Source organism: Artemia sp. Qi Xiang Cuo, chromosome 2, assembly GCF_049724085.1.
Source record: "Artemia sp. Qi Xiang Cuo chromosome 2, ASM4972408v1, whole genome shotgun sequence".
Lineage (NCBI taxonomy): Eukaryota > Metazoa > Arthropoda > Branchiopoda > Anostraca > Artemiidae > Artemia > Artemia sp. Qi Xiang Cuo.
The window spans coordinates 16,030,420-16,172,612 of NC_142795.1; the positions used below are offsets into that span (position 1 = coordinate 16,030,420).

Consider the following 142,193-nt stretch of genomic DNA (forward strand, 5'->3'; position numbering starts at 1 on the left):
GTGATTTTTTTGTTTGTTTGTTTTTTTTTCCCAAACGTGATCGTATTGAATCAGTGGTCCCAGAATATCGTGGGAGGGCTCATTCAAACGGAAATTAAAAGTTCTAGTGCCGTTTTCAAGTGACCAAAAAAAATAGAGGGCAACTAGGCCCCCTCCCACGCTCATTTCTTCCCAAAGTCACCTGATCAAAATTTTGAGATAGCCATTTTGTTCAGCATGGTCAAAATATGATAACTATGTCTTTTAGGATGACTTAATCCCCCCAAGTCCCCGGGGGAGGGCTGAAAGTTATGAACTTTACCCAATGTTAACATGTAGTATTGGTTATTGGGAAGTATACAGAAGTTTTCAGAGGGGATTTTTTCTGGTAGTGGAGGAGGGGAGTTGGTCGCGGGATATATGGGAGGATCATACCATGAAGGAAGTTTTCATTGGAGAAGGGACATTGCTATGATGGGGGCGCCGGATTTCCCAGCATTATTTAAAAAAAGATCAGAAATTATATATAAAAAAACAAGTTTTTTAACTGAAAGTAAGGAGCAACATCAAGACTTAAAACGACAGAAAACATTACGTATATGATTGGGCTCATCCCCTAGTCAGTACCTCGGTTTTTATTCCAAAAGATCGTTTAGTACTTTCATAAGGGCTATTTTTTCTAATTAACCGCATTTGTGATTAAGGGGTCATTTTTAAAGAATTGGAACAAAATTTGAACTTCAGCTTAAAGAGCGAGGTATTGACTAGGGGGCGAATCCTCTAATATACGTATTAAAAATATAAGAATATAGAGGTTCGTTACGTAAGTTAATTCGTAAGTTACGTATATTTATTACAAATAAAAACGTTCGTAAATAAAATTAAACAGGTTTCGAGAAAGCCATTTAACCAAATAAAAGTAAAATTAATATTCCATTTTTTTTAATTATTCATTTACGGTGAACCAAAATCAAAACCTGCATTAATTCAAAAACGTTCAAAAATTAAATAAAAAAACAAGTTTTTTTAACTGAAAGTAAGGAACGACGTTAAAACTTAAAACGAACAGAAATTATTCCGTATATGAAAGGGGCTGTCCCCTCCTCAACGCCTCGCTCTTTACGCTAAAGTTTGACTTTCTCACAACTCTTTTTTTTTTAAACAATAAAAAACTTTAGCGTAAAGAGCGAGGCGTTGAGGAGGGGACAGCCCCTTTCATATACGGAATAATTTCTGTTCGTTTTAAGTTTTAACGTCTTTCCTTACTTTCAATTTAAAAAACTTGTTTGTTTTTTATTTAATCAAACAAAAAAGCCAATAGTGAAAAGAGAAGAAAGTGAAAGATTCAGAAGGTGTGTCGGCTTCCCATTTCCAGATCAAGAGCTTGTCTAATCACAAAGCACCCACACAGTTCAAGTCCCTAAATAGAGGGAAAAGTTGATTAGATCTCCACAATGATTCTAAGCAATTGAGAAGAAATTGAGAAATATAAACGTTAGAAAATTTTTAGACGAATTTATGTTCACACAATGTTAAAGTACCAAAGGCGTGAAAATAAAAATATTTTTGCCCCTAATCCATCTTCGGTATATTCATTCCAGAAAACCACAATTTCCACACATTTTTCTTTTGGTTCTTTTAAATATATCATGAAGTTTGTAGGGCACCATCATATTTTCGTCAGTGTTGCCACGCTGGACCGTAAAAAAAATAAGCAAAACTAATTAATTAAATTTACAATATTTTTGGTTCGTAAAAAGTCAAACAATAACAATATATTCATTCGTAAAGAAAATCAGACTTTAAAAAGAAAATAGTAGAATGTTAAGCTGTTATAGGTGTGACAATGTTTTAGTCTATTTTTGCTGATCTTTTCCACCCAGGTTCCTCTATTTAAATTTTGCAGCAGTTCCTTCCAAAAACTTCACAAAGGGTCTTAGATTTCCTCTTCAAGGTTCAAAAATTTAATTAATATGCACGACTAAAATATTTTAAACAGCTAAATAAAAAACTCTTTTATTTCCAATTGCACTAAAAGCAAACCTTACCTAAGATCCGCATGTGCCTCCAGAGGCACCCAGGGCATCAAGAAGGAGCTGCCAATTCTCCCGCAAGTTAGCTGCTGCCAGTATATCCTCCCACTGAGGCTAGATTGAGGTGGTTAGGTTTCGCAGGTCTGTCTGATACGTTCGTTACATGGTGTTTCTGGGTCTTTCTCTGCGGGGTGTACCCTATGGTTTGCGAGTAGAGCGCTGCATTCGGTAGCCGGGGATTGTCCATATGTATTACATGGCCAAGGTATTTCCATCGGAGAACTCTTACGAGATCTGTCACAAGAGGCTGAACTGTTATATCGCTGATGCATTGGTTGATTATCCTCTCCTTTCACTGCAAACTAAAAATTATTTTCCTTGGGAACTTACCATATATGGGCACTGTGTCTTTGAATAACGTGTTTGTCAATAAAGACGTTCGTTTCAGATTATGTCTTTGTCATGTTGCGTTCGTAAATTAAGAAGATTCTTGAATAAGCAAAAACTAGGTACAAAAAAAGATCAAATCAAAGTAGAAAATGGACATTCTTAAGTTTCCGCAGCTCCGCCTATTACGTGTTGTTTTCATCCTTTTCATACTATATGTCAAAACAGATAGTGGATGAGAGCTTAAAAGGCGTAATTATATGTTTGCAGACAAAATGATGAAGGCTGAAGAAATTTGAATTTAAAAGAATTCAGGTTTTGTGATATCATTTAAACGTTGACTCTAAAACCCTTGTTGAACTGATGACAATTTTTAGGCCGTGTTTGCTCTTATGTAACAATCTAAATCATACATTATGTTTGCAAGTTAGACATACGTTATTTTCGAAATTCTGTGTTAAGTCCAGGCATTTTGAATGATTCCTCGCTAACAATTAAGCCTAAGAGAAAAACGAGTAAAACACCGGTTTTGGCTTGATTATGCTCTTTAATGGCTAAAACACGCCCTACAACATAAGTCAGGGAATGCACGCAAAATATTTCTTGCAAATTGCGTCACACAAAACTTTACCTAAAAATCACAACCTACCGAGGCTGAGTGCTTAAATAATTTATCCCACAATAAACTGAACCAATTAAAAGATGAACGCTACAAAAACTGAACCCAACAAGACTCAACCCTCGAAAAATACTACTTTGGAAGATTCCAAAATGAGCCCCTTGTTTTTTTGTTGTTTTTTTTTGGGGGGGGGAGCCTTATGTGAAATACAAAAAATAATTTTCTCAATCCATTAAAGTAGTTTTCAGAGGGATCATCGGAATTCTGTTTTTTTTTTCATTGAATTATGTTTCCATCCCTCTGTAGGTAAGCATATGAGAGTAACCTGATGTTCTAGGGGTGATTGTATCTGAAACACAAGGAGCGATGAATTTGAATGAGAAGTATTTTTGATGAACTTTAGAACTGAGCATTAAAAGTGACGGATGAGGAAGGGGCAACCCTCATCTTATAACAATTTTGTTCATTTTGTTCATTGTTCAGTATTAGGCTAATGTTGCTTCTTACGTTCTGTTGAGAAAAAATGGATTTTTGTTTAATATTACCTCAAGGACAACTGTTATAATTGAAAATTTGAAACATTCTTTATGCAGTTTATTTTCTGTTGTTGTTTTTTTTCCGAATTTAAGCTTCCCTAAAGTTTCTTAGACCAAATATAAGAGGGTGAGAACTTCAATTTGTTTATATTATGTTAATATTTTATGATATACTAATAAGCAACGGTCAAATAGGCCATGACTTTATGAAATAAGACTGGTAAGAAGGGCTTAATCCATTGATTTATCTATGTGCATGCCTGTGCTTATACCTCGTATGCAGTTGTTGCCGTTTGTTGTAATTAAACATGGGGTTTAATCCCTAATTTGTCCAGTTTCTTTTTCAGGCAAGCCTATTCTATTTTGTTGTGCACATTTTGTTTCATTATTCTATGTTCTATTTTCTTATTTTACTCTCAATTATATTATAATATTGTTGTTTATTCTGTTATTCTGATTCTATATTCTACTGTTCAAATTCTATTATAAAATAATATAAGAATCTAAATTTAAAAATATAATACACTATAAAATACTATATCTATAATATCACTCTGATTTTACATTGCAGTCATTGTATGTGTTCTAGCTAATCAAACAGTTCATGTTACGAACTGTTAAAAGTTCGTAGGTAGCGACTCGGCCGAATAGTAACCGAAACTCTAAAAAAGGAATTTTCATAATACTTATAAATCAACAGAATTGGTTTTTCATGTTAATTCCAAATATATAAAATTCACTAAGTTTAATTTTATCCATCATAAGCTAGGAACCTGATAAAATTTGCCTGATTTTTGAAAAAAGGGGAAACACACCCTAAAAATTAAGCGATCTTAATACAAATTATACCATTAGATTCAGCATATCAGAGAACTCTACTGTAGATGTTTCAAACTACTATCTACAAAAAATGTGGAATTATGTATTTTTTTGCCAGAAGAAAGATCACGTCTGCGCGTCGTATAAAAAAAATGGTCCTAAAAAATCGGGAGAGGGCTCATTTTAACGAAAATCAAAAGTTCTAGGGTCTTATTAGGTGACCATAAATATTGGAGGCAAAATAGCCCCTCCCGTGCCGCTTTTCCCCCAAAGATGTCCAACAAAAATTTGGATATAACCATTTGTTTAAGCATAGTTGAAAGGTCCGGTAACACTATGCTGTAAGGACGCCATGAACGCACATTGTCCCTGGGGAAAGGGGTCCTAAGTTATGCTGTTTTCCAATTGTTCACGTACAGTATTTCTTATCGGGGAATGTATGATTATTTTTTTTTGGGGGGGGATAATTTCTGTGGGGAGGAAAGCTTTCAGGGGGGATTTTCCAGAAAAAAATGCACAGGGTGAGGGGAATTTCCTGGCATGATGTGAAAAACGGTCACAAATTAAATAGTAAAAAACAAGCTTTTATAGCTGAAATTAAGGAGCAGCATTAAAACTTAAAACAAACCGAAATTATTCTTTGTGGGGGGAGGGGGCTGCCCCTTCCTTATCATTCGCTCTTTACGCTAAAGTTTGACTTTTTGTCACAATTCCTTAAGGAAGACTGCTCACACACAAGGATCGATGAATTTAAATAAGAAGTATTTTTTTTAACTTTTAGATTTTAGCGTAAAGAACGAGAGGTGAGGAAGGTGTAGGTACGGAATAATTTATGTTCTTTTGAATTTTTAATGTTTCTCTTTACTTTCAGTCGATTTTTGTATTACTAAGAACGATGAAAATATGAGTCTAATACAAATATAATCTGAGTCGGAAACTCGCCATTTCAAGTAGCGTTACCAAAAATAACTGACAGTATTCATACATACTACTAAAGTGATACATAGTGATAATGTAGTGACTACTATCAAACCATGATTTGAAAAAATTTTCTTATATACTTTAATCTTATTTTGTTAGTAATTTTTCGCCGTTTTAAGTGAGGCTTCGCATTTCTTTTAGGTGGATTATTTTCGCAAACTCCTAGAGTGAAAAAAAATGCACTGCAACTTCTCCACTCAGGATAATATTGTTACCTCTGCTTATTTCCATGATGTTAATTCACGGAAATGTAGGGGGGGGGAAATTTTGGTGCATCTTCAATTGTTTCAATTAAAATACACAAAAGAAACCCATTTTTTAACTAAAACACCTTAATATCGGGGGAGGGGAGGCACCTTTTTCTCTGACAAAATTGCGCCATCGGCTCGTTTCTTATGCGTAAAATTAGCTTTTGAAAAAAAAACCTCATCACCGTTTCAAGTTTCTTGAACATAGCATAAATCTATACAAGACATTCGGGTGATTATACCAAATGAGTTAATGCTCCCTAATGAATAAATTTTCAGCCATGAAAATTTATTTTAACATATGTAAATAGCAGTCTATGATATTATGCTACTTCTAGGCTTCTCAAAGTTGTTCTGTCAAAACGAGAACCTACTATGCCTACATTATTGTTAGTTGTAGGCACGTAAGCAGTCACTTATATGGAGGACCCAAATGAGCCGAAAGAACAAAAATAGTGGAGCTATATAAGTTCTCAAAACTTTGAAGACTTCTGCATAAATCAGAGTATTTAAGTGGTGGGTCTTGGACAGGGACGCATGCAAAACAATCCTATATCCCGGATTTTCTCCAATTTTTGGGTAATTCTTATTCAAATTGTCAATTCTGTTTATTGTTGGGTTTATCTGAAATTTTTTAATCGTTATTGACCTCCTACCCCCCCCCCCCCAAAAAAAAAAAGTTTTATAGGTGCGCATGGTTTGGGGCACTTCCTCCTCACTTCAGGCAGGGGCGGATCCAGGAGTTTTTTCAGGGGGGCGCAAAATAGGTTGATCCGATAAAAAAAATTTAGGGGGGGGGGCGCAAAATAGGTTGATCAGATAAACTTTCGTTAGGAGCAAGTTTAATAAACACAAACGTGGGTTAATTAAGTAAATTACACTACTGCTAAAAAGAGATTCTTGTTTTTCAAAATTGTCCATGCTAAATCTTCACAATGGTAAATAATGTTTTCTATTTTGTAATATATTTACTATGAAATTTATTGAAAATTAATATTACATTCCATTTGCCTTAACATAGCAATGCTGTGCATACTACCCCTCACTTATGGGTCAGATTTCCGTGCTTAATCGACTGGTTGGGTTTATTTGTCCACAACTTTCAATTTTTAAGTTAAAAATGAAAGAAATTAGTGTTTTAAAACATTATATAATATATTTCTGACACCTTACCTTGACTTAGTAGCTTGTTCATTTGACCGTTATCGCTATATTAAATAAAAAAAACAAGTTTTTTTTTAAGCTGAAAGTAAGGAGCGACATTAAAACTTCAAACAAAAATAAATTATTCTTAACTTACGAATTAACTTACGTAACGAATTTGTATGTTCGTATATTTTTATTACATTAATTAGGGGGTTCGCCCCCTAGTCAGTGTCTCGCTCTTTACGCTAAAATTCGAATTTTGTTCCAATCCTTTAAGAATGACCCCTTAATCACAAAGCCCGCTAACTAGAATAAATAACTTTTATGAAAGTACTAAAAAAAACCTTTAGCGTAAAGAGCAAGGTATTGACTAGGGGGCAAACCCAATCATATACGTAATAAATTCTGTTCGTCTTAAGTTTTGATGTTGCTCCTTACTTTCAGTTGAAAAATTGCTTCTTTATTTGATTTTTGATCGTTTTTTTTAATAATGCCGAGAAATCTGATACCCCTTTAGTTCTAGACGTTTACCCCCCCCCCGGTGATTATCCCCACCGTAAAATGCCCCCTCGGAAAATTCCACCTCCCCCCCCCTGGAAAAACCTTCCTCCACGGAAAATACCCCACGCAGAAAATACCCCCCGTGGAAAATACCTCCGGTAAATACCCCCTCGTGGAAAATAAGGCTTTCCAAATTTGAGAATTTTATTTGGGTTTTATTTTTTAGTTTCCGCAGGGGGAAGGAATTTCGGCACTTGAGTATTATTGGCAACTCACTCAAGTTTACGCTGTGTAAAACTCGAGAACTAACCGGTTTCTTCGTTAGTTTTTTTTTCAGCTTAGCGCGAGACAAGACAGACAAGTGACAGAATGCATGGGAAATATATAATTTAGGTTATATATTTGCACCTAAGGAGGGAGGGGGTAAAGTATTTGGACAGTTTGAAGTCAGAAAATAATTCTTTCTAGGCATATGGCCACTAAAAAAATACAGAAGAATAGCGAGGTATCTGGAAATTTGGCTAACTAAAAAAATATACCCCCCTCGCGGTATTTTCCGGGGGGTTAAAAGCCGGCCACCGCTATATGTAAACATTGCGCAAAGTTCATAAGTTGCAGCCCTCCCCCCGGGGCCTGTGGGGGATTAATTCATCCTCAAAGACATAGTTATTATTTTTTCGACCATGCTGAACAAAATGGCTATCTCAAAATTTTGATCGGATGACTTTGGGAAAAAATGAGCGTGGGGGCCTAGTTGCCCTCCATTTTTTTGTCACTTAAAGAGGGCACTAGAACTTTTAATTTCCGTTGGAATAAGTCCTTCCGCGATATTCTAGGACCACTGGATCCATACTATCACCCCTGAAAAAAAAAACAATAAATAAACACGCATCCGTGATCTTTCTTTTGGCAAAATATACAAAATTCCACATTGTTTTAGATAGGAGCTTGAAACCTCTACAGTATATTTTCTTCATAAGCTGAATCTGATGGTGTGATTTCAAGGTTTTTGGTGTGATGGTGTGATTCATCAAGGTTATATGACTCTTAGGGGATGTTTCCCCCTTTTTTCAAAAATAAGGCAAATATTTCCTGGCACGTAACTTTTGATGGGTAAGATTAAACTTGATGAAATTAATATGTTTGAAATCAGCATAAAAATCGAATTCTTTTGATGTATCTATTCGTATCAAAATTCTGTTTTTTAGAGTTGCGGTTACTATTGAGCCGGGTCACTCCTTCCTTACAGTTCGTTACCACGAGCTGTTTGAGAGCCTCATAAAAAGATGATCACAACTGCTTTAACCTAAATAGGTTAAAGCAGTTCATAGGACTTCATAGGGCATTTTTTTCTCTGCTTTAAATTATTAATTTTGTAATTGGCCCATCATCATGCAAACCGGTGAAATGATATCCACTAAATTATGACTGTAATGCACTTGATACCTGATACAGGTCAAATTTTCCTGGCGTTCCATCATAGTGTCCCTTGACCGCTTTGATGGCAACATCAACAGAAGCGCAGCATCAGTATTAAAATCTCAAGCGGATATAAGATGACATATCTCGTTAAAAGCCGTTTCTTTGAATGCATCAACGAATCTAACGAGCCCACTAATTTGTAAACCCTTCAAACATCCTTCCGTTTCCTTGTCCCACGTCTGTCAGGAAGTTGTTAAAAGGAGAACTCGGGGTTTAGTCTTTTCTGACAGATGATATTACTTTGTTTTTTAAATGCCCTTTTAAATTTTAACGGCTAAACCACCAGAATCTTTCGGAAGACGATGAGGATTTTCATTCCATACATTATGACATCTAACGGGAAAGAAATTCTGACATTAAAGAATAAATTATTTTGGTATTAGAATAGAAAAACAGATCCTAGGCAAAGAATTACACCCTTCCCCTCCGTTCAGTTGAAAAAAGTATGAAATTATCAAGTTAGGTTCAGCTCCACAAGATGAATTGGACTGACTTGCCTGAAATATTTCCAAGAAACAGGTATATAAACAGAAGTTACTTAATTCTCTGGGAAAAGGGGGCAGGAGCGTCAAGACAAGCGTTCCCGTGACAAGCGCTACTAGTAGTGTTATTTTTACCAGGATTTAAACAATATTCTCTTTTCAGGATTTCTTGTTTACTTTTTTTCAAGCATTTCAATGTTTTCTTGTTTCCCAGGAAAGGGGAAGCATCAAACAGTCCAGCCTCTCATGGAAAGGGAGAATTAAAAAATTCAAAATGAAAATTAATTTCAAAAGCATTTGAAATCATAAGTAAGTCGCGCGATCTTGAAACTTCAGAGGGCCAGGCCTGAAGTTCACTACTCAGTTATTTAGAGCCAAATGATAAGCGTAAGCATAATGGTGCAAGGTGCTCCCCCTCCACATCGCCGAAAAGTATCCTGGAAAATTCTCCCCGTGTACAAAATTCTCATGATGAAAGTCCAATGATATAATAGGCTGGAACTGAGAAGTACCAGTAATTACTTTCCGTGGACTTGGTGTCAGGGTCGCCATGATCAGGGTTGCCACCAGACCAAAAAATTTCGTAAAGTCCAAGCTCTTAAAAACGTAACTTTTTCTTAAATTTTGATAGGAAAGTCTCTTTTCAAGGCAGGGGACTTTATTTCACTGTCAAGAGTGGCACTTAAAGGGGGAGGGGTGTTGCCTGTATAATTTGAAAAATATGTTTTTATGTAATCTCATTAAAAGGTCTCCCTCCAAATTTTAAAAGGTACCTTTTTTGTATCTTAATTTAAAAAATTTTAAACCACCCCTCCGCCCTTCTAGATACTAATGAAATGGAACTTTATCTGCTTTTGCATCATAAACAACCATGCAATAGAGAAAAATCGAGTTGGTTCTGGTGTAATTTTGCCTTTTTTTTCCGAGCAATTATGAATGATACGTTGTTTTTACGCAAGAAAAATGAAAATAAACCATTAAATTGATCTTCTTTCACCTTAAAGAAAAAAATCCTTAAGAATCTGGAGGAATGAAACAAATCACATGTATATTATGCATAGTGTGTATTTGCTCAAGTTCTAACAAGGTGTGCCTGAGCTTGTTTTCAATTTGCCGTTGATTTGGATGTAATTTAGAATACTTAGAAGAAAAAGACAAGCAAATATTATATTTTAATTAGCAAAATATAGCTAAATAACTCAAAGAGATAATGGTTTAGGACTTAATTCAAAACTTACTTTTTGTCTAGATCTAAGACACAACATATTAGATACTTATACAGTGAAGCAAACATAATCAATTTGGGAGCATGGATAACTTGGGAGTTTACTTTTTCCACTTTCTTGCTTTCCTTACAAGGGTATCCGGTATTTCACTAGAACCTGGGTAAGGAATTGCTCTTCTGACATGCATAAGATCAGTAACAGTTTTTGGATTGAGTCTATTGCGGAGTGGGGTCTTTATCGTTTTTAACTCAGAAAATTGACGCTCTGCTCCACCACTGGAATAGGGTAGACACGTCAATGTAAGCATAAAATTAGGAAAAATTGTAAGGAAGGATTGTCAGCCCCATTTTTTAAATTGGCAGCACATTTCCGAAATTCCACTACAGACAGATTAACATCTGAATCTGCCTCACTTATTATAAAAGGAAGATGTCTCCACTACGTGTTTAACGTCTCAAGATCAATATGAGGGACCTAAGAGGGGGAGGGGGGTTATAATGTCAAAAAAGTGATCATGATACATGGAAAAACTGATCATGGAAAAGGCCCAGCATAAAATCAAAAATTCCGGCTCAACTTACCCACCCCCTCCTCAATGCTTGGGTATAGCCTTGGTTATAACCGATAATAAGCTCATTTTAACAGTTACAAATATTTTGTCAATGTCAGCTGTTCATAATCCAATATAAAAATAGCAAGTTTTGTTTATAGCTGATATTATTTCCAACCAATCGGAAGGGGAGGGGTGGATTTGTTACCCAAAGAACAATGCATATATCATCTTATAAACACATAAATAAATAATAAAAAATATAGCTTCTATTATTATTTACCCATTTTTTATAATAAATTTTTCTTCCTGACTTCGACTTGCTCCTTCTCCATATAATTTCAGTATGACTGTTGACCACAGAATAAATATATACGAATATTCGTATATATATTTATACTGTGCTGTTGGCTGAACAAGATTCAAATTCAACTTATGGAAGTTGGTCACTATTGACAAGATAGTGTAAAGTATGTTTGCTTTCTCAGTATTCTCACATCGTTGCAAATGATAATCATGGTTGCAGCGGTAGGCCAACCTAGTAAAGAGCGAACAACAGCCCATAGTAACCAAAAGTTAAAAAAACACATTTAGAAAAAAACTGCTTAGTGAAAAAAAAATGCCATCTGACACTGATTCAGGAATAGTAACTTTATTTCTGTTCTTATTAAAAACACAAGTTTATTTATAAATAAAATAAATAACCTTGTTCAGGGAAATTACAGTCCCCAAACTTGAACAACAAGGAAAATCATTTTTTTGCATAGGTAGCACTGATCCGTCTCCCGTTTTTTTTTCGTTTTTTTCCAGGGCTAGAGGTTTACCAGAACATCATAGAGAGATGCCTAATAGCTCATTCAACAGCTATTTCTCACATTTACGTGCTTTTCATAAATTCCACCATCTGCAAGTGCCATATGGCACAAAAATTGCACATTCTTTGCCATTTCTCAATCGGCGGGCTAGCGGGTTAAAAAAGACAGATGTTTAATAGCTCACATAAAAGCCATTTCTCATATCTACATTTGCTTTATAAACTCCACCACCTGCCAGTGGCGGATCCAGGAGGGCGAGAGGGGCGCTCCCCTTTAACGTCGTCTAATGTAGTGTAATTTACTTAATTAACGTAAGTTTGCGTTAATTAATCTTGCTCCTAACGCATGTTTATCGGTTCAACCTTTTTTGCGCCCCCCCCAAAAAAAAAATCCTGGATCCGCCCTGTCACCTGCAAGTGCTAAATGGCACTAAAAATGGCACTACTGATGCCATGTCTCACATGGAAAAGCTAGGGTCTAGTGGGATGCCAGAACTTCTTAGATAGACGTTTAATGGCTGATTTGAAAGCTATTGCTCGTATCTAAGTGCTTATAATCAGTTTTGCCATCCGTAAGTGCCAAATAGCACAAAAAACCGGCACCTTTTGTCCCACTTCTTAAGTGGAAACGCTTCGAAGTATAAAACGGTACCATTGTAACCATTATGGTCCAAAACCCTTATCTGAAGATTTCCCGGAACTCCTTCCTTATACTCTGCAAGCGCCACGTGGCACGGAAATTGGCACTTTTGTGCCATTTCTCAAGGGTTGAGGCTAATGGGCTACCAGAAAATCGTAGACCGATATTTCATAGCTAATATCCCTCATGTCTACGTTCTTCCTATAAATTCCACCCTCTGCAAGTGTCAAATGACCTTTATAGTGGCATGTCTAAAGTGCAAAGGTTGGAGCCCATGGACTACTAGAACTTTTTAGAGATGCGCTTAATGGCTTATTTTAAAGCTATTACTCATATCTACGCGCTTTTATCAATTCTACCATCGGTAAGTGCGATATAGCACTAAAAACAACAGTTTAGGTGCCACCTCTTGAGTGGAAAAACTTGGAAGCATAAAACGGTACCATCGTAGTAATTGTATTACTAAACTCTTCACTGGAAGTTTAAAAGAAGCCCTCCCCTCCCATCCCCATTAATCATGGTTGCAGCGGTAGCTGCAACCTATTAAACGCTTGTTATTCCAATTCAACGGCCCTTGTGTTTCAACAGTGAGAGGTTGGGGAGGAGGAACCCTCTTCATATACGGAATAATTCGGGCATTAAAATGCACTCTTTGAGGAATATGCTCGCCTTCCCACCTAAAAAATGACCCACCGTCCCTCCTTCATAATAGCTGATACGTTCTTGCACATCCCAGCATAAAACTTTATTAAATATGACGTAAATCAGTTTAATTAAATAAAATATTTAGTAAAATAAAATAAAATAGATTTAGTAAAATTAAAATAAATTTCAAATACTTTTTTCTAACATAAGAAACGATGTATCACTCCGCAGCACCCTTATTCGGGCATAGTCTAAATGAAAGGAGTTGAGATACTAATTTCCACCCCTCCCCCATACTTCTTGCAATATTTTTCCGAATATTCATGGAAAGTTAGACAATTTTGGCACTGAAAAGTAATTTTGTAGGTATCTGACTTTAGGAAAAAAATTTAATAGAATCAACACGAATCCGCGATCTTTCTTTTGAGAGAAAAATGCAAGATTCCACATTTTTGTAGAAACGTGCTTAAGACCTTCCCGGTAGTTTATATTTGAAAGGTGTGTTGGTCATAGTGGAGAGAGAGTTCCGTTACAGCGAAATATGAATTCGCGGAAATCCAAATATTTCAGTCTATTTAACATTTGTAGCCTAATAAAGAAGGGTTTTCCTCACATTTGGCCTCCATTGTCTCGTGCTGTGTTAATCTAATTTACGCTCTCACTTTCTACCTGTCGAAGTTTTACTATGTCGAATTAACCAAGGGAACTCCAAGAAGGTAGCCTGGGGTGTAACACTGTCATCTATAATGATCTTATAACATATGAAAAATATAAACCTAGACAGCGCTATAAACTTCTTAAAATACGGAATTTCAAGCAGGGAACAAGAAGGGAGAGTAATTGTGAAATTTAGCACACTTTGAGGTATTTCTAAATAAGCTATATTTACAGTGGAGTACATGTGATTAATGTTTTTATGCACGTAATTGTATGCAGCGTTGCAGTAAACAAGTTGGCGAATAATTAGTTGTTGTTATCTTTAACAGATTACATCCGGGGAAATTAATACTAAGCCGATAAGGTATTCTCAAACGCACTACTAATGTCTGAACAGTATAATATTTTACAGCTAAAAACAGTTGCATTTATTCAATATGGTTGTAGGATGTGCAACTTTAGATAAAGAAATGTTTTCTATTAAGCTTTTTTATTCTTAAAATGGCCTGTTTCAGCTTGAGAGTTTAGCTCAATAGAACTGAATATCGTCGGCAATGCAGTTGCAAATACTTAATATAGAGGTTTGATCTCACTCAACTTTTAAATGTAGCTTGTTTTGTTCAGTCAGACAGATTTGTTTTTCTTTGAATGCAAAATTTGGCAAATCTAAATAGAAAAGACTGTATTTTTTTAACATGTGCAAACTTTTTATATATTTGAATAAATTATCGTTTTTTTCCAGCCTTAAGTTAAGTCACAGTAGACAGAATATACCAGTAAGCTTATCGCAGATCATTTCTGGTCTTCGTGAACAAAAAGCTCCTCCCACTTATTTCTGCATTAGCTTGTTTCTGCATTAGCTTTATTTCCGTTTGTTTCAATGCACTTTGATGGAAACAGTCGGAAACAGACTAACCTGCATTCCCGCTAATCTGACTTCGCCTATCTTTATATCTGCCAAAACGTTCTCCGGAGCACTCGCACCCCGGTCCGGGTTTTTATAATGGGTGAGATAGAGAATGATCATACTGGATAATATATGAACTGTGAGTTAAGTGAAGTGACACAGAACAATTGTGAGAGCACTCAAAAGTATATTGACTATGAAGAATGGTGGAGAGGCTTATAAACTCAAACCAGCATCTCAGAGGAAGAAATTTCATTTGTATGTTTTGCCATAAAATGCTGGAAAACTGCCAGTTTTCAACCTTGAAACGCATATATCTGCTATGACTGTGGTTTCTACGTTTTGCGATTTGATACATGCTTATTTCCCCTCTTATTTAATATTATATAAATCTCCCTAAGTCCTTTGCCACGTACTCTTGAATCGCATCCAGATAAAAGTTGACACGATACTCAGAGATGAAGAGCATGGCTTCCGACCAAGTAGGTCATGTGCTGACTTGACCTTAAGTTTTAGAGTACTTATTAAAGAATCGAATGAATGGGAGACTGAAATCATAATTACTTTCATCTATTTTTTGAGGGCTTTGAATCAGTCGATAGAGATTCACTGTGGAAAACATTGCTTTACTATGGTTTCCCTGATAAAGTAGTCAGATTTATAATGGCGTTATATGATGAACAAATGTGTTCTCTTCGGATTGACGATGGGGACCTGACTGAGTGGTTCAAAGTCAACTGAGACATTCCAGGGGGGTGCATCTGGTCCTCAGTACTGTTTACAACACTCATTGACTTTATCTTGGGGACGTGCAACTTCATAGATGGCATCCAGTTGAACGAGAGTCGTACTTTATTTGACGCAGACTTCATACTAAAGAGAAGAGCTTTAGTGGACCATAAATGAGCTCTCGAAACTAGATGAACAAACAGGTTTAGCAATATGCACGCAGAAGACGAAAATAATGCGTAATAAAGTGAATGAACCGCCTGCTGAGCCGCTGATAGTTGAAGCAAATGAATTTGAAAAGGTTGAGATGCTTAGATATCTTTGGAGTCCAGTGAGCACCGATGGTCCTGAGCCTGAAATCGCCATATGTATCGTGCGTGCAGGAAGCACCTTTGATAAGTTAAGAAACGTGTAGAGAAGTGGCACTTCCTCTTTTAAGCTAAAATTGAGACTCTGCAATAGTAATATCCCTTCAGTGCAAATGTATGGTTCTGAAAGCTGGGTGCTGACAAAACAGGTAGAGAAAAAAATCCAAAGTTTTGAAAATAATTGTCTTCGAGGAAATCTTGTAATCAATTGGACGGACGAAATTAACAACTCATTCGTTAATGAGAAGACTAAACTGCCGATCGTTATTAATATAGGTATAACCAATTGATGACAATATTGGGGACACATGGTTAGAATGGCCGAAACAACGTCTGCCTCATGATGTTTTGTGTTGGAGTTTGACGGCGTGGACGATAGAAGGCTACACTTGGACAATGCCTATACAAAGACGCAGCGCTTTCAAGGTCATCTTTTTATGATCTTTGCCCGAAGATGTATGAGAGATCATCCTGCAGAGGCATCGTTGCCGTCTTTTGCGCCGACCGGCGTGGGAAGTCCTAAGTCTAAGTAAGTCTCCTAAGTAAAGTTTGTTATTGTTTTATAAAGCAGAGTTGGAAGAAAGAGTCAAATTTTAGCGTAAAGAGCGGGGCGTTGAGCAGGGGACAGCCTTTTCATGTACGGAATAATTTCTGTTCGTTTTAAGTTTTAATATCGCTCCTTACTTTCAGTTAAAAAAAACTTTTTTTTTTTATTTAATAACAAGTATTAACAAATGAACATATGATCAACATAAATAGATTTGCATAAGAAATAGCCTACAATGTCCCACAATTTTCTACATGCTCCATTCTTATCACATATATTCTTCAAGGTCAACTGATAATATCATATAAATTCAGCTTTTACTATCACATTGAAAATATATCGGAAATAGTAAGGAAAACACTCTCCCCTTAGCATTTATACCAAATACTTAGTCTTTAACATATTGTTCCAAATTAGGAGAGGCTAGAGCTTAAACCCTACTGTTTGCATTGCCTAGAAGGAACTCTGCCTAAAATTTAAAAAATCTGGTCATAAAATTTCGTTTTATGACGGTTCAGGCACTCACTCCGCCCCTAAAATGGCCACTTACTTTTTACCCCATCCCATTAGCTTGTGTGCAGAAAATTTATTGTAGATAGATTCTGTGTAACAGCCCTTCATTTTGCATGAACTTTTTATATGCTAAGGGATGATTGTGATACCATGTGGAAGTAACCCCCCCCCCCAAAAAAAAAAAAAACAACAACAAAAAAACAGAATGAAACTTATGTAGATTTTCAATAGTTCTGAACCAATTGGATAAATCAGAATTTTTGCTTGATAGTATTCAGTTTATCAAGACCAACCATATAGGATATTTGATGCTATAAGTGCGAATTTATCTATTTGTTATTATGCTTATATATGGCAAAGGGAATAACAAATAATATCAGCGTTCATGTAATTAATTTCTTTTATGAATTTCACAAAAGAATTGGAAACCAACTGCTTTTATATACTGAATGAAAAATAATTATTTTGTCGATACATAGTTTGACACTTTTCAAAACCTACTTCTCTATTTTTTACTTAGATTAAAACTAAGTATAGGCACTGTTTCTGTTTTTGTTTCTGTTTATTTTTTCTAACCTGTTTCTGTTAATTAAAAAAAAAAAAAAAAAAAAAAAAAAAAAAAAAAACAGAAGACAGAAACAGGTGAACTATTTTTGTTGGACCAGTTTCTGTTTCTGTTGTTTTTTTTTAACCTATTTTTTTCGTTTCTGTCTTTTTTCTAACCTGCTTTCTGTTTCTTTGTAGTTTTTTTATTACTATTTTGCTGAGTGCTTGCGTTTTTGCGTTTGTACAATTTTCTGACAGGAAAAGGTCAGCGAACATTTGCGCTGCTATATAGCGGTGGAAGATTGGGTTGTATGAATAACACAAGAAGGAAGCGAAAAGATGAGAACGAAAACAGAAAAGAAGCAAGTCAAGTGTGATCTACTGAAGATATAACAACGAATAAACGATCCAGACAGAAAAAAGGTTGAGAGTAAGCTGAATTTGCATTGTTGTGAATAAACTCGGGTGATTAGAAAAGGCTAGACACCCCAGGTCTGATGTGAGCTGAATCTTAATTCTTAAAACTGCTAAAATACTTTCACACCGTGCGTAACCATTCGGTTACTGTTCTTTCTGTTGTTTTCCACTTCAATTGTTCTTATTAGTCTGTAAAGCACACCATCTCTTAGCCTACTGATCAGGCTACTTGATAAAATTTTTGTTTGGTCAGTAGATGTCACTGGTGGTCAGAGTGAAAAGTCAACATGCCACAAGTCAAGCAAAAATCCTCTATTATTTTGCTTGACTTGTGGCATGTTGACTTTTCACTCTGACCACCATGCCATGAAGAACGTTTATCTTGAGCTATTTTTTCAAGTTGAAAAAGAACACACTAAAATTCGTTAGATGTAATTTTACTACGCGAGATCGAACGCCAACTGCATTTTTCTAGCTAGGAAAAACACGGAGACCCCATAAGTGAGCTAATATAAAGGTGTGAGGAGATAGAGAATCAAAGTGCCAAGAAATCCATGAGAACTTTTTACGGTCAGGGCAAAGTACCTTACATTCCCCTCCTCAAGGAATTCCGCCTTCCTACCTTGGCAGCTCGACGTGTTACTCTCTGCACTAATTTTGGGAGTAATCTGCGTCTTAACCAACGCTTTGAATGCATGTTCCAAGCCCCTTATTGCCATCTAAAGCCCCGTTTACCTCGATCAAAAACACAATAAATCCCGTTTCTAAATCCCTTTAATGCATGAACTGAGCGTTACAGAAAGAGCTGTGTACCAGCGCTCGTTGAAATCATAAACAGATGAAAACAGTAATGTTTATGTTAATGTGTTGTGTGTATTGTTAATGTTTTAGTTTGTTTGTTTCATTTTCATTTGACAGACCAATCGGGTTCATCGCTCTATGTTTTATAATGTATTTATGTTCTTTTTCTTTTTATACAATGTAGGCTAGCAGACAAAAAAGCAACAAGTTCGGCAGTTTGATGCTGTGAGAGTTTGCTTGGTAATGAAGTATCATTCATTCAAAGTCAAAATGTAGCATTTAAACATGTGACAGAAGCGAAAGGAAAACCATTTTGATGTGGTTTTAAGAAATTTCAGGGAGACAGGCAAAATGTATTAATGCTGAATTTTACAGCCCAAATGATATTTCTCAGCAGCCCTCTAAGAGCGCCCGTCAATACACAGATGAAAGACAAAACGAGCTGATCAATCTCAAAGAAAAACAGCATCTAGGCAACTATTTTAAAATAATTCGCCCAGTAGCAATATTGTACAATGTGACTAATATAAGTTGGGCCATGGTTTACCAGAACTTGAATTAGCTGACTTGAACGTTGAAGGTTTTTCTCATGACAAAGTCCAACGCCCCCTATCAGAGGAAAAAAACACCATATTGTGTCTTTAGTTGAAACGTGTTTGGATAGTTCTGTATCAGTGGGTGGATATTATTATTTTGGTGCACACAGAAGTAGGTAAAAAATGGCCGAGTTTGTGGAGGTGTATGTATTTTAGTTTCGAAGTTAGTTATGAAGGAAAAAAAAATCTGTTCAAAGACTTAAAAGCGCGTCTGTTAATTTAGTTTGGCTTAGAGTAAAAGTGGCAAAATTTCATGTTATTTTTGGTTCGGTGTATTTTCCGCCGGAAATTAGCTCATTCTCAGAGGAGGATATGTGGAGTTTTCTTTTTGAGGAGACGGATTTAAGGAACGTTTTCCTGCCGATTTATTTTTATTCCTAGGAGACTTAAACGCCAAAATTGGTTCTCCTCAGGAGGCCCTTGTGAATGGATGTGCCCTGGAGGACGGTCAACCAAAATCAGGTTTTGATTTTTTAATAAGATACCGCATAGGACAAGTAAGTACCACTTTAAAAAAACAAATGGGATAGTCATTTAATGGATTTATGTGGTAAGGAGAAATTAATCATTTTGAATGGGAGATTGGGAAAGGATGATTCTGTGGAGGGTTTTACGTGTTTTTCAAGTAGATCTTCAAGCTTTATTGATTTTATTATAGTTGATACGTCTTTTTTACCCTTTTGCAGAGATTTTAAGGTTTGGTCGGTAGCCGGATCTGATCACATGCCCATTGGAGCTTCATTAAGGTTTTTTTTAGTAGGAATCAGGAAAATTCAGAAGTAAAGGTGCTTAAAACAATCGTGGATCCTATAATACGGAAAGAGGTGGCAAATAAAGCGTTCAAGGTAGAACAGGACGGAGAGATTAAATTTGAAAAATATATTTCACCTGATGAGCTCCTGCAGGAATTGAGACAGGTGGCAACAATAGTAAACGAAGGAAAAATTGAAGATTCCATTGGGAGAATCGCTAGAATAATCTACATTGGAAGTCAAAAATAGCAAAAAGACGAACAAAGGAAGAGGAGATTTTTTGACGAGGAATGCGCAACGCAGAGGAAGCGATTGGAACTTGCAACGGAAAAGTTGAAAATTTACTGCCAGAAAGAGAAGGATAAGGTATATAGTGATTTTAAAGGAATGAGAAGATAGTACAAAAGATTGACTAAAAGCACATGAGCTTCGGAAAGCTTTCTATTCCTGTAATAATAGGGAATTTTGGCAATTTCTCAGTGATGACTTAGGAAACCAGAAAACAGCACAGTTAGTACCGCCTGCGGAAAGCTTGCCAGAATATTTAGAGAATAAAGAAAAAGAAAGGCTAGGTGGAAGCGAGGATTAGATAATAAAAATTACGCATATTAGAGTTGTGCGAGATCCTTCAAGCATCGCCTAACCAAGACGATCTGGAGCTTTTAATGGATATCTCAGAAGAGGAGATTCGGAAGGAATTGAAGAGTATGAAGAGATCTTCTGCATCTGGAGCAGATGGTATTCAAACTCGTCTATGGATTTGAAGCAGGACTTGAACCCTTTCATTAATATCTGTAATATATTTTGGTATCTTTGAAAAGCCTCAGCGGTCTTCACAATGGTCTACCTCAATTTTAGTCCCTCTTTTTAAAAAAGGTGATACGTTCTTATATGCGAGCTATTGGAATATTCAATTGGGGAACAGTCTGGGTAAGTGGTTTCTCAAGATCCTGTATAGAAGATTAGATGTTTGGTTGGAAAATGGGAGAAAATTAAGTGAAATACAGGCAGGATTTAGGAAAAAAACTTTCAGCGGTAGATCAAATTTGTATATTGGATTCATTAGTTAAGAAGTATACTAGGAGTACGGGTGACCGATTAGGGTCTGCGTTTCTAGATCTCATGGGAGCGTTTGATGAGGTTAGAAGGGATTTATTAATAGAGAGTTTATTAGAAATGGAACTTCCACGTTTTGTAGAATTATTGTCTCATGTTTATTCGTTAGTTAAGATGGTAGTAAGGGTCGGGAAATTGGTCTCTAAAGTTGTGGTAAGTGACCTTTGAGTAAAGCAGGGCTTCACGGTGTTCTCAATATTGTTTTCATTGTATCTGCATGATTTAGAACAGTGGTAGCTAACCTGTGGTCCATGGACCACTGGTGGTCCATGAAAATGTTTAGGTGGTCTACGAAGAAAAGGGATCATTATTAAGTCACGTATATTTTTTTGTATTTGAACATAAAAAAAGAAGCAAATTTAAGGAAACTTATTATAGATTAAAAATTCAAAAATTACGTTTAATATTATAAAGCTTTATTGCGATTGGAAAAGGCTAAAAAAGATTGCTGTTGTACATTCTTGAATCAGCATACATCTATGACTGGATGCCTTTCCTTTTGCCTTTCTGTTTCTGCGAACACATTTCTGCGAAAAAGTTCATTCTATTCTAATTTTCAATCCAGTCTCTAGTATTAGTTTAATTCCTATGAGACTTTTACGTTCCTTATTTTCTGTGGCCTTAGCGTAAAGAGCGAGGCGTTAAGGAGGGGACAGCCCCTTTCATATAAGGAATAATTTCTGTTCGTTTTAAGTTTTGACGTCGTTCCTTAATTTCAGTTAAAAAAAAACTTGTTTTTTATTATTTAATTGCATTATACATCGTGAGCAGCTTGTGGTAAACAAAATGTTGCCAGAAATAAACGAAGTATTATCCAGTGCTATAAAAATTGTGAATGAAGTTAGACATAAAGCTCTGAATTCTCGGATGTTTGAATTCTCGGCTGAAAGTTATGAACTTTACCCAATGTTAACATATAGTATTGGTTATTGGGAAGTATACAGACGTTTTCAGGGGAGATTTTTTCTGGTAGTAGGGGGAGGGAGTTTGTTGGGGGTTATGTGGGAGGGTCTTTCCACGAAGGAAGTTTTCATGGGGGAAGGGACATTGCTATGAAGGGGATGCCGGACATCCCAGCAATATTTTAAAAAAAGATCAGAAATTAAATATAAAAAAAACAAGTTTTTCAACTGCAACAGCAGCAACATCAAAACTTAAAACGAACAGAAAATATTACATATATGATTTGGTTCACCCCCTAGTCAATTTTTTAGTACTTTCATAAGAGCTATTTATTCTAATTAACGGCTTTTGTGATTAAGCGGTCATTTTTAAAGAATTGGAACAAAATTCGAACTTTAGCTTAAAAAGCAAGGTACTGACTAGGGGGCGAACCCCCTAATATAGGTATTAAAAATATATGAATATACGTTACGTAAGTTAATTCAAAAGTTGAGTATATTTATTACTAATAAAAACGTTCGTAAATAAAATTAAACAAGTTTCGAGAAAGCCATTTAACCAAATAAAAGTAAAATTGATATTCAAATTTTGTTTTAGTTATTCATGTACGGTGAGCCAAAATCAGAACCTGCAGTAATTCAAAAACGTTCAAAAATGAAATAAAAAAACAGGTTTTTTTAACTGAAAGTAAGGAACGACGTTAAAACTTAAAACGAATAGAAATTGTTCCGTATATGAAAGGGGCTGTCCCCTCCTTAACGCCTAGCTCTTTACGCTAAAGTTTAACTTTCTCACAACTCTATTTTTTTAAATAATTCAAAACTTTAGCGTAAAGAGCGAGGCGTTAAGGAGGGGACAGCCCCTTTCATATAAGGAATAATTTCTGTTCGTTTTAAGTTTTGACGTCGTTCCTTAATTTCAGTTAAAAAAAAACTTGTTTTTTATTATTTAATTGCATTATACATCGTGAGCAGCTTGTGGTAAACAAAATGTTGCCAGAAATAAACGAAGTATTATCCAGTGCTATAAAAATTGTGAATGAAGTTAGACATAAAGCTCTGAATTCTCGGATGTTTCAAATGCTCTGGAAAGAAATGGGTTTCCACTACACTCGCATTCTTCGTTATTCGGAGGGGTTATCGAGGGGCAAAATACTGAGCCGACTGTTCGTCTTGCCTGAAGAAATTATATTATTTGTTTCACCGGCAAAATAACCAGAAATTTCAAGGACTCTTGTCTGATGATGAGTTTAATGAGTCTTGTCGATGATGAGTCGATAAGTCTTATCGAAATGAGCTAAACATGTCTTTTCAAGGACAATTTAAGAATGTGTTTACATTACGAGGAAAGATACACAGTTATCGAAAGAAAATCACTGTGGCAAATGCGGTTGGCAGATCGATCTCAGATCTAAGATATCTATAATATATTCAATGTTATTGTGGCTGAGTTTGCTTCTTTGTTGTTATCAGGAAAAAGTTTCTGAATTATTTTGAGGTTTTTTCCTATTATTTTTACCCTCTAAAGATAGATTTTTTGCTTGTTTGTAAAATTTTCTCCAATTATTGGAATAGGCCTTCTTCTTTGGGTATTTTCACCAGCGCTATCTTTTTTTCGAGTAAGTTGGCTCGCCATCTATACTGTCAATTTTATAGCGCCATTTTTGATTTCACATCGTTAAGAAGCGTACTGGGAACTAGCAGAAGAGGGGAAGGAGCCTCCCGCAAGCGACGTATTGTACCCACCGGTATTAAGCTACCCGTAAATTCCGGGGAACTGTTGAGGGGGTCCTTACACTTCCCTTATTCCTAGGTTCCTTCATTCAGAATTTATTCTGCATTCGGTGCTGATGGCGTAGACCGCTGAATTGCTGATTTTTAGTCTGTTCTGAATTTGGTCCAAAATAAGTGTAGAAAAAAAGAAAAAGAAGGCTTATCTTCAGATAGTATGAAGAAATATATACTTTAATTTTTTACGATCGCCCAGATTTCTAAAGCGATTGGGCAAACCTTCCATATTTGCTATCCTTGAAAAATTTAGCCAAAGAGAGTGGGTACAAATGCTTTTATTAACAGTGTCTCTGATATTATCGATACTACCAAAAAGTTCGATACTGTTAATGTCGTCTGCCAGTCTTTGTTATCCGCCAACCTAGTGCTTTTTGTGCGTTGAGCTGTCGTGTAAACTCCTGTTTGTGTGTGTTACGCTCTTTGTCTGAATGCGTGAGAACTCTTCTGCCTGCAAAAATTGGATGTCCTCTGTCGTTAATTTAAGAGCGTTCTGTCTCTTCGAAAAGGTCCTATGCAGTTATTCTAAAGAACCCACCTACTGACCTCAAAGAACCTATTGAGCGCAAAGAGACCCTTGATACCCTGGATGGTCATGATGGTATCGTAAGTTTGAGATCTTATCCTGTTAAGAAAAGGTGGGTAGTTCATACCCGAAATAAAGCCTAAGCACTCTCTCACCGCCGCTGCAAATAGTCAGCTTAATGTGTCCACTCATGTCCTTAATCAAAAAGTGCTTGGTATTGTGAGTGACATCCCTGCTGGTGTGCTAAAATCAGAACTTTTTAGTATAATGCCTGGTCTTGTTGATGCAACTAAAATTGGAAGCTCTAGATCCTTCTGCCTTGAATTTCTTGACAATGCTGCCTTAAATAAAGCTATAAATGATGGTTTGTGTTTGGGATACGAGCTTTTTAAAATTAGATCTTTCCAGAAATTATCTCCTAGATGTTACCGTTGTCAATCACCGATCCATATTGTCGGTAATTGCCGACTCCCATCGATTAATCAAGTGTTCACGATGTGCCGCTGGACATTCTAATACACGTGATGATCCTTGCACTGAAATCCCGAATTGCGCCAACTGCGGAGGAAATCATGTTTCCTATAGTGTCAGATGTCCTGTTCTAAAAAAAAGCTCTGAATAAGGATAAAAAATGATTGCTAGTGGCAATAGATTTGGCTTTGTTTCACTTAATATTAACGGAACCAAAGACAAAGATCTTCTTATTGATGAGCTTCTTCATTATGATATAGTTTTCCTACAGGAACATTTTCTAACTAATGCCAATACAGATACTCTTAAACGGTCACCCACCCACCACTCGTTTGTACGTGAAGCTAAAAAAACGCGCGGTCAGCTCTCTGGGGGCCTTGCAACTTTAGTTCGCCTCGGTCAGAAGCCTGAGCTTATTTCATCTGATAATAATTTACTGTGCAATAAAGTGCGGTAATATGGTCTTCATCGGTCTCAGGATAGTTCTGTTAAGAGTGACTAATCAGGGATTAAATTGGATTGTGGCTGGTGATATTAATGCCAATCTTCTGTCCCAATCTGAAAGAAGTAACCTGTTTTTTGATGCTTTGCCTAGTGGCTATCAGTTAGTCAATAAGGACAAAGAATTGACCTATATTCATAACCGTCATGTGCTAGATCAAACTTTGATCATATTATAGCTTTAAACGGATCACTTGTGATTCCTCCTGTCATTATTTTGGATGATAAAATTGAGGATGATCACTTGCCTTTAACTTGTGAAATTGAGTCGCGTGCTCTACTGGCTTATGACTGTTCTTCTAACCATAATAAATGTAAGGCAAATTGGAAACGAGTAAATTCTGAAGTTTATTTGTATGTTCTTTGCTCGTTATTGTCAAGCCTGAAAGTGCCGTTTCACCTTTTACAAACCTCCGTGAGGTCACCGACAGCCAAGATCGATTTAAATTGTTATTATTACCAGCTCGTGCATTCTTTGAAGTCAGCTGCTTCAGCCTCAGTTCCTGTTGAACGTGTCAGAATCGGCACCAGAAAACCGTTGTGGAATTTGTGCCCAGAAGTGAAAAAAGCTAAACAACCCACGAAGTTTTGGCTTCGCCTTTGGATTGCTTGTGATCGGCCTAAGTCTGGCAAAACATTTAGAATTAAGCAAAATTCGAAACGTTAGTTTAGATCTTCTTTGCGTCAAGCCCGCCTGGATCCTGCTGCCGTTTCGATTATCACAATCAGTTCTTCAGCAAGCCCATAAATTGTCAATATCTGGCGGTGATATCTATCGGGCTTTAAAGTGGGTTAAGAAATCAAGTATTCCTGATATGGATGGTCTGTGTTACAATCACTTCACCATTAAGTGTCCATTATTACTAACACACAATCAGCTCCTATTCCAAATGTGTTTAGCCCAGTCGTTATTTCCAGATAGTTTCCTTTCGGGAATCGTAACATCAGTTTTGAAAAAGGAAAAGGACGCAGATCAGTGTTCCAGTTATCGACCAATTACAGTGTCCTGCTCCATGAGCAAGCTGTTCGAGTATGCTGTATTGCCTGAAATTTTGACTAAATGTGATTTTTCTGATTATCAAGTTGGGTTCATAGCTGGTTTTTGGTTGTTCTCAAGCCCATCATGTACTTGGTCTGTTGTTAGTCTTGGCCAAAATGCAATAAAGGCCACTTTATTTTTGCTCGGTTAATATCTCGGGCGCTTTTGACAACGTTGTACATTCGCAAGCACTTCTTTGTTTAGTTAGAGCAGGAGTCAATTTTTATTACCCAAGGGAAGATGATCCCAGACATGGAAATATGTGGATAAAAGATTCACTTGCATCTAACATCGAAGAGGACAAATTAAGCATAAAAGAAACAGAAAGCCTCATTGATCTTTTTTGAATTGATTGTCTCAAATTAAAATTCAAGTCCTCTTTATCAAAAGCTCTTTTTTGGGTCTCTCTAAAAAATGAACACCCATTACTGAGTGAGAAAGCTGTGAAAATTTTGATTCAATTTTCAGATACATATTTATGTGAAAGCACATTTTCATCTGTGACAGTAATTAAATCTCGGTACCACTCTTGGCTTCAGATCAATGCAGCTCTTCTTCTTGCAGCACTATCATTGAAACTGAATCTTCACGTCATGATGTCGAATATACAAAAGCAACAATCACACTAAAAATGTCGTTCTTTTTCTCCTCAATATATATATATATATATATATATATATATATATATATATATATATATATATATATATATATATATATATATATATATATATATATATATATATATATATATATATATATATATATATATATATATATATATATATATATATATATATATATATATATATATATATATATATATATATATATATATATATATATATATATATATATATATATATATATATATATATATATATATATATATATATATATATATATATATATATATATATATACATAAATCCATACTAGTGGTCCGTGTTCCATCAAATAGAAAATGGTAAATTTAGTGGTCCATGAACGTCTAAGGTTGGCGAACACTGATTTAGAGGATAAGTTTGAGCAAAACTAGGCGCCAGTGGCACAGCTTAATTTGACTCAGTTTTTTACTCTAATGTTTGCTGACGACATTGTCCTGTTGGCTGACTCAGCAAAAAACCTAAAGAGGCTTTTGGACATTTTAGAGGGAAGTCTAAGAGAGAAAAGTTAGTACATAATGTTAGCAAGTCAGCAGTTTTGGTTTTTGGTGGAAGGCAGAAGGGGGAGAAAGAGGGGTTTAGGTTTGGAATAGAAAATTTACTTGTTTTGGATGAGTTTATTTACTTCAGTTGTAGGTTAAAAAAGTAGGGTAAGTGGGGCAAGCATATAGAATCAGTTGAAAAAAGGGGAATAAGGTAATAGGAATGGTTCTAAGTAGTCCTTTCAGGTCAGTAGGTCTTGCAGATATTATGTGACAAATTTAGATGTTGGAGTCGGTCCGGTAATGGAACACGGAGCAGAAGTTTGAGGGTTTGATAAGGGCGTTATATCAGAAAGATTACAATTAAAATATAATGGAAGGATACTAAATTTAAGTGAGAGATTTAATAGCTTAGTTATTAAAGGTGATTTGGGAATCTTGTCGTTACGAAGTAGAAGGCTAGCAAAAAGGGTGAAGTGGGTATGACGCATTGCTAGTGGAATAGTGTGCAATGGAATAGTGGGTATGGTAGGAGTAGGCAAGTGGGAGAGGTGTCCAGACAGGTATATTCTGTTTTAGTTGATCAGGAAATGCAGAAGTGGGGGTGCCAGATCAGAACGTCTGATTCTCTTGGTTTGTATTCTAGGGTAAAAGAGTCATAAGGAGAGGAGGCTTATTTTAGACCTGGGCTGTCTAGGGAGGATATTAATTGTGTGATTTCTTGTAGAGGCAATTTTATCCCAATTGGGGGAAGAAGAAGATATTTGGAAGGATTAAATGAACAGTGGTCCTTACGGTTCCCGATGTGTGGAGAGTTGGAGGAAATTCATTGTATTTTCTGGGGAAGTGTAAAGGTTAAGAGTCTTGAGAAAGGAAATTTTCGGAGTGGACGAGTGGGGAGAGCTTTGGGTCGAAAATTTCCTGGGAAATGGGTGTTTTATTAGTATCAAGAATCTGGCGAGGTTTATTCGTGTAGGTATAACCCATTGTGAGAGTGTTATGTATTGACTTAGTTGGTTTGTTTGTATTAGGGTTTTTTAATGGTCTTCTGTGCTTTAATTGTTTTGAGCAAAAGTTTAAGTTGTATACTTTAAATGTATTTGTATGCTGTTAATTGTAGTTGTATGCTATTTTGTTGTTTTCTGTATTTTTTTTTTTTGTGGCCATGGCCATGCGGTTTTTTTGTGTGTCAAATATACTATACTATTCCGAGGGTAAATATTCAATGAACCTCCCCCCCCCCCCTACCCCACCAAGGTTGGATGAGGTAATCCTTATAAGTATGGTGTCCTAAAATAATGGACATTTCTAAATGAATATATATAGCATTTTTTATCCCAGAATTTATTCACATAAAAACATACTAAGAAACATTCATTAACAAGTGTGTCTATAAAACAGGTCATATTCACATTTATATATACACGCTAATGTACAACGTTATGAGTATCGAAGGTCAAATAGCAGAAAAATAGGTCAAAGATCAAGCAGTCAATCTTCACAAAGCTATAAGGTTCGTTTTGAAAATTCGAATGTTTGGAATGCCCCAAATATCTGTAAATAATCCCTACAAAAGCCCAATGAAGATAAAAGCCCAATTAAGATATTACTAATAATGAGATTCAGCTAAAACTAATTTTTGGAAATAGTTGAATCCAAACCCGTTTATAATAGTTTCCACAGCTAGATATAAATCTGAGCTTTGTCAGAATACGATAGTAACATTTCAAAATGATTAGGAAGACGAGTCCATTCAAATCGGGAATGCCATGTTTGATTGTCTTTTTTTACTAGTCAAATACATTAAAACTGACAAATTCAAATAATAATAACACTGAGTTGACTGCTGATAGAACTTACACTTATATTTACATTGTTGTATCAAAAAATGATCTTTCACTCAGAATACGAGAGAAAGTTACGGAGGTGCGTCAGTACCAATGTAAATGTCATTTTTGGGCTATTTGTTTTTATCAGTAAAATAAAGAAATGGAAAAAGAAATAATGTAATAATGATACTGTTAGGGTTACTAAGAACATTTCACCTGATACTTAAATGGTTTAATAACCGTTGATATCATAACAAATACTACTGATTGTTCCAATAATCGTTTCCGATCATGATATATATTGAAAAACCGGACTTTTAGCCAATCAAAACAACTGTAATTCCAGAACTTGAGCGGATTCACAACTACAATGCATTTGATCACTGATAATTTTCCATTTTACTGCAAACCAATCACAACCAATCACACTTGTGTAATATTCCGAACTTTACGATCACATGTCAAAGAGGCAAAAGAACCTTGAAAACTTGTATCATAGCTGTTTACACTCGGTTTAGGAAAAGTGGCAGGAGGTATTTTAGACGTTGGAAACTCGCCCGAGCTATCATAAGGGGGTGGCATAATAGGTCCATCAGAAGAAGCAGAATTATAGCTATCAGAAGGGGGGCTAGAGCCACCACCATAGGTGCCATACCTTTCCTCTTGGACAGTGTAGGGTAGTGACACAGTTCCTGAGTAGTACTGATTATAAGGAGCATGTTGATGGTAACCATATGGCACCTCAGAAGAGTAGCTATTTGCTATTGATGGTGCGTAAGAAGGCTGCCGCTTTTCATGCTCTTGGAGGAGCTGACTTGCTGACCAATGAACAGGCTGATTTCCAAGCTGTGAATTGCTCTTATAATCTGGATGTAAAACTTTCTCCTGTTCTTTTAAAGCAGTTTTCTTGATTTCTTCACTCGAATAGACAGAAATACTGTTCAAAGTTCTTTGGCGTATTTCTTCTTCATTTCGTTGCTTCTTAGATTTATTTACAGCACAGCAAGCAGCAAAAATGATCAATATCAGAGCCAGGAGTCCACCGGCTGAAATTCCTGCAATTGCAGCAATAGATAGGTTTGGCACATTATCTGCAATGCTTCTACTTGTCTGAGGAAGTTCTGTAGTAATTACAGTTTCTGTTGTTGGTGGAGAACGGATTACAAATGATACTATATTGGATACCGTTCCCTTATGGCCAAGTGAATCAACAGCTCTGAGAGCAAAATAGTATGGCTTATCATATTTATCAAATCCAAATTTTACTCTCAAAGCCGATCCTCTTGGCTTTGGTGTTAGTGATAAGTCAATTGTTGGCAAATTACTGAAATGAGCTGGTGATAGAAGTTCTGCTGGGTCTTCAGTGTATCGGAACTCAAATTTGTCGGCTGAAATCAAAGGAATAGTATAAAAGAAGGGGATAGCGAAAACAACGATCTAAAACATTGAAAAGATAACACTTCGACAAGTCATTCTTAACACACACAAAAGTGGCTCTATTATTTTCTTCCTAATGTAAAGCAAAAGTCAGAAATGAGATAGCCAAAATAAAGCTAGTATTTTTGCTATTATATTTACGACTTTTCTGAGTAATGCTAGATAACGCTGGTTGTTTGTTTTTTTGTTTTTTTTACCAGTTTCTCATGCTCTTTTGTATTACTAAGTTTTCAGCTGGAACAATAAAACGATTTGAGCTCAATATCAGTTGATTTTGACTGTTCTTTTTTTTCTTTTACTAGTAGTTTTGTTGGGCCTCGCGATAAAAAAATTGATATCAAAGGCTCCAATTTTCAGCTCTTTTTTTATTCGAGAAAAAGAAACGTAGAATTTTGTAACAATCCCAGAAACTGTGACTGTATTGAGAACAAATAAATATCATTTTAACAAAAAGCGTTACATAACACCTTTTGAATTAGTGGAGTATTTTCAATACCAAGATAAGGCCTCAACTTACAAGTTTTTCTGCTGACGTTCAAAAAGTAAATTTCCTCTAAATTCTTTTTTTAGCTGACGGTGAATTCTTATTGCCCTTCATACTCCGTACGGGGCTGTCATTTCGTCAAAAAGTTTAATTTTAGCTTAAAGTAAGATATTTAGAAGCAAGTTTAGCCAACACAAATATTTGTTCGTTGCGCAGGAAAGCCAAAAATTGGAAATTTAGTTGCAAGTCCATTACTTCTATTTTGAATAAGTGAGGTATGGCAACAAATGACTTAAAAACATAATTCCTACCGGGTTTTAGATATTTTTTTTTCCATTTCATGTTTTAAATATATTAGAAAAAGAAACAGTGTTTATTTGATTCGTGCTTCACTACGAATCTCAGATCAAGCTATGTAAGTCGCTTGGAAATTTCTAATAAAATGCACAAAAGAAAAGCAGCTTGGCGAAGCAGATATATTCTAACTCAACTACAAAATAGAGACGGAAATGAGACATCAGTCACATGGCATGGTTACTTCCCCCTTCATCTATAGAAGTGTGTGTTGTAACCAATATTTTCTGCTATTGAGTATTGCTAGAAAAAATATTCAAGCATTAAATGAAAGTACTTACCAATGCCATGATCAAGATCCCCTCCAGGAGCTGTCCATTGCATTTCTACCATACCATCACTGTTGACTACTTCGAGGTCTGTAACTCTGCTTGGTGGATATTCCTTTGTTGCTGGTGCCTGGGCTACTGTAAGCAATCTGGCCGGCAACAGACGTCGAAACGGAGGAATATAGTCTCGCATGTTTGTAGGAATTACTGAAATCAAGAATAGATAAGTACACATGGGAATTTGAAATAAGGAAGAAGGAAAAAAAGAAGGAAATTCGAAGCGGAGGAATATAGTCTCGCATGTTTGTAGGAATTACTGAAGTCAAGAATAGATAAATACACATGGGAATTTGAAATAAGGAAGAAGGAAAAAAAGAAGAAAATTCGAAGCGGAGGAATATAGTGTCTCATGTTTGTAGGAATTACTGAAAATAAGAATGAAATAATGTTGAAGCAAAATTAAAAAAAAGAAAGAAGGAACGAAGAAAATTTGAAACGCTGGGATATGGTGTTCCATGTTTTCAGGAATTACTGAAACTAAGAATGGAGAAATGTAAAAGGGAATTCAAAAGAAGGAAGAAGGAACGAAAGAAAAAAGAAATTCGAAACGGGAGAATATAGTCCAAGGTGTTTGTAGGAATTTCTGAAATTAGGAATGGAGAAAAGTGTAAGGAAATTCAAACGAAAGAAAAAAGAAATTCGAAACGGAAGATTTATGTTCCATGTGTTTGTACGAATTACTGAAATTAAGAACGAGAAATGTAGAAGGAAATTCAAAAGAAGAAAGAAGGAACGAAGGAAAGAAAGAAGTTTGAAACGTAGGATTATAGTCCCATGTGTTTGTAGGAAGTACTGAAATTAAGAATCGTGGAATATGGAAGGAAACTCAGAAAAAGATGAAAAGAAAGAAATTCGAAACAGAGGAAGATAGTTCTAATGTTAGAATTAATAGTTGATATCAACAAATTTCTGTGAGCAACTTCATGGACCTTTGTCAAATTTATACAAACATTAGTTTTCCTTCTTATGTCCTTTATTCTCCCTTCTTTTTCGTCGTTTTTAGGATTTATCTTCAATCGCACTTGTTGATTCAAATATTGTAAGTTCCTGCTTGGCGTTCCAATATTTTTTTTTTTTTTATTTTTTTTTTTTTTAGCAGCACCAAACCAGTCTAATGTCTAAATTTATGAGCCGTTGTAAATATTTCAGATTAAAATTGATAACTTTTAAGTAAATCTGACAAAATTCTCTATATCCGTGTAACCTTTCCCTTTCTCCTAGGACGTAATAAACGCTTGAGATTTTTTTTCGTTTTTCGTTATTTTTAATTGATGTATTGTATTCAGCTATTTTTTTGCCTATCTAGCTTTCTTGTTTTTCCCTCGGATATCGTTGTTTTCTTTGATTTTTGGGGTGTTTTTGTAGCTAAATTTACTTACCTTTTATTTTTCCAAATTTTGAGGGGAATAAATAAATATATGACGGTGTAGATTATAATTTTTAAGAGGGTTATTTGTGAAAAATCGTATCTGGATAGCAAAAAAGCACCCATCAATGAAAATGGATAGCTTATAAGATTGACTAGTGAAAAATTACCTGAGCTTCAACTGAAAAAACAAGCTCTTTCGAAGCAGGCCATACTTCCATTGTCATAATCCACTAGTTTTAATAAGCAGGCATTAGTTGCGGCCACAGTTACGATTTTTCAAGCTTTTTCCATAAAGGCATTGACTTACAAAATAATGAAAACGGTGAAATTTGTTGGTTGTTTTAAATCCACGAGTGAAATGATTCGAATTTGGCGCTAAAAACCACTAGCCTTAATCACATTCCAACTGAACCCTTGGTTTGCTTACCAAGTCTAACCAATTCTTGTCTTCTTAAAAATATCGGTCTGGTATTTTTCCGCAGGTTGCGAATATTGGAAGGAAAGCTAAGCCGACTTTTTAAACCGGCTCGTAAATAACGCTCTTTGTTCTCTGGTATTTTTTAAGTATTTTTTCCCTTTTATAGATACTAAAGAAGCATAAAATATAAGATATGCATTATATTAGGATATGTATATTGGGAGTGATTTTAAAACTAAACATTTATTGTATAGGAAGTCGGTTTGCGTGCCCTACGATGAACATCTTTTGAAAATTAGCAAAATATACAAAATTACCTAAATATATTAGGATTGAATTTATTACTCTAAAACTAAACATTAATTGGATGAGAAGTTGATTTCCTGACCTAAGATAAAATTCTTTTTAAAATTACCCCAAAAATTACCTAAATATATTAGAACTGATTTTACTACTCTAAAACTAAACATTTGTTGTATGGGAAGTTGATCTTTTCAAATTTACCAAAATTTGATGTAGTGCATTCCACCCAATTCTTTTGCCTCTATTCTATTTCTTTTGCCTCTATTCTATTTCTTTTTTATTTGTCGTAAATAACTTCTAAAACATTTTCTAAGACTAAACATAGAAATTAAAGTACAAAATTTGAGCGCCAATCCCATAAGTTTACACATAAAGTAAATCGTTCTAAATTTTACGTTTAAACATCTAGTATTCAAAATTTTAACATATCACTTTTTTAAGTCTACCCGCTACACTCTACCCCCCCCCTCCTTCTCTCTCTTTTATTGTGCTTTTTTTGCAGAAGTCTGATAAGACTTTATTAGTTTTCAACGAAAACTGTGTAGAAATATAAATTTTATCTTGAGATAATAGCAAATAAATAACTAATTTCACAATTTTCGATAAAAGATAAAATCTACCGTCAGACATATTTTGGGGAAATTAACAGAGGTACGAATGAATTTTATTCTCAACAACGTTAGCTCCCGGATAAGTCTTGGCCAATAAGATAACAAAGCTATGACTGTAAAATATTGGAATAATTACTCTTGTTGTTTTTTTGTTCGATTTGTGACATCAGCGAAAGCAGATAATGTCGGTAATTAATGCCTAAAATATGAATTATAATACCTTATAATAAAAGAAAAGAAAAACACTAAGTACCTGAACTCTTTTTCCTCTCAATGATATCTGTGGTAAATGCTTTTCCATCATTGTCATCTACAACAACGGTAAGGCTATAAAATATTTGCCCAGTGACTGGTGGCAAGAAGTATCTGGAATATATTCCGTCTCCGGGCTTAATATCAGGATCTGAAAATAAGGAAGCTATTAGTCTTGTTTTCTAATTAAAAAGGAAGAAAGTTATTCAAGTTACAAAGGTGCTTTATAATGAGGGCAAAAATATTGAGCTTTTTGCAGTCATTCGTTAGAAATGCCCTTTATCTTTTTTTTTGAAAATTGTGTAATTATTTTTTAGAAATTTTGATTGGAATTGAGGGACTCATTTCACATCAGAAACTGTTAAATGTATGCATATTTTTTTGACAAGTATAACCCATTAAAATCCATTCCAGGGGATAAATTCTAAAAGTTATACACCTTTTATATATGTTTTATTTATGTGGATTCTACTTCTATAGATTCTAAAGTAAGCTAAAGTGTAGCTCACATGCAGCTCATTCTCACAGATATTTATACTGAACTCCAATTATGCAGCAGGGAAGAACGAAGAATTTCAGAAATTAAAAATGGAATAGCGAAAGTTATTTATTACTAGACTAAGTGAAAAACATTAAAGAATTATTTGGGACACACAAAAAAAAGAAAAAAAAATGAAATTGAACATACCTCCATTACCACTGTCAAACAATTGAACTTCAACCATTTTGGTGGCGTTATAACGAACTATTACTCGAACTCGGGCTTGTTCCACGGGTATTCCATTGCTTAAAACCTTGAATAAAAAAAGAGCTTAAAATAAATAGAGAGGTTTAAAACTTTCAAAATCAAGCAAGTTTTATGATTGTATCCATCAAAAGCACGTAGGCACACAGCTCGATATGATTATCTGAAAAGAGTTACCCAGGAAAAAGTATTTGAAATGAAGTGCAAAAGCTGGCAATTAAACTGAGGAAAGGACCAGCACTAATACTGGCACTACAATATATATATATATATATATATATATATATATATATATATATATATATATACGTTATCTGAGACTCAAAAAAGGATATCTATCTGTAGGGCCAAAAAATATATCTGAATCTCCAAAAAAAGAAAAAAGAAAAGTTCTTTTGTCTTAAATACATTCTTAGTCTGTTCTGTCTTTGTCGGGTAAACTTCAAAAGGTTAGATTTTCGTTTTTTTTGTTGTTTTTTTTTTGCTGCTTCAATCCATACAAGCCTCCCAAGTCCACCCCGAACATCTTTTTTACTGAATACACGTCTGAGGAATGGGAAAGGGAAACTGCTAGTAAAACACCCTAAACGGTGTCTGGGCTGAGCCCCTCCCTTCTCCACGGCCATATAAGTCTAAGACGACAAAAAATTTAAGTGACACTAGACAACAGCTTTATCAGAGTTTAGTAGCTGGTACTATGTTGGGCATCACCATATCAGCCCAAGACCAGATAAAGAGCTCTTCTTTTTGGCCTTTTAAGAAAAAGGAGAGGGCTAGAAATTCTTCAATGACCCCCATCCTTTGAACGTAAAACTAATTAAATGTCATGCTGTTGGATATTGATGGTATATTTGTAAAGAAAAGGAAAGGAGAGAAAAGTGAATAAAAATATCAGGAATCAGCTAAGATATTAATTTTGAAATTCTTGGGAAGTTTCATTGACAAAGTTTAATTACTTTCTTTAGAATATTAATAAAAATATTTGTCCAAAAAGCGATTGTTTGCACAACATTTCTTTAAAAGAATTGCTGAGAAATCATCAATTTGGTGAGAAAATTCTAGATGGCCTTCGGCCTCAGAGTATAGTTACCCTTTTCTTCGTGTAGCCCTCTTAAAAAAATCAGATAAGTCTGTAAAATTTGGTCTCAAATATAAAACAAATAATTTTACTATTTGAAGAAAAATTGGAATATTCAGTCAAAATTTTGGAACAGCCGTAGCTTTGTGCAATGCTTTTTTTAAGTGTTAAAAACTAGAATACTCGAGATAGATATGGAGGAAGATTTTCATTCAGACGGATTTTAAAATTTTGCATCTCGTCCTTACCCCATACCAGTGGCGGTTCTATGCCTGGACAGAGGGGCAGCTGCCCACCCCATTTTCTTTATTTTTGACATTAAATTTATTTTATTTTATATTTTTAAACTTCTACGGTATACCTAGCCCCATCCCCCCAGATTATGATGTCTAAAACTGCTACTGCCCTGTGCTGTGGGCATCAATGAATATAAAAATACATCATTGTATCTTTTTATTATAATAATATCCTCATGTTCTGTTTCATTGCTGCTCACAACGTTTTTAAATAAATGCAAGTCGAGGTTCTTAACACAAGAGTTTGTGTTATGCTGTCTTTAAGGAAAATTAAAAAATTCCGTTTTGTTTATTCTTGATTTGAATAAAATCTTAAAAGTGCCACAACAACGAAAGCAATTTCCTGATAATCCAATTATTTTCGATTATTTTATGACAAGAGCCTACTCCTGTCTTTTTATATGTCAGGTCAAAAACTCTGTCACTTTTATATGCACTTTTGTTTTCTGTTGAGGCATTTCTGTCGAGGTAAGATACGGAAAAAGTTATAAACACCAGTATATATTTTGGTGTCCAAAATCTACGTACATTGAGGACATGTACCACGATCAAAAGTCACATACCTCTGCGTACAATACAACTGGTTCTCTTGTGGCATTTACTTTTCCATTGCAGGACGTGATCAGTCGGGCTTGAATATGTTTCTGATTTGAATTTCTTAGACGAGAAGTTACCTTGACAAAATGAGATTGGTGACTTTGGGGTTCTCTTTTAAAACTGTACTCCCATAGGCCATTCTGAAAGAAAAAAATTAGTTAAACCAAGAATTCTCGACAGGTAAAATTTTAAAACAACATCTATAAGTAGATTCTGTCTAGGGCTATTATAAAAGATGGCAAGGGCACATTTTACTGAAGAAGAATGACAGATTGCCAAAGATCTAGGGCTATTATAAAAGATGGCTAGGGCACATTTTACTGAAAAAGAATGACCGATTGCCAAAGATCTAGGACTATTACAAAAGACGGCTAGGGCACATTTTACTGAAGAAGAATGATAGATTGCCAAAGATCTAGGGCTATTATAAAATACGTCTAGGGCACATTTTAATTAAGAAGAATGACAGATTGCCAAAGATCTAGGGCTATTATAAAAGACGACTAGGCCACATTTTATTAAAGAAGAATGGCAGATTGCCAAAGATCTAGGACTATTATAAAAGATGGCTAGGGCACTTTTTACTGAAAAAGAATGACAGATTGCCAAAGATCTAGGAGTATTACAAAAGACGGCTAGGGCACATTTTACTGAAGAAGAATGATAGATTGCCAAAGATCTAGGGCTATTATAAAATACGTCTAGGGCACATTTTACTGAAGAAGAATGACAGATTGCCAAAAATTGTGCTTATTAGTTATCGATCTGAGGCCAAACGAAAAGCAGGTCTTCCCCGAATGGGTCGGGTTGAGGTCTTAAAGAAGGATTTAAAGGAAATTTAAATTTCACGGGAGGGGATGGAAAGTGAAGCTTTCAATAAATTGGGGTGGAGGACAATACACAGCTGTGTTGGCCTCAGGTGGCTTGGTGCTGCAGTGAGGTGGTAGCAGTAGCAGCCAAAATAGATAAACACTTTATTTCTTTGAATGTTTACCGACAATTACCGGTATTTAAGAGATCCAGACCCAGGCCGATGTTTCAAGAAATTTGTCCAAGGTTTACAGGAATTTCAATGTGCTTTGTTTGTCATTATCAAGTTTTCACCAAATTTTGAAGCTCTTCAAATTAATTTCATATATAAATGTTCAGACAAGATCATTCTTCTTCGTGTTTGCACTAAATATGCTTTATCACTAAGAATGACAAGCGAAGGGCTTCACTATAAGTTTAAAAATTTTAACTTCAATTCGTTTTAAATTTATCATTTCAATTCATTGGCATTTTTAAATTTCTAGCATTCATTGTGCATTTATTCAGTAAATATACACTCATTTTAAATTGAAGTAAACAAAGTTTTTCTAATGGAAGTAAAAAATGAAGCTGAAACTTACGTTTCGCAAAAATTACTGTTTCGCAGCCTGTGCAGCATTTATCTTTGAAACTAGTGCAATCAAACCGGCTGATTACGCAAAATAAGTACTTTGCCGAAAACACAAGCCAATATGAGATTTCTTGTATAGTAAAAACCTAAAGCGCCTAAGGATCTTTTCTTGCTGTATAAAAAGGAATAATAATAGGGTATTTGTATGTGATTTTAATTCATAAGGCTTGGTACAACTTTTGCAAGTGGAGTCCAATCGGCTCTCTCTTTGGTTCTAAAATGGATACCGAATTACATAATTCTTTTATAGATGAGTCTGAAGTAATAAAGTCGCTTTGGTAATATTATGTCTATAGAAATAACTTCATAATTCTCATCATAATTTGAAATTCTCCGTTTTATACAAGTAAATAACTAGATTTATCAGTTTTATAGTTTAATGAGCCATATCTGATCTTTAGTTTGAACATTACTAAAGGATATTTCTACAATTTATAATTCTATGTTACTAGCGATTGGAATTACGGATGGTGGAACGAAATAGTTGCTTTATGAGTCACCCTACTGTTTTCGTACGCTTTTTAAAGACTATTTGGTTACCAAAAGATCTCTTTCTTGCTTACGTTTTTAAGAAAACTTAAATCAAACAGTTCGTGGTAACGAACTGTAAGTAAGGAGCGACCCGGCTCAAAGGTAACCAAAACTCTAGAAAACGGTATTTTGATACAAATAGATACATCAAAAGAATCAGATTTAAATGCGTATTTCAAATATATAAGTTTCATCAAGTTTAATTTTACCCATCAAAAGTTACGTGCCTGAGAAAATTTGGCTGATTTTCAAAAAAAAGGGGGAAAGACCCCCTAAAAGTTATATAGAACCTTAATGAAAATTACACCATCATATTCCGCGTATCAGAAAACCATACAGTAGATGTTTCAAGCTCCTATCTACAAAAATGTGGAATTTTGCATTTTTTGCCAGACGTAAGATCACGGGTGCGTGTTTATTTGTTTTGTTTTTTTTTCCCAGTGGTGATCGTATAGACCCAGTGGTCCTAGAATATCGTGGGAGGGCTCATTGGAATGGAAATTAAAAGTTTTAGTGCCCTTTTTAAGTAACCAATGACCAAAAAAATAGAGGACAACTAGGCCCCCTCCCAGGCTCATTTTTTTCCCAAAGTCACCTGATCAAAATTTTGAGATAGCCATTTTGTTCAACATGTTCGAAAATATTATAAGCATGTCTTTTAGGTGACTTAATCCCCCGAAGTCCCCGGGGGAGGGCTGAAAGTTATGAACTTTACCCAATGTTAACATATAGTATTGGTTATTGGGAAGTATACAGACATTTTCAGGGGAGATTTTTCCTGGTAGGGGGGGGGGGTCGGGGGTTATGTGGGAGGATCTTTCCACGAAGGAAGTTTTCATGGAGGAAGGGACATTGCTATGAAGGGGACGCCGGACTTCCCAGCATTTATTTAAAAAAAGATCAGAAATTAAATATAAAAAACAAGTTTTTCAACTGTAACAGCCGCAACATCAAAACTTTAAACGAACAGAAAATACTACATATATGATTGGGTTCACCCCCTAGTCAATACCTCGCTCTTTAAGCCAAAGATTTTTTAGTACTTTCATAAGAGCTATTTATTCTAATTAACGGTCTTTGTGATTAAGCGGTCATTTTTAAAGAATTGGAACAAAATTCAAACTTTAGCTTAAAGAGCAAGGTATTGACTAGGGGGCGAACCCCCTAATATACGTATTAAAAATATATGAATATAGAAGTTCGTTGCGTAAGTTAATTCGTAAGTTACGTATATTTATTACTAATAAAAACGTTCGTAAATAAAATTAAACAAGTTTCGAGAAAGCCATTTAACCAATTTTAATTATTCATGTACGGTGAGCCAAGATCAAAACCTGCATTTATTGAAAAACGTTCAAAACTTAAATAAATAAAACAAGTTTTTTTTAACTGAAAGTAAGGAGCGACATTAAAACTTAAAACGAACAGAAATTATTCCATATATGAAAGGGGCTGTCCCCTCCTCAACGCCTAGCTCTTTACGCTAAAGTTTGACTTTCCCACAACTCTATTTTTTTTTAACAATAAAAAACTTTAGCGTAAAGAGCGAGGCGTTGAGGAGGGGACAGCCCCTTTCATATATGGAATAATTTCTGTTCGTTTTAAGTTTTAATGTCGCTCCTTACTTTCAGTTAAAAAAACTTTTTTTTTTTATTTAATTTTATACTAAAGGCGATCGAATGTTTGAAGATTGATGGTTGATGAAAGCTGCAGGGAGCCTTGCAGATTAATCTGCTATTTTCTACAGGCTCCGTAGTGACTTTTGGGCTCCTAAGACAACGTTTTGACTTTTTATGCGTGGGTTTAGTGTTTTCAGTAAAGTCCTAGTTTTGCATAATCATGCAAACATAAGAAAATATTACCAGTCGGTTTATCTGTGCTAGTTTTAAAGATATATACTGTTCAGACTGCGAAGTAACGATTTTCCTCGTTTTAAATTTCAAATTCGCTCTTTACTTTCTTCAGAAAACCTTAAGAAGGACAGCGAACAGTGGTTATACAACCCAGGCAGAAATGAATTTTCCTCAGTTTTCAAGAGGGGGACTATAAAGCAGCAGAAGGCACTTTACTATGGCGTGATAAATATCGCTCTGCCATTAGTGCTACCCGCGCAGAAATGTGATTTTCCTTGTGGTTCAAGGTGGGCTGTAAGTCATCAGTTTCTGGTTTTCTGAAAAGCCAATTTAAATTATGCACACTTTTCGATTTGACGCCATTTTTAGGGGTTTCGTACTGTTTTTTAAGTTCTCAAAAATGTCTTCTCATAATTCCAAATTCTTTTCGGGTGACTCTAAATAAAAACTAGTGCTTCCAAAGTAGTCTTACATGGGAAATGTTTTTCTTAAAACTGTTTCTTTAGAAAAATTATTTTTAAATTTAGTCTACTATGGGCCAAGATTCGCTCTTTACCAGGCTACAGCTATTGCTACATCCATGATTATTTTAATTTGTCATATTAAATGGTCATTTTCTTCGTTTTGAATTAAATAACACGTGCATTTCAGACGTAAAAGATTCGAAATTTGTTACCAATAGATATTTTCCAAGGGACACCTTAATATGAAAACATAGGGGAGGAGGGCAACGCATGTTTTACCCGAAATTTTTTAATTTCCGCAGACTAACCCTTTTCTAAAAGTTTCTGCAAATATTTGAAAACCAGAAAAGGTCATTTCCACTCTTATCGCCCTCTAATTGCATTCTAGTTTTCTGAAATTTGTCAAAAACTGATACTGCTTGTGAGGGGGTACCGGCTTTTACAAACCGCGTACACAATGTGGCGCAAACCAAGACTGGCCGGACGGTGCCAAGCGTTATAGGGAATGGGCCAAGCGTCGCAGAACTGTGCAGCAGACGTGGCGCTCTGACATGTACTCCAGGAGGTGGAAAGTGGACGACCCCTCGCTCTCTAGACAGTGTGTTTTAACTGAAAATCTTGACGTAAGGTCGCAGTTGGGTCGAAATATTGGGCAGTTTTCAAAAAGGGAAGAATCATTAGAAGAAAGATTCTAACAAATTAAAGAAAGAAAAACAACTTTTAAATAATGCACAATGGAAAAAAATGCTAAAAATATGCCAAGAAGAAAAACATTGAGCTTAGTCATAATTATCAAAAACTGGCCCAATTCTGATGCCTAATGGCTCCATATTTTTAATGGAAAGTTTTAAACAGGATGGCAATTTGGTAGCAGTCAAGTTGGAAAGCAGTCAATTCTGTTTAGAAAAACAGAATGAATCAATGTTTAGAAAAAAGGAAATACAAGTAAAATCAAATAAATTAACACATATAAAGAAAATAACGATAATATAGAAGACTAGTTTTACTTTTATCTCCAGTGCCAATTCTTGAAATTAATAAAATAATAGAATACTTTGCTGAATTTGTCTTTGATTGTCCCCTATAGAAAAATCCATCCTATTCCTCTCTTATCTGTTTTTTAACTTATTTATATTGTCGTTGATTGTATTTATTTTTTCTCTTATTGTCTGTTAAAAAGAAGAAATTAACAAAAACAGATGGAAAGGTAAATAAGGAATTAAAGATCGAGTTTCACTTCACGTTGCTAAAAGAACAGTTCACACACAGAGCATAATAATAATTCACACTTACTTACGTTTAGTCTACCCTCTTAAAAAAAATTCGACCCATCCCTCTTTTACCTCCTCTTTATTCTTCCTATCACTCTGATGAAAAGACAATCTACTGAAGATAGATTAAAGGTATATATATATATTATGGAAATTCAGACCTACAACTTCAACTGATAAAAAAAATGAATCAGGTCCCTCATTGCTTCAACTTTAGAAAACCTCTTTTAGAGTTTTCTTTATCCATTGCACTGGCAAAAAATGCAGATTTTATACATTTAGATTCCAATGTGGATTTGGAATCATTTCCTCATTATGTCAGCCCCCCCCCCCCCCAATTAAGGCTGCAGTCAATCTGAAGGGATTAGTAGATGAAATACTTTCCATCAGGAATCCAACTTTATAGCTTCAACTAACATTAAAGCAACATTCTCCAAAACAGGAAGAGCCTACTGATTTGTGGATGATACTCGAATTGCAAATTGGCACTTGAATCAGGTGGCATTTGAGTCACAACGAATTATTTTTTTTTGTCTTGAGTCCGTTAATTCAAATAGATTGAATTCATGCCGTCGATTTTATGTTTATTTTTTATTACCATTTTGCTTCGTTTTTCTCTACAAAAAATAGTAGGATTGAAAGGTAAAGAGATATTTAAAACAAAATCCAACTTACAGTTTCAACTAGCACCAGTTGGATGAAATACAAGGAGTCGTGGACAGGGGGAACGCCCTATTTTTTTATTTTTTTTTACAGAAATAAAAACAAGAAACGAAGAATGATAGACTAATGGCTAAATAAACAAATATTGAATGATCACTTACAGCTTCAACTGATACAAGTGGGGTGAAATATAAGGCTGCAAGAGAATCTTCTGATTTGCCTTCGTGTGTCACCTTTTCTGGCGATGTAAGCCATAGCTGTTTGACATGTGGATTGTCTCGACTATAAAAATAGAGCGCAAAAAGAGTATCCCTCCCAAGGGACGGATCAAGGTAGAAGGTGCCGTTTGCAGTTGATTGGGTCGAATCCTGATACTCGGCTTCATGTATCTAAAATACGAAGAATATCTATAGAAAAATATATAAAATGGAAGGTGAGACCCAGGGCTCTGCCTCGGGCCCTCAAACTATTCAATTTCAAAAACAGTAAAAGCAGTGCTCCAATTTCTTTTCCGAGTTAGGAAATCACTTTCAATACTCAAAATGGAATCAAACATAAATGTATCGTTTCCTTTTTTCGGCGCAATCACCTCACTGTAAAACATCTGAGTTCAACATAACGAGCTTTACTCCAAGAGAATGAAAATAATGCTTTCTGATCGCAAATAAATGATTTGAACAATTTTATTTTCATAAGCTTTGATTTCTAAGATTTACATGTGTTTAGATTCTTTTTCGGTATTTTGTGCCACAATTCAGGCACTCTTTTCTATCCAGTACCTGAAAAATTCTTTGTATCCTATATCCTCATAATCTGTTCATTTTGTGCATCATAATTTTGACCTAGATTATAGAAGTGTTCAGATTAGGGCAGGGACACTGAGTTCTTGTGCAGTTCCACTATGACGAAATTCAATAACAGCCATCATTACATCAACAAGCCCGATCATCACGGGCAGATGGGACATGGGTCTAACTCTCTTCGATTCCATAACGTCTACATAACTAGCAGTTTCAACGGTCGTTAAGTATTTTTGAAGTGAATAATTGATTTTAAGAGATGAAGTCACGTTTTAAAGCGTCAAGTACACTTGCACTTATCGACAGAAAGATGCACTGACATCCCCCTTATAGTTAATGTGCAGCTTTGCAATTATATGAATAAATGAAAATTCCCTTTTTGATATACTCATATATTTATTTCATAATATATTTACTTCGAATATCCTAATTTCAGCCTAGATTACAAGAATGTTCATACTAGAACAGAAACACTGGGCTTTTCCCAGTTGGTTTATGATGAAAACCATGAGCAGTCATAAGTGTATTACCAAGTCCGATCGACATTGACTATTTGAATTACGCTTATTCCATGGCTATTAACCGTAGTTCTACCCTAGAATGGATAAATGAGAGACTATATGTCAACAAGTGAAATGACATCATTTTAATACAACTCTGAAAAAGGCTTATGCCAGCTTTGCCTCTCATTCAGACTCTCTGTCTTGGCTTTTTCTCCAATTATAAAAAAACAAGTTTTTTCAACTGAAATTAAGAAGCAACATTAAAACTTAAACGAGCAGAAATTGTTACGCATATGAGGGGGTTCGCCCCCTAGTCAATACCTCGCTCTTTACGCTAAAGTTCGAATTCTGTTCCAATTCTTTAAGAATGACCCTTGAATCACAAAGGCCGTTTAATTAGAACGATAGCTCTTATGAAAGTACTAAAAAAAAATTTTAGCGTAAAGATCGAGTTATAGAATAGGGGGCGAACCCCCTCATGTACGTAATAATATTTGTTCGTTTTAAGATTCAATGTTACTCCTTACTTTCAGTTGAAAAAACTTTTTTTTTTTAATTTAATTTCTGATCGTTTTTTAAATAATGCTGGGAAATCCAGCACCCCCTTCACAGACATATCCCTTCCCCCAAGGAAACATCCTCCATGGAAAGATCCTCCTTTTTCGAAAATAAGGCACATATTTTCAGCCTCGTAACTTTTGTTAGGTTACACTAAATTTGAAGAAACTTATATATTTGCAATCAGCATAAAAATACGATTCTTTTGATGTATCTACTGGTATAAAAATTCAGTTTTTTAGAGTTTCGGCTACTATTGAACCAGGTCGCTCCTTACTTACAGTTCGTTACCACAAACTGTTTGATCAGCCATGGCCCTTCACTTTATAGGTTTTTCTTACGGAAGTAAAGAGTGATTTTTTTTTTATCCCTGGAGAATATCCAGTTTTGGGGTCGGTTTTCTGTTTTCAGTTTTCTGTTTGTTTTTTTGTTTTTTTTTGCAATCTGATTTCTCTGAACAATATATCAAAATATTGTTTTTCCATGTTTTCAAGTGATCATTAATGTAAATAAATCGTAGAATCTGCAATAGGCTACATCCAAAAAGAGTTTGTAAATCATCATTAAAAAACCTTCTGTCACGAGTAAGTAAATGAAATATATAAGATTAAATTAGTAAGACACCTTACGATAGCGCTGTGGTTAGAGACGTTCTCGCTCAACGGAGGGGAGACGGTTCAATCCCACCTGTCGTAAGGAAATTACTTTGAAAAATTTCATTACATAATTTTTTGAATTTTCACTGAAATACCTTTATTTGTGTTTCCAAAAAGAGAAGAAAAAAGAAGCAAAATTTATTCATTAGATTTATTGTCTCCTCTATTTTCATGAATTTGTGCTACTGTTTAAAACACTGTTCTTTGCCGGATTTAATAATCTAGTGTGCTAAGACGAGATTTTGTCCGCCCAGATCCCTACTCGGATCCCTGTCCGGACCCATCAGATATTTCCTGTTGACTATTAATGGTCATATTTTGGTCAGAACCACAATGATTATAATGATCATTCCGTCATTATGGTAATATTTGGGATTTTATATGGGATATATCATCATTTATTGGACTTGCGATTGTTTTTATTGAATGCTTTATGCTGCTTTTGGTTGAAAATAAAAACACAAGTTTTTTTTTAATTGAAAGTAAGGAGCGACATTAAAACTTAAAACGAACGGAAATTATTCCATATATGAAAGGGGCTGTCCCCTCCTCAACGCCTCACTCTTTACGCTAAAGTTTTTTATTGTTTTAAACAATAGAGTTGTGAGAAACAGTTAAAGCTTAGCGTAAAGATCGAGGAGTTGGGAAAAAATGAGCGTGAGAGGGGGCCTAGTTGTCCTCCATTTGTTTGGTCATTAAAAAAGGGCACTACAACTTTTAATTTCCGTTCGAATGAGCCCTCCCACGATATTCTAAGATACAATCACCCCTAGGGGAAAAAACAAAACAAAACAAAAACAAATAAACACGCATCCGTGATCTTTCTTCTGGCAAAAAATACAAAATTTCACATTTTTGCAGAGAGGAGCTTGAAACCTCTACAGTAGGGTGGTCCTGTGATGCGCTGAATCTGATGGTGTGATTTTCATTAAGGTTCTATGACTTTTAGGGGGTGTTTCCCCCTTTTTTCCAAAATCAGGCAAATTTTCTCAGGCTCGTAACCTTTGATGGGTAAAACTAAACTTGATTAAACTTGTATATTTGAAATCAGCATAAAGATCTAATTCTTTTGATGTATCTATTGGTATCAAAATTCCATTTTTTAGAGTTTCGGTTACTATTGAGCCGGGTCGCTCATTACTTACAGTAGGAGCGAACTGTTTGATATATCTCGTTTATCTTGTCTTATTGATTCATTAAATAAAAAAATTCAACTGAAATTGAGGAACAACATTAAAACTTAAAACGAGCAAAATTATTATATATGAGGGGGGTCGCCCCTTTCTCAAAACCTCACTCTTCACGCTAAAGTTTGTAGTACTTATAAAAAAGTTTCTTATTATTCAAATTAAGCGACCTTTGTGTTTCAGGAGTCATTCTTAAAGAAGTGGGACAGAATTCAAACTTTAGCTTAAAGAGCGAGGTGTTGAGGAGGGGACAACCCCTGAAACCCCTCGAAAGTGGGGTTAGGAAAATGACTTTAAAAATGTGTAAAAAATTTGTCTATATTCATTTTTGTTATTTTTTTACGAGTCGGGCAAACGTTTAGGTGGGGGGGGGGGGGTCAAAATCCTTACCCCCCCCCTGGGTACGTCCTTGCATACATCCCTTCAACTATATTTTTTTCTGCCAGGACTAGCAGCTTACCACAAGATCAGAGGGAGATGTATAGTGTCCAGTACCTGTAAAATTCTAAAAAGTATGGCTTTACTGAAAACACAAAACCGATAGAAACAGGATGTTCTTATAGATAAAAAGAAATCCATAAATAACCTGCAGAAATAAAAGATTAATTGATAAGTGTCTCTGTAGTCCTTCGCCTGTCATTACATCGATGAATTTTAGTATAAATTTCTATTCTCTAAACAAAACTCAAGTAATCTCAGTTTTCAGTAAATGGCAAGGTTTTAGAATCCTACAGATATTGGACAATATCATGGATCAGCTTATTTAAGCCAGTTTTGTAGATAGGTTATATCTTTCATAGTCTGCGAAGCAAAAAAAAATCGTTTTAATTTTCAGCTTCACTCTTTACCTCTGTTAGAAAAACTATTTTTTTAAAATTGATTCCATATAATTGCGACACAATGATGTGCTATACTATCTTTAACATGGCTTCAATTCCCTTAGATTCAACTACGCTTTGATAGCCCCCGTGAAGTCTTTTTAAAATTGTTAAGTGATTGAGTCGCTTTTTGAGGCTTCAAGTACCCTTGCCATTATCAACAAAAAGATCCATTGGCCACCTCCTAATAGTTGGTGTGCAACTTTTCAAAAATATAAACAAATAAAGATGCACTTCGTTCATATGTTTCGTTTATAATATTTTCATTTCGTGTGTGTCAACTTCGACCTAGATTAAAGGATGCTCATGCCAGAACAAGAACCTAAGGTTCTTCTGCAATTACTTTATGATAAAATCCAAGAGCAGCCAAAAATATATCGCCAAGTCCAACTATCATCAACGGGCTGGACATGGTTCTCATAGATTCAACAGCGCTTAGATAGCCCCGGTTTTATACAGTGACTAATTCCACTGCAGTGACTAACTAAGTGATTAAGTGATTTCAAGTGCTTACGCTGCTTTTTGAAGCTCCAGGTACCCTTCTCCTTATCAAAAGAAAGGTCCACTGCTCCCCCCTCTTATAGTTGGTGTGAAAATTTGCAATAATAAAAATAAATGAAGCTGCACTTTGATTATGTGTTCATTTCACAATGTTTATTGTGAAAATCTCAATTTTGACCCAGATTATAAGAATATTCCTACCAGAACAGGGACATTGGGCTCTTCATCACTTCCTCTGTGATGAAATCCAAGTGCAGCCATAAGTGCATCCCCAAGTCCGATCATCATTGACAGATGTGACATGGGTCCAACTCCCTTGGATTCAACAACGCTTAGATAGCCCCCAGTTTCAGCAGTAATCAAGTCTTGGTGGTCAAAGGCACTTGTGTAAGCTATAACTGATATATGAACTTTCTTCCTTTTTGCTTGGCTGATAGCTGCCTGGACATCGTTGGCGTTGCTTGTCCCACTTGTAACAAGGATAATTACATTGCCTGAAGCAGATTTCCCACTTTTCTCGAAAAGCTGAAAAATGAAGAATGAGTCAATCAATTCAATTTATTCAAATAAAAACATAACACAAACATCAATAACAATAAAGATCCTAGAAGAGAATTTGTTAAGGACCAAAAAAAAGAAAAAATTATTGTGAAACTGAAAAAAAGATAGAAGAATAAAACATGGGTAAATTAAAGCAAATTGGTTAAAAGTTTAAAGATTAAATTATATTATCAAGTTTTGTTACATTTTTGAATCTCGAAAGCTCCTAAAATGTAATTAATACAAAAATGCACCTCAAATTCCAAAATGTGGTTCTTATTTTTCTGAGAATTGTCTCCCATAATTTACTGTGTTTGTCCGGAGTTCACGTTTGGAGTCAATAAATGAATTTAGAAAAACTCCTAAAAGGTAATACAAAAAAATACACCTCAAATTCCAAATAGGTTCTTATTTTTCTGAGAATCGTCTCCCATAATTAACTGTCTTTGTCCGGAGTTCACGTTTTTTATGTTATTTTAGCGCCTCAACCGCAAAAGTGACTTTAAGGCATCCTGAATCTCCATCAGGTGATGAAAACCAGCAATGCCTCTTCTCTGTATTTTTTCTTGCCTTTAAAGCCTTTTATTATTTTTGGAAATTAAAACAAACTAAATGATGTGCGAAAAATAGAAGTAAAGTAAAATGACAATTGTTAGAAAATTTCTCATTCTGCCTAACTTATTCTTTTCCGTTTGACGGAAAAACATGGTTGTCATCGCCTTCATAAATTCATCCTTATTAGGACTCATTGGATCTGTAAGCTAGACCAAATGTTGGGGAGGCATTTCAATTTCTTACTGGCTCCTTTCCTGCTTACAAGGCTTCAAAGATCCTGCGATTAGACATTTTTAGATTAACCATGACAAATCTTGCTTATCTAAGTTTAAAAATCCAAACTCAGATTAACCACATTTTGCTTATTTTATGCACTTAAATAGCATTCGCATTTCCATAAAAATGATATTGCAAGCCCCTGTTTTTTATTAACTGGGCCCTGTTTTGGCTCAACCTCTAGTCAAAGTAAAAATAGGCCCTAGTAGGGCCCCAGCAGTAATATAGCCAGACAGGGAGGATCTAGAGTTTCAAACCTAAACAAGAGAAAAATTAAATTCGTATAAATTATTGGGTACTATACTCTAATAGAAATTATTATTAAACATTTGCGTTCCAGAGAAATTTTTTGTTTAAAATTTCAAATATAAATAGTTAATGGAGCGTGGTTTGCCAGTATACCAAAGTATAAACACATACTGAACAAGTACTGACAAAACTTATCCTCTCCGCACAAAAAAAGTGACCCTTTGTCCGCGTCTCCTGAGACGATTCCATACCTATGCGAACCTGGCGACTAAATCACAAGTTCCGCAGGTGATTTACTTGTTCCGTAAAAGCTGTATTAAATTTAATTTATTGGCTCGGAGCGATTAAGTAGTACAACATTTTCCTTCGAGAGGCGCTGAGGTACGCGGGGTCACTTTTGGAGAGCTTTGACTGTACTTGTTCAGTGGATGATTATACTTTGCAGTATACGTACCCTAGAACAAGAGAAGGGTTTGGTGGAGGTGCACTGGAGTCTAGTGGAGATACGTGCTGCATTGTGTTTAGATACTTGGCATAAGGGCTAGTCAAGAATTTCTTTATTTTTGGGGATATTCATTATCTTCATAGAGATACTAAGGAAACGTACCTCAGCCCCATTCACGCGAATTAAATCCAATTCTTCTTATTTTTTAACAAAACCACATTTCGCGACCTAACGAAATTTTTGATAGTACCATACTTAGAAAAAGATAAGCGTTCAAAAAATCCTTACATAAAATAAGTTACCAACGGAAAGCTGAGTCTGCTATTCATCATCGGGTTGTTTAGTTGTTTATTCAGTTGCCATTTCACCGTTGCTTAAGAAGTAGCCTCCTATTCTAGTTTGTACTTTTAAGGTTTGTCTTTTTGTTTCGTTCTTAGAACTTTTATCTACATTTTATTCCTTTTTTTGCACTGGGGACCTCTTTTGCGGAGATCCCGGCCAAAATATTGGCATTCGTCTCTGTTTTACTACGTTGTCCTATATTTTCCAAAATGAACTTTTCAGCTTCGATTTGAAACAGAAGTAAACCGATTTTTCATCGATGGCGCTATACTTGCCGGACTAAAATTATTAACTTATTAGAATCAACCTTTACAAAAACATTTGGCTTACCTTAATTGACTCAGAGACAACACATTCCAAGCACTTTTCAGCTTTATTTTCTGGATATTCCGGAATTTTAGCAACCACTGACTCCCGAATTTTGGCACTAGACAGGGAAACAGTTGAGTTTGTTTCAGCTCTAGCTCGATCTGTGAAGGAAACTATGCCCAGTTCAGTTCCATTAGATAGGTCTCGTAAAATAAAACGTCTGCTTGCAATACGAATAAACTTCCATACGTCCTAAAAGAAAGGGTTTTTAGATCCTCTTTCCAAAGAACAATTTCGGAACTTGATATGGACCGTTCAGAGGTCAGATTTACAGTTGCATCAATTGGGGGGGGTGGATATACTCCTCTTCTCCTAGATTTTGAAAATAACTTTCCCTCTTTAAATTTCCAAAAATTGATGCCACAGTAGGTTTGGCCAAGTCCTTAAAACAAACAGTCGATAAAATTCAAAATGAAATAAATATTGATTTTTAACAAAAATCATCTGGTAAAAAAAATTCCTAAATTTCTTAGCTTTTAGTTAAGTTCGTGGGTCTGTAAAATGCTCTTTAGTGAATCTCAATAGATTTAGGATATTTGATTGTATGAATAAAATTTTCAGCTGGTCAAGATTCGATTGTTGAAAAATTTCTTCATTGTGATTTTCCTTTTTATGATTTTCCGTTTTTCGCCTATAATTTTTTTCGTTTTACTTAAAGCTTGAATAAATTCATAATAGATTTAGTCAATCTAGCTTCCAATAACATAGTTTAGCGTCTTATTATATAAAGACATCTTTTTTTGTTCTTTTTGTGGTTAATCCTTACTTTTAGTGAACATTTTTATCAGTGTACAGAGTTAGCCAGGGAAGTGCTCTAACGCTAAAAGATCAAATAATGTAAAACATGGACTTACGTCCATGCACATTACTGTCCTACGGCTAAAATAAAAACTGGAAAAAAGCAGAATGCTTAATAACAATGGAGTTTTTATAGTCTAAATCAATCATTAAACATTACTGGCCGTTTAGTGAGGCACAATTCCAAATACCAGTGAAAAGACTTCGAAGTTAAATTACCACCCATCTGGTAATTTTATTCCAAGGGGTAATTTAAGTTAATGTACCCGCTTATTTACCAGATGATACGTAGTGCAAGTTAGTACCAAACAGAAAAAGAGAAATTACTGTTCCATACTTTCGTGCTAAAGTGTTCTTTAATTCAATTGGCTTATTTTTGTGACGTATTTTAGTTATTCAATCGCGTTATTACTTAAGCGTATGTCGGAAAAGGAAGCCAAATAACATCTCCTTCTGAAACTGTTCTTACTATGTCAAATTTCAGGCAAGTAAAAAAAAAAAAACTGATCGGTTCTTTCATACAAAATTTTAAATCGGTAAGAAGAACAATTGTTTTAAGTCACAATATATTTTACATGCAAACTCTCTGTTTGAACCTGAATGCTCAGAAACTACCCTACAAAATAAGTAAACCTACCGCACATTTTACTATCATTACTTTACTTACATACTTATTTTTACTTACATAGTATTTACAGTACTTGGCATTTACGTCACATTACTTATTTTACTTATGTAGTTCTTTCATTGCTTGATTCTTACATTACATTACTTATTTTACTTACATACTATCGCTGTTTATATTACTCTACCGCACGTTTCAGGAATGATTCCTTGAGCTTTGGATTCTTACTCGTTTAAGGCCAGTTTAATCTTGAATTCATTGTAAAGCTTCTTTTGCATTCATTGTGAATCGTAATAAGCTAGTAGCCAATCTTTTTTTTATCCTTGCAGATATCGAATTATCTCTCTATAACAATTATCAACAGATATTGAAATGAAACTTCAACATTATTGCAAACCTCAAAATCCATCAGATCAGGTGATTTGCCTTCCTAATGCGGGGCTCCCACGGCGTCAATAAAGTTAATAAAGTTTGTCATGAAAGTGCGAACCATAAAGTTTGTCCCGCTCACACAAGGATTTCACCTTTTTGACTTAACAGCAGTTTTTCATAGAAAGTAACTGAAATACTCAAACATGGAGCTGAGAAAACCATCTCCTTTAGCATTTTTTTCCTTTTCATAGAAATAAAAATATTTTTTGTTTCTTTTACCAAGCTAAATATTTAAATAAGTATACACGATTATATTTGTAGAAACTAATTAGTATGTTGTTTACTTGACACGTTCCACACGTTTTCTGCTATTGGTTGAACTTTGCAGACTTTCTTGAAAAAGTTAAATAAAGTTTAACTTCTTTCCGACTGCAATAAAGTCAACAAAGTTATGCGAGGAAAACGGTTTATTAACTTTGTGGACAGCTTTATTAACTTGATTGACGTCGTGGGAGCCCCGCTTACCAAGGTTGACGAAATTAGTAAAATCTTAGTAAAAATTATTAAAATTAGTCGAAAACCGAGTCGAAAATTAGTAACCCCCCCCCCCAAAAAAAAATCCTGGATCCGCTCTTGATAAGACGTTATGCAAAGAGAAAGGAGACATCACTGTTTTATACCTCCATGTTAAAAAGCGTGCTTCAATTACACTGGTTAACTTTGCGACGTCAATCATCATAATTTTTAGCCAATCACATTATTCCTTAAGTGTATGCCAGAAAAAGAAGCCAAGCAAACATGCCTTTTACTCGCTATTGTATTTACCCAGTAGCGGTCTTAGACCTCATAATGGGGGGGGGGGGGCAAGGTGTACCATAGAAGTGTAAAAAATATAAAATACAAGGAATTTAATGTCAGAGGGGGTAGAGGCAGCTGCCCAGGCCTAGAACTTCCACCGTATTTACCTGTTGTTTCTATGTAAAATTTTGAGCCCGTACAAAGAAATCAAATCCTGATTTTTTTATGAAATTTTAAGAAAATAAAAATTTTGGAATTTTGTATATCTCTGTCTCTCTGTGCTTATGACTGTCTCTTCTTTATAATACCGACTCTGTGATATGCCTTGGTGTTTCTGGGTGGCCCTGTAATGGAAAATGGTATTGTTTTGCATGGGACTTCCGTGTTAACTACCCATTAAATTCTTGTTCTTCTGTCAGAATGATTAAACCTTGCTTAAACTTACAAACGAGTCTCACATGTCTCATATAAACATGCCTTTATTGTTGCAACACAGAGACATTGTCAATCATGAAAGGATGTGTTAGAACAAATTGAGCGAATGGATGTAACATAAATCATTTTCTAAATAGTTCCAAAAAGGGTTTGAGATGACACAATTATTTTGTAAATATATGCTAAATTCCAGAGCTCAGTTATAAATAATTATAATCAGTACTTCGTCATTAGTTCTGTTCGAAGACAATGAAAACAAAACTATGAGCAAATGGTGTAACTATAATTAGTTCAAATAGTCAGCAAGCTCCTTTCATGTATTATAAGCATTTTTGGGGCTAAATTTGTTGTCATTCCCATTTAAGGTATGGGTTTAAGTAGTAATAGCAAAAATGAAAAAAAATGATTAATGATCATTAATGATACGTAATTGAGTTCTGGCACACCCATAGCAACAAATTGATGGGGGGGGGGCGCAAAAGAACATTTTCAAATTGTCAAGGGCTAATTAATATGACTAAACACTTGAGTTTATATTCACTTTAAAACATTTTATTGGTGAAGTAACGAGAGGCATGGGAGTCCATGGGACTGGGACTATAAGATAGCTGGGTCAGTTTTTTCGTAGCCATGGAATGTAGAGAGAGATTTTCATAGGTTGTGTAAGTCTGTAAAGCATTATTTTTACTTTGATATGTGATTTAAAAAGACTATTCTTACTTGTAGGGCTTAGCGCTAATTAGTGTTTTATTTTTATTTATTTGTTGTTTTTGTAGCCATGGTACGGGGGGCTTCTGTGCCAAATAAATATATATCTATCTAAATTTGGCGTCTCGTTATTACAGATTTTTCCCTTGACCCCCCTCCCTCACTGCGTACGTCCATGAGCGTAAACAAGTATACTTTCCGTGTGTCTGATATAATCTTTTAAAAATATCTGACAAAAAATTGGTAAGTCTTAAGACTGAACTTGGTAAGAAGACAACTCTTGTGCCAGCATTTTAAGTAAATTAGTTCAGCGTTTACAGATGGAATCAACTTGCGTCTTTTTTTTAATACTAAAACTACAAATACAATTTTTTGACTTCTACCACTGTCGTAGACCTCTGAACAAGGAAGAATTTCAGACTACATATTAGTATTTGTTATTTAAGGGTTAGTGTGGAATTGACCATTTCATTTCAATTTGAGGAAATCCATATTTGGCAGTCCTTTATTGCTGATCTTCAATTTTCATCTGTCAATTTTAATAACTTATAATTTCCAAGTTATGTCTTGCCATAAGTTGCTTGTGCCAAAAGGTCAATCTTTCAATGACAACTGAGGGCCCCCCTACTTATTTCAACCATACTTCACTTGTAACTAGTCATCATAGTCATGTCACAACAATCTTTGAATTATTCAAGATCTACTCTTTGATATTCGCAAATGACAAGGTGTCCGACAGTTAAATTGCAACTCGGAATTCACCCTGTAGATGTTTTTTAGATAGACTCTCCATTTGTACCCTAGTCAAGAGGGGGTACACTTCAGCTGCACGTAATAACTATCTTTAACCCTTACCCTTCTGCCTGTGTGCGGACTATTGTAGAAGTTATTTATTATCAGCGGGGTAATTCCGTGTCTTTGTGTTTTCTGCGGCACCTTAATTAAATTTTTCCTGTTCGTTAGAAGTTCATTTCAAAGCTACCCAAGGTTTTTAGCAGTATTAAAAGCTACAGGGTTTAAACCCTACTGAGTTAAGAATTTTAGAAGCTACCAAATAGGAAGTAACAGATGAAGCTTATTAGATGAAGAGTCGGTAATTTACTGGTGGCTAGGCTGCCAACTTTAATAAGTTGTCGAAATGTAATAAATCACGCTTAACATTAATGTATTGCCATGTCAAAAAATAGCTCGAATTTCTTTCATGCCATATATCTTAGCAACATAATTGAGCTGTTCACAGCCCTAAGGAAAAACCCCAAATAAAGAACAAGTAAACTGAAATGGTTAACAATTTTCTTTTCATTGAGTGGTAAATAAGGTTTTAGAACTCATTTTTGACAAAATGTCAAATGTGTTTGAACACACTATTTGCTCTCGAACCTCTAAGTAGCGTTACATCCTGACGAGAATGACTTTTTTTATTTGTTTGCAATATCATTCCATTAGCTTCAAAAAGTCAGGAATATGTACATCCAAACGGGAATTGTGTTGCGTATGTCAAAATAACTTCATAAAAGGGTATTCATATTCATGTTTTAATTACTATCCTGTTTTATCTTAAGTCATATATCAAAGGGTACAAATCCCCTCCCTCTCAAGAAACAACACCCATGTTCTTAAAACATCATTGTTAGTTTTTGTAACAGAATACATTTCAATTATCTGTTGAAAATACACGGTGCGCCTTTCTAGTGAAGGGTTTTCTTTGTAATAAGTGTGGACCAAATGAATTTTCTCTCGTATCTTGCAGTCTGAAGACAAGATTATCTTTCCAACAGCATGAACCTCTTTTGATATATCTTATAACGCGCTCTAAAGATTAAAAAAGGGATTGTGTTTCTCGATATAATAATATCTTAGAAATCGGATCAATGAAAGGTGGAATCATATTTTCAAATTCAAGAATGCATTTCCTTAATAAATCCCCACAGATTGACCTTTTGACAGAATCCTCTACCCGAAGCTTTAAGATTATCCTGATAAGTTTTTGCACTGCTCATATTTTTTCCTTTTTTCGAATTTAGCCCAAAGAAACCCACCCCCCCCCCACCCAATAAGTTTTCCTAACAAACTAGTAAATAGGAGTATAAGTTCAATAATTATATGCATTTTCTTACAAAACAGGCACGTTTCATGCAGAAACAAGTAAAATCAGAGTGTATCATTAGTACTAGTTGCTTAGATAGTTGAAAAGGTCAAAACCTCGTTCAAGTGCGTATCTATTCACACTACCAATTTAGAAAAACTCCTTTTTCCAGTGGTGGATCCAGAGGAGGGGAGAGGGGGGCACGCGCCCCCCTTACGTAGTCTAAAGTAGTGTAATTTACTTAATAAACGCGAGTTTGCGTTAATTAAACCTGCTCCTAACGCAAGTTTATCGAATCAACCTATTTTGCCCCCCCCCTTCTAAAAAAATCCTGGATCCGCCCTTGTCTTTTTCTCTCATCCAATCATTACTTTTTATTTTGGAATTGTGTAATTATTAAATAGCTCATCCTATGGTGGGGCAGTGGGTTTGATCCCAGCCTGATAATACGGGACCCAAAGTTCGAACTCAGCTGTAGCAACACACCAGAGTTGTATACATACATACAAAATAGACATTATAAAAAATAATCAAAAATTAAACATTATAATAACACCAACAACATTAATATTATAAATCTAAATAACATTAAGATAAAAATAGTACTATTAGTATTATGATATTAATTCCAAATAATAATGTTAATAATTAAATACTATCATAAAAGATAGTTCTGTTTTTTGTAACAGATCTATAAACAATTTATCGAAACTATCTTACCCTATCGAGCATGGCAGATCCTGTGTCGAGGGCAAGGACAAATCGAATTTTTCCCGGCTTTATGTATTGGAACTTGACATCCTTAATGGGTACAGGATTCCTGCAATTAACAATACAAGACCCATGAAAACATAATAAAATCCAGGGAAACAATTTCAAATAAATTGCAGTGATACAAGTTATGAAAATCTAATAGAATACAGTCATACAATCTTAATCAAACAGTTCGTGGTAACAAACTGTAAGTAAGGAGCGACCCGGCTCAATGGTAACCGAAACTCTAGAAAACGGGTTTTTGATACCAATAGATACATCAAAAGAATCAGATTTCAATGCTGATTTCAAATATATAACTTTCATCAAGTTTAGTGCTACCCATCAAAAGTTATGCGCCTGAGAAAATTTGGCTGATTTTCAAAAATAGGGGGAAAGACCCCCTAAAAAATATAGAACCTTAATGAAAATCACACCATCATATTCAGCGTATCAGAGAACCCTACTATAGAGGTTTCAAGCTCCTATCTACAAAAATGTGGAATTTTGCGTTTTTTGCCAGAAGAAAGATCACGGATGTGTGTTTATTTGTTTTTTTTGTTTTTTTTTCCCCCAGGGGTGATCGTATCGACCCAGTGGTCTCAGAATATCGTGGGAGGGCTCATTGGAACGGAGGACTCATTTTTGATACCAATAGATGCATCAAAAGAATCAGATTTCAATGCTGATTTCAAATATATAACTTTCATCAAGTTTAGTGCTACCCATCGAAAGTTACGCACCTGAGAAAATTTGGCTGGTTTTCAAAAATAGGGGGAAAGACCCCCTAAAAAATATAGAACCTTAATGAAAATCACACGATCATATTCAGCATATCAGAGAACCCTACTATAGGGGTATCAAGCTCCTATCTACAGAAATGTAGAATTTTGCATTGTTTGCCAGAAGAAAGATAACGGATGCGTGTTTATTTGTTTTTTAGTTTTTTTTTTCCCCAGGGGTGATCGTATCGACCCAGTGGTCTCAGAATATCGTGGGAGGGCTCATTGGAACGGAAATTAAAAGTTCTAGTGCCCTTTTTAAGTGACCAAAAAAATGGAGGGCAACTAGGCCCCCTCCCACGCTCATTTTTTCCCCAAAGTCATCCGATCAAAATTTTGAGATAGCCATTTTGTTCAGCATGGTCGAAAATATGATAAATATGCCTTTTAGGATGACTTAATCCCCCGAAGTCCCCGGAGGGAGGGCTAAAAGTTATGAACTTTACCCAATGTTAACATATAGTATTGGTTATTGGGAAGTATACAGACGTTTTCAGGAGGGTTTTTTTGTGGTAGTGTGGGGGGAGGGTGTGGGTCGGGGGGTATGTTGGAGATCTGTCCATGAAGGAAGTTTTCATGGGGGAAGGGAAATTGCCATGAAGGGGGCGCCGGACTTGCCAGCATTATTTATTGGGAAGTATACATACATTTTCAGGAAGGATTTTTTTTCTGGAGGATGGGGCTAGAGGAGGAGGTTACACTGGAGTCTTTCCGTGGAGGTAGTTTCTTTGCCGTAGGGGGCATTTCTATGAAGGGGGTGCCAGATTTCCAAGCATCATTTAAAAAACGATCAGAAATTAAATTTAAAAAAAAACAAGTTTTTTTCAACTGAAAATAAGAAGCAACATTAGAACTTAAAACGAACAGAAATTATAACGTGTATGAGGGGGTCTCCCCCAAGTTAATGCCTAGCTTTGAACGCTACAGTTTTTTTTTGTGCTTACATAAGAGCTATCAATTCTTACTAAACAACCGGAGGGATTCAGAGGATTGTGAATTAAACCTGTTTTTAACTTTTAACGTAAAGAACATTGTCATGACTAAGGGAAGAGCCCCCTCATATACGTAATAACATATACGTAATAAAAAAAACAATAAAAAAACAAGCAATACGGCTCAATAGTGATCGAAACTTTTAAAAACGGAATTTTGATGTCAATAAATGTATCAAAAGAATGGGTTTAAAATGCTGATTCTAAATATATAAATTTTTATTAAGTTTAGTATTACTCATCAAAGGCTATGAGCCTGTGATAATTTACCCGAGTTATTAAAGAGGGGGGAAACATCCCTTGCAAGTGAATGAATTTTAATCAAATATACATCTCCAGATTTAGCGTATGAGAAAAACCTCTTACATAGGTTTCAATCTCATATCTGCAAAAATCTGTAACTTTGTATTTTTTGCTAGAAGAAAAATATACGAATATAGAAGTTAGTTACGTAAGTTAATTTGTAAATTACGTCATGACCAAATTTAGAGACATCCATTTAGCAAATGAAAAGTAAAATTTTTATGCAAATTTTGTTTACTTATTCAATGACGGTGAGCCAAAATAAAAGTTGCATTAACTAAAAAACGATCAGAAATTAAATAAAAAAAACAGAAATAAAAATAAATAAAAAAGTTTGACTTTGTCTCATAACTTTATTTTTTAAAACAATAAAAACTTTAGCGTAAAGAGTGAAGCGTTGAGGTGGGGACATCCCCTTTTATATACGGAATAATTTCTGTTCGTTTTAAGTTTTAATATCCCTCCTTACTTTCAGTTAAAAAAACTTTTTTTTATTAATTTAATAAAATTTAGTGATAAAAGATATGAAAGTCTTAATAAGCAAAGCACTAATCATCCAAATGGAATGGGTTACAATTTTTAACGTATCTGAAACAAAGTTTAACTACATATGAAGTGCCCGGTGCTCCTTGAGTCAAGGGGAAAATATTTAAATGTGGTTGATTTGCTCCTTCCTGGTATTCTACAAAGTAGTAACCCAACCACAACTACTCCACTTGGTGTGTTTATTGGTAAATGTTTAGAAAGAAGAAAAGTTTAAATGATTGTGTTATCTGGTTTGCAGATTAGGTATTTATGGTTTTTTACTTTGTTTTGTTTGTGATCTCCTTGTTTTACATGAATTTGTGGTTGTTGTGTATATGGCCCTTGGGCTATCGAAATAGACTGACCCATCTATATATCTATTAGCCCTACAACCACTAATATGACGAAATCCATTTTTATATAACGTTTTTGGAGAGACCAACAGCTCCTTTGCCTTGAATACTTTAAAATTGACTTTCTAAGCATCAGACCCCTTTCTTCTTCAGAATATTTGCTTGTAAGAAAATGAAGTCTCAATTGGGTCTACGTGTTTTTTGACAGCGCCATGGACGGAAGAATTGTCAGGCCGGTGGGTGTTTAGATTAGCCCCTAAACGGTATATATTTCTTTAACAAAATGACAACATTAATTACTTTTGGGCATAATTTTAACAGTTTTGATACAAGTATTGCTAGATAATTTGTTTACTCTAAGTATACTGTTTTTTTCAAACCTCATTTATAACAACCAGGACGATACTCATTGGTGGAGCTTCAAAGGGTGAGGAGTTACTCATTTACTCCTCATCAAACAGTTCGTGGTAACAAAGTGTAAGTAAGGAGCGACCCGGCTCAATGGTAACCGAAATTCTAAAAAACGGAATTTTGATACCAATAGATACATCAAAAGAAATAGATTTTAATCAAGTTTAGTCTTGCCTATCAAAAGTTACGCGCCTAAGAAAATTTGGCTGATTTTAGAAAAAAGGCGGAAAGACCCCCTAAAAGTTATAGAACCTTAATGAAAATTACACCATCATATTCACCGTATAAGAAAACCCTACTGTAAAGGTTTCAAGCACCTATCTACAAAAATGTGGAATTTTGTATTTTTTTGCCAGAAGAAAGATCACGGATACGTGTTTATTTTTTTTTTGTTTTCCCCAGGGGTGATCGTATCGACCCAGTGGTCCTAGAATTTCATGAGAGGGCTCATTTGAACGGAAATTAAAAGTTCTAGTGCCCTTTTTAAGTGACCAAAAAAATGGAGGGAAACTAGGCCCCCTCCCACGCTCATTTTTTTCCAAGGTCACCCGATCAAAATTTTGAGATAGCCATTTTGTTCAGCATGGTCGAAAATATGATGACTATGTCTTTTAGGATGACTTAATTCCCCGAAGTCCCCGGGGGGGAGGGCTGAAAGTTATGAACTTTACCCAATGTTAACATATAGTATTGGTTATTGGGAAGTATACAGATGTTTTCAGGGGGGATTTTTTCTGGTAGGGGGGATGGATCGGGGATTATATGGGAGGATCTTTCCATGAATGAATTTTTCATGGGGGAAGGGACATTGCTATGAAGGGGGCGCCGGATTTCCCATCATTATTAAAGAAAAAGATCAGAAATTGAATATAAAAAAACAAGTTTTTCAACTAAAAGTAAGGAGCAACATCAAAACTTAAAACGAACAGAAAATATTACGTATATGATTTGGTTCACCCCCTAGTCAATACCTCGCTCTTTAAGCCAAAGATTTTTTAGTACTTTCATAAGACCGATTTATTCTAATTAGCGGCCTTTGTGATTAAGGGTCATTTTTAAAGAATTGGAACAAAATTCGAATTTTAGCTTAAAGAGCAAGGTATTGACTAGGGGGCGAACCCCTTAATATACGTATTAAAAATCTATGAATATAGAAGTTCGTTACGTAAGTTAATTCAAACGTATATTTATTACTAATAAAAACGTTCGTAAATAAAATTAAACAAGTTTCGAGAAAGCCATTTAACCAAATAAAAGTAAAAAAATATGCAAATTTTGTTTTAATTATTCACGTACTGTGAGCCAAAATCAAAACCTGCATTAATTCAAAAACGTTCAAAAATTAAATAAAAAAACAAGGTTTTTTTTAACTGAAAGTAAGGAACGACGTTAAAACTTAAAACGAACAGAAATTATTCCGTATATGATAGGGGCTGTCCCCTCCTCAATGCCTCGCTTTTTACGCTAAAGTTTGACTTTCTCACAACTCTATTTTTTTAAATAACAAAATAACTTTAGCGTAAAGAGCGAGGCGTTGAGGAGGGGACAACCCCTTTCATATACGGAATAATTTCTGTTCATTTTTAAATTTTAACGTCGTTCCTTACTTTCAGTTAAAAAAACTTGTTTTTTTTTATTTAATTCATCGAAGGAATCATCATAACAGTCGAAGTGACAGCAAGAATCAAATGACCTGAATGAAAAGGTATACTCATCAACCAGGGACGTTCGTAAAAGAGTAGCCTCGGGCCTTTACCTCGGAATAAAAAATTTTACCGAATTTCTGAATCAAATCATCAAAAAAATGTTTTTGTTATAATCCCCCCCCCCCCGAAATGTTTGTCCGACTCGTAAAAACGTAACTAAAATGAATATAAACAAATTTTTGATGCGTTATATACAGTTCTTTTTGTAGGCCCCCCCCCCGAAAAAAATCCTTTTGTAAGCCCCCCCCACCGAAAAAAATGAGTACGGCCCTATACGTAAGTGTCTGTCATCAACTACAGAAAATTCACTAATGGAAGCCGAAACGACTAGCCCAAATCGACATATGCCCATTCACTTTGGGCTTTACAAAACGATTGAGACACATCTCCATCCAGATGTTATTAAAAGTCAATTTTTTTTCAACGAGCTTGTATGCTTGACTTAAAATAAAAATACATCATTGGCAAAGTGCCATGAATCAGGTTGCTTCTCTTTCTAATGATTAGCGACGCTTCTTGACTACAAAGGTTCTAGCGTCGGCCCTGCAGTAGCTGGGATTGAATGCCGTATTCCCAAGTTGAAATCAATCCACTCTGCCATCATAGGTAAATTAAAAAAAAAATTAACAGAAAGTGAGGAGCGGCATTAAAACTTAAAACGAACATAAATTATTTCATATATGAAGAGGGTTGCCTCCTCCTCAACACCTCGCTCTTTACGCTAAAGTTTTTTAGTACTTTTGACAAAAGCTTTTCATTGTTCCAATTAAACGAACATAGTGTTTCAGAAGTCATTCTTAAAGAATCGGGAGAAAATTTAAACTTTAGCATAAAGAGCGAGGTGTTGAGGAGGAGGCAACCCCTTTCAGATACGGAATAATTTCTGTTCGTTTTAAGTTTTAATGCCGCTCCTTACTTTCAGTTAAAAAACTTGTTTTTTTATTTAATTTCTGAACGTTTTTAAATTAATGTAGGTTTTGAAATTAGCTGAGTAATTAAAAGGAAATTTGCATATTAATTTTACTTTTTTTTTGCTAAATGGCTTTCTCAAAATTTTGATCGGACGAATTTGAGGAGAAAAGGGCGGGGAGATTGCCTAGTTGCCCTCCAATTTTGTGGGTTCTTTAAAACGGGCACTAGAACTTTTAATTTTATTTACGAACGTTTTTATTAGTAATAAATATATGTAACTTATGAATTTTTTCCCAATTCCTTAAAAACGACTTCTGAAACACTATCTTCGTTTAATTGGAACAATGAAAATCTATTTTATTATAATAATGAGTCAGCATTATAAGCCCGTTCTTTTGATATATGTTTATTGACATCAAAATTCCGTTTTTTAAAGTTTCGATTACTATTGAGCCGTATCGCTTGTTTTTTTTATTGTTTTTTTTATCACGTATATGTCATTATGTATATGAGGGGGTTCGCCCCCCTAGTCAATACCTCGCTCTTTACGCTAACGTTCGAATTTTGTTCGAATCACAAACCCCTGAATCACAAAGACCGTTTAATTAGAATAGATAGCTCTTTTAAAAGTACTAAGAAAACTTTAGCGTAAAGAGCGAGGTATTGAATAGGGGGCGAATCCCCTCATATACGTAATAATTTCTATCGTTTTAAGTTTTAATGTTGCTCCTTACTTTCAGTTGAAAAAATGAGTTTTCTATTTAATTTCTTATTGTTTCTTAAAAATGCTGGGAAATCCGCCACCCTCTTCATAGAAATGCTCCTTCCCCCAAGAAAACATCCTCCATGGAAAGATCCTCCCATGACCCCCTTCTACCCCCCCCCGCGCCACCAGAAAAAATCCCCCCTGAAAACGTCGGTATACTTCCCAATAGCCAATACTAATGGGCAAAGTTCATAACTTGCAGCCCTTCCCCCGGGAACTATGGGGGATGAAGTCATCCTCAAAGACATATTTATGAAATTTTCGACTATGTTGAACAAAATGGCTATCTCAAAATTTTGATTGGGTGACTTCGGGAAAAAATGAGCGTGGGAGGGGGCCAAGTTGCCCTCCATTTTTTGGTCACTTAAAAATGGCACTAGAACTTTTAATTTCAGTCTGAATGAGCCCTCTCCCGACATTCTAGGACTACTGAATCGATACGATTAACCCTGGGGAAAACAAACAAAAAACAAAACAAAAACAAATAAACACGCATCCATGATCTTTCTTCTGGCAAAAAATACAAAATTCCACTTTTTTGCAGATAGGAGCTTGAAACATGTACAGTAGGGTTTTCTGTTACGGTGAATCTGATGGTTTGATTTTCATTAAGATGCTACTACTTTTAGGGGGCGTTCTCCCTTTTTTCGAAAATACGGCAATTTTTTCGGGCTCGTAACTTTTGATGGGTAAGACTAAACTTGATGAAACTTTTATATTTGAAATCAGCATACAAATACAATTCTTTTGATATATCTACTGGTATCAAAATTCCCTTTTTTAGAGTTTCGGTTACTATTGAGTCGGGTCATCACCATGAATTGAGTCGGGTCGTCACCTTACAGTTTGTCACCATGAACTGTTTGAAAAAAATGTTACCTTTCACTTCGATAAATAAAAGTTCAAATAGGGATAAAATTCTTTTAATAGACAGTGATGATGATAACAGTGATAGAAATTCACAAAAAAATACCACATATTTCAGTCACATACGCAGTGACCGTCATCAGTATTGATGACGGCCACTGCATGTGTGACCGAAATACCTGGTATTTTTTGTGAATTTCTATCACTGTTATCATCATCACTGTCTATTAAAAAGATTTTATCCCTATTTGAACTTTTATTTATCGTCATGGAAAGGCAGTGTGGTCTCCTAAATTATCTATACCTTCACTTAGTTACTGATTTTTGGAAACGACGTATTTTGGTGACAATACTCTATATATGATACCAGATTTCGTTTCAAGCAAATATAGAGTATTTATTTGATTCAAATTTTTCCTTAGAAAAATCTTTATGGTTGACAGACAATAAAAAACGATAAAGGAAACTTATTATAAGAAAAAAATTACCTTTCAATTAGATCTTTGTTTTTAAAAATCACATCTTTGGGGGACAACCCTCTGCATATAGTGCCATGTTCGGTTTTCAGCAGCTCTGGAAGATCGCATTCCTGTTGGCTAACTTTTTGTGTACAGTTCATTTCATTACAGACTCTAAAAAAAAGAAAAATAATGCTATGGGACTAATGGGTATGCTAATCACTAAGTGATTTCTTGCTCTAATTTATGTTTTTTTTTAAGTACTAAAAATGTGGTAGTTTTTTTCTTTATTCTTTTGTAGATAATTGATATCGTGCAGAAAAACCAAATATTTTCTTCTTTAACGGCTGAAGCTGGAAGGACAAAAAATAATTCATGACTGAAATTCCATAAAAGGTGGCCATAAAATATTAATGCAAATTTGAATCGTTGATTTGTTCCCAGGAAAAAATTAAAGGTACGTTACAGGTTTATGTTCGATGAAAGGAATTAGCTTGATCGAAAATAAATGAGGTGATTGAGCAGAAGTCACTTAACAAGACCATATCCAGGGGAGGGGGCTATGGGGCTAGAATCCCCTGAAATCATTGTCCGACTAATAAAAAAATAACAAAAATACATATAAACAAATTGTTGATGTGTTTTTTAATAGCCCCCCCCCCAAAAAAAAACATCCTGGATACGACCCTGCACTTAAATAAGACATTCCGGGCTAAATGCTGCCTGGATGGCCCCAGGTGGCCTGGGCAAGACATTTGATTTTTAAAATATTGGCCTTTTTTGCCAATAAGTGTAAATCTCCAATGAATACATCCTGGGTTGTAAACAGGGGATAATCGTTAGGCATAAATCCTCACCAGAAATATCCATTTCTCCTATTGTCTCCTGTATTTTGACCAATCTAGGGCCTAGACGAGCTTTTTAAGGCTGGAGGAGGGGTTAATTTTTGCAAAGAAAGAAATTTTCAGAAACTGTCATGTTATATTCACAATATGATTGGTCTTCAGGTGGGAACTATTCTCCTACCCTCCAAGTTAGCACTATTGAAAGACAATCATATTTTTCTTTTTGATTTTATCAAGCTTAATTTCGATGAAAGAACCTGAAACACTTGTTAGCTAACATTTATTTAATATCAAGTTCAAAAGAATTTGTTTTCAATTTTGTATTTTTATGAATATGATGTAGAATGTCATTTAAAATATCTATTTATTTTGTCTAATGCATAAAATGTTAGAAAATATTCAAGAATAAAAATCCCTACTTGTAATTCGTGCAAAAAACAACAAATAGAGAATTTACAATAAAAACTAGATCTGACTTACTTTTTCTTTTGTTTATGCTTTCTCAGAATTATGCAAAAATTAGAATTTTAAGCGACATTTCAATATGACAAGATCTATCTCTTACAGGGTGCGCTTTATACTTCTCCAACTTCTTCTCACAATATATCAAGATCATCCCGTCATTTTTTTCCTACATTCTTTACATAAATTCACCATTTGTGAAAAAATATTGCCTTACATAGATAAGATCAAGGAATTACAGGAAATATTCACATCCGTACAGTGACTGTATCGACTTACATCGCTAGGATCGATGCTAACCTTTAAATGTACATGCTAACAAGGCCGTATCCAGGGGGGGGGGGGGTTACCCGTTTTGAACCCCCCCCCCCCCCCGAAATTTTTGACCGACTCGAAAATAAGTCGAAAATTATTAAAACCTAGGTAAAAATCAGTAAAATTAGTCGAAGACTGAGTCAAAAATTAGTAACCCCCCCCAAAAAAAAGTCAAAAATTAGTACCCCCCCCCCCCTGAACAAAAATCCTGGATACGGCCCTGCATGCTAACCTTTAAAATACTGAAGTATCAGGGAAAATTAATTCAGTTCGTTACTGAGCGACCCCCGTTCGGATATTCCGAGCTAAAATACAGTTAACCAACCCATCTTCAAAATAGACTACTAAAGGTCACAAATGGTATAAAGTATGTAGATGTGGTGTCAATAGACGCAGATATAACCCTTGATAAAGTAAAAGGTTTGTGTTACTGTTTGATATAATTTAAATAAATACGACCTGAAGCAATTTGACAAACTCAAGTTAGTTCAACCAAGGCTCCGTTTGATAGCTAATTCTGAGTAACTCTTCACCGATGACCGTTAACTCTTGACTGAGTAACTCATAGACTTACGGTAATACAACAAGAGTAATTAAAAAAGGTGGTATAGGGTATTTTTGGTCAAACTGAGATTCGTAGCCTACCTTTTAAACTCAGTACGCTATATCGACGAGTTCAATCCGTGTTACCAAATATAAAAAGAGAGGCTACTTCCGTGTTGAAAAGAGGCTTTGATTTCATTGGCTTTTTTGGTGACATATTAGCAAGCCAGTCGTATTATATCTCATTTCTACAGATATAAATTACTGGGCCTTCTAAAACCCGATTGGTAACAAACCAGGTGCTGAAAAATCTACCTATACCAGCGTTCAACAGAGCATAGCAGTTTGAACATCAAAATGGATTTCTTAGAAAAATATTGCAAACCCATTAAACCTTTGAAACTAACGAGAATTATTGTTGGCTTATACCAACAGATAAATATTGCAAGAATTTTCCATCTGTAAAAGACAAGGTCATATCCAGGGGGTAGGGGGTTTGATCCCCCCAACGTCGATATGTTTGTCTGACTCGTAAAGACGTAAAACATGTATAAAAACATATTTTAGACACGTTTTTCTAAAAAAATATTGTGCCCCCCCCAACAAAAATCCTGGATACGACCTTTGAAAGGGGTTTAATTACAGCTTATTGAGCTCTAAGTAAATAATTATATAGAAAAATAAGCAAATAATTATTTCAGAAGGATTCAACAAGTGCTTTCTGAACGCAACTCAGTAATCGAATTGGCTGTTGAACGCCGAAAATCACAAATACTAGTTGCAATAAGTTTATTGAACGCAGGGTATATCTCAGCAGCTTAACCGCGATTTTATCATTCCATCAATCTGTACCGACACAGGTGTAGCAAGAAACGTTTTCTAAAAGACCCCCTTTTTTTACTTAAAACCCCTTTTACTTTAAGACCCCTTTTCTTTTGCCATCAAACTTTGACGAAATAGAGGAAAGCCAATATCCGAGAAAGAAGTAACAACGAGAGAAACCATATTAGAAAGACTAGTTTTAGCACGGCTTAAAAGAAGCAAGTCATCAGCATAGGCAAGATATGTTACATAATAGGTAAAATCCGAACCAACCAAAATTACAATAAAATTTTGTAAAGAGTCAGAGGCACCGTTTCGCGGGGGCGGGGGGGGGAGGGCATTCACCCCCTCCAATAATTTGGAAAAAAAATTATATACCCATGCCCCTCGACTTTCTGGATGTGAACCCCTCTTGCCCCCCCCCACAATAAAAATGCTGGAGCTACGCCCCTGTAAAGAGTAGGCCTATACATTAAGACCTGTTTCTTTTTTCTGTCATACTTTTACAAAATATAACTGGAGGATCAACTTAATTCAACACGTCCTTTCCTGCAAAAAATCAACACGTTCTATCGACTATGTTAATCTATTTTATCATAAATTTATCTTTATATTTATTTTTGACAGACTTATTTTACTTTCTATTAAGTGTTATATTTATTTATCGTATGTTATTTGAATCTCAGTCCAAGATGCTTAGAAGATACGGTTTTTCCAAAATGCAAAATCTGTCTAAAATTGGGAAAATTTAGGGAATAAAGGCAGTATTTAGGGATGCCGGGAATTTGGAACTGGAAGCCCTGTTCCGTTCAAAATGATGTAAATTGCAAAATTTTGAACTTGTTAATCACTATTTTACCCATTCTCTCAATCTGAATCAATACAAGTGTAACAAGAAACCTTTCATGAAAGATTGTAATTTAAGACTACTTTCTTTATCCCTCTTTCATTTACATAATGTATAAAACTCCTAAAATTATCCGTTTAAAGCTCTAGTTTAAAATTACATGACTGAGGGTAATGAGCAGGAGAATCCGACAAAAAACAAAAAGGCAGATACTCATACCCGGAATTTATGACAAATTGAGCTTTATGATATGCGAAAGAAATACTAAACCTTTCAAAGAGTATATATGACGTAAATTACACCCCTGAGAAACTATTTAAAGGGGCGAACCCAAAACTTACCCATATGGACTGTAAATAGATAACAAATGGTTCCTTTCTTGATTAGGGTTCCTTTTTGGGATTGTAAAAATAACTTCAAGATTAGATGTGTCTCAAGCCTTGGAGTTACAACCGACCCCTAGAGTAATAGGTTTTGGTTGTCTTGAAATTGTACCGCATCACTTTCATTAAAGTTGATTGCAGCTAAAAAGTTTTGTAAAAGCTTTTTTGCGAAAAACATTAACACAACCTTTTTGCTACAATTGGAGATGGAAGAAGGGAAACTAAACGGCTCACCGGGTCAGTTTTCATGTGGGTTTTGAAACGCTAAGTAATCTCTCGTAGACCTAACGAAGTCTTTAACTCCTGAACACTTCATTCTCTATGTAAGGGGTACTTCACCAAATGGGATACCCAAAAGAGCAAATTTAGCCCGCTGCTACTATGATTTGCAATCTACAGAAAATGAGTAAAGTGAATTAGTTTCATATAACCCCAGTATAGTGCAAGTTTGCCACTTGGTGAACTGGGGCATCCACAAACAATTTTACAAGGCGTGAGCTTGCAATTTTTCACGGGGAAGTATTGTGGTCAGGAAAAATATTTTTTGCCTATAAATTGGCAATTACTTCTTTTAGACTGTAAAAAAAAAAATATTCTTTTCGTAAAGGTGTTGCTACCGAAATGTTTGCACAAAGGAATAAAAAAAAAAATCATAAATCATTTATAAATTGGCTTTCCGCTTTTTTTTATTTCCGTATATATTTGTTTGTTTTAAACAGTTTCTCAGCACTTCTTCAGGTCCACACCCTTTCAGTCTTCTAATTGACCCCCTCCTCCTTAGAGTAGGTCTGCTAATTTCTGATGAAGCACTACTTCTATATATATCCCTGACCAGGCAAAACATTTCCCTCGAGACACAAAACTGCCGAAAGTGTAACATATTTGCAGCGCGATCTTTTTGCTATTTTGTCAAGCACCCACAGTACTGAGCACTTAGGGTTTCCAGTAACTAAATAAGAAACGAGCGGGAAAGGATGTATAAGAAAGTGAGCAAATAAGGGTAGTATTAAATTACCGCTTTATTCATACCATACGTCCTTTATCGCCCACTGAGGGGTGCGTGTTCCCCAGGATGGGAAACCTTGGCCTTGCAAAGACATTTTACTTACCTCTCTAGTGAGAAAGAACAATAATTAGTGTTCCCATTTGAAGTGGTGTCAAAAACTCCATAGCGGAAACGCAACCACTCTTCAAAGATTATTCTTCCAGCTACAAAAAAAATGTTAATGTAAAATAATAACAATTATACAAGCAGAAAGGATGAATAGGAAGAAGAAGAAAATAGGACACAGTTTATTTAGGATATCTGTTTATCCAAAAATTAACTCACACTAACCCTTTAATTAAGTGCAATTTATTTGTTAAGGCCTCATTACAAAGCCATATTCAGGATTTTTGTTCGCGGGGGGGGGGGGGGTTACAAAAAAAAATTTACAAAACGCATCAGAAAGTTGTTTATATGTATTTTTGTTACATTTATAAAAGCTGGACAAATTTTTTTGAGGGGGGCTTCAGACCCGGTAACCCCCTCCTCTGGACACGATCTTACTTTTTTTTATTTTTGTTGATGCCCAATTAATGATTGAGACAGTGAAGAATGGTCTACCCCAACAATTTTCCTCATGGTGCTCATTCCCATGTACTGCTATGTTTAGATAGATGTCTGCTAAATTAAAAAAAAAAAAAAAAAAAAAAAAAAACTAAAAGAAAAGAAAAAAAGCTTAGAACAAGGCAGCTGAACCAGGAATGATAAAAAAGAAAAAAGATGTTAAAAACAAAAAATCGAAATGGATATTGGAGCCAAAATGCAGCCGACGATACGCAGTAGTCCTGATTATTCCAAATTCAGAAATAAATCTCTGATGGGCATCAAATTAATAAGATACTCCATATACCAGCTCCTTTTGTCGACTTGTTCTAAAACAAGTAGCTCCACTTAATTATATTTCATAATAGTCTCAGACCTGATTTGGAGATATCCAATTCGCAATTCAAGCCCCCCTCCTTCTTTCTAGCAATACTTACTTTGTCTTTTAGCTTAGAAAATGGAGTTTACTTAATGAATTTGACATAAAGTATCGCAATATCTTCCAATTTAAGCATTTATCATTTATCTTTAGGGCCCTCCCCCCGTATTAGATCATCCAAAGCAGAGTTATCACTCATCTTATTGAGGCTTGGAGAAGAGAACTGTCAACTGAACTCAACGCAAATACGGCCTATTTGGATAAGTCGATTTGGATTAGACAATAAAAAATAAATAAATAAATTTGGATAAGACAATAAAAAATAAATAAATAAATATAAAAAAAAAAAATAGACAATCCAGCTCAAAGGCAGCCAATAACGAGCAGAAGCTCCAACTATTTAAATTCCGAAATAAGTCTCTGATAGGCATCACATTGCTTAGATATCTAAGATCAAAGCTTCTTTGTATTGACTTGTACTATAACACCTTGTTCCACTATGGAACCTCCTTTTTATATCTTTCATAATAGTCACAGACCAAAGATGGGAATATCAAATTTCCAATTCAAGCTACCCCCCCCCCTCTGTTTCCAGAAATGCTTACTATGCTTTTCAGCTTAGAAAATATCGTTTACTTATTAAATTTGAAATAACTTGTCGCGTTATTTTCTAATTTGTAATATTTATTATTATTTAGCTTGACCCTCCCCCTTCCAAGATCGATCCAAAGCAGAACTACCACTCATCTTGTTCAGGCTAGGACAAGCCAACTGTCAACTAATCCCACCGTAGACACTGTTGTTTAGAGAAGTCGATTTATGATAAAAATATAAAATCAGAATAGATAATGCAGCTCAAAGGCAGCCGACAACAAGCAGTAGCTCTAATTATTCCAAATCCAGAAATAAATCTTTGATAAATATCTCATTAATAAGATACTCCAGATTCCACCTCCTATTTATTGACTTATACTAAAACAAGTGGCCCCAATTTAGTATCTTTTATAATAGCCTCAGACCAAAGATGGTTGTATGCAATTTGCAGATAAGCCAATGTGGATTACGAGTAAGGTGTTTACTGCTTAATATATAGTTATGAACTATAGTGCACGGTATCTAAATATGGTGAGCCTGTGGGTATTAAATTGCTTCGACATTATTTGATGGAATACTACATTCTTTTCTAATCAAAATACCTTTACAAATACATTATTTAGTATATAGATTCATAATCACGGCAAATACCATAAACTAAAGTATATGTCTATAAAGATTTTTCTTAAATGAGTAAAGTATTTTGAAGAATTTTTAACCATTGTTGTACTTACTAATGATTAAGACTGATTTTTTACTGATGTCTTTTTTCTTAATAAAAAAAAAAAACGGCCAAATAATAGGTTGAGTATAAAATGAGAATGTATGAGAGATTTGAGAAAATCAAAAGATGTTTGGCTTAAAGAAATTTACTATTTATCATTTCTTGTCCCTTATGGACCCCTCATAATTGACAGAAACCAATTTCGTTTGTTATCTAAAATAGTGCCAAACAAGCTTATGGTGTTTGACATGAAATTCAATTGTCTCCTCCCCCAAATATTATTAAACAAATATACCTTACAGATACTGTTACATCCAGAGCTGTTCCTAAGGTTGGCCACACCCGTAGAAAAAGCAAATACAGCACCCCCCCCTCCCGACTCAGATATAAGCAAAAAAGCCGAATCAAAGTGAAAGATTGGACCAAAGTCAGCAATTCCCCGGCCACAGCCCCCCCCCCCCCAAACCACGGAGCCCGGGATGTTCCGGTTAACCCATAGGAACGGCTATGGTTACATCCCTATATTTCCCTCTACCTGCTTGGTTTCCTCTAGATACTTTTAGTTCGAACACCACCATTTCTTGAGACCAGTGGCCAAACTGTTGCTTCGAAAACTTAAGAGGCCACACTTTACGTTACCGTATACTCTTAGTGCTGTCTAAACATATGCAAAAAAATTCACGTATTTTTAAAAATAGGGGTACTTATTAAGAATCCAGTAGTCCGCGAGAAGTGAAGTTCGTTAATGCTAATGAAATGAAATAAAACAAAATAGGATGAAAATATAGTTGTTCAGAAACAAATTTGGGCCATATATTAGCACATTAGGGGTGTGAGAGTAAAGGATAGCATATATTAAATACGTAACCTAACCTTGGTACCTTTTTTGTCCCTTCAACCCAAAAAAACTGAAGTTTAAATCTTTGTCACGGAGTGAGCAACATTTCAAAGGCAGAGAAAACCTGTTCTTCATCACGCATCTCTGTCTTTCTCGATGCAGTCTTTCTCGCGTGACTAATGGATTCTTAATAAGTACCTAAATAGGTGATGTTCATGGAACCCTAACCCCCCTCCCCTGTAAATCGGCATATACAAGGAGCCGTCACACCAGCATCCCTCCCTCAAAGTTTTTATATTTTTTTACGATTAACCCAACGAATTTATATTTTTCATACAATTTGTATATTTTTCACAATGTTTTCGCACTTTTACTCCCCCCTCCTCCTGCCCAGAATTTTGGGCCTTTTGAAAACAAAGTCCTGCGAAAGGGCCTGCCCCAAATGATTAAAGTGTGAAATTACATATGATATATTTTGATTTCTAACAGTCATGGGCTTATTGCTCACAGGTCTAGTCGCCCCAAACTAATTATTCTCCATGATGTTTTGTATTCCTTATCAAGTCCTCTTCTCGTTAGTCAGAAATAGCCCATAGTTGGGTCATTCCCAGCTACTAGCATGAAGAATGAGACATTTATAACTAATATAATCCTCCTCATATTGCTTTATATGCCACAGTTTAGTCATAAAATTCATACTCGATGCAACATGGTATTTTGACATGCTAATAAAGGACGGGTTATGGATCAATAGATCATGGTATCATCTTTTCTTGTGCTAATCGGCACTCAGCAGGATTGACGCCAAGAAAAGATTACAAGCTTAATAAAAATATTAATTACGAAACAAAGTTGTGCTTTATCATTTGTCATTGTACAATTTGCAACCCAGGTTGGGTAGGGTAGTTGAGTTAGCCTTTTTTTAAGACATAGAAAAGGTAATAAAATACTTGGTGTGCGTATATCAATCAAAACTTTATTGAGGTTGGCCAAAATTAAAGCGATAGGACTCTTGCTTATTTTATTTTAGCTTTTTTTTACATGCTTTGTGTAATGTTTCAATCGTGAAAATGCAATGGTTGCCTAAAAAGGGCTTGCCAACGAATTTTGTTTAGCAATCAAAATATCCAAGCAAATATTTTAGGAATATTTTTCAGGGGAAAACAATAAAAATTATTTTCAAAACTTAACTATCCTAGCTCTGAAAGTAAACTACTTGGAGATTATGTTCTGTTAGATTCATTTGTTACATATGATTATTTATTATAGACCGGAGATCACAAATCCTGTGTCATTTTTTTGTTTCTAGGGAATATTATGAATTAGCAATCCGGAATTAAAAAAAAAGAAATTGAAGAAATTTTTTATACACAAAACGCAGTCAATCGTAAAACGCAATTGTCGCGTAAATGACGGCTAGCAAAAAAGTGGGGTGGCAAAATGAACCCTTTGCAGTTTGAAGTGCAACGATTTCAAGCAATAACCCTTCCATCAAAATGTTGATAGTTCTCAATATAATGATGCATGGCTTAAAGCAGAAACAAATACATAAAATGTTATTATTTTCGAATACAAAGTATAATAAGGAGAACCAAGAAAACGGATCTTAGGTCAGTGCAATGCACAGAAAAATATACTGCTGATAGCGAGAAACTAAGCAGAAAACAACAAGAGACTAAACCCAATACGGACTTAAAGCAGGAAAACAAAATAAGAAGATGAAAACTGGAAATTAAGATCAATCTAAAAAAAAAGTCATTTTGAAAACTAGCTTTTTTATATGTATTAATTTTTAGTCTTTAGTCTTCTCTAAGACAAAAAGCCTTTGATCTTCTTTTAGATAAAACTTGTCTAATGACAGATTCGAACCCAAGTTACCACACCCACACAGTGGCGGATCCAGAATTTTTTTTAGGGGGGGGGGGGGGCAAAAAAGGTTCATCCGAAAAACTTGCGCTAGGAGCAAGTTTAATTAACGCAAACTTGCGTTAATAAAGTAAATTTCACTACTTTAGACTATCTTAGGGGGAACGCGCGCCCCCTTCGCACTCCACTGGATCCGCTACTGCACCCACAGGCAAGTATTGTTACTACTGCACTGTCAAGTTTTGTATGATAGTGTTTGTTTTATAATTTATCTCTACCCAATCACCTGTTTGTGTAGTTTTATTTATACAAAGAAGAGTATACAAGATGGAGAATTTTGATGTTGTATTATTCCAGTGTCATCGGAAGTGCACATACTGAAAGAATTTGATCAGAAATGGTTGAAAAATGGCTTGAAAATTCTACAAATCCGTGTGACAAACGTACAAGCAAGTCGGTGAGATGAGGAAAACCAGTCAAAGTTAAAAAACAGTAACTTATTAAAAAAATTGAAATAAGCATCATATTCGAACTTATTGCACTATTTCGACTATCCGTGTCATTCATTGATTCAAATGGGAAATGTGTAAAAGTGAGTTACGTGCTTAAACAACAGGTTCATTTTAAAATATTACCATGAATTAAATCAATAGGGAAGCATCCCACAATTCTGAGAAAACATTCTTATTTTCTTTGGTCTTCCTAGCTAGCGCTACGACGGAAAATTAAATAATATTACCGGATTCATTTACGAAAAATACCAAGATTTAAAAGAAAAATCCAAAAATACTATAGGTACTTATCAGTTAGCTGGAACACATGTGAGAAGCGAAGTTTCGTTAATGCTAATGAAATAAAACAAAATAGGACGAAAATACAATAGTTTAGAAACAAATTTGGGCTATATATTTGCACCTTAGGGGGTGGGCTAAGCATGGCATGTATTAAATACGTAACCTAACCTAACCTAGGTACCTTTTTTGGCCTCTTTAACCCCAAAAAACTATAGTTTAAATCTTTGTCACAGCGTGAGCAACATTTCACTAGTGTTGTCAGACCACTATACAATGTCTCACAACATTAATACAATGCCTGATATATATTAAATAAATAAAAAAACAAGTTTTGTTTAACTGAAAGTAAGGACCGACGTTAAAACTTAAAACGAACAGAAATTATTCCGTATATGAAAGGGGCTGTCCCCTCCTCAACGCTTCGCTCTTTACGCCAAAGTTTTTTATTGTTTAAAAAATAGAGTTGTGGGAAAGTCAAACTTTAACATAAAGAGCCAGGTGTTGAGGAGCGGACAGCCCCTTTCATATACGGAATAATTTCTGTTCGTTTTGAGTTTTAACGTTGGTCCTTACTTTCAGTTAAACAAAACTTGTTTTTTGATTTCGTTTTCGAACGTTTTTGAATAAATGCAGGTTATTATTTTGGCTCACCGTACATGAATAATCAACACCAAATTTGCATATTAATTTGACTTTTATTTGGTTAAATGGCTTTCTCGAACGTTGTTTAATTTTATTTACGAATGTTTCTATTGGTAATAAATATACGTACCTTACGAATTAACTTACGTGACGAACTTCTACATACGTATATTTATATTACGTGTATTAGGGAATTCGCCCATTCGAGAATACCTCGCTCTTTACGCTAAAGTTCGAATTTTCTTCCAATTCCTTACAAATGACCCCTTAATCACAAAGGCCGTTAATTAGAATAAATAGTTCTCATGAAAGTACTAAAAAATCTTTTTTACTAGGCCTACTACTAGGTATTGAGGTACTGACTAGGGAGTGAACCCAATCATTAACGTAATATTTTCTGTTCATTCTAAGTTTTGATGTTGCTCCTTACTTTCAGTTGAAAAACTTGTTTTTTTTATATAATTTCTGATTTTTTTAAAAATAATGCTGGGAAATCCGGCGCCCCCTTCATAGCAATGTCCCTTCCCCCATGAAAACTTCCTCCGTGTAAAGATCCTTCCACATAACCCCCGACCCTTCCTCCCCCCCCTTACCAAAAACCCAAAAACTTCCCAAAAACCAATACTATATGTTAACATTGGGTAAAATTCATAACTTTCAATCCTCCCCCCGGGGACTTTGGGGGATTAAGTCATCCTAAAAGACATAGTTATCATATTTTGACCATGCTGAACAAAACGGCTATTAAGTTTGATCGGATGATTTTGGGAAACAATGAACGTGGGCCTAGGTGCCTTCCATTTTTTGGTCACTTAAAGAGGGCACTAGTAACTTTTAATTTCCATTCCAATGAGCCCTCCCACGATATTCTAGGACAATTGGGTGGATACGATCACCCCTGGGGAAAAAAAACAACAAATTAACACGCATCCGTGATCTTTCTTCTAGCAAAAAATACAAAATTCCACATTTTTGCAGATAGGAGCTTAAAACTTCTACAGTAGGGTTCAATGATACACTGAATCTGATGGTGTGATTTTCATTAAGGTCCTATAACTTTTAGGGGTCTTTCCCCCATTTTTCGAAAATCAGCCAAATTTTCTCAGGCGCTTAACTTTTGATGGGTAAGACTAAACTTGATGAAACTCTTATATTTGAAATCAGCATTAAAATATGATTCTTTTGATGCATCAATTGGTATCAAAATCCCGTTTTTTAGAGTTTCGGTTACTACTGAGCCGGGTCGCTCCTTACTTACAGTTCGTTACTACGAACTGTTTGATTAGGTATATATAACCTGAATGAACACCGGGTAATAAGCGCAGACGCTATACAAAAATTCTCGTGTGTTCCAGCTAACCTATAAGTACCATACTAAATAATGATAAATGTACTGGATGCATTGTTTTAGAGAAACACTTAATGTATATATATATATATATATATATATATATATATATATATATATATATATATATATATATATATATATATATATATATATATATATATATATATCCCAAGCTAAGGACCAAAGAGAATGGGTAAATCAGAAGAGTTGACTCTCTGGCAATTTACCTTGAAAGAAATCATTAAAAACCAATAGCGCCACCGACAGCGCAGGATCTAGCAATATTATTAAATTAAAGCTTAAGTTTAGATGTAAATGTTAATAACTGAGAAGCTATTTGTTTAATTATAATTTTAAGTCACCGTTCAGTCTCCACAAAGTAGACCTGATTTAGCTTGTAAGATTGATTATCTTGCCAATTCTTGGCAGATTGATTAGGCTAGTCGATATTTAGTCATAACCGGTCAGCTCTACTTTAGAACTCTTTTTTACAATTTTCATTACGAGTAGCACAAATAGTATTATACCTTGACTACCAGGGTTGCCACTAAATATTCTGGCTGGAATAATAGCGTAATCTCCTTGTTCACCACATTTGCCATATTGTTTGACAGTTGCAGTGTCCTTCTTCGAAACTCTAAAGGCTGCATCTTTTGCACTATATTCATTACTGTTGGAGTTCTGGAAACACTGCCATGATGACGGAATGAGCACGTTAACGTTTTCAAAGTAAACTTTTTGGGATGAAACTTCATACAGAGCAGAAGAAGCAACTTTGAATGACGTCTGAAAGAAAAAGATAAAAAAAAGAACTAGAATGGAAAACAATATCGAAGAATTGAATTTGCTTGAAATTAACTTCATTTTTCATACCCTCGAATATATCGACTTTATTTGAATTAGGTTTTACTCTGAATTAAAAAAGATAGCACGACAAAAATTGAGCTGTGTAATATTTAATGTTTTTTAAACTTCGTTTTATTTGTATCCGCGAGATTTTTAGCGGAAAAAAAAATATCGATTTGTATCATTATCCCCGTAACCGACAATCGTATTCCAAATGTTCAACTATTCCCTCTCCATACAAAAGTACCAATTTGCAGAAGGAAAGAATCGATTCAACCAATTTTCTAGAGATGGACCCAACCACAGTTTATATAATTATCCAGTAAGTTTACCGCAGATGATTTCTGGCTCTTCATTCTCGGTGCGAACAAAAAGCTCCTCCCACTTATTTCTGCATCTATTGTCCACTTATTGGTGAGCCGGCCAAGTGGTTTTGTCAGTACTTGTTTCGTAGGTGATTATTCTTTGTCTACCCATAAAAAGATTTAATGCCGCTTATGTTTACATCTGCAAAAACGTTCTCTGGAGCCCTCGCACCTCGGTCCGGGTTTTTATAATGGGTGAGATAGGGAAAGATCATACTGGATAATTATATAAACTGTGGACCCAACAGACAACCTTCCTCCATATTTTGAACTTTGTAAAGGTTTCCATGAGATTGGAAGAATTTAAGCTTTGCAAGAAAGAGTTATCTCTTCCTCGGTCAAAATCGGCGGAGAGTTCGTAGAAATATTTGGTAATGAAACAATTTTTTCCTGTTTATTTGACTCGTTTTATAGGACCATAAAAAGGCTATTTTTGATGTTTGCATGGTGCCACTTTTTTATCGCAGGTCTAAAAGAATCACTCCTTTGAGCTCATGGATGGCATCTGGACTTCTTAATAGTTGGGAAATGAAAAATAATATTTGTAGAGGGCTTATACGCTTTTAAAGTCCAATATTCGTCCATGACGATTCAAAATTACAGGAATATATACAATTTCTTGTGTAGGAAAGCAAAGGCTCTGTATCATTTAAATAAACTCTCTGCGCGTGATAATGATATTTACAAGACTTGGAAGGACAAAGACTCACAAAGCTTTTTTATTTAATTTCTGGTCGTTTTTTAAACAACACTAGGAAATCTGGCTCCACCTCCACTGAAAAATTCATCCTGCCCACGGATATACTCTCTGGACAATTGAATCCTGGTGAAAACTTACCCCGGACAATTGCCCTTAACATCTCCAGGCGTAAAATTGAGCCGTTGAATTTTTGAAGTTTGAATTTTGTTCCAATTCTTTAAGAATGACCCCTGAATCACAAAGGCCGTTTAATTAGAATACATAGCTCTTTTGAAAGTACTAAAAAAGCTTTAGCGCAAAGAGTGAGGTATTGTTGACGGGGCGAACCCCCTCATATACGTAATAATTTATGTTCGTTTTAAGTTTTAATTTTGCTCCTTAATTTGAGTTGAAAAAACTTGTTTTTTAAAATTTAATTTCTGATCGTTTTTTAAATAATGCTGGGAAATCCGGCGCCCCCTTAATAGATATGTCCCTTTCTCCATGAAAACATCCTCCACGGAAAAATATTCCCACGTAACCCCCTCCCCTTGACCCCTCACCATAAAAAAAATCTCCCCTGAATATTTGGGGAAAAAAAGACTCACAAGACTTTTTTATTTAATTTCTTGTCGTTTTTTTAAACAATACCAGGAAATCTGGCTCCACCTCCACTGAAAAATGCGTCCTACCCATGGATATATCCTCTAGACAATTCAATCCTGGTGAAAATTAAATCCTTGAGGGTTGGTTGGGTAACCCCCCCCCCCCCCCACAACCACAAGAAAAATCCCTCCTGAAAACGTCTGTATACTTCCCAATAACCAATACTATTATGTAAAGAATGGGCAAAGTTCATAACTCGCAGCCCTTCCCCTGGGGACTGTGGGGGATTAAGTCATCTTCAAAGACATAGTTATCATATTTTCGACTATGCTGAACAAAATGGCTATCTAAAAATTTTGATTGGGAGACTTTGTGAAAAAATGAGCGTGAGGGGAGGGCCTAGTTGCCTACCAATGATTTGGTCACTTAAAAAGGGCACTAGAACCTTTTATTTCCGTTCCAATGAGCCCTCTCTAAATATTCTAGGACCACTGGATCGATACGATCACCCCTGGGGAAAAACCCATCAAACAAATAAACACGCATCTGTAATCTTTCTCGTGGTAAAAAAAAAATAGGAAATTCCACATTTTTGCATATAGGAGCTTGAAACCTCTATAAACGGGTTTTCTGATACGTTGAATCTGAAGGTGTGATTCTATCACTTTTAGGGGGTATTTTCTCCTCTTTCCGAAAATAAGGCAAATTTTTCAGGCTCGTAACTTTTGATGGGTAAGACTAAACTTGATAAAACTTATACATTTAAAATCAGCATAAAAATTTGATTCTTTTGATGTACCTATTGGTATCAAAATTATGTTTTTTAGTTTCAGTTACTATTGAGCCGGGTCGCTCCTTACTTACAGTTCGTTACTAAGAACTGTTTGAAAACGCTGAAAGTTCTAATTTGCTGCTGAATTTGTCATCCTAAACTTTCCAAACCCCATAATAGCAGCAATGGCTCTCCCTCTTCGGATTTCCCTGTTTCTTTTGCTGACGAAAGTATCCTTGGCACTTCTGGGAGAAATAAATCGGAACTTAAGTCAAATTTAGTAGTTTTGCACGAGAGAGTACTTATGTGGCTTGATGCTAATTATCTCTTCCCTTAATTTCTCTAAGTCAATTATTTTTATTTTCCTGGGTATTTCTTAGGTTCCCCCTCAATAATTTGGAGAAAAAATGGTATTTGTTAAGAAGTAGTCACGCGAGAAGTAAAGTTTCGTTCGTGCTAATGAAATAAAAGAACACAGGATGAAAATATAATACTTTAGAAACAAATTTGGGCTATATATTTCCACATTAGGAGGGGGTGGGGTAAAGCATAGCATATACTAAATACGTAACCTAACCTAGGTATCTTTTTTGCCCCTTCAACCCCCAAGAAACTAAAGTTTAAATCTTTATCACGGAGTGAGCAACACCTCACAAGCAGCAGAATTTAGTTTTTCATGTAGCATCTCGGTCTTTTTCGATGCATAGCGCAGAAAGCCCTTATGGGGTTAGTGCCGTATACTAATCTTATTTGCCGGGCATATAAAAGAGTAAACCTTATCTTATTCATTTATGAAAACCAACTACCAAACTTCAAGGCCTCGTTGGTTGAAACATTGTATTGAAAAAAAAAATACTGAAAACACTGATATAGCGCTTTAATAATTAAAATCCGTGCTAAAACCCCAATCCGTGCTAAACAGTTCGTACCCATTTAACAGCTCTTTTTATTTAGCCTTAAAGTTGTAAAAACTCTTTGTCTGTTAATATAAGAAAACCCTCCCGCCTACCACATGGTACATTGAATCCTTTAACAAACTTAAGTACCACGCCAGAAAAGGAAACGGAAGTCTGCTAGTTTTAATGTGTTTTAATAGTCATGAAATTTAATAGTACAACCGCAGCTGCACGGGGTATAGGGGTAGATTTGGATTAGATAACTAAGTTCTCATGGGATGTCACGGTGGGCTTCATTCGTTAAAAATCTCATTTTTATCATAATAATAAAATAAATAATTTTCCTCTTAAGGTTGGCTAGCTGTTTAAAAATACTATGGTACAGTACTGTATATTTAACGCAAAAAACACCACAGGGCCATGGCCACAAAAAAAAACAACAACATACAAATACAAAGAACAACACACGAGTACAATTAAAGGATTCAATTTAAACTTTTGATCAAAACGATTAAAGCAAGGAAAACCATTCAAAAATACTAATACAAACAAACAAAGTCATCACACAACACCCTCATGATGGGTTATGCCCAGACGAATAAACCGCACCAGATTCTGAGTACTAATAAACACCCATTTCCCTCCTAATGCTCATCCCCCTCATCCATCCAAAAACTTCCTTTCTTAAAAACCCTTAACCCTTCCCCAGAAAATGCAATTAATTTTCCTCCCTATTTCCACAGATCAGGCAACTGTAAGGACTACTCTTCATTCTAACCCTTCACAAATATCTCCTTTTTTTCCTAAGTGGCATAAAATCACCTCTACAAGAAATTACCCACTTACTATTGCTAAACCAATTTTGTTAGGAATCGAAGTTTGCTAAGCTTCTGAAATTGTTTATTGAAAGTAGCTAAGAGTTTTTACCAAGGTTGAAGCCTATTTTAAAGAATGCTTCCGTTCTGGCAAATTTTAAGTGTTTGCTTTAAGTTGTGAGTTTTAAAGCACCGAGGACATCAAAACAAAAACATATTTTGCCCCTTGGATCCATCTTAGGTCTATAAAGTTTCTTTCTTTGTCTCAGTATTTCATGATTACGAAAGACAACACCACTTTCAAAGAACAGCTAAAACTATTTAAGCTGTTTGGTGTCATACATTTTAAGCTTATTTTTGCTGATTTTCACACATGTTTATTTTTTAAATTTTGGCGCCTACTAGAATCAAATAACTTACAAGTGCATGTTTTTTTTTTTTTTTTTTTTTTTTTTTATTATTAAAAACTTAATTCCAGATTTTTCCCTTTTTAAGACATATATGGTTGTGTAAGTTTCCAACTAAACAATTAAAACAGTCAGATTCCATTTTCATTTTCCTTGGTATTTGAGGGGAGTTGTTTGATTGTACAAATTTGATAGGATACCTAACACAAAGTTGCAATAGTCATTTTGAAAGTACAATTGTAGCTGTGCAGGATTTAGGGGTAGATTTAACTTAAACAACTAAATTCTCATCAAATGTCACGGTGTGCTTCTTTACATTACAAACTTCAATTTAAATAACAAAAAATACATTTAACTTTCTTCACGAGGCTGGCTTGTATAAAGTGTTTAGTTGCAGACATTGATCAAGTTAGGATCCAAAATTGGCTATACTACTGAAGCTGGCTCTATTGGTGAAATAGATTGACTATTTTGTTGAACTGGCATGGATTCTATCAAGGTTTTAAAATTTATTTTTAGTTCTTCCGTTTCGACACATTTGATAAAGTTTTGGAAGAGGTTTTTTAATTATTTTACTTAGTTTAAAGTTTCAAAAAGATGATAAATTTACACAGGCACGCACAATAGATTTTTTTGGGGGGCCAATTTTCCCAAATCAAGTGAAAATGACAAAGAAACCGAAAAAAATGAGCCAAATAGTACCATAAAGGCAAAGGTATGCTACAGAAAACTGACCTGTTTCTGTGGATGCTTAAATTAAGTAGGATTATCTTAGTTCTGACAAGATTTTTCAAGAAAACTAAATTGCAGCTGGGGGTGGGGGGGGACTGGAGTCTTCTGGAGGACAGTTACCCCCTTATACATAGCAAATTATGTTCCTGTTTGTTCCATGACCAGAAATATAGCGAACCGACCTAGCAATCGATTAAATGTGTTGAATTGCTCCCTAAAGTAAAAACCAAGAAAGAAAGAGAATAGCACCAATTTAACGGTTCCACTAGGCACGCACGCAGTATTTTTTTATATATTAGTATTCGGTGAATACCAATAATTAAAAAAAATACATACCGGTGATGTTTAAAGTTCCTAAATCTGAAGAATCCAAATTTTATTTGAAGTTCCCAGGAATTAGGGGGAATTTATTATCTTGGAGGAGGATATGCACCTCTTTCCACCTTTTTTCTTACGTCCCTGGCCTCGGATAGATCTATTTTTGGGCCCCAGTACATATTCTCTTCTCTCTTTGGCGTTACTCACGAGCAACGAAATAAAATGCAACATTTGAGTCAATGTATGAAAGTGAACGTTCGCTAGGACACAATTGAGGGTATTGACACATTCTATTGGGGGAATTAATTGGACAGGGAGCATTTGCACCCCTATTTGTTCACCCCGCCTCCCGCTAGATATTGAAAAAATTGATTTTTAGTGGTATTTCGTTGAATTATTTTTTGTATTTTCACTAAAAAAAATTGAGAAAAAAAAATTACCCCTTCCTAGATTTTGAAAAACGAATCCCCCCCTTAAATTTTCTAAAATTTGAATTGATGGCACTGCACTCTGTAAGCTCAGAATTCTTAAAAATTGCACAAAAAAAAAGAAAAATTGATTAAAAACAAGGCTATCACCAGTGTTCCATCATTAAAATATTCTTGGCTCCTCCTTCCCCCATATTCAAGGAAAAATCAAAACGACATTTCTATGTGAAAACCGGTAATAGTATGCATGTTCAACGTCAGATTTGATGCAAAAAAAAACCTCCCAGCATGAATCTGCTGTCACGCAGAGCCTCTACATCACAGTCAATCATCACTCACCTTTTGGTCAGTTGCTCAGATGTGGGCCTGTGCTAATCGCTTACCTTTAAACAAATTACTACACCTAAAGGCTGGAATTTTATTCATAGTGAAAGCAGGCAACAAAGAGAATTTACACTTTTAATCTACCGGATAATTAGGCCAGTACAACCCTCTTGCGAAAAGGGCTTATATTTTCGCATCGATTCGTTTTCATTAAAGGGTAATTTTGCTTCTGTTGACAGGTTCACGTTATTAAAAGTCCAAAGTTAACACGTGACGAGGACCCATGTGTAAAGTATGGTTAGCCCTGCACAAGTTGACCCTCAGATCATTTCCAGAGAAAAAGATCTAAATATTTGATAACTATATTTATGTTGTCATAACTTTATAAACTTAATTTTTTGGCAAAAAAGCTTAGTAAAAGACCTTCAGCTTTAATTTGAACTGTTTGTGAACGATAATTATCATTAATAAACGTAATCATTGATGTAATATCTGAGAAGGTGATTAATACATATGATCTACTTGCAAAAATACTTCGACCCCCGCCTTCCACCCAACATTTTCGGCTGTGCACATCAACTATGACAATATTTCCTAACCACCATATTTATTTTATTTCCTAATGTTGATTCCATAATGACTGTAGTAAATACACAACAGCCAAATTAGGAAGAAGAAAGAGATTTTAAAACTGTAGAAAAAAACCCAATAATAATGTATTTTTTAATTTTTGGGTTTTAATTTTGTTGATAGTGTAAACATATGAACAAAAAGAATTTTAAAATAACCTGATTTTGCATAAAAGTGCAGTGAGATACTAGTTGTGAAAGCCACAATTTTTTTTAAACTATACCACCCGCCAAGAAACATTCTTTAACTCCACAGGCTCCTTCGTCTGAAAACCAGAAATTTTGATCCGTATATATTAATCGTGAAATATTTTGCATGTATGAAACCATGCATATAAAAAATAATTTGAGTCAGAGTTTTTTTCCGTAATTTTCATAACAATTTTCTCCTAATTTTTCAAGTGTAAATTTGGATATACAAAAAAAAACTTGAAAATTAGGTATAGCCTAAACTAAGCTATACATTGTTGATTTTTTTTTCCTTTTAGGTTTCGATCAAAGTGTAAAGGAATAAAGAAGTATTTTTGTAAGACCAACATTATTGCTTATAAATATGCTAATATTAAAATCAAGGTTACCACAGACAGGGTCAAACCTACTTTTCCCTAAAGAGGAATTTACTTATTAACATTGGAATCACTTATATGTCTTACTAGGAGAAAATAATTGAAAGAGTGATTATACCTCTCCCCCTCCCCTCTTAAACTACGACTCCATATTAGATTTTCGGCGATGCCCCTCAAAGGTGATAATATAGTTAATTTTCCAAACTTAAGAAGAAAAAGACTTTTAAAATGCATTCAAAAAACCTAACAAAGAAAATACATTTTTTTACTTTTTGGGCTTAGATCTTTTCAGAAGCGTGAGCAAATAAAAAAAATATATTAGAAATAATTTGTTTTCGCATAAAAGCGCATTAAAAAATTTCGATATAATGTCAAGGGTCTATAATTGGCATTTGGTGAAACATGTAAAGATTGTGAAAACAACAGTTATTTTGAATCTTACCACCTATCAAGAAAAACGTCCTGATCGCCCAACCTCCTTAGTCTCATAACCTTAAATTTTGAGCCATGTCTATTAATCATGTCAATATCTCACATATAAAAACTTGGATATAAAAAAATTGATTGGCATAAATGAAATTTTTCCAATTTTTTTCACAACTTCCATAAAAATCTCTTCTGTATTTTTTCAAGTCAAAGTTTGGACATAATAGAACACTTAAAATTCCCTACAAAAAATAATCTAAACTTGATTGACTTTTTTCCTTTTAGATTTCGTAATATGTGCAAAGAACTAAAGGAACTTTTTTGAGACAAGTATCATCGCATATGAAGATGCCAATATTAAAGCCAAGTTTGCCACAAGTGAGGTCAACCCTAAATTTCTCTAAAGAATAATTTACTTATTAACAATGCAATCACCTAAGCGTCTTACTAAGCGAAAATAATTAAAGAAGTGGTTATAACTATGAAATGAACAATTGAATTTTTATACGCTAGACTGACTTAGTGGCCTATGAATTACAAATCACTTTGCTTAATTCACTTTTGAAGTCTGTCGAATGCCGAAACTCCATGGGACATGCATAACTAACGCTGCGTCATCCTCAGCGCTGGCAGAGGACTTACGACTTGGTCAAAACTTCAAATGCCGAAACTAAATAAATGTAACTGCATTCATTCTTTTGTGGCAATTTATTACGAAGAACAAATAGTAAATGAGCGGCTCACTTGCCAAAGGATAACCCCAGAGCAAAATTAAAGCAGAAAGAATAGACAATGAATATAAATTGTTGGTTTGGTGGCAAGTGTGTTTGTACTAACACTAAAAAAAACATACATTTCTTTCCCTATTTCGAGGTCAAATTTTGAAACTCTAGTGGAGAATCATAGCTAGCCCTGTGCCATTTTCGGCACTAGCAGGGGATTTACGACCTGGTCAAAACTTCAAATACCGAAATTAAATAAATGTAACTACGTCAATTTGTTTGTGGCAATTTTAGTACGAATAACAAATAGTAGATGAGCGGCTCACTTGCCAAAGCATTACCCCGGAGCTAAATTAAAGCAGAAAGAATAGATAATGAATATAAATTGCTCGTTTGGTGGCGAGTTTGTTTGTACTAACACTAAAATGACATACGTTTCTTTCCCTATTTCGAGGTCGAATGTTGAAACTCTAGTGGGGAATCATAGCTAGCGCTGTGTCATTTTCGGCACTAGCAGGGGATTTACGACCTGGTCAAAGCTTCAAATACCGAAATTAAATAAATGTAACTGCATCCATTCTTTTGTGGCAATTTTAGTACGAAGAACAAATAGTAAATGAGCGGCTCACTTGCCAAAGCATTACCCCGGAGCTAAATTAAAGCAGAAAGAATAGATAATGAATATAAATTGCTCGTTTGGTGGCGAGTTTGTTTGTACTAACACTAAAATGACATACGTTTCTTTCCCTATTTCGAGGTCGAATGTTGAAACTCTAGTGGAGAATCATAGCTAGCGCTGTGTCATTTTCGGCACTAGCAGGGGATTTACGACCTGGTCAAAACTTCAAATACCGAAATTAAATAAATGTAAACTGCGTCATTTTTTTGTGGCAATTTTAGTACAAATAACAAATAGTAGATGAGCGGATCCCTTGCCAAAGCATTACCCCGGAGCTAAATTAAAGCAGAAAGAATAGACAACGAAAATAAATTACTGGTTTTCATAACTTTGTACTAATCCTTAGCAAATTCGTGTTTTTTTTCTTTTCTGTCTTCCTTAATTTTTTTGAATGCAGAAAACAGGATAAAGTCTCTGAGCTGGGCTGACCCTCCTACCCTGAAATATTAAATTGTACACAATTTAGAAGCACTTATTACTCGAATTATCAATGAAATTTGTTTTATTATTCCCCCCCTCCCCCCCCCAAAAAAAAAAAAAACCTGCGCACGTGTCTGTCCTCATCATCTATATTGATTTTAAAGCAATTCCAATTTTGGTCAGTCACTTCCACCCAAGTTGCTTTTTTCAATATTCATCGTTTTTCTTTACTTTGTAATCAATCAAACTTACCGTTTATATAGCATGCACAAGTCTAGATTCAAGAATCCATTAAACCTATAATTTATTCTCCAACATATTCCTCTAACGTTAGTAATAACAGTTTAAAGAATTCCATTTTGGGTCATCTCACCCAAAGGTTTTTTTTCCAGTTTTGGTCTTTTTTCTTTATTTTTCAGTCCATCTGACCATACCATTTAGATAACATTCTTAAGTCTAGAATATATTAGATCTAGAATCCATCCTCCAACATATTTCTCAATCATTATTAATATTACATTTAAAGTTCTCCACATTAGGCCATGTCCAGCCTTGTCACCAAAATGGCTTTTTTCTCAGTGTTCCTCTTTTTTCTTATTTTTTAAATAAACATGAGCATACTATTTAGGTAACATTCTGAAGTCTAGAATCTATTAGATATAGAATTCATCCTCCAAATGTCATTAATATTCGCTTAAAAAGAACTACATTTTAGGTCATGTCCAAAAACGTTCCAAAAATTAATTCATCGATTTTTAACAAACCTTAAATAAGTTTTTAATTTCGAGCTTCAAAATTGTGATTGATTTAATTAAACTGGGGTTAAACCTGTTTTCTAATGCGTATTGGTAGTCTTTGGGATTTCGTCATGATTTAATGGATTGACTTTATATGTCGATGAATTACATTCAACTTAAAAAATGGCATCATCATCGCTTTTAGGATGAGATGGCAGTTTTGACAGAAAGAAGATTAACAACATTATTTAAATCATATAGATAACTGTTCAACAGAAGCCAAAAGTTAAAATGTTCTTGTAAAACATAGTACAAGTATCACCAACTTGTGGGTCTTTTTTCTGCTTTATTTTCAAGTTTTTTGCATGTGTAAGTTTTATTTTTTCCTGCTTCTAAAATTTCAATATTGCATTCAAACTTACTAATACTACTACTATTAACAACTTACCGCAGAACCAAGCCGCCTGAGGCCAACACAGCCAGGCACACTCCTCCTCCATCCCAATCTATTCAAAGCCTCCCTGTTTACACCCTCCCAGGAAGTTCCTATTTCCATTTAATCTTTCTTTATGACATCCTCCCATCCCAACCACGGACGTCCTGCTTTTCGTTTAGCTCTAGGCGGTTGGTCAAAAAGGGCAATCTTTGGCAATCTGTCATCCGGTGAACGTGCCCTAGCCGTCTCAACCTTTTCTCTTATTATAAACCTAGAACTCAGGAGTCAGGATTGAACCCTAAATATAATAATAGTCTGCTCCAACTCGATCGTAACCATATCAGTGTAAGATACTGTGGTTTATGCTAAGGTTTATGCTGTGGTTTTGCTCCACATGTCAACGCTCCTCTTTAAAGGAGAGGGGAGTTAGACAAGCAGGAATCAGAAGACCAAGATTGAGACCATATTAACTGTGCGTGAGTGCGGGCACATGCACGGATTTTTTGGGGGGAGAGCGAATAATAAAAAAAAAATAATTTCTACTTGATAATTTGTAGTAGCCTACAAGCGCGCACAAATTCAGGAAAATTTGAAATTCTGACATTCAATAATTATCTATATCTTTTTTTATAATTTCTAAACAGACATAGTACTGGTTAAGATTATTATATAGGTTTTGGATAGACTACCCAACAGTGATTAGGCCACTTTGATTCCCTGGCTCTAAACTTATTCAGTGGAATCTCGGTAAGTTTATTTTAAAGGGAAATATCCAAACTTTGACTTGACGAATTTTTCAAGATATTTAGACTCCAAACACCCAAGTTTAACATACACTGAAAACGATGAAAAAATTGGGTTATTAGTGAACTCAAGTTTTCAACTATAGCTGCATTCTGTTGAACTCATTTTGAGCCTTAGAATTGTTCTCTGGCTCATGATAAAAACTGAAGTTCCTCACGTGTCAATTTGCCGCGGAGGGGTACAAGACCGGAATTCCGACCGGGATAAAATTTTTCGAACATGCCTCACTAACGCTGCAATATCTTTTTCAAACACATAGACCTCGCCGCCAGTTTTATGAGCCAATTCCCAAATTGTGTTCGTGCGACAAAATTAACCAAAAACTTTGAACAAATATAATTTGAAGATTCCCAGTCACTAAACATGCAACGAGCGGGAAAAGGATGTAAAATAAAAGTAAATATGGAGGGGCAATATTGAATGTGTAAGGAAAACAAAGGTATGGGATTTTAAAGACTAAAGTAACTAAACATAAAGGTCCGGAAGCAAAGTTATTCGAAAAGCTTTTTAGTTTGATTTGTAAAAAACCACAAAAAAACCAGACTTCTCGGTCACTCGGTTCCGTAGCTTCCAGCAGTCAGGAAGTTCCACTCAAATTCAATTTAACTGCTACTTTAACTATGAGAACTTGAGGTAAACAACGAAGTACCAAGCTGCTACGGAAATCAAACACTTATATTTCCCGTTAAAAACCAACAAACACTCAAATTGAAAGTCTATTTAAAGAAAATGTTAGGTTGTAAGGGTTTGTATATAATGAACACTAATGAGGTTAATTGACAAGGGGTTGTGAGAGGGTCAAAAAAGGTAGCTTTACCAAACTCGGCTACTAAAGGCTATGGGGGATTTGAAATTCTGGCTGGAGGCTTTTAACTTGTATTTGACTTTTGGCAGGTGTCTTACGGATTATTCCTCTGAATTACTATGCTCCATTTTCAACAGCCTGTTGCTAAAATTTCACCCGACAACTATAGCCAGTTGTATTACTTTAAAATATTATTTATGGCCTGGGCTTTCTTCTGTAGTAGCACAAACTTTGAATAATAAATCCTAAGCTGCGTGGGGCTACTATTGCAGAATTTGCATGTGCTCTGGATATTTTTTTCTTCGGGGGGGGGGGGGGTCTGGGGACGGGGCATAACTAAAAAAAACTTAGACCGTAAGAAAGAAACCGGAGATTTCTGTAAAAGTCTCGTCACTTTTAAAAGTGGCACGGGCCCAAGGATCTATACCCTATGTAGGAAACTTACCAATTAACAAAGGACTAAACATAGCCTACAACTATTGCAACTGTAGTAGGGTTTCTTCTTAAACACTTCGCTTCATAGTGAACGTATTAGAAGGAAATGAAATCTGCATGTCCAACCCTTAACTTAAGAGAAACAGTTGTTAGGGGCACGCACGCTACAGAGGGAGGGGCTCGCCCCAATAACCCCCACAATCATTAATTTTCCAAATTTTGTTGCCATGTCTGATCTCTCCCTCCTCCTCAGAAAAAAAACGTGTTAAGCACATGCCCAAGGACCTAAAAGTCTCTTGAATTTTCTAGCAAAATAAGAAACCAAGCCAGAACAAATCTGTAAAGTACTGAGCGTAAAAGGAGTTGGGTACTTGTCAGTTATTGGAAACACATTCAAGAATTACGCTTAGGTTACATATCAGAAAACCGGTTTCATGGCGACAAAAACAAATGATGGATTATACAATGAATTGGACTTAGACAGAATGCATTGGACTTGTATGCGGGATATATATTTGCACATTAGGGAAGGAGGTGGGGGCTAAGTTAGGTTACGTTAGGATGGATTAGGTTTCTATAATTTTGTTTCGAATTATTTTATAATCATGCTTTGTTATTTTTCATTAGGATCAATCTAACTTCACTTTTTGGGTGTTTTCAATAACCGACAAGTGCCAGGAGTTGTTAAGAGGAAAATTATTCTTAAAGATGTCACAAGCTATCATTGGCCTGGCAGAGGGCTAGGTGAACCCTACACGTTTCATATATATATATATATATATATATATATATATATATATATATATATATATATATATATATATATATATATATATATATATATATATGAAATGGGCAGGAAACACAAATCAAATATTTAAGCATTAAATTATCTTTTAATGAGAATATTAAAAGAAGCCCTTGGACTGTCTGCACCTGGTCAAGTCACCCAATTATGGAAAATTAAAGCTTACCATAGCTGCGAGCGTCAGTTGGTAGGCAACAGGCAAGACAACATGCGACGGGCTCGTGTTTGCCTTCCATTTTCAATTATAGAATAGCAGATATCAGAAAGTGATATCTTGAATAAAATACCAGGTAGACTATCTTGTGCCACACAGGAGTTAGAACAGCTGTAAAACAGCATTTCGATACCTAGTCATTAGACTGTTACTTGATAATCCTGATTGTAGGATACATTATATATGTAAGACTTTTTCAGGACACAGTAAAGAAAGAGGGACGGTTTATCCCTTCCTTTTTTTGGAAAATCATATTATTAAAACGAATCATTTGTTCGTATCGTTTCAACATTTGGTACTTATGTCTTATAGCCTTCTTCTGAATGAAGTTAGATTAATCCTAATAAAATATACCGAAGCATGATGAAAATAAAATACCTTAGTTACAAAATTATTGAAACTACAATAGAGAATAATGGAAATCAGTCCCCCCCCCCCTAACCTCTTATATTAAACGCTTTCTAACCTACACAAAATACCAACTAAAATATTTAATTATAATATACCTACACTGTAGTGTATATACTCAACATTCTCTCGCGTAAAGCTGATAATCACCGATTACATATTGAAATCAAACAGTTCGTGGTAACGAACTGTAAGTAAGGAGCGACCCGGCTCAATGGTAACCGAAACTCTAAAAAAGGGGATTTTGATACCAATAGATACATCAAAAGAATCAGATTTTAATTCTGATTTCAAATATATAAGTTTCATTAAGTTTAATCTTACCCATCAAAAGTTACGTGCCTGAGAAAATTTGGCTGATTTTCGAAAAAAGGGGGAAAGACCCTTAAAAGCTATAGAACCTTAATGAAAATCACATCATTATATTCAGCCTATTAGAGAAACCTAATGTAGAGGTTTCAACCTTCTATCTAAAAAAATGTGGAATTTTCCATTTTTGCCAGAAGAAAGTTCACGGATGCGGGTTTATTTGTTTTTTTGTTTGTTTGTTTTTGTTTTTTTTTTCCCCAGGGGTGATCGTATCGACCCAGTGGTCCTAGAATATCGTGGGAGGGCTCATTGGAACGGAAATTAAAAGTTCTAGTGCCCTTTTTAAGTGACCAAAAAAAATGGAAGGCAACTAGGCCCCCTCCCACGCTCATTTTTTCCCAAAGTCACCCGATCAAAATTTTGAGATAGCCATTTTGTTCAGCATGGTCGAAAATATGATAAAAATGTCTTTTAGGATGACTTGATCCCCCAAAGTCCCCAGGGGGAGGGCTGAAAGTTATGAACTTTACTCAATGTTAACATATAGTATTGGTTATTGGGACGTATACAGACTTTTTCAGAGGAGATTTTTTCTGGTAGTTGGGGGACGGAGAGGGTCGGGGGCTATATGGAAGGATCTTTCCATGAAGGAAGTTTTCATGGGGGAAGGGACATTGCTATGAAGGGGGCGCCGGATTTCCCAGCATTATTAAAGAAAAAGATCAGGAATTAAATAAAAAAAAACAAGTTTTTCAACTGATCAACTGATTGTGATTAAGAGGTCATTTTTAAAGAACTGGAAAAAAAAAATTTGAACTATAGTTTAAAGAGCAGGGTATTGACTAGGGGGCGGACCCCCTAATATACATGTTAAAAATTTATGAATATAGAAGTTCGTTACGTAAGTTAATTCTAAGTTACGTATATTTATTACTAATAAAAACGTTCGTAAATAAAATTAAACAAGTTTCGAGAAAGCCATTTAACCAAATATAATATGCAAATTTTGTTTTAATTATTCATGTACGGTGAGCCAAAATCAAAACCTGCATTAATTCAAAAACGTTCAAAAATTAAATAAAAAAAACAAGTTTTTTAACTGAAAGTAAGGAACGACGTTAAAACTTAAAACGAACAGAAATTATTCCGTATATGAAGGGGGCTGTCCCCTCCTCAACGCCTCGCTCTTTACGCTAAAGTTTGACTTTCTCACAACTCTATTTTTTTAAACAATAAAAAAACTTTTGCGTAAAGAGCGAGGCGTTGAGGAGGGGAGAGTCCCCTTCATATACGGAATAACTTCTGTTCGTTTTCAGCTTTAACGTCGTTCCTTACTTTCAGTTAAAAAAACTTGTTTTTTTTATTTAATACAGAAAGAAACCGATTCTGTCAGACAAAAACTTGAGTGGTGTGGTTTAAGACATAAGTACCCAAAATTCTGGCTCATGTATACGAGTTTAAATGAAGCAATAGTAATACATATTTGATGTTTGATTGTTAATAAGTCAGTGAAAAAACGAGGATTTTGTCAGCCAGTGGCATGAAGAAGAAGAAATAAGCAAATATTTCGACAAGGACCTCCGCCGAGTCGTCCTCAGTACTAAACAAAAAAAAATAAAAAATAAACCAACGAAAATCGAACCTTTCGAAGTTTACTTGTCAAATTTTGATTTTATTTTTCATTTTGTTATTTTCTTTCCTCTCTGAGTTTAATTTTTCATGTATAGCCAGTGTGGTCTAAGAATGTATTTGATATTCTACCAATGTAGAGAAATTTCACGAGTCACTTTTACTTGATCTATTTTATAAATGTTGAATAGGCTACGAGGCAATAATTTTGTGTTCGTTTTAGGTTTTAACTTGGCTCTTTACTTCTATCAGAAAAACGTCGTTTTTACAAAATATCCAAACACACACTGGACATGTGTTTTCACAGATTGATTTGTAAAAAGCCGATAACCTACTAATGAAGCAACTTAGAGCTACATCAAATCACATATGGGTCGAAATTTGGAGACACATTAAATTTGTCCTCATCAGCCTTAAATAAATGACCATTATATATATTTAATAATAATATTTGGCATTTTTGGCACTCACTTTGGTTACCCATTCTCAAGAATCGATAATCGATAGATGACCCTGTATAATACGAATATTGTCTGGATTATTTGGTGGTTTTGTTGAGGATGATATTCCAACTGCGTCCGAAACCTCATACAGCCATCCCCCGCGCAGTGACTAATTGTGCAGCCAGATACATATGTCACACTAAATCCTATGTTATACCCTTCCTAATACCAGAACCATAGATCTAATGCGCGTTTCAATCCTATTTTATTATCTTTTATTATGTTTGTGATGGGTTTTCAAGTCTACAAAAAGAATTTATGCCAAGGAGTGTATATGGTTAACGAGAACCAATTTGGTTTTTATGATGATATAAACTCACGCATAGAATTATCTGAAAATCACAAATTCTATTACAATTTTTCGTTTTTATTTTAGTTTAGTTTTTGCTTCATAGCTTCATATTTGATATTGAAGGAAGATTAGATTTTAGCTGTTGTTGCTTTACAGATTTGAAGTAGCAAGGATAGTGAAATTAAAATCTGATTGTTTGAATTGGTTAAATACAAAATTACACCAAGTCAAATCTTTAAGTCCTAGCAGTTTTTCAGTTTTTGGTAGTAGAGAGTGCCAAGTTAAAAAAAAAAAGTAAGTGAAAATTCAGCGAAAGCTATGCTAAAAACGTCTGGTACCAAAGTTTTACTTCTGTACTAACAGTTCAATGTGGCAACGCAGACGAAAATGTGGTATTGTCCTAAAAACTCCAAGTTTTAACTTTTCTAACAATTTTATTTTTAAACAGCCAATAGAAAAATCGGTACTTGTTAAGAATCCGGCTAGTACGCGAGAATGTATTGCGAGAACAGATAGGCATTACCCGGAACTTATATGATACACTGTATAAACAAGGGGTTTCTCACTCCGGGAACTATATTAAACTTTAGTTTTATGGGGTTTAGGGGGAATAAAAGGTACCTAGGCTGGGTTAGGTTAGGTTACGTATTTAATATATGCTATGCTTTACCCCCACCCCCAACCCTTAATATGCAAATATATAGCCCAATTTCGTTCATAAACTACTATACTTTCATCCTATTTTGTTTTATTTCATTAGCATTAACGAAACTTCGCTTCTCGCGTACTTATCGGATTCTTAACAAGTACCGAAAAATCTTCGGAAATGGAGATTTTCGGGCATGACTAAACTTAAGATTAGTCCAAGAGACGTTGTTTTATTTTCGTATTTTAAATTGGACGGAGAGTAGCCTTTAGCTAATATTGCTTTCAGATTTTTAATTACAAATGACAGTGAAAATTCAATCTGAGTTTTTTAACTTGTTAAATGAAAAATTACGCAGTTATTTAAACCTAAAAAAATGGAAAAATTGGGAATATTATTTTTTTACGAAAAAGACCTGCATATGCGGTTTCTGGTCTTAGCGGGCGCCAAATTTAAAAAGAATGAACGTGGTTGAAAAATCAGCAAAACAATATATGATACCCAAGCTTTTCTTATTTATTGTTATGCTTCAACGAGGCAATACTGACAAAAATGTGGTACTCCACTAACAGCTTCATAAATTTGAAACAAACAAAAGAGACATCTTACGAGAATAGGGATTTTTAAACATGAATAATCAATGATGCATCCAGACGACAAAAAAATGTTTTATTTTGATGTCCTTAGTACTTCAACAAAATTGTTTGTTTCGTTTACTTTTTTTTTTGAGGATATAAACTCATGCATGAAGTTACCGGAAAAACACAAATTCTATTTTATATCTATTCTTATTGTTTCAGTTCAGTTTTGCTTCATAACTCCACGTTTTAAACTGGACTAAGAGTTAAATTTTAGATGTTGTTGCTTTACTGATTTTAATCTTATAAATTTAGAAAACCCAAAAATAAATTTTTAGATCAGCGTGTCTATGGCTAGTAGGAAGAAAAAGAAGAACAAGAATAATCAACCGAATATTTGGCATAAATACGGCAGGATGTCCTCAGTTCTGGAATAGAGAAAGAATTTAAACCACAACAATTTGGAGACAAAAAAAAGAGAGAATCTACAACCAAAGAGAATAAAAAGAAAAAATTAAACCTCCGTGTTTAAATACTCCGAGTAAAAGACACAAAGCAGCTATTATTTTGATTTTTTTTTTACAATTTTTACTTTTAGATACATAGGCTAAATACAAACATATTTAACGAAGAGGAACCATTTCAAGATCGGACAGTGTTTACTTTTGTTCTTCAATATAAAACCACCAAAAAATTAACTTTAAACTTGTTCAGAAATTTAACAGTAAGGTTAGAAGCTACGTAAAATAAAACAAAAAAATGTTTAATGTGCTCTTAACTAAATGTAGTTAAATCTTTAATGTGCTCATAGACTCATAATGATATGAACATTTTCACAGGTAAAATCCGCCTCCCTCCCATAATGCCTCCCTCCACAACAACTAACATTTTTACATTTAGTTCTATTACTTCTTATTTCTTCAGAATTCATATATATGTTGTATTTTTCTCAAATTTGTACCTCTTCTTAAATTTGTTTTCTTCACATTCACAGTGAATGGCTTGTTCTTTAATATTAAAGGAATGTTTGAAAAAAATGTGGATATAGTCAAGTTCATGTTATTGACCTAAAGCCATGTAAGAAATGGGTGGAGGCTTCGAGCCTGTACTTCCTGGTATTTTGAGATCCCTACAATTTATACAATTTGTTCAATTACGGCTACTTATAATATACCTGTTTTTTTTCAACCCCGCCCCCCCCTATTTTGCCAAAATCCCAAAACAGATATATGTTTGAAAGAGAATGAATCTCCATTTTGGCGCTAATTAAAGTCAATACTGAAATATTGAAATATTACTCAATATTGAAAAACTGAAATATCCTATTAGTGACCAGCAAGCAGGAGAAGGCCTCAAACTAGTGCCCCCAGATTTCTTGACATTTCCATAAAAAAAAATTTCTTGAGTTGCACAATTTCCATATGAATCACCTATTGTTCGTGATTAAATAAATTGCCCCAACGCATCTAGGATGGCTCTTGTCCCGAAAGAAATTCCCGTGAATGTTCTTGTTGAACAGCAGAAAACGTTCTGAAATAAGCGTTTTCCTTCTAGAACGTTAATCTTTTCCAAGTGTGCACATAGCGACAACCTATGACGTTTCACAGGAAACCTGCGACGGTGGCAACACTGGCACACGGCGACAGCAGATACCTTTGCTCTATGTCTATTTAAAAATATCATAGATAATATCTAACAGAAAGATTAAGAAAGACTTCATCTCAGTTACTATCCACCGTCCTGTCATCATGAAACTGACAGATAGACTTAGAATCGATCAGCAAAATTTAGACTTGTTAATTAACCTAGACAGATCCTTCATCTTCATATTTCAGGAATTTCTAATGGAAACTAAGAGCAAGAATGAAAGGAAACAAAATTAAATATTGCTCAAATATTGATATATCTTAAAGATGTCTTGTAGCTTGTTCAGTTTTATTTTGCCATTAAAAGATGAGGCAAGAAATTGCATTTCTAGGGAGAAATGAAACAAATATTTTGAGGAGTAAAATTAGATGTTTACGAGAATTTGCACTGTACAGAATTTTCCCAACTGTATTCGGTAAAAAAAAATGAAGCATCAATCCACATTGACAAGTCAAAGGAGCTGGGCTTCAATCCCCAAAAATGCTGGGAGGGGGATAAAATACATTTTTTCAAAATCTAGGGGGTGTAATTTTTTAATTTGATGGAATTTTTTAACTCGCCCAATGGGCGTACATATACAGAAGATTCGTTCATGTTTTTTAATGTAACGACCGACCAGGATAATTTCAAGACGAATCAATCACATCGTTTGAATTTATTATTCCCTTGTAATAGCTACAGATAACTCACTTGTAATCTTCTAAATTTCAGCTTACGCAGCAGTCGATCTTTATAACCCTTATGAAAAGGTGAAAATATAAAAATACGACATTTCAATTTTTTTCCCTTTTTTTACACTGCATAATTAAGAGGGAATGAGTTGAGAAAACGAATATAAACATGCTATCAAGAATTTTTTCCTGTTGCAGTCGCATACAGACAGTTAGCCTACAGTTCAATAAAGTATGTCCAGTTACGTTGATAGCACGTATTTTGTCTGAAGAATTTTGAGTAGCCTCCCCTGAAATAACCTGAAATGGTCCTCTTGAATATAAAAACTAAAAAGAACATAGTGTAAACCCCTGGAATAATCCCGAGGCACTGTACATTTCATCACAAGAAGAAAGTAAGTTTACCGAAGAAACTTTAGAGGGGTGAAAGTCATTTATTTATGGTTACATTTCTCACAAAATGTGTTTTACCCTCATTTTTTAAATTAGGTATAGAGCGTTTGATATTAAGAGTGTTTCCCATTTCCTGAAGAGAGGTAACAACCCACTTTAATTATCGCCAAAACCAGTGGCTTCATCAGGAAATTAAATAAAAAAAACAAGTTTCTTTAACTGAAAGTAAGGAACGACGTTAAAACTTAAAACGAACAGAAATTATTCCGTATATGAAAGGGGCTGTCCCCTACTCAACGCCTTGCTCTTTACGGTAAAGTTTTTCATTGTTTAAAAAAATAGAGTTGTGAGAAAGTCAAACTTTAGCGTAAAGAGCGGGGAGTTGAGGAGGGGACAGCCCCTTTCATATACAGAATCATTTCTGTTCGTTTTAAGTTTTAACGTCGTTCCTTACTTTCAGTAAAAAAAACTTTTTTTTTATTTAATTTTTGAACGTTTTTGAGTTAATGCAGGTTTTGATTTTGGCTCACCGTACATGAATAAAAAAAAAAAATTGAATATTAATTTTACTTTTATTTGGTTAAATGGCTTTCTCGAAACCTGTTTAATTTTATTTAGGAAAGTTTTTATTAGTAATAAATATACGTAACTTACGAATTAACTTACGTAACGAACCTCTATATTCTTATATTTTTAATAAGTATGTTAGAGGATTCGCCCCCTAGTAAATACCTCGCTCTTTAAACTGAGGTTCGAATTTTCTTTTGATGTATCAAAAACGACCTCTTTCTCACCGATGTTGCTAGGCACAATAAAAAGCTTATATTAATTTACTAATCAATATTTAACTTAAAGTGTATGGTCTTGGTATATGGATGAACCAAATCATATACATAATTTTTTCTGCCGTCTTAAGTTTTGATGTTGCTACTTACTTTCAGTTGAAAAACTTGTTTTTTTATATACAATTTCTGATTTTTATTTTAAAAATGCTGGGAAATCCGGCGCCCCCTTCATAGCAATGTCTTTTCTACCATGAAAACTTCCTTCATGGTAGGATCCTCCCATATAACCCCCGATCCACTCCCCCCCACTACCAGAAAAAAATCCCCTCTGACAACACATGCAGACGTCCCAGTAACCAATTTTATAGGCTATGTTAACATGGGATAAAGTTCATAACTTTCAGCCCTCCCCCTGGAGACGTTGGGGGATTAAGTCATTCCAAAAGACAGGTTTATAACTTTTTAAACCATGTTAAACAAAATGGCTATCTCAAAATTTTGATCGGGTGACTTTGGAATAAAATGAGCTTGGGAGGGGGCCTAGTTGCCCCCAACTTTTTGGGTCACTTAAAAAGGGCACTAGAACTTTTAATTTCCGTTCGAATGAGCCCTCCCAGCGATATTCTAGGACCACTTGATCAATACGATCACCCCTGGGAAAATCTAATCTGGATTCGCCCATCTAATCCTCTTAATCTAATCTAATCCTCTAACAACCTGCATTATTTAGTACGATCACCCTTGAAACCTCCACAGTTGGGTTCTCTAATACGCTGAATACGATGGTGTGATTTTCATTAAGGTTCTATAAATTTTTTGGGGTCTTTCCCCCTTTTTTTGAAAATCAGCCAAATTTTCTAAGGCACGTAACTTTTGATAGGTAGGACTAAACTTGATGAAACTTATATATTTGAAATCAGTATTAAAATTTGATTCTTTTGATGTATCTATTGGTATCAAAATTCCGTGTTCTACAGTTTCGGTTACCATTGAGCCGGGTCGCTCCTTACTTACAGTTCGTTACCACGAACTGTTTGACTACTAAAAAATATCCAGACAAATTTCTTGTTCGCTGCCATGTTTCAAACAGTTCGTGGTAACGAACTGTAAGTAAGGAGCGACCCGGCTAAATGGTAACCGAAACTCTAAAAAACGGAATTTTGATACCAATAGATACATCAAAAGAATCAAATTTTAATTTTGATTTCAAATATATAAGTTTCATCAAGTTTAATTTTAACCATCAAAAGTTACGCGCCTGAGAAAATTTCGCTGATTTTCGAAAAAAGGGGAGAAGACCCCCTAAAAGTAAAAATCGTATTGACCCAGTGGTCCTAGAATATCGTAGGAGGGCTAATTGGAACGGAAATTAAAAGTTCTAGTGCCCTTTTTAAGTGACAAAAAAATGGAGGGCAACTAGGCCCCCTCCCACGCTCATTTTTTTCTCAAAGTCACCCAACTAAAATTTTGAGATAGCCATTTTGTTCAGCATAGTCGAAAATCTAATAAATATGTCTATTAGGATGACTTAATCCCCCACAGTTCCCAGGGGAAGGGCTGCAAGTTATGAACTTTGCCCATTGCTTACATATTGTATTGGTTATTGGGAAGTATACAGACATTTTCAGGAAGGATTTTTTTCTGGTGGGGGGGGCTGGAGGAGGGGGTTACTCGGGAGAATATTTCCGTGGAAAATGTTTTTTGGGGTAAGGGACATTTCTATGAAGGGGACGCCGGATTTCCAAGCGTTATTTAAAAAACGATCAGAAATTAAATTTTAAAAAAAACAAGTTTTTTCAACTGAAAGTAAAAAGCAACATTAGAACTTAAAACGAACAGAAATTATTGCGTATATGAGGGGGTTCTTCCCCAAGTCAATACCTCGCTCTTTACGCTTCAGTTTTTTTTAGTGCTTTCAAAAGGGCTATCTATTCTAATTAAACGGCCTTTGTGATTCTGGGGTTTGTGAATAAATTTTTTTTTAATTTTTAACGTAAAGAGCGTGGTATTGACTAAGGGGAGAACCCCCTCATATGCGTAATAACATAGACGTAATAAAAAAAAAACAATAAAAAAAAAACAAGCGATACGGCTCAATAGTAATTGAAACTTTTAAAAACGGAATTTTGATGTCAATAAATGTATCAAAAGAATGGGCTTATAATGCTGATTCTAAATATATAAATTGTATTAAGTTTAGTATTACTCATCAAAGGCTACGAGCCTGAGAAGATTTACCTGATTTTTTAAAGAGGGGGGAAACATCCCCTACAAGTGAAAGAATTTTAATGAAAATCACTCCGCCAGATTCAGCGTATTAGTAAACCCTATTACATAGGTTTGAAGCTCATATCTGCAAAAATCTGCAACTTTGTATCTTTTGTCAGAAGAAAAATATACGAATATAGAAGTTCGTTACGTAAGTTAATTTGTAAATTACGTCAGAACCAAATTTAGAGACAGTCATTTAGCAAAACAAAATTAAATTTTTTATGCAAATTTTGTTTGCTTATTCATTGATGGTGAGGCAAGATAAAAGCTGCATTACCTACAAAACGATCAGAAATTAAATAAAAAAAACAAGTTTTTTAAACTGAAAGTAAGGAATGACATTAAAACTTAAAACGAACAGAAATTATTCCGTATATGAAAGGGGCTGTCCCCTCCTCAACGCCTCGCTCTTTACGCTAATGTTTGACTCTGTCTCACAACCTTATTTTTTAAAACAATAAAAACTTTAGCGTAAAGAGCGAGGCGTTGAGGAGGGGACAGCCCCTTTCATATACGGAATAATTTCTGTTCGTTTTAATGTCGCTCCTTACTTTCAGTTTAAAAAACTTGTTTTTAATTTAATCTTATTAAATAATCACTGACTGACCTACTAGTTTTATATTAAATAATTACTCCATTCAATAAAAAATGTTAAAAATAATAAAGTAGCTCTATTCATAGTGACTCAACTCAGTAATTTCCGTATTGAAGAATTTTTTCATCTCAGATCAACTAATGCTTCATTATTTGGTAATCAAATAAATTCAATTAATCGTTTATAGGGGAAATTAGATCTTTACCGGGATTTAATCATGACTCAACACTTTTGTAAAGCACGAGAAAAAAAAGTCATATCATACTATTCAAAATAATTTTGTAAGAGAACAATAACCCAAGGGAAATTCATAAATGCCTGATTCCAAAATATACAAGTCATCCTAAGTTCAACTTTGGGTGGTATTGTCACTGATCAAACAAAATTTCGAAGTTGAGTCAGCTTTGAGTTTTGAAAAATGATCTTTCAGGCTAAACAATAGTGATCCAAAAAGATTTCATCCCTATTTGCTATCATGTCAAGGATTAAAAAGCTGATGACACGCGCAAAAAAAAACCCTACATCAAAGGTATTGTACATCTATCCACTTTTAAATAGATAAATTACCAACCCTAAGGCATAGTCTCTACAAATATAAGAGCGAAAAAAGGGTGTGAAGTCATACCTGGTTAACCCACATATGCAAGGCCGTATCGAGGAGGGGGGGGGGGTCGGTGGTTCAACCCTCCTCCCGAAATGTTTGTCTAACTCATAAACACGCAACAAAAATGAATATAAACAAATTTTTATACATTTTAAGTTTTTTTCGCTACCCCCCCCCCCCCCGAAAAAATCCTGGATACGGCCCTGCACCGAATCCCCCTTTATACGACCTTGCATTCTTATTGTTAACTCCCCCCCCCCGAAAAATCCTAAATATGGTCCTACACCGACCCCCCCCTGGATATGGCCTTGCATACTACCCTGCACATTTGAGCCCTAAAAATCCAGGATTAAGCAGTGCAGATGCACATCCGAGGAAATAGGCCTTAGGGTCTCTCGTCTGCATCCAAAAACCTCAGTATAATCTACAATTTCTTATAATTTCCAAACAATTTCAAACAATTTGTCTATTTTTTATATTTTTTGGAAAGTGTGTCACCCCTTGAAGTAAATTAGAAAATCAATGACAGAATCAACAGATTGAGATGTTGAGATTTTCAGCAAAGTTTTGCAGATGTAGGCTATTTCGTAGGAGAAATCTCAGCTGACTAGAGGCGCATTTGTGTAGATTGATTTTGGACAGAAGCGCGAATTCCGAAAAAAACGCCATAAGTACTCAAATTATATGGAATATATGATAAAGTGCACAAATCTCGTGACTTGAGCTGAAAGTGCATAGTCCTAAAGCCCGTCCCTCAGCGTGCACACCTGCCGGGATAGATGTGTCTAAGGCACATCTAATAAGACGCAATGTCTTACTGTGGAGCAAAATTCTTGGGGTTTCTTGAAATTGGATGAAGGGGCTATAGGACGAGTAAAATGATGAGATAAGCTTTACTCTAGATAAAATGTTTACGACAGCATTCAGCTGTGACGATGAGCTAGAAGCTTGATCGTCCATAATCAGCCATTCTGCTTGCACTTCTTAGTAAAGAAAACGGAATTGTTATAACGGGGTGGAATAAGCATTGCTTCGTTATTTGTTTCGTAGGTCTATCACGAAAACAGATATATGTTTCAAAGAGCACAATGTATTTTACATTCTCTGAATTTTCCTTCTTTATTCTAGTTTTTCTTTGAGTATGATGACTATTTTTTATTCTGGGTAAGGAGGAAGTTAAAAATACCATAGACCAAGATCGAGCGTGGGGAACCATCAACAATCTCCGCTTCTATCTTCAGCGAACTGCTTTCAAGCAGGTACGAATTAAATCAAGCCACAATCTATGACAAAAAGCAGAATAGAATTCAAAACGGAAATTGAATTTCACTCCGACACCCTTTGTCCACAATTTCAGTAACGGTTAAATGAACACGAAAATGGTCAGTATTTTATCACATATGCGGTTAATCTGTTCGGATTGATTGGTTTTATTGACACTTTGATGAACATTTTTCGGTATGACAGTCAACCACAATGACGACAGCTCGACAAATTCGTTCATGCAACCCGTCTCCACCAAGTTTGGATGGGAAACTAAGTGTAGGTGGGTTTCTCTCAGAATTGATGGAAAAAATAAATTGGGTGGTATTATGAACTATTTTAGCTTTATTTTAGCTTAGGGAGGCTGTTCAAATTAGCTATGAAGCACTAAACAATGGTCTCAAGTAATGTTCCTCAGTAGTAGTTTCGATTTGATAACTTAGGGAGGTTGTTCAAATTAGCTCTGCAGCACTAAACAATTGTCTCAAGTAAAGTTACTCAGTAGTAGTTTCGATGTGATAACTTAGGGAGGTTGTTCAAAATAGCTATACAGCACTAAACAATGGTCTCAAGTAAAGTTCCTCAGTAGTAGTTTCGATGTAATTACTTAGGGAGGTTGTTCAAATTAGCTATGCAGCAATAAACAATGGTCTCAAGTAAAGTTCCTCAGTAGTAGTTTCGATTTGATAACTTAGGGAGGTTGTTGAAATTAGCTATGCAGCAATAAACAATGGTCTCAAGTAAAGTTCCTCAGTAGTAGTTTCGATGTAATAACTTAGGGAGGTTGTTCAAATTAGCTATGCAGCAATAAACAATGGTCTCAAGTAAAGTTCCTCAGTAGTAGTTTCGATTTGATAACTTAGGGAGGTTGTTCAAATTAGCTATGCAGCAATAAACAATGGTCTCAAGTAAAGTTCCTCAGTAGTAGTTTCGATGTAATAACTTAGGGAGGTTGTTCAAATTAGCTATGCAGCAATAAACAATGGTCTCAAGTAAAGTTCCTCAGTAGTAGTTTCGATGTAATAACTTAGGGAGGTTGTTCAAATTAGCTATGCAGCAATAAACAATGGTCTCAAGTAAAGTTCCTCAGTAGTAGTTTCGATGTAATAACTTAGGGAGGTTGTTCAAATTAGCTATGCAGCAATAAACAATGGTCTCAAGTAAAGTTCCTCAGTAGTAGTGTCGATTTGATAACTTAGGGAGGTTGTTCAAATTAGCTATGCAGCAATAAACAATGGTCTCAAGTAATATTCCTCAGTAGTAGTTTCGATTTGATAACTTAGGGAGGTTGTTCAAATTAGCTATGCAGCAATAAACAATGGTCTCAAGTAATGTTCCTCAGTAGTAGTTTTGATTTGATAACTTAGGGAGGTTGTTCAAATTAGCTATGCAGCAATAAACAATGGTCTCAAGTAAAGTTCCTCAGTAGTAGTTTCGATGTGATAACTTAGGGAGGTTGTTCAAATTAGCTTTGCAGCAATAAACAATGGTCTCAAGTAAAGTTCCTCAGTAGTAGTTTCGATGTAATAACTTAGGGAGGTTGTTCAAAATAGCTATGCAGCAATAAACAATGGTCTCAAGTAAAGTTCCTCAGTAGTAGTTTCGATGTGATAACTTAGGGAGGTTGTTCAAATTAGCTATACAGCAATAAACAATGGTCTCAAGTAAAGTTCCTCAGTAGTAGTTTCGATGTAATAACTTAGGGAGGTTGTTCAAATTAGCTATACAGCAATAAACAATGGTCTCAAGTAAAGTTCCTCAGTAGTAGTTTCGATGTAATAACTTAGGGAGGTTGTTCAAATTAGCTATGCAGCAATAAACAATGGTCTCAAGTAAACTTCATCAGTAGTAGTTTCGATGTAATAACTTAGGGAGGTTGTTCAAATTAGCTATGCAGCAATAAACAATGGTCTCAAGTAAAGTTCCTCAGTAGTAGTTTCGATTTGATAACTTAGGGAGGTTGTTCAAATTAGCTATGCAGCAATAAACAATGGTCTCAAGTAATGTTCCTCAGCAGTAGTTTCGATTTGATAACTTAGGGAGGTTGTTCAAATTAGCTATGCAGCAATAAACAATGGTCTCAAGTAAAGTTCCTCAGCAGTAGTTTCGATGTAATAACTTAGGGAGGTTGTTCAAATTAGCTATGCAGCAATAAACAATGGTCTCAAGTAAAGTTCCTCAGTAGTAGTTTCGATGTAATAACTTAGGGAGGTTGTTCAAATTAGCTATGCAGCAATAAACAATGGTCTCAAGTAAAGTTCCTCAGTAGTAGTTTAGATGTAATAACTTAGGGAGGTTGTTCAAATTAGCTATGCAGCAATAAACAATGGTCTCAAGTAAAGTTCCTCAGTAGTAGTTTCGATGTAATAACTTAGGGAGGTTGTTCAAATTAGCTATACAGCAATAAACAATGGTCTCAAGTAAAGTTCCTCAGTAGTAGTTTCGATGTAATAACTTAGGGAGGTTGTTCAAAATAGCTATGCAGCACTAAACAATGGTCTCAAGTAAAGTTCCTCAGTAGTAGTTTCGATGTAATAACTTAGGGAGGTTGTTCAAATTAGCTATGCAGCACTAAACAATGGTCTCAAGTAAAGTTCCTCAGTAGTAGTTTCGATGTAATAACTTAGGGAGGTTGTTAAAATTAGCTATGCAGCAATAAACAATGGTCTCAATTAATGTTCCTCAGTAGTAGTTTCAATTTGATAACTTAGGGAGGTTGTTCAAATTAGCTATGCAGCAATAAACAATGGTCTCAAGTAATGTTCCTCAGTAGTAGTTTCGATGTAATAACTTAGGGAGGTTGTTCAAATTAGCTATGCAGCAATAAACAATGGTCTCAAGTAAAGTTCCTCAGGAGTAGTTTCGATGTAATAACTTAGGGAGGTTGTTCAAATTAGCTATGCAGCAATAAACAATTGTCTCAAGTAATGTTCCTCAGTAGTAGTTTCGATTTTATAAATTAGTGATTTTTTTCAAATTAGCTATTCATCAATAAACAATGGTCTCAAGTAAAGTTCCTCAGTAGTAGTTTCGATGTAATAACTTAGGGAGGTTGTTCAAATTAGCTATGCAGCAATAAACAATGGTCTCAAGTAAAGTTCCTCAGTAGTAGTTTCAATGTAATAAGTTAGGGAGGTTGTTCAAATTAGCTATGCAGCAATAAACAATGGTCTCAAGTAAAGTTCCTCAGTAGTATTTTCGATGTAATAACTTAGTGAGGTTGTTCAAATTATCTATGAATCAATAAACAATGGTCTCAAGTAAAGTTCCTCAGTAGTAGTTTCGATGTAATAACTTAGGGAGGTTGTTCAAATTAGCTATGCAGCAATAAACAATGGTCTCAAGTAATGTTCCTCAGTAGTAGTTTCGATTTGATAACTTAGGGCGGTTGTTCAAATTAGCTATGCAGCAATAAACAATGGTCTCAAGTAATGTTCCTCAGTAGTAGTTTCGATGTAATAACTTAGGGAGGTTGTTCAAATTAGCTATGCATCAATAAACAATGGTCTCAAGTAAAGTTCCTCAGTAGTAGTTTCGATGTAATAACTTAGGGAGGTTGTTCAAATTAGCTATGCAGCACTAAACAATGGTCTCAAGTAAAGTTCCTCAGTAGTAGTTTCGATGTAATAACTTAGGGAGGTTGTTCAAATTAGCTATGCAGCAATAAACAATGGTCTCAAGTAAAGTTCCTCAGTAGTAGTTTCGATGTAATAACTTAGGGAGGTTGTTCAAATTAGCTATGCAGCAATAAACAATGGTCTCAAGTAAAGTTCCTCAGTAGTAGTTTCGATGTAATTACTTAGGGAGGTTGTTCAAATTAGCTATGCAGCAATAAACAATGGTCTCAAGTAAAGTTCCTCAGTAGTAGTTTCGATGTAATAACTTAGGGAGGTTGTTCAAATTAGCTATGCAGCAATAAACAATGGTCTCAAGTAAAGTTCCTCAGTAGTAGTTTCGATGTAATAACTTAGGGAGGTTGTTCAAATTAGCTATTCAGCAATAAACAATGGTCTCAAGTAAAGTTCCTCAGTAGTAGTTTCGATGTAATAACTTAGGGAGGTTGTTCAAATTAGCTATGCAGCAATAAACAATGGTCTCAAGTAAAGTTCCTCAGTAGTAGTTTCGATGTAATAACTTAGGGAGGTTGTTCAAATTAGCTTTGCAGCAATAAACAATGGTCTCAAGTAAAGTTCCTCAGTAGTAGTTTCGATTTAATAACTTAGGGCGGTTGTTCAAATTAGCTATGCAGCAATAAACAATGGTCTCAAGTAATGTTCCTCAGTAGTAGTTTCGATTTGATAACTTAGGGAGGTTGTTCAAATTAGCTATGCAGCAATAAACAATGGTCTCAATTACTGTTCCTCAGTAGTAGTTTCGATTTGATAAATTATGGAGGTTTTTCAAAATAGCTATGCAGCAATAAACAATCGTCTCAAGTAATGTTCATCTGTAGTAGTTTCGATTTCATAACTTAGGTAGGTTTTTCAAAGTAGCTCTTCAGCAATAAACAATGGTCTCAAGTAATGTTCCTCAGTAGTAGTTTCGATTTTATAACTTAGGTAGGTTGTTCAAATTAGCTATACATCACTAAACAATGGTTTCAAGTAATGTTCCTCAGTAGTAGTTTCGATTTTATAACTTAGGGAGGTTGTTCAAATTAGCTATGCAGCAATAAACAATGGTCTCAAGTAATTTTCCTCAGTAGTAGTATCGATTTTATAACTTAGGGAGGTTTTTCAAATTATCTTTGCAGCAATAAACAATGGTCTCAAGTAAAGTTCCTCAGTAGTAGTTTCGATGTAATAACTTAGGGAGGTTGTTCAAATTAGCTATGCAGCAATAAACAATGGTCTCAAGTAATCTTCCTCAGTACTCAGCTCCTGTTGCTCTTATTAAAAAAAAATAGATGCAAGGCAAGGCAGGCGTAACTATTCTTAGGTTTCAAAAGACCAATATAACATTTTCAGGTTACATAATCTAAACAGATAGATGTGCAGTCAATATTATGTACCATACCATTCCAAATTATGTATCTATTTGACCAAATTTTGATAAATATAGTCAGCTACTAGCTTCTACATAAACTAAAAGAAATAGAATTCAAGAAAAGTGATAATGTTTTTTTTTTATATCAAAACCTAATAGGAAGAGCGTCAGCACAGGCGTAGTACTTACTTGAATCAGGCAATTCCAAAGATGATTTATGTTTTAAAAGGGGAAACATTTTAAAAGCGTTAATTGCTTTAGCATTTAATAGAATGATCTCTTTTCACGATGCCCCTAATCTTGCTATATATTGTTTTATGTACATGTTTTCCATTCCCTTCGAAGTGTTATTTTGTCTTACATAAGTGTTGGGTTATTGTAACGGATATGTGCACTTATTTTTGCCCAATGTGTGGAGATGTGGATAATTTAACTCATTTTTTGGGGTTTTTGTAAGTGACTGTTGAGGGTTGAAATTTTGCGAAACTAGTTCGGATGAAAGGAATAAAATTAAATGATATCATTTTGAGAGGGATAAAGAAGTTAGAAAGGGTGGTTGTATCCTGAAAGGTGCATAAAGGCTAATTTTTTATTTATTTAGCTAGGAATTCCAGATTTTTTGTTCTTTTTAATTTTCTATAGGTGTAAATTTTTATATTAATTACGGCCTGTAAAAACTTTTATTGTTAGTAAAAATTTATTCATCTATGGCTAACGGCTTTCCAATGCAATAGTTATTATGTGAGAAAAAAAAGTGGTTATCACAACTTGCTAAACATAATTAAAAATTGATTTGAATCTATACAAAACCATTTCTATTCTTTGAGTCTTGTATTGCAAATGAGAATTAGTAATTATAAATGCATTTGAAACATCCTTTTATGAAGATTGCTAAAGGCTTCGAGAGTTGTGGGTTTGATTACCAAATTCAATCTTATAAATAGCACCGATATTGGACAAGGGCAGCTTATACTAAATGTAAATTCTTGTTTCGCGTGAGGTAGGAAACAAATTATGGGTTTCATAAGGCAATAGAATTACCGTGTCATTCCAAGAGTGTTATTACCCTTCGCATTGATGCTATTTATTTTTTTTATCTCGAAACTATTTCATAAGTGATTCTAGTCTAAACAGAGAAACTTTAATAGCAATACACAATACAGTAATTTAATAACACTAAAATAAGGCATTTTCAACTTTCTACAGCCTTTACAACAGTGTAACTCACAAAAATGTTGAAAAATTAAAATATATTTTTAAAACCTAGTGCGGTAAAATTCTTCCCTGTCCGTCACCCCCTTCCCATTTGAAGCCACTGCTTTGGGACATTTCTATATTACAGTGTTTTCATTGAAAAAACAAACAAACAAAAAAAACAAAATGGTCCCTCCTAGATTTTAAAGAATACACCCCCGCCTACATTTCCTTGAATTGACGCCACCGAGTGTAGAAGAATTCAAGAAATTTGCAGATGGAACAACTATTAGAACAATGCTTCTGCAATAAGAATTCTTTCGAGGTGTCAGTCACTTTCAAAATCCTGTACGCCTGGTGGTGCAAGAGACGCGTGGCTCGTGACGTGACATATATGGTCTCAAGAGGGGCAGCGTGAAGGAGCTTTGCCTCGCAAGATGGAAGAATTGGCACTCTAGATATGCACGAGGGGATAGAGAGCGGGCCACGTATCATCTTCTATATCAATAGGATAGCCTGTTTCTGCTCGTGAATATCTCGAGAATAAATATATTCAAAATGAATAAAATTTAATGAAAAAATGATGAAAATATAACAATTCGCTTAAATTTTGGGCTTCAATTTGGAGATCTGAAGTTAACTCCCTCCTGTTTAAAGGAGAAAGTTTATAAACAACATCAGTAATGGTGCTTCTTTGCAGCCACGTAAACCTGAATCTAGTTTTAGGCATAAGCAAATCTTTGATGTGTCAAAAACTTTTCAGGGAGGGGACACGGATTCCGAGGTCCCTAGTTCTTTTTTAAAGTATCCCAGGTACGGAAGAGCTTATTTTAGCCCATCAGCACAATCAAACTTTCAATTCAAATGTTTTCAAAGGCATTGGTAAATAAAACGCTTGCAATTACCCATTAACTACATTCGTTGACCTCAAAAAATTTCTGTTCGTTTTAAGTTCTAATGTCGATCTTTACTGTCAGTTGAAAAACTTTTTTGTGCATACAGGAGTGTTTTTGCATTTGAAGCATTATATACATAGTCAGAGTTGCCACCACTGTACCATCAAAGCGCTAGAATAGCCCAAATTTGCGTGCTACATTACAATTTTCGGTGCTACATAAAATTGACTGTAATAGTGCTAAAATAGCACTTTTGTGCTACATGTGGCAACCCTCAGTACGTCCTACACATGATGAAATAGTGCTAAAATAGTTTTTTTTCGAGAAATTATCAGACCCTCCCCGGTTAGCTCCTGCAGACGGAGCTTCCTCATCCACTTTTTCCCACAAGGTTCTCTTACTCCATAAAAACTAAAATTTCGTTGACAAATTAGACTTAAATCAGTTGGATTAAATTGACTTGAAAAACTGTAACTAAAGATAGAAGTGTTAAGGTTTATTTTTCATAGATGTTGTTACAAGTTTACAGCTCTAACTTGCGCCGAAAGGAGAAGATGCTTTATAGAACTGAATTCATTGTTATCATATGCAGGGCCGTATCCACGATTTTTGTTCGGGGGAGGTTACAAAAAACTCTAAAAAACGCATCCAAAATTTGCTCAGATGTATTTTTGCTGTTTTTAAGAATCAGTAAAAAATTTGGGATGGGGATGCAAATCCCCTTAACCCCCTCCCGGGATACGGTTTGATAACATGCATTCATTCTCGGGACCAAAATTACGATATTGCTTTGAACTGTTGTTAAACAATGATCTAAGCTTGTTTAAAATATAAGAACAAATCAAAACTAGAAATGTGCATCATTTTTACGTCATAAGTCAAATCAATCATGCAGTTCTCCAACATGAAGAATGAAACACTACAATAATCGAAGCATAGTCCCACTCAATCAGGGGCGGATCCAGGATTTTTTTAGGTGGGGGGGAATAGGTTGATCCAAAAAATTTTTAGGGGGGGGGGGCAAAACAGGTTGATCCGATAATCTTGCGTTAGGAGAAAGTTTAATTAACGCAAACTTGAGTTAATTAAGTAAATTACACTACTTTAGACTACGCTACGGGGGGTGGGAGGGCGCCCCCCTGGATCCGCCACTGCACTCAATACCCTATTTTTCCTATCATATCATAAGAACTATTACAATGGAAGCCACCCCACACTCTAATTGGGCCAGCCATAGTCCTAGACTAAAGGATTTGGGGAAAACATGGATTAAAATGGAGGGGCCTTGGTTTGGTCCCTTTTGAAAATAGGTTTTTCTGGGAAAGGGAAAATTGTCTCTTTAGATAGTGGTTTCAATTTATGAAAATTAGGGAGGGGGACATAAAAGGAATTTTTCAGAATCAAGGAGAGTAGGCTAATTTGTAGTGTTTTAGTCTTTTCAACGAAAATACAAAGAAAGGTATTTTCAATGAAAACACCCCCCAAAAGTATTTTTCAAAATATCGGAGGGAACACCCCCTCCCCCAACTTACGCCACTGACTTTAGGAATGATTAGCCATATATTAGGAAAAAATGCTGAATAGTATATTTTGTTGTTATGTTTCCTTTATTGAAGAAATCTTGCTGCAAAATTATCCTATAGAACAAGTGAGGGTATACAAATGATACGTCCTTCCTTGATCTATGAACTGGAAATCATATCCTTATGCCCCCCTAAGGATAATCTCATGCCTATCTGTATGCCTAAGGATAACAATAATCCTTTAACACCCTCGAAATCATATCCTTTTCAAAAGGATATGATAGAAACCCATCAAAAGTTACGCGCCTGAGAAAATTTGGCTGATTTTCAAAAAAGAGGGAAAGACCCCCTAAAAATTATAGAACCTTAATGAAAATCACACCATCATATTCAGCGTATCAGAGAACCCTACTGTAGAGGTTTCAAGCTCCTATCTACAAAAAAGTGGAATTTTGCATTTTTTGCAAGAAGAAAGATCACGAATGCGTGTTTATTTTTTTATTTTATTTTTTTCCCAGGGGTGATCGTATCAACCCATTGGTCCTAGAATATCGTGGGAGGGCTCATTGGAACGGAAATTAAAAGTTCTAGTGACCAAAAAAATGGAGGGCAACTAGGCCCCCTCCCACGCTTATTTTTTTCCCAAAGTCACCCGATCAAAATTTTGAGATAGCCATTTTGTTCAGCATGGTCGAAAATATGATAAATATGTCTTTTAGGATGACTTAACCCCCCGAAGTCACCGGGGGGAGGGCTAAAAGTTATGAACTTTACCCAATGTTAACATATAGTATTGGTTATTGGGAAGTATACAGAAGTTTTCAGGAGGTTTTTTTTTTCTGGTAGTGGGGGGGGGGGGTCGGGGATTATGTTGGAGGATCTGTCCATGAAGGAATTTTGCATGGGGGAAGGGAAATTGCCATGAAGGGGGCGCTTGACTTGCCAGCATTATTTATTGGTTATTGGGAAGTATACAGACATTTTCAGGAAGGATTTTTTTCTGGAGGGGGGGGGGGCTAGAGGAGGGGGTTACTCTGGAGAATCTTTCCGGGGAAGATGTTTCTTTGGGGTAAGGGACATTTCTATGATAGGGGCGCCGGATTTCCAAGCATTATTTAAAAAACGATCAGAAATTAAATATAAAAAAACAAGTTTTTTCAACTGAAAGTAAGAAGCAACATTAGAACTTAAAACGAACAGAAATTATAACGTATGTGAGGGGGTTCTCCCCCAAGTCAATACCTCGCTATTTACGCTACATTTTTTTTAGTGCTTTCAAAAGAGCTATCTATTATAATTAAAAGGCCTTTGTGATTCAGGGGTTTGTGAATAAAAATTTTTTTTTAACTTTTAATGTAAAGAGCGTGGTATTGACTAAGGGGAGAACCCTCTCATATACGTAATAACACATACGTAATAAAAAAAAACAATAAAAAAAAAACAAGCGATACGGCTCAATAGTAATCGACACTTTTAAAAATAGAATTTTGATGTCAATAAATGTATCAAAAGAATGTGTTTATAATGCTGATTCTAAATATATAAATTTTATTAAGTTTAGTATTACTCATCAAAGGCTACGAGCCTGAGAAAATTCACCCGATTTTTCAAAGAGAGAGGAAACACCCCTTACAAGTAAAAGAATTCTAATGAAAATCACACCGTTAGACTCAGCGTATCAGAAAACCCTATTACATAGGTTTCAAGCTCATATCTGCAAAAATCTGCAACTTTGTATTTTTTGCCAGAAGAAAAATATACGAATATAGAAGTTAATTACGTAAGTTAATTTGTAAATTACGTCATAACCAAATTTAGAAACATCCATTTAACAAAAGAAAAGTAAAATTTTTATGCAATTTTTGTTTACTTATTCAATGACGGTGTGCCAAAATAAAAGCTGCATTAACTAAAAAACGATCAGAAATTAAATATAAAAAAAACAAGTTTTTTAAACTGAAAGTAAGGAGTGACATTGAAACTTAAAACGAACAGAAATTATTCCGTATATGAAAGTGGCTGCCCCCTCCTCAACGCCTCGCTTTTTACGCTAAAGTATGACTCTGTCTCACAACTTTATTTTTTAAAACAATAAAAAACTTTAGCTTAAAGAGCGAAGCGTTGAGGAGGGGACAGCCCCTTTCATATACGGAATGATTTCTTTTAGTTTTAAGTTTTAATGTCGCTCCTTTCTTTCAGTTTAAAAAACTTGTTTTTTTTATTTAATGACACATAAACAAGATCTTATTTTAGGGTGAGTGGGATAATTATAATACATGCACAACGAGGAGTTTACAAGAAGAATGTGTGAAATGATGAGCAAATAAAAATGAACACTTGATATTGCTTGCCTACAATAGGTGTGTGTTTGTTAAACCTGGTTGGATGTATTTGGCCAAATAAAGTTAGCTTTAAAAACAGTGTAAGATACAGTAACTAAATGCTAGGGGCACCAATTCAACAAAATGTAGGTGTTTCAAGGATTTTGTTTATTTTTTAAAAACGCAGATATAAAACATATTTTTAAACCTGGGGGGGGGAGCAATTTATTTTTCATCTCGATTTTTTTTAATATAATCAGTTTTTTTTCAAAATTCAGGGGAGTAGGGGATAAATCAACCCCCTATGCCAACTGGTACATTTATAGTTTTAAAATTTCCAACTGAATAAATACCTCAATCTCTCTGAAAAATATGTCACAATCCAGTGGCTCTTCAACGTTCGATTCAATTGCTACAATTACGTCTTCATATCCATCTTTTAATGTCACTCCAAGGCTTGCCGAAACAAAACAACAAAAAATCAAAATCCACAACATCGTTCCTCGCAGCACTATCAGGATTCTTCAATGTTAGCCACTTCACCTTGGTTTCTTGTACCAACTCCTTGAACGTGGAAGAAGGTACTGCTTCGGAGACAGTTCGGAGCAACTTGCGTTGCGGATGGACAATACAGCACACGTCACTGGAGGGTACAGGTATAACGAGGAGCCATCAACAGCTGGATAGGTGATTAGGTTGAAACGTTAATTAAAAGTGATAGGATCAATATGCTCATATGAAGAACTGAGTTAGATCGGGTTGTCTGACTCCACGTTTCTCATTGTGTGGAAAGAAACCATTTGGTTTATTTATTAATTTGCAGACGGAACGCGTCCCTTCTTCTCAACCATTACTGAAACTAATTAAAGATGATACTAAGATACTGGCAATTGGCAGGCAAAATCTCAGTATTAGGCTTTTGAAAAGTTTTATAAAAATTCATTCATTCAAAAAGTTCGATTTAAAAAAGCCAAATTTAGAGCCGATGTCAAAACTAAGAATACCTTGAAAAAAACATGTACCATGAGCTAGATGAAAAATGATTGTACGATACGTGTTTTAAAGCGGTGCAAGACGAAAATGAGGCATCTGGTAGTTCCTAAGTATGAAAGATTGTATACAGGGACAGTGATAACGAAAACTGGCCCAGGCACGGCCGTGCCCAGGGGGGGGGGGGTTAAGGGGGGTTTGAACCCCTCCTGAAATGTTCTGTTGACTCGTAAAAAAGTAACAAAAAAGGATATAAACAAATTTTATATGCGTTATTTGAGGTTTTTTGTGTAAACCATCCCCCCCCCCAAAAAAATCTTTAAGTAAAAACCCCTCCGAAAAAAATCCTGGGTACGGCCTTGGGGTCAGGGGATATATTTCTTCGCTTTCTTGCTTTTACCTATTTTTTAACCTTTCTTCTTTAGTCAAACCTGTGCACACAAAGTAATTAAGTCCCAGCATTAGCTCTACCCGTGAAATATGTGCATATTGAAATAAAGAAGATTTACGATTATAAATTAAAAACTAAGTGGCATATAATAAAATATTGCACTGGGTCTTTTTGTGGTTTGTGCCCCGTAGACCCTGGTCCCAGCAAAATCGATTCAAAATGCGGCTCTAGTGTTTGTTATATTTGCACATTCTACGCTAATAATTTTGGTTTCTTATTTTTATGAGTTTTGGTTTTTGTTATAAGAAATCACCATTGACAAGACTCGCAACAGATCAGTGTTAATGCTTGTGCCACAAATCCTTCGGGACAAAAGAGACAAGGCTAATCATGTTGTTTTCGCACTGCGCCGTAGAACCTTTCGCAGAAGCATTTAAATTTTATGTTATGTTCAAGGTCGTATCCAGGATTTTTTTTCGGGGGGGGGGGAGGGGGGTACTCAAAGATTTTTCGGTGGGCTTACACAAAAAAAACTAAAAAACGTATTACAAATTTGTTTATATCCAATATTGTTACGTTTTTACAAGTCAGACAAGCATTTGGGGGGGCCCTTAACCTGGGTACGGCCTTGGTTATGTTATGTAATCTTACAGAGCAAATTTTGTCCGTACTGTAGGCAGTAGGCTACCTAGTAGTCCGAGTGCTGCGTAGAATTTTACGTTACGTATGCTGATTTTACACTACGAATCAGTAAAGAGAGCATAAAATCAATTGAATGTCTGTATGAGAAATTAATAAATTTTGAAATTAAATTAACAAACTTTTCCAGAAAGTCTTTTGTGCTTGATCGGAACTTGAACATATCTCAATTCAACATCTTATTTTAGAATAGTTTACCTTTGATGATTATGACGATGATTATGATTGTTTTATGGATTTATACACTAGCCTAGTCTGAAAGGAAGTGTTTTAAGTGCAAAAGATTAAACTTAATGCAATGTAACTGAACCAGTTATCATGGAAAAAATACAGGTGTAGTGTGAAAGCCACTTTACGCTCTCCTAAGTGCGAAAAGTTTTAAGTGCGAAAAGGTTAAACTTAATGCAACGTAACTGAGCCAGTTACCATGGAAAAATTACGTTTTATGTGAAAACCGCTTTAGACTCTATTCCAAAGTTACATGAAAATATCGGATTGACCCCCGGAAACACATGTAGGCGTCCTGTTTTAGATACTTCGCTCAAACCTACATTCGCATTCTTGACTATTACTAAGTATACCGGCTGACTTATAATTGACCACAGGATTGTACATTTAATGCAACTATATTACCATTTCCTCCGATCTACTTTTTATATCTTATTGTAATCTTCCGATAAAATGCGTGTGCTAACCTCAATACCGGCTGCACAAATTATGTGATTCGAGTGGACAAAGGGCTGTTCGCCAAGTGCCACAAGTGTACAAAATTAAAAGCACTCTGTGCAACATATTGTCTATTCATTCGGTGTGTAAAAGCCTACTTAGCAGACAATACCTTGCTAAATAACGATTAATTGCAGAATTGGTTAACTGTTCTGTGAAGTCGATAGGGTTTGTCTTCAGCTATACTCATGGTTCCCAAAAGGAGCTATTTCCTCTTTCACAGTAATTTTTATCAAGGCCATGTCAAAGTCAGCAGTTGCTTAAATTTTGCCAGGCATATTTGAAATCTTTATTCTCTTAATAATTAACAGACGTTGATATTCGACCAGATTGTGGTACTAAGGCACGTACGCAGGAATTTGTTTTGGGAGGGCCCAAACACTTCAAATCACTTATTCTGTGAAAAGTATCTGAAAATTATGGGAAAATAAAAAAAAATCGTGAGATTTCGGGGAGGCCCAGGCCCAGAGACCCCACTGTCCGTACGTGCCAGGTGGTACTAGCTCGTACTTTGCAAAAAAAAACAAAAAAACAAGGGGCGTTTTCAAAATCAATGACATAAATTCAATGCCTCATATCGGTCCCCCCCTTAAATCTGAAAAAAGTTTTACCCCCCTCTAAGTTTATTTATTATATAATAGCTTTATCCCCATAGTAAATCCTGTGCACATACTGCGGAGAGGGGGCTCTGGGTCATCACCTCCTAGTATGCTCAAATTTTTCCTATATGATCTCTTACAGTTTCCACATGATTCATTGAATTTTGAGTTTACGATAATCTAAGATAACTAACCTCCCCAAGACTCCACCTCTCCTAGTTGTAAATATCCCCGTGCATGTTCAATCAGATCTGTCTAGGTCTGATAGGACACTCCCCAAAATGCAATCCTGGCCAACATTATCCTTCCAATTAAACATCTATTGCACTTGTTTAACGTGATTTCTTCTTTATGGGAATGAGAGCTGGGTATAAGTGAAAAATGTTTTATCTCGAGAAAAAAAATAGCCGTTGCTATATTTTTCCCCACTTCCAGCAGTTAGCCTTTGTTTTATCTGTATGTATTATGCTTCACAAATGCCTGGTAAAATAATACTTATTAGAAAAATATTGCTTTCAGATAATAGTAATTTTTTAAGCTACTAAATATAATTAATATTTTAAAAGGTTTTATATTTAATTAGTCAAATACAGGACCGGTTTACACCGGCCCTACAGTCAAAAAAATAATCTTTTGGTATTTTCATTGAAAATGTATATTTGGTATTGCCCCCTTCTTCTTTTCATTTTTGATGATTGACGTCATCCTGCTAAAGTATCTATGTTATATAAAAAGTTAGAACACAAACTCAATACTGAACAAAAGGAATAATGTTCTACGAAGCTGACTAATACGCCGACTCTTTAGCAAGTAAGATCCGTAGACAATCAAATGAAATTGTAAAAAGGTAAAGTGCACCCTTGCAGTTGGTGCAATGTTTAACCAAAAACACCAGACCGAGGATTACTTTTGTATGCTTTTCACGATTATGTGAATGAGTGTTTTGGAATTCTACTGCTAGATTAAGTTCTTTTCTGCTTTGTTTTTCTAATTTACTATCCAAAAGACAAAGGCAACTCTCCATAAGCATAACATATCATCATTGATTTCGTAACGTACTATTTATATATATCACTCAACTAGGATTAGCCATATCAAAGAGGGATAAAGGACATCAATGCGAATCAATTTCCTCCTTTTAATTGCGATTGGAGGAGGGAAAGATGTGAAAAGAAAACTATCTCCGCCTCTATTCTGCAGAGATTGACATTCATGCCCTGATACAAACTTCTGGCAAAGATGGTTCAATGCGAATCAATTTCCTCCTTTTAATTGCGATTGGAGGAGGGAAAGATGTGAAAAGAAAACTATCTCCGCCTCTATTCTGCAGAGATTGACATTCATGCCCTGATACAAACTTCTGGCAAAGATGGTTACAAAACTGGGAAATGATGAGGGAAAAACGGTGAAGAAGAAAAACACCGAAGGCATTGCACAGTTTACCTCGGGAATCGCGCGTCTAATTGTGTAATTTTGTGAGAATTTATTGAAACTCTAGACCTTTTGAGTTACCATGTAGGCCTACAAAGGGGTGCATAAGTCACCTCTATCATTTAGAATAAAATATCGTTTTTCGGAAATGAGTGTACTTCATTAGTATTGCTATTGTTTAGTTTAAAGATTACAATTTAAATTTTAACTTATATATAAAAGAAATGTCATTTAGTGTGACATAATCTTATGACATAACCGAATTATGTCAAGTAGCCAGGAATGTTGTTGGGACTTCCTCGTTGCTGTGCTCTACCTTTTCAGTATTTTTAGGCGCGGGTACTGAACGCCCTCGTCAAAGTCAAAACCTATTACCACCAACAGAGCCAAGTTCTTGAAAAGAGTTCTTCGAGTCAAATTTTGTAGGTTCAGTTGGAGGATGCCTAATAATGAAATGATGTATAGAAGACATCGGTGTTCCAACAACTGGTCGTCCATTTTCAAAATAAAATTCAATGTACAATCCTATAAAATGTATCATCAACGTAAAAGCAAGCAAGTAACAACTATAAGCAATGTAAGATACCAGGATCATATGCAAATTGTAAGAACATTGAGTGATTCAAAATGAAGAGAGGTATATGGGCGAGTCTCACATAAATCTTGCCATTGATGATTACTTGTATCAAAGATCGTAAATACGGTCTAAGACAACAACAGAGAAAATATCCAGAAAATTGTAGGCTTCTTACCACCTGTAGGAGAAAAGTCATTAGCTAAGTTTGTGCGATCATTAGAGGATGCATGCCGCTTGAGTATGGCAGGTTAACTGCCAAGTTTCCTTATTTGCTTTTAGTCTCCTGATGATTTTAGAAGTTAATTAATCAAATATGCTTTTAGACTCACTTCTGTATGAAATTTATCTTAATTAACTTAAACAAAACTAAATTTGAAGGTTATTAGCTAAAAACCTGACTAATAATCTCTGAAAGGCTGAAAATATTGGCAAATATAATTGCGCTGCGGAGTATCACTGCTGCACTCGTATTTTTTTTTCTTCTTTTCTTATCAGCTGTCTGTAGCTTAGTAAGAATAGGACACGGGAATTTGAAAGAAAAAATCCGTACTTTAATCATGAAATGGAGATGACAAAACTTCTTTGTAGTTTGCGAAATTTCTTGTAGTTTCGAAAATAGATATATTTTTTCCAGAAAAATGTTGGGCTCGCATAGAGCAAGGGACTATTCCTTCAAGTCGTGACGTAATAGATTATGTAACAGCTTTAGCTTTCTACGAAATTGGAAAGGTTGATGTGGAATTTCCGATTCTTTTTTGTTTCTTGTCTAGAATTTTCGGTGTTGACTAAACTTCCTAAAATTTTGCATGCGTGTAAATCTTGGGCACAGAGAAAAACTGAAAAGCCTATCTACAATCATAATCACATGCATGGTTGTCAGGTTTTTGGCAGAACGTATAGCCCAAACTGGCGCAATCACTAGGCCAAAAATTGCCCAAACTAGCAAACGTTATCTTATTATGTCCTATTATAGCGCTATTATGGGTAAAACCAGGAAAAAGTACAATCGACATATCATATAGCCTACACATAAATGTAGATCAAAAGCAAAATAAGAGCCTTGTGAACGACCAAAAACTACCACCCCTCCACGTATGCCGTCGTAAAATTGACTACTGCTTTGCTGAAAGCAAAAGGGTAAATTGTCCTTTACACCATGCACACCATGGATCTTATTGAAAAACAGTGTTGTGTAAACTTAAAAGAATACCCAGTAAAAAAAAAACAAAATTCACCCCTTTTGTTCTACACTTTTAGCACACCATACTCATGAATTTACCAGATAAATATGCTCCATATAGGCTCAGGGGCGATAATTAATAGAGGAACTGCCCACTAAGCGGCTGTTTTATTTTTTCTAGCAGTGAGAGAATAACCTTTTTTTTTTTTTTACTCTCAGTAAAGTGCTATTTAATTTATGACGGCTAAAGTGGAGGGGCGATCATTTTGTTCGTTTTAAGTTTCAACTTTGTTCTATCATCCCATTTATTCCATGAGGCGTGTATACCTAAATATTTGGCATTGTTAGGCATTCAATCTTTATCCATTTTGTTCATAGCCTACAGTAATAGAAAATCAGACTGAAACCACAATTACAGAAAAGTTTATCTTTACTCAGGGTTAAAATAGGTGTAAACTTAGGGAATGTCTAAAGGGCTTAGGGAATGTGAAAGATTCCATATGACCTCAAAAACTCCCGCTTCTTCGACTTCACTTGATTATTTGCATTTCTTAAACTTAAACATCGAATAATTAAATCTCTGGAACAAGAATTTTGATGAAACAAAGGTTTTGACAACATATTCCGTCCCCAGAAAAACATACTCTAGTAACTAAGATGGACGAAATCAATTGAAAGCCCATTCTCTTTCTAGTTTTTATTTTGACACAATTCATGACACTGAACACGCGCTCCACAAAAGTTATATATATATATATATATATATATATATATATATATATATATATATATATATATATATATATATATATATATATATATATATATATATATATATATATATATATATATATATATGCACCGCAGTTGAGGGAGGAAAGCCATGGCTAGGAGATTGTCTACTCTAATCAAATTTTTAACTTTGATTCGGCTTTTTTTGCTTATATTTAAATTGGGTTAGAAGCGCTGTAAATAATTTTTCCGGGACACCACCAACCCTATGAGTGGCTCTGTCTACAGTTGCAATTAAGCTAAATTACCTTATCTTTATTTCTGTCTGACTGCAAAATTCTTCTCCTTGATTAAACTTTGACTCTTTGTCACAAACCTACTTTTTAAAGTAATTAATTAAAAAAAAACTTTTTCCACATAATAAGTTTTTCAAAGAAAAGTAAAAACTCCATAAAACCAAAAATGAGCAAAAATAAAATCAAATTATAACCTTAATAAAAATAAAATTACAATAAATAACCGAGTCAAACTCAAAACGAGCAGAAATTAACATGAGGACGGCTCAAAACCTCTCTGCCTTCCCAAGGTCAGAACATAATTTGAACTTTACGAAAAAAATATAAATGTTTTTACTTTTATAAATTTAATAAATCAAATAATATTAACATTTTGATTACTAAATATCAATAGCCTATATGCATATTAAAATGACAATGCACATTCATTTGTATTTTTTTTAAAGTAAAGTGCAAATTTTGTTCTGGCCTTGGGATGGTATAGGGGTTTTGAGCCCCACTTATGTTAATTCCTGCTCCTTTTGAGTTTGACTCGGATATTTATTGTAATTTCTGTTTGTTTTGGGTTTCATTTATTTATCGATTCTGATTTTTGATACTTTGACGATTGGCAAATTATTTTACTTAAGTTTTGCTCATTTTTTTGTTTAATGGAGTACTTTACGTTACTTTAAAAAGATAATTTAGTAGAAAAAGTTTTTTTTAATTGATTTTTTTTCGTTTTATATTGACATAGTCTTTTCAGGGGAAAATAAAATAATTCTTTAAATCCTTTCGTTTTTTAAAGACTTTATTGGCCTGCTATTTGTATGCAGGAGAAAAATTTTCAGTAATTTTTAATAACATACACCCTTTTAAAAATATGGACACAAATAGTAGTGTTTAATTTAGTTTCATACCTCCTCTAGTTGATCTGAAATAGAAAACTCGATACCATTCGCAAAAAAAAATCTGTTTACTTTCTTTGATAACTTGGATACACTTACGCTATTTTGATTTTGTTAAATTTTAAGAGCAAATGTAGCCCCGAAAGTTTGATTATAATACCTTCAGTTGTTCTTGAGATACTGCTGAGATGCCTTATTGGGAATTAGCAAAAACACAGTGCATTTTGATTTATCTTAAGGCAACATTTAGTTTTTAAACATAATGGGCAAATGGCAGGCTGGGCATGGGAGGGGGACTAGTTTCCTTCCCATCACTATCGACAACTAAAAAGGGCATTAGCCCTTTCTGTTTTCAATCGAATGAGCCCTTTTCGAAGTTCCTAAGACAACTCCTTCTATAAGAAGTGCCCTGGTATAAAAAAAATAATAATACATTGCACCCACATCGCCTCGCTCTTTACGCTAAAGTTTTTTTTATTGTTTAAAAAAATAAAGTTGTGAGAAAGTCAAACTTTAGCGTAAAGAGCGAGGCGTTGAGGAGCGGACAGCCCTCTTCATATACGGACTAATTTCTGTTCGTTTTAAGTCTCAACGTCGTTCCTTACTTTCAGTTAGAAAAACTTGTTTTTTTTATTTAATTCTTGGACGTTTTTGAATTAATACAGGTTTTGATTTTGGCTCACCGTACTTGAACAATTAAAACAAAATTTGTATATTAATTTTACTTTTATTTGGTTAAATGGCTTTCTCGAAACTTGTTTAATTTTATTTACGAACGATTTTGTTAGTAATAAATATAGCCTACGTCACTTACGAATTAACTTACGCAAATAACTTCTATATTCATAGATTTTTAATACGTATATTAGGGGGCTCACCCCCGAATCAATACCTTGTTCTTTAAGCTAAAGATCGAATTTTTTCCAATTCTTTAAAAATGACCGCTTAATCACAATCAGTTGATCAGCTGAAATCAGTTGAAAAACTTGTTGTTTTTTTTATTTAATTTCTGATCTTTTTCTTTAATAATACTGGGAAATCTGGCGCCCTGCCTTTCATAACAATGTCCCTTCCCCCATGAAAACTTCCTTCATGGAAAGATCCTCCCATATAACCCCCGACCCCCCCCACCTACCAGAAAAAATACCCTCCCTGAAAACGTCTGTATACTTCCCAATAACCAATACTATATGTTAACATTGGATAAAGTTCATAAATTTCAGCCCTACTCCCGGGGACTTCGGGGGATTAAGTCATCCTAAAAGATATTTTTATCATATTTTCGACCATGCTGAACAATAGGGCTATCTCAAAATTTTGATCGGGTAACTTTGGGGGCCTAGTTGCCCTCCATTTTTTTGGTCACTTAAAAAGGGCACTAGAAATTTTAATTTCCATTCCAATGAGCCCTCTCACAATATTCTAGGACCACAAGGACGATACGATCACCCCTGGGAAAAAAAAAAACAACAAATAAATACGCATCCGTGATCTTTCTTCTGGCAAAAAATACAAAATTCCAAATTTATATAGATAGGTGCTTGAAACCTCTACAGTAGGGTTCTCTGATACGCTGAATATGATGGTGTGATTTTCATTAATAACTTTTAGGGGGTGTTCCCTTTTTTTATAAAACCAGCCGAATTTTCTCAGGCACGTAACTTTTTATGGTTAGGACTGCATTTGATAGAACTTATATATTTGAAATAAACATAAAAATCAGATCCTTTTGATGTAGATATTGGTATCAAAATTCCGTTTTTTAGAGTGTCGCTTACCATTGAGCCGGGTCGCTCCTTACTTATAGTTAGTTACCACGAACTGTTTGAAAATGTCAAGCCTTCCAATCACTTTCGACAATTAAAAAGGCACTAGACCTTTCGATTTCCAATCGAATGAGCCTTTTTTGAGTTTCTACAACAACGCTTTCTATAAACATCTTATATGTCCCCAGTGCATAAATTACAACCCTTCCCCTGAGGGCTGTGATGGGGTTGTCATCTTCAAAGACCTAATTTCAGGAACTTTCAACTCCGTTAAACAAAATGATTATCTCAAACTTTTGATTCGATGTGTTTGGGGAAATGGTGGGCGTGCCATTTCAATTTCCAATCAAATCAGCCCTTTTTAAAGTTTCTACGACAACGCTTTCTATGAAAAACCTTATATGCCCCCAGGGCATAGCTTGCAACCCTTGCCCTGAGGGCTGGGGGGGTTGTCATCCTCAGAGACATAATTTCCCGACCTTTCAACTACGTTGAACAAAACGGCTATCTCAAAATTTTGATTGGATGTGTTTGGGGAAATGGTGGCCGTGAGAGGGGCGTTAGTTGCTCCCTCACTTTTAACTATTAAAAAAGACACTAGCTCTTTCAATTTTCAATCGAATGGGCCCTTTTGAAGTTTCTACGACAACGCTCTCAATAAAAACCTTATATCCCCCAAGACATAATTTACATCCCTTCCCTGAGGGCTGGGGGGGGTTGTGATCCTCAAAGACATAGTTTCCAGACCTTGCAACTACGTTGAACAAAATGGCTATCTCAAAATTTTGATTGGATATGTTTGGGAAATGGTGGGCGGGATAGGGGGGTTAGTTACCCTCCAATCACTTTTGACTATTAAAAAGGGCGTACAAGCCCTTTTAGTTTCCCATCAAATGAGCCCTCTTTGAACTTTCTACAACATCACTGTCTATAAAAACCTTATATGCACAAAGGGCATAACTTACAACCCTTGCCCCGAGGGCTCTGAGGGGGTTATCATCCTCAAAGACCTAATTTCTAAAACTTTTAACAATGTTGAACAAAATAGCTATCTAAAAATGTTGATTGGATATGTTTGGAGAAAAGATGGGCGTCAGAGGGGGATTAGTTGCCTTCAAATCACTTTCGACTATTAAAAAAGGCACTAGCCATTTGGATTTCCAATCGGATGAGTCCTTTTTCAAGTTTCTACGACAAAGCTTTCAATAAAAACCTTATATGCCCCCAGGGCATAACTAACAGCCCTTACCCTGAGGGTTGTGGGGGGGGGGGGGTAGTCATCCTCTTAGATATAATTTCCGGACCTTTCAACTACTTTGAACAAAATAGCCGTCTCAAAATTTTGATTGGATGTGTTTGGGTAAATGGTGAGCGTGGAAGGGGTGTTAGTTGCATTCCAATCACTTTCGACCACTAAAGAGGGCACTAGTCATTTCAATTTCCGATCAAATTAGCCCTTTTTGAAGTTTCTACGACAACGCTTTCTATACAAAACCTCATTTGCCCCCAGGGCCTAACTTACAACCCTTGCTCTAAGGGCTGTAGGGAGGGGGTGTCATCCACAAAGACCTAATTTCCAGAACTTTCAACTACGTTGAACAAAATGTCTATCTCAAAATTTTGATTGGATGTGTTTGGGGAAAAGATGGGCATGAGAGGGGGGTTAGTTGCCCTCCAATCACTTTCGCCTATTAAAAAGGGCAATAGTCCTTTCAATTTCCAATCAAATGAGCCCTTTTTGAAGTTTGTACGACAGCACTTTCTATATAAACCTTATATACCCCCAGGGCATAACTTACAACCTTTGCCCTGAGGGCTGAGGGGGAGTGTTCTCCACAAAAACCTAATTTCTATCTGAAAATCAACTACGCTGAACAAAATGGCTCTCTCAAAATTTCGATTGGATGTGTTTGGGGAAATGGTCTACGTGGAAGGGGTGCTAGTTGCCTTCCAATCACTTTCGACTATTAAAAAGGGCACAAGCCATTCCAATTTCCAATCGAATGAGCCCTTTTCGAAGTTTCTACGACAACTCCTTCAGATACGAAGTGCCCTGGTCTAAGACCGAGAAAAAAAATAATACATTGTGCGAACATCATCCTTTACTTTGGCAGTGCTATTGCGCTGCTTATGATTAAATACTTTAGCGTAAAGAGCGGGGCGTTGAGGAGGGGACGGCGCCTTTCATATACGGAATGATTTTTGTTCGTCTTAAGTTTTAATATCGCTCCTTACTTTCTTTTAAAGATAACTTGTTTTTTTCTTAATGTTTTTAGCTAATGCAGGTTCGAATTTGGTTCAGAGTACATGAAAAATTACAAGGAATTTTGCATATTAAATTTGGCAAAGTGTCCTCCCGTGTAAAGTTTTCTTTGGAAAGTTCACCTCAAGAAACTACCCTCCCAGTGTGAAAAAGAGGGCCACCGAGATATATTCACTCGAAAAAATATCTGTTTACTTCCCAATAACCAATAAAATATGTAAACAATAGCCAAAGTTCAAAGCTTTTAGGCTTTGCCCCGTTGGTGTTGAGGGGTCAAGTTATCTTCAAAAACGTAACTATTAAATCTTTCAAGAATTTTGAACCAAAATTGGCCTAAACAAGACCTTTCCCCAGGGACCGTTATGATCGTGGTATCTCCAAAGGTATACTTATGTTGCCTTTCAACTATGCTGAACGAAATGTCTATCTCGAAATTTCCATAGGATGATTTTGAGAAAAAAGGGACGGGAGAGAGGACCTAGTTGCCCTCCAATCTTTTTGGTCACTTAAAAAGAACACTAGAACTTTTAATATCCATTCGGACGAGCCCTGTCCCGACATTTTAGGACCACTGGGTCGATACGATCACCCTTGAGAAAAAACAAACAAAGAAAAAAAAAAATAAACACACATCCATGATCTTTCTTCTGGCAAAAAATACAAAATTCCACATTTTTGCAGATACGAACTTGACACCTCTACAGTATGGTTCATTGATACGCTGAATCTGATGATGGGATATTCGTTAAAATTTTATGACCTTTAGGGGACCTTTCCCTCTTTTTTCGCTAATCAGGCAAATTTTCTCAGGCTCGTAGCTTTTGATGGGTAAGACTAAACTTAATAAGACTTACATATTTTGTCATCCAACCAACAATCAAAAGGGACAGTCGAATTTTGACCATAGTTGGTCGGATGTAAGAGTTGGTGCTCTAGCCTTATATCCACTTTTTGGAGGCTCATATCTGACGTAGCCTTACAGGAAGGGGTGGCTTGGTCCCTCTGTTTTATTCCTCAGAACATCTAGCAAAATAAGCTACTGGACCTATCGAAATTTGTTGAAAGAAAGAATAATTGTCGGTCTTTTGGGTGTCTGAATACCACCCATCCTTTTTTCCGGAGGGAAGTGGCTATTAAATTCATGTCCTTAGGACATCTTCAAGAGTGGATGGTTGAATCTCAACAAAACATCATGGAAAGTATGAACTAGTAGTGTCCTAGTTATGCCTTTTCGAATTTTAGACCTGAGTCAACCTTAAATGGAGTAGATATGAAACGGAATATAAACTGCTCTAGCTGTGGATCTGAGGACCCGTGACCCATTTTGTGTCCTTTATAGAGGACAAGGTCCATAATTCCTTATCGTTTCGACATCTACCAGTATCGGTTTATGAATTTGAATCAGACTTAGAGGGAATTAAGAGAACGCTTCCTAGTTCTCTTTTTGAAGTTCAGCCAAAAAATACCTGGTCGAACATATGTGGGAAAAGACTATCTCCAAATTCTTATCATCAAAACAAAAGAGTGTAAAGTATTTGGAACGTAAATTTGAGAAGGCTTTTTCCGGTGTCTCGTTTCTTAGAGATTTGGCCAGGTATATGTCAACGAGAACAGTCCAGGGGGGCTTTTGGGACTAAAGCTAGTCGTGGGAAAGGGGTTCGTTCCCAGGCATGGTTGAACAACCAATTGCTGGAACTTCCGTTCCAGGAAAGTGACATTCTTGGCTCATTTTCTAAAGGCAGTCCATCTTTCGCCTTCGTCGTAGCTAGTTGATCTTGTGCTACCTTATTTTCTCTGTGTGTATTCTCGCGTTATTCAATAAAGACCTTATACCAACGTTTATCGTCTATCTTTGGGATTTACGGAAACCATTACATCTGCCAATTATAGAAGGGCATATAGAAAGAAGTAAAAAGAGGTTTACAGAGTGGTGGCAAGCAGTTAAAACTAGTGGAGCATATACCACTAGGGGAAAACCTCCAAGTGACATTTGAGTGACCGTTGTAAGTACTTACGACATCTTACGCTACATACTGGCAACATATTGAAGAGCTATTTGGCCCGCTACCAAAATTGCTTGTGATATTGAGCCGCAAATACTACAAAAGACTGATAAAAAGACATCGAAATGTTACGAGGTATTGAACTTTTTTCTATTCAAAGCGCCTTCTTGAGAAACACTTTCTTTTAAATTAACATTTTGAAATAGGCTGTTACACAATGCCTAATATGGATTTCCTCGCGATAGCTTCTACATACTAATTCAAATTTCTACAACTGAAAGTCTCCGGTTGATTTCTACCTTCACTTAGCCATTTTACGTTTGGTGTTTTTTTTCCCTGATTTTATACAGTCGACGTGTGATCTACATTTGACAGTTTCCAAACAAAATTTAACATTGTGAATTCGATAATCGAAAATTAATTCTCAATTGTGACTCCATTTGACGCTAGGGATTTAATTGAGACCAACTGCAATTGGATGTAAGACAAACAACCTTTCTTAAGTGATTTAACGCGGTTAAACAACCCAGTAAATTTTATTAGACCCTTGTTGTTAGAAGTGAAGTTATTGTCCAAAATTTAGCGTCCGTAATTAAAGAACGGTGTTTAAAACAAATATTTAAATTTTTAGAATAATTGCTTTTCAAATTTTAATCTCAATATGTCAGTTTTTATTCCTATTCTCGATCCGGCGGAAACTGGATATAACAAAAAGGTTGCTTTTGATTTTGTAAGACAGTGAAGGATAAATGGCATAGTTCCACCTCTTTTATTTGACTCAAATGATCCTGATTTTGATCAATATGAACTTTATGATTACCTTCAAAAGATCAAGACATGGGTCCCAACAAACCCTCCAACTCCCCTGAGCACCACCCCAATTAATCCTCCAATAGAACAGCCTCAACAGTCCCAAGTAATAGGATCGCTAATTGACCCTTTTTTTTAGTAATAACGCCACTCACAAAGTCAGAAAGTGGAAAAATAATTAAGTTTGTTACAACATTTGTTACAAAGTTACAAAAATTGAGTTTGTTGCAAAGTTAAAAAAAATTTCAGTTGTTGTTAAATTGGTCTGATTCAAAAGCTTTGCGTCATTTTTGGCCCATGGTTTGTTTCGCTCCTTTTTTGGGAATCTGGATCCCAAGATTATAAATTTGTCAAGTTTAAAAGGTGGATTACTTGTAGTATATACACCAGGCAAAATAGTAGGCAAAATGGTTGCAGAGTTTGTAGGCGTGGCTCAATTTAAGGATGAAAGGGTATATCTATTCTATAGAAGGATGCAAAAATTAGGAAGGTCATGTAGGGTGTCCTTAGAAGCCAGGGATGATGGTGTAGTTCTTTGGAAGATTTGCGCTAAATTTATTCAAGGAGTGGATCAGACCGTCCTACAAACGGAATTTGTTAGAGAATAGTGCAGAATTTTTTTTGTTTGTTTAGGTGATGCGTATAAGGTTGCAATACAATATGAACAGATAGAACAGATAGTGGGGAAAGGAGACACGTCTTCTTCTTTTTCCGATGAATTTCTTTCTGCGCTGACGAGGGTGAAATTTGGACTCAATGATACTGAGAAGGCACTGCGAGATGGTACTGAGTCCTCGCAGAGCGGTTTGGCTACCCAGGAACAGGGATCTGGTTTTGAAGTCCCGTGGGATGGGAATGATGCCTCAAGGGATGGTTTTTTTTGTTGCACTGATAGAGGGTACTGAATCCTTTCAGGGTGGTTTGGCTACCCAGGAAAAGGGAGCTGGTTTTGAGGTCCCGTGGGATGGTACTGATGCCTCACGGAATGTTTTTTTTTTGTTGCACTGCGAGATGGTACTGATTCCTCGCAGGGCGGTTTGGCTGCCCAGGAAAAGGGAGCTGGGTTTGAGGTCCCGTGGGATGATACTGATGCCTCGAGGGATGATTTTTGTTGTTGCACTGCGAGATGGTACTGATGCCTCGCAGGGCGGTTTGGATACCCAGGAAAAGGGGGCTGGTTTTGAGGTCCAGTGGGATGAGGTTGATGCCTCACGGAATGGTTTTAATGCGTAGCGCTAATAGTTATGTAGAGATATCAACAGTAGTACTGCCATTTGTCGAACCACAAGTTAGTAGAGAAAACCAAACAGGTCTAAACCGAGGCGTTCCGCAGCAATAAAACCCCGAGGATTTTATTGGGAATAATATCTTAACGGCATTGCTGCATGGTATGATTTTTAGAGTTTCTGCAATTTCATTTATCTGTCGCTGGTATTTTCAGGATTAATTAGCCTTTCCCGGTCATTCCTTTTGCCCTAATTCAAAGTTTATACATAATCCCAACTTTCCTTGTCCTCATCAAATTCAGGGGTATGGGGAACAAGTCTTTTTAAAGTATACAAAGAAAAATGAAGTGTTAAAATATTCAGTTTCCGACTACTGTTATTGGTGTGGTTCGTTTATACTATATAAATTTTTACTTACGCAAGTATTGTGTAGTGTTTATATTATGTAATTCTTTACTAGTTTATGCTGAAGAATGTTAGTAGGTAAGAAGTGAATAATTTGGGAAGGGTGTTGAATGTTTTGAATTCAATTAAAGTTTGAGGGTTTAATGAGAAGGGGATAAGCCAAATTTGGGAAATTTAACTTAAAACAGGGGGGAGAATCTGTAAAGTATTTGGAACGTAAATTTGAGAAGGCTTTTTCCGGTGTCTCGTTTCTTAGAGATTTGGCCATGTATATGTCAACGAGAACAGTCCAGGGGGCTTTTGGGACTAAAGCTAGTCGTGGGAAAGGGGTCCGTTCCCAGGCATGGTTGAACAACCAATAGCTGGAACTTCCGTTCCAGGAAAGTTACATTCTTGGCTCATTTTCTAAAGGGAGTCCATCGTTCGCCTTCGTCGTAGCTAGTTGATCTTGTGCTACCTTATTTTCTCTGTGTGTATTCTCGCGTTATTCAATAAAGACCTTATACCAACGTTTATCGTCTATCTTTGGAATTTACGTAAACCATTACATCTGCCAATTATAAAAGGGCATATAGAAAGAACTAAATAGAGGTTTACAAGAGAGTGTGGGATCTTAACGAAAATTTTGTGAAGTTCGAGCTAACGTCCTAGACATACTTTTTGGAGACAGGTTCCTAACGTTCCTAACCAGAATTGTGGGATTTTTTAGTTGAAATTAAAGAGGAGTTGCTGACTGCATTTCATCAGTACAATAGCAAGCAGATTGTCAGACTTCGATGAAACTAAGCCAGAAGTAAATTGTGATGCGCCATGTGATTATTTTTGTAATCGTAGGCCAATCTGAAATCTTCGGGAGAGGAGTAAATGCAACCATTATCTCTTTTCACCAAGCTACCTTTGAAAGGGGTTGTTGGACATCAAGCAAACTCAGTTGGATGTCAATAAATTGTGTCACAAGTGTTGCTTTTGTGAGTTAAAACGCTTTTAGACCGTGTGACACGATCATTTAAAGGAGAAGAAAAACATTTCTGAATAACTATAGACCAATTTCTATTCTTCCACCATTTAAAAAAAAATTTGAAAAATTGAATGTATTTATTTTGAAAAATAAATACTGAAACAATTTCAGTATTTATAGACAAAAAAGGTTTATTGTCTTGTAAAAGACAATAAACCTTTGTGGTTGTTAAAATGAAGGAGTTCTTAGATCAAGGCCTTTTGACGTCTGCTTTTTTTGTGGACCTTTCTAGGGCTTTCGATGCTTTTAACCCCAAAATTTTGTTACATTAATTGGCAAGTTTAAATTTTCCCCCTTTGTCACATTATGGACATATTCAAACTTAGATGGGAGGTCACAGGTTGTGTATCTTAGATAGGCAACTTTTTCTAAGTTAATTTTTTCTACACCATTTTCTAAGTTAAAGCTGTGTAATGCTTAAGAATACACCTTGCCCAAATGATATGCTTCTTATGTCTGGGTTATTTTGTTATGGATATTTTGTGAAATAATAAAGTCTGAAGTCTTTAACCTATAGGGGGCAGAAGGAGGTGATTGTTAAGTTCTTATCATTAGCACGTCTAGAATAAAGGGGTATCTGATTCCAGCCAACCTTGGTGGGGAGTAAGTATTACTGTCCTGGTTGTGCTTCTTTATGGCGGGCATCATTAAATCTTTATTGAGGGGGGAAGGTCCGTAGATTCTTTTCATCAAGGCATCAACCAAAATTTAATGCCAAAACTCAACAAAACTTGGTGGAAAGTAATAAAAGGCAAATCGACCTCTTTTCTGAGGTCCAGACCCGATAAGGACCCTGAAGGGATAAGAGATCCTTCCATTCTTGTCATCATGCCATCAAAAGAATAGTTCGCCGTAAACTTAATTGGAAAGGAAAGCTAGTACCCTACTTGTGACTTTTAGGATTCCAGAGCCGATCCTACCTCTCTGAGCTCTATGAGGGGAAGGGTGTGGCGTATATGCATGATAAGATGAAAATGAGGAATTACCTTTACATCGTGTATTCATGGGATGCCTAAATACTATCTGGCCACTATAAAGAGATGGAGTTCATAAATATCTTTTTGTTGGAACATCTATCAGAAGAGGCAGTTTAATTTTGACGAAAGTTGATAAGAGCTATTAGCAAGTGCCCTAGCTTATCTTTTTGAGGATGAAAGGATTGTAAATCACAGTGATCATGGTATTTGCCCAAAAATGCTGTTGAATCTTAAGTAAACTTAATCACGACAAATAGTTAATGTCCTAGTTATTCCTTTCCAGACCAATTTAGCTTCTTTGGGAGGGGACGGGAGTTCCTAAGTTCTTGTCAAAATCAATTTACCAGACGGTGATTTTTGAAACATAGCAGAAGTTAAGTTCTTGGCTCACAGTCGTGCCTTTGTGGGGTCTACGACTGTTCAGACCTATGTGGAAGAACGAAGAGGGCTATTAAAGATTTCTGTTTTATTAACCTAAGTAAGCTACTAAAACAGAATAGGTTGAATCAAGTTCCATTTATTTCCATAAATAACAATAATAAAACAATATCCCAAAGGGCTCAATGGCCCGTTAAAAAAACCTAACCATTTAGCAAAACCTCTAAGTAAGGTGCTAAAACGGAATAGGTTGAATCGATTTAGCAAAACCTGACCAACAGCTACTGCCATGGTATCAGGTGTCCGTACATGTGTGAAATCTTTTTGTGCTGTGTTCATAATATTGTCCATGCATTGTGAAGAAATTTCATATAGATTAATAGTAAGAAACTTTGTTGCTCCTTTAAAAGCCTCCAGTCTGATCTGTTTGACATTGTTGCTTGTGTTGCTCCACAACTGTGACCCATGAGCTGTAGTTTTCAGAACAATACACAAGACCCTGGCACCAGAGATTGAGTTTTTTTTTATGACGACTGGACCTCGTCCCAAAGGAGTGCAATTTTATATTATGAGAACTAAATCTGTTCGTGAGTTCAAACTCACTGCGTCTCAAATTTCAGACCCCGTGAGAACTAAGATTTAATGTATACGAAAAAAGTCGTTATTTATCACAATATTTATATTCACACGCACAAAAGCTCTCAACCTGTCAACCAAAGTATATTCAGTACAACCTACGATATTTCTTTTGTACAAAAGCGTGTCTTTTTATTGTAACTGACCGTACAACCTAAGAAACGCCCAAGAGTGCCGGAGTCTAGGTTGATAGACTCTTTACAAAAGACCCAAGTGTTTAATATACCCAAGTATTAAAAAAGGACGAATTGGGTATTTGGGTGGAAAGTGCTTTTCTTTCAGCGGGTTTCGCTTCGTGACATGCGAAGAAATTGGTAAATTTATGTCTTAGACAGAGGTTATTTTTGACAAGACATACCATCGGAACCATTTGCCCGGATGAATTACGACTTCATAAAGATGTATAAAAACCTATTTGGATTGTGTAAAACCTTAAGAGCTGTAAATGAATTATATAGCTAAAAAATGAAGATAGAGCAATTTCGTGGCTCATTTCTATCGTAAAGAGGATTAATGATTCCTGTGTATTTTAAAATGTCTCTATTTGTTTCTGACACAACCCAAAGTCCTAGCTCACTCCAGGGGCGGATTCAGGATTTTTTTTAGGGGGGGGGCGCAAAATAGGATGATCTGATAAACTTGCGTTAGAAGCAAGTTTATTTAACGCAAACTTGCGTTAATTAAGTAAATTACACTACTTTGGAATACGTTAGGGGGGCGTGCGCTCCCCTTACCCCTCCCCTGGATCCGCCACTAGCTCACTCCTAGTTTTTTTTTTTTATCAAGGATTCAACTGTGGAAAAACAAGGCTACTTGGAAAAAAGGCAACATCGTGGAGAGTAAGGGGACAGCTGCCTTTCTCAGGGGTTACCAATAATGTACAGGAAGTCCAGACTCCTGTAATATTTGAATAAAATAAGATATGTTTAACAAATAAATCTTATATATTTAGCAGTTAAACCCTTCCGTCTCTCCTGTAAAAACTACAAATAATTCTGATTGTCTGAAAGCTACGAGCAACCTAACTGTGGTTACATATCTGAGAAATATATAGTGAATTGCTTGCGAAAAAATTATGTTTTTTTTTCTAATTTGGGTATCGAAAAAAAAAAGCTATTTTCCTCCTAGAAATGTTAGTTGCTTCCGTAAAAATAAGTTTATCTTCTTTCAATATAGGGTATTGCAAAAGTGCAAAAACCCAACTTAAAAGATTGTAAGTACAAACAACCTATGCCGTGACTCAGTGTAAAAATAAGCTACGAGCTGACTCAGTGCAAAAAAAGAGCTTAGTATTGTTTTGATGTGAAAATAAGTTAAGTCTTGAATGGGTAAAAAAGCAAGCTAACTCTTGACTTAGTCTTGGTTTGATACCACAGAAGTCCTGACTCTGGGTAACAATGAGCCAAGTCCTGATTCAGTGCAACAACATTAAGCTATGTCCAAGCTGTGGACTGACTGCAATAAAGAGCTAAGTCCTTGCTTCAAAAAAAGCTAAGTCCAAGTGACAGAATTTTGATGACTTGGTGCAGAAATGAGCTGAGTCTTGACTCACTGCAAAAGTGGGCTAACTAAAACTGCAGAATTTTGGTGCAAAGTGGGCCAAGTACTACTCAGTACAAAAAAGAGCTAACCCCTGAGCCAATGCAAAAACAAACAAAGTTTTTATTTGACTCAGGACAGAACAAAAGTTCAGTTCAAGTGAGAGAACTTTGATACCGCGTGCAAAAACGAGCCAAGTCATAACTCAACGCGAGAAGAAACAAGTCAAAATTGCCGAATGTCGGACTTGGTACAGAAATAAGCAAAAAATAGTGGTTCAATCCGAAATCGAGGTATGTCCATGTTCTCTGTAAAAGTAATCTTAAATCCTGACCCAACGTAAAATCAAATCTTGATTCAGTGCAAAAACAAGCTAAGTCTTGATTTACTGGAAAATAAGTTAAGTTCTAACCTAGTAAAATAGAATGAGCTAAGTCCACATTCAATGCAAAAATGAGAAAAGGGCTGACGGAGTTTAAAAAAAAGTGTCAAATTATGAATAGGCGTAAAATGAAAAAGGACGCTCTGGCTTAGGGATTTACGAGGAGCTACCAGCCCCACTTTTATTTGCTGTGAGGGTGGTGTTGGACAAAAAAATAATGCCGTCCTACTTTGTTTTCCCCCTTCATATGACCTCCATTATAGTTTGAATTAAGAGAGAGATAATTTTTTTTAAGGCCAATCAATAATCATTGGATAGCCAATGAAAGCATATTACATCAGTTGCCTTGTTATAAAAGAAGGTAGGTATTTTGCACCTTGTTTAAAGTGGAATCACTTAGAGATTTTTAGTATGCATTACTGTAGGACATAATATCTCCAATACCACGCCCATCCCTGTCTTTCAGCTGAAATTTAGGCAGGTTTTTTCAACCACTAGGTTTGATATCTATAGGCCTAGAACCTTCGACAAATCGGACATGAAATCAACAGAGTTAAAACTTAAGGGTGAAGAAATTTCAGGCGAAAAGGACAGAGTAGATGACTTCCCCGAGGACTTCGCTAATTTTAAGCCACATTAACCTTCCCCACTAAATTGGCTGCATTCACTTGAAATGTCGTTGATAGGTCCCTAAATCCAAGGAGACACGAATTAAGAAATTATAGACCATTTACTTTTACAGGCATGGCAATAGTAGGTTTCAAAGTTACATTGTTTGGTGATTCTCCTCTATCACAGTGATTGACTTGCTAGCTAGAAATCTTAAAGCAGGGACATCTTCATGGAAGAGGTGCTACATATTGTTGCTAATATCTCTTATACTGTTCTGATATATTTTAGGGTAGAAATGTGTCTTCATTCAAGTAGTTATGCACCGATTATGAACATTATTACAGCACGATAACACGTTTCGTGATTATTAATAGTGTTTTGTGACAATCACCAAATGATGCATATAGAATCAAATTGTCCCTACTATCAAATGCATCGGAAACAAGCAATCAAACAGTTCGTGTAACGAACTGTAGGTAAGGAGCGACCCGGCTTAATAATAACCGAAACTCTATAAAAAGCAATTTTGATACCAATAGATACATCAAAAGAATTGAATTTTGGTTCTAATCTTAAATATATAAGTTTCATCAAGTTTAGACTTACCCATCAAACGTTAGGAGCCTGAAATGATTTGCCCTATTTTCAAAAAAAGGAGAAAAAACTACCTAAAATTGATAGAATCTTAATGAAAATTATATCTTCAGATTCAGCGTGTCAGAAAACCCTACTGTAGAGGTTTCAAGCTCCTATCTGCAAAAATGTTGAATTTTGTATTTTTTACCAGAAGAAAGGTCATGGATACGTGTTTATCTGTTTTTTTTTTCAGGGGTTATCGTGTCGACCCAGTGGCTCCAAAATGTCACAATAAGGCTCATTCGAACTGAAATTAAAAGTTATAGTGCACTTTTCAAGTGACCAAAAAATAGAGAGCAACTAGGCCCCATCCCACGCTCATTTTTTCTCAAAGTCACCCAATCAAATTTTTGAGATAGTCATTTTGTTCAGCATGGTTGAAAATCTAATAACTATGATTTTGAAGATGAATTAATCCCCCAGCCCCCGGGGGAAGGGCTGTAAGTTATGAGCTTTGCCCATTGTTTACATATAGTGTTGGTTATTGGGCATCAGCCCTGGGTCTTTACGCTAAAGTCTTAAAATTAAAAAAAAAGTACTTCTCACTCAAATTCAACTATCCTTGTGTCTGAGCAGTCTTTCATGAGGAATCGTGACAAAAAGTCAAACTATAGTGTACAGAATGAGGGTTCAGGAGGGGGTAACCCCCATATACTGAATAATTTCTCTTCATTTTAAATTCTAATGCTGCTCCTTACTTTCAGATGAAAAAAAATTGTTGTCTTGTTTAACTTCTAGCCATTTTGAAATCATGCCAGGCAATCCCCTTCCTTCCTTGTAAAATTTTCTCTTGAAAATTCTCCCCAGAAACTTTTCTCCCCGCAGAAAATTCTTCCCGTGCACCTCCCCCCCCCCCACAGCAGAAAAATACCCCCCTGCATCCACACAAAAAAAGGATATCCATGTATTTCTTAACAACAAATACTATACGTACATAAACGTTGGGCAAACTGAAAATCTTACAGTCTTTCCCCAGGGAATGTGGGGGTTTGCAACTCACAAACAGGTAAAATTATTGAGCTTTTCAAGTATTTGGAATCAAATGGCTATTTTGAAATTTTTATCAGACGTCTTTGGTGAAAAAAGGGCGTGGTAGGGGGCTTTTTGCCCTCCTATCTTTTTGGTCAGTTAAAAGCTTAGGCTACTAGAACTGTTAATTTTCGTTCAAATGAGTAGAATGTATCTATGGAATTCTATGACTCTTTGTTCCCTCCCATGCTATTCTACGACTCTATGTTCCTTCCTATGTTATTCTATGGAAGTTCTACACCTTTTCAAGGAGAGTGAGTATCCTCTCACATGGTCTTCCATTTTGCTGGGACGTATAGGAATTCCCATACTATTTGCTTAATGCTCTACACCTTTTCAAAGAGAGTGAGTACCCCCTCACACCTATACTTCCTTGGTACCATT

General features: G+C 35.4%; 1 protein-coding gene across 1 annotated transcript; it reads right to left on the reverse strand.

The window, feature by feature from the left end:
- Positions 1–28,746: 28,746 nt before the first annotated feature.
- On the reverse strand, positions 28,747–118,190 carry LOC148954943 (calcium-activated chloride channel regulator 1-like). The gene is made up of 13 exons (XM_089099226.1): positions 117,975–118,190; positions 79,766–80,024; positions 71,572–71,671; positions 66,276–66,419; positions 58,138–58,237; positions 51,557–51,787; positions 49,021–49,344; positions 43,898–44,125; positions 37,480–37,653; positions 35,486–35,591; positions 34,799–34,948; positions 31,797–31,991; positions 28,747–30,628 (listed from the first exon to the last, which is right to left on the reverse strand). The coding sequence occupies exons 1-13, from the start codon at positions 118,116–118,118 to the stop codon at positions 29,664–29,666; spliced, it is 3,120 nt and encodes a 1,039-aa protein (XP_088955352.1). The 5' UTR covers positions 118,119–118,190; the 3' UTR covers positions 28,747–29,663.
- Between the last annotated feature and the right edge of the window lie 24,003 nt (positions 118,191–142,193).

What these genes read in the sequence shown, in the direction of transcription:
- LOC148954943 (XM_089099226.1), bottom strand. Translation starts at nt 118,118, where the DNA reads ATGTTGTGGATTTTGATTTTTTGTTGTTTTGTTTCGGCAAGCCTTGGA. An exon ending in TGGCAACCCTGGTAGTCAAG is followed by an intron (nt 71,672 to 79,765) that starts GTATAATACTAT and finishes TTTTTTTTGTAG; the next exon opens with CTGGAAGAATAATCTTTGAA. An exon ending in TGAGAGGAAAAAGAGTTCAG is followed by an intron (nt 31,992 to 34,798) that starts GTACTTAGTGTT and finishes TCTTGATTTCAG; the next exon opens with TAATTCCTACAAACATGCGA.